This window comes from Hyla sarda, chromosome 4, assembly GCF_029499605.1.
Source record: "Hyla sarda isolate aHylSar1 chromosome 4, aHylSar1.hap1, whole genome shotgun sequence".
Lineage (NCBI taxonomy): Eukaryota > Metazoa > Chordata > Amphibia > Anura > Hylidae > Hyla > Hyla sarda.
In genome coordinates this window covers 105,877,610-106,021,788 of record NC_079192.1, presented here as the reverse complement: position 1 = coordinate 106,021,788, position 144,179 = coordinate 105,877,610, and the positions used below count along the sequence as shown (strand labels likewise).

Sequence of the window (144,179 nt, the reverse complement as noted above, 5' to 3'; positions counted from 1 at the left end):
TCCTGTCATTTATTTGCTGTCTATGTAATTGTTCCAGCTATGTAAGAGTTAACTTGTCTGTGCAGGCGGATGCCTAAGGGATCACATGACTGTTTCAGCCAATAAGGGCTCCTGCCTTGCTCCACCCAGGTCTGACTAGACAGGAAGGAGTTAGTTTTAGTTAGTTAGAAAAGCTCAGTCAGAGCTAGAGGAAGCATCTTTATGTACTCCTGCATCATACCTCTAATGGGGACAAGTCCTCTGTCTGCTCCTTTATCTATCAGTTCCTGAGAGAATGACCGCCCGCATACAGATGTACACTGACCAGACTTTGCACTGTCAACTTCAGGAAAGTCTGGTTCTGAATAGATATCATGAGGGAAAGCCTCAGGCAACTCAGGTCCCATTAGGTCTAGTCTGGCGGTAATCCCTAATTCCTGGAAACGCTGTGTGTAGAAAGTCTAGGCCGGTGGCAGCCATCTCTACTGTCTCTAAGTCTCTATCTTCTCATCTGTCTTCAATCTAGCTTCCCTCATTCAAATCACTGTCCAGTCAAGTTCAGACCAGTTTAAAGCATATTTAAGTCCAGTAAAAAGCTAGTCAGCAAGGACTACAATTCCTATAGTGCCTAGTAGAATCTTGAATTCCCAAAAGCATCCTTCAGTGAATATTTCGTAAAAAATTTAACTGTTTCTAGTTATCCTGTAAGTTCCTGAAAGTAAAGTTAAAGTGATTACCGTAACCTGGCATTTGAGGTGGTTCTTGTCCTGGCAACTGCTTATCCTTAGTAGGGTGGTGCTTAACACTCCTGGCATCACAAACTCTATCTCAGTTACAACACCCCAACAGTACATCATGCACGCCAGCCTTAGTCACCACAATACTATCTAGTGCAGTGTTTTCCAAACAGTGTGCCTCCAACTGCTGTAAAACTACAACTCTCAACCTGCCCATGCTGGGAGTCGTAGTTTTGCCACAGCTTGAGGCTCACTGTTTTACTGATCGAGTGTAATACCTTTATTGAATTTATTATCCAGAGCCATAAAATGATAAATCTTCTGATAAACAATTATTTTAATGCAATAAACACCAGATCCTGCATCTTGATTCTAGAACCATTCACAATCAGTAAGTTCTTCCTCGAAGGAGTCGACATCCAATGGCTAAACCTAGAATCGCTGCCTGTCAATCAAACCTTTACGATTTTTTGAATCCGCAGAGTAAAGTAATGCTTGACCTTTTCACTTATGTTCTACATTTATGCTTATCCTCTTAGAAAAGATTACATTTATTGAGCACAGTAGAAATAAACACAGAACTCGTCCATAATTTTTTTTGTACATTCGCACCCAACAGAGGAAAGAAAATTATTGTTTTTTGACATATTTATAGTGGAGCCGCAGTTTGAAGCCATTCTCTTCTGACGCAATGCTCTGCATAAACTCCCAGCCACAGAAGGGACCACAAGACCTCAGTATTTGACCAAGTCATTAATAATTTACAGAGAATGTGGGATAGCCCATAATGGTTAAATAGTGCATGAATAGCAATGAATGAAAGGGCAAACGGGAGGGAAAATAAAGAAAAACACAATGAGCGAAAGATGGGAAATATTGCAGTTAAGTGCAGTTCTGGCAGATCAAATATTTAGCAAGATAAATTCATTAGTAACTGGCAGTCGCCTGTTTCATTATTAACATAGTACTAACCTTTACTTCCCATTCTCGGCAGATAAGACTGCACCTTCATTAGTGTAATTTTTTTAGGGAGACAGATTGTTCGCCTGACAAGAGGCTTCAGCAATGAGCGGTTTAACCCATCTCGCCCTTCCATGACTTCTGTATAATTATTCGGCAGATTTGCATTGATGCAGGGCATTATCTTGTGTGATACCTAAGCCACCGAGACTCCAAAAAATAAGAAACTCAACTTCATTATCATTTCAAATATCTTCTAGTTTGAATTTAAAGAAAGAAGGAATTGCTTTATTCCCTGGATGATAAACCAAAGAAATCAACACAGAATAAACAAGATTGCCGGACAAGGTGTTCCTCATATTTTGGAATGTTCTTTTTTAGGGCTCGTTGACATATGTCCGGCGTCAGTCATCTTATCCCTACACTACATTGTTTAGGCTGGGTTTAGGCTGGTGTGAACTCAGCATAAAACTAAACGCAACTGATGCTACAACTTTTGACAATGTGCCAATCAGTTGTCATAAGCTGTTAAGCGTCCGGCGTCCATTAATGCAGAATGCCAGATGGTCCGGCATGTCCAACCATCCCGCATCCAAATTGAGATACCAGGTGAATGTGAACTGTACCATTCAAATGAATGGAATAAATTCTACCATCATTCTACCAACACTGCCGAACAATAGATACATGGGAAGGGAACTTTAAAATCATTGGAGGGAAGCTGATGCTAGAACCGATCCCATTAATTTGAATAGGACAGTTCACAATCATCCGGCTTCTCAGTTTGGACATGCCGGACTGTCATCAGCATTTCCCCATCTGGCATTCAGAAATAATGGACGCCGGATGCTACACAACTAATGACAAGTGATGCACATTATCCTCAGTTGTTGAATCAGTTGAGTTTAAGGCTGGGTTCAAGCCAGACATATGAGAACCTAGCCTCAACTCACTAATGGCCAATGCAAATGATGAACCAAACTGAGTTATCTTCATATCTTTCATATAGTAATTGCAGGAACAGGCTGAAATTGTAATATAAACACTGTTCTGTTGTTTTTAACTGTCCTAGTGTAAGGCACTAAGGTTACACGTGCATACAATTGGCTTGGCAATGGCTACCTTGCTAAGAAGTCATGACACGGTAATGGGAAAACAAATAAGGAAATACTTAGGGTTTGTCCACATATGTCCGGCATCAGTCACCTTTCCCTTCATTGCTTGCTAAAAAGTGCCTGAGGAAAACTGATGCTAGAACTGAAGCCATAACTTTAAATGGGACAGTTCACATTTATCTGGCATCTCAAGTGGGACACTCGATGGTTAGACACGAAGCACTTGGGAATGCATCATCTTGCGTTCCCCCATCTGGCATTCGGAAATAATGGACATCAGATGCTCAACAACTGATGACAACTGATGTACATTGTCATCTGTTGTGGCATCAGTTACATTAAGTTTCAGGCTTGGTTCACTGAGCAGAATGCAGGACATATGTCAACCTAGCCTTACTGTAAGTGAGGCAATAAGCTTAGAGGTTCTCATGTCATAAACATGGCAGAAATAGACCACTAGTCCTTCTAATCTGCTCTTATATTATTTTATTTTTATCTGATAGATATATGTTTATTACAGTCATGCTTACATTCACTTACTGTGGATTGACTTACCACATCTTCTGGAAGTTTGTTCAAAGCATCTACTACTATTTCAGTCTCTTACACAACAAATTACAGGCTAACTGGCAGGTAGGGTGCCTACCTCTGAAACTTTAATGCACTCACTTTTTGGTGGTGTGCTTTGGCACAACACCACCTTAAACCATAACCCCTTAAGGGCCCATTTTGGCCTTAACCCCATAAGAACGCAGGGTTTTTCCATTTTTGCATTTTCATTTTTTCCTCATCACCTTCTAAAAATCATAACGCTTTCAATTTTGCACATAAAATTCCATATGATGGCTTATTTTTTGCACCACCAATTCTACTTTGCAGTGACATTAGGCATTTTACCCAAAAATCCATGGCGAAACAGAAAAAAAAATTCATTGTGCGACAAAATTCAAGCAAAAATTTCATTTTGTAACTTTTGGGGGCTTCCGTTTCTACGCAGTGCATTTTTCGGTAAAAATGACACATTATCTTTATTCTGTAGGCCCATACAGTTAAAATAATACCCTACTTATATAGGTTTGATTTTGTCGTACTTCGGAAAAAAATCATAAATACATGCAGGAAAATTTGTATGTTAAAAATCCTCATCTTCTAACCCCTATAACTTTTTTTATTTTGCCTTGTTCTGAAGTTTTTGTGTGCCGTGTTCTGAAGTTTTTATCGGTACCATTTTTGTATTGATCAGACTATTGGATCGCTTTTTATTCATTTTTTCATGATATGAAAAAGCATTTACTTTCACTTTCAGACGCGGCAGTCAACTTTGATTGCCGCGTCTGAAGGGTTAACAGCGCGCGGCACAACGATCGATGCCGTGCGCTGTTAGCCCAGGATCCCGGCTATGGTTAGTAGCCGGGACCGACCCGGTGTGATGCGGGGTCACGGCCTGTTTTAAACACCCTGTTTTAAACAGCGGGACCGGGCTTAGGGCGTACAGGTATGCCCTCCGCCTTAAGATTTTAAAGGGGTACTCCGCTGGGGGGAAAAATGTAATCATCTGGTGACAGAAAGTTAAACAGATTTGTAAATTGCTTCTATTTAAAAATCTTAATCTTCCAGTACGTATCAGCTGCTGTATGCTCCACAGGAAATTATTTTCTTTTTAAATATCCTTTCTGTCTGACCACAGTGCTCTCTGCTGACATCTATGTCCATATCAGGAACTGTCCAGAGCAGGATAGATTTGCTATAGGTATTTGTTCCTGCTCTGGACAGTTCCTGACATGGACAGAGGTGACAGCAGAGAGCACTGTGGTAAGACAGAAATTTTATTTAAAAAGAAAATAACTTTCTGTGGAGCATGCAGCAGCTGATAAGTACTGGAAGGATTTAGATTTTTAAATAAAAGTAATTTACAAATCTGTTTAAGTTTCTGGCACCAGTTGATTTAAAAAAAATGTTTTCCAGTGCAGTACTCCTTTAACCCCTTAAGGACCATGGGTTTTTCCATTTTTGCACTTTAATTTTTTCCTCATCACCTTCTAAAAATCATAACGCTTTCAATTTTGTACCTACAGACTCATATGAGGGCTTATTTTTTTTGCGGCACCAATTGTACTTTGTAATATATCAATCATTGCACCACAAAATTTAAGGCAAACTCAGAAAAAAAATATTTCAGAAAAAAAAATATTTGTGGGGCAAAATTTGAAAAAAAAAAAAAAACAATTTGTCATTTTTGTGAGCTTCCGATTATACGCAGTGCACTTTTTGTAAAAATGACACCATATATTTATTCTGTAGGTCCATACGGTTACAATGATACCAGATTTATACAGGCTTTCTTTATTTTACTACTTATAACTTTTTTTTAATTACATGCACCAAAATTAGTATGTATAAAATTGCCCTCTTCTGACCCCTATTACTTTTTTGTTTTTCCGTATACGGGGTGGTATGGGGACTCATTTTTTGCCCAATGATCTGAAGTTTTTATCTGTACCATGATAGTTTTGATCAGACTTTTTTGATCACTTTTTATAAAAAATGTTATGGTATACAAAGTGAACAAAGTGTACACCATTGACCATGCGGTTTAATTAACCTTATATTTATATTTAATTAACCTTATAGTTCGGACATTTGCACATGCGGCGATACTACATATTTATTTTTATTATGTTTATTTATTTTTTATATGGATTTTGAGAAAAGGGGGGTGATTTTTACTTTTAATAAGGAAGGGGTTAATGGCATAGCATTGATCAGTATATGCAATCAAAAGATTACATGGTATAGCCCCCTATGGGTGCTAAAAAATAAATGAATAAAGTGTTAAAAAAAAAAAGTAAATAATTGACCCTGGGTTCTGGCTGCTGATAGCAGTCGGAACCCACGGGTTTGAAGCGTTCTTCGATGATAAAAACACTTTAAATCCCAGTAAGGAGACCAGGGCATACCTGTACGCCTTGCATCATTAAGTGGTTAAATGCATATATTTGTAGTCGAGAGCTACCTATGTTCCACCATTTCCAGGGCTTGGTAAGAAAAGTTGCAGAGAAGATCAAGGGAAACCTGCTCTAGGAAAAGCCCATTTCTTCATGGCACTCCAATTAATAGGGCCAATATACAGACATAAAATAAACATAAAATTAAATGTTTATTCTAACAGTAAGAGAACACGGTTTTTTGAGGGTCAGACCGCCCTCTGACAGTCCTGGTAAACATGGCGCTCTGAAATTCGAAACATGTTGTCTTGTTACTGTTAATATTTTGTTAAATTTTGTTGAATAAACATTTTGTTATTTTCTTTGTGCATATATTCGTCCTATTAAGTGGTTACAAGCAGGTAAGAAACCTCATCTAGACCAGGTTTTTCCCTGGATCTTCTCTGTAACTGTATTTATTTAGGGCCCATGCATATGGCTCTGCTGTATTCAGAGACTCTGGTGTGGACACATAGATACTCTATTAGCCATGTACTGTGCCTTCCTAAAGCACTCTATGTTCCGCTAGAAGTAGAGGTGTAACTTGTAGTTTCTAGGCCCCAATGCAAAACCTGCAACAGGGCCCCATGTCTACCATGTGCCGTTTATAATTCTTGTCTCTTATGGGGTAGATGTTCCTTTGGGGCCCTCTTAGGCACCAGGGGCATGAGTGGGACTATTATCTCTGCACCCTCTGGAAAAAAGCATAGAAGCATGAAAGACATTTTTTCTTTAGTTGGATGAAATAATAAGCACATAGAAGTATAGTACTGACCAGTAGCAATCTATAAATGCAATCTTACAGACCCATATAACATGTACATCTGCTCCCCACTGTTAAACTTCAGTAAATACAACTATGTTATAGGTCACAATGGTATTTAACATTTCAAAATATTATCCCAAATAAAAGAAAACCAGGAATGAATTTAGCAATGTATTCTAATGATGAGTTGTGCAACTTTTTCTATTGGCACATGATAGTCTATGTGCCTACACTGCATTGTGTAGCCCTCACCAAAGACTGTATTTTCCCCATGGCCTATACACTAAAGTTTTGTATTGCGCATACAATGTCACTTGGCTCCTGATAAATAAGAGACTGTTCCAACACTGACAACAGAATATCTATTTGGACATGCCCAGTTAACTGCCAAAAGAGAGAATGGCACAGGCGTCAGGGCTACAATTTTAAACCCCTGCACCAATGGGTCAATAAGAATTTAGCACAGTATCAAATGCCCTTTGGTGTTTAAAAAAAAGAAGCCTGTGAGCTTAAAAGATGAGGCAAAGTCTCCATGCTAATCAGTTCATCCCTGGGATATCCATTTTTTATTAACCTTTTGTTTCAGTCCTATTTCTTTTTTTTGTCCCAGTTTTCAAAGTCAACATTTATTTTCTGTCCAAACTCCAGTCAGAGATGACACTGTACACTGGGAAAAGTTTATTTCTAGTTATCTTGCCTCTTTATTTTAATCTTTCAGCACTGGCTTGTATACAATACGAAAAGCTTAGAAAGTTGAGCTTGTGAGAATCAGCCACTTGTGCAATGGTGAGGGGAATCCTAATTTGAGCCTTCTAATCCATGTTTATTGGATTGCCGCCCATCTACTGACCTAATGGTCACTTCAGACTTGTTAGAGTCAAAGAGTGACTTCATGCTCGGAGAGTAATTTTTTTTACTTGAACTCCTTAGTAACATTTGCTTTGTTGTGGCCATGAAAAGAACATTTCACACTATTTATTTGCCAAAATCCTGTGAAAAGATAAACTGTAACAAGTCTCCTATAGACAAGCAAAAGCGAAAGAGCACAAGCTCTACGATACTTGACAAATGTTATTCCATAACCATCTATATCAACAATTTATACAGTGATTTAAATACAGAAATCACAAAATTACAGTATAATTATTTTTGGTAAGATCAACAACCAAGGATTCCCATATTTTTGCGCTGCTTGCAGTGTTCCATTATCTCTATTTAGGGCTTTATTCTGCTCTTTCCCCTCAGAACTCCATCACCCCATGACTTTGGCTTTAACCACACCTAATACAGTCTAATAATCTGCAGAGAAACAAATATACATAGATTTTTATCTAGTAGCATACTAAATTAGCTTGTGGCCTTTCTTTTAAAACAATTTTAGATTATTTTTGCAATACGTTGATATCTATAACAGTTTCTATTATAGATAACATTTGATCCCTATGAGAATCGTTGAAAGCATATTTAAAGGGGTATTCCGGGCAAAAACATCTTATCCCCTATCGAAAGGATAGGGGATAAGATGTCTGATCGTTGGGGGCCGCCGTTGGGACTCGTAGCTGCATCTGCAGTTTATGGGAGGGAGCGTTGCGGCCGTTACGCCCCCTCCATTTAGTGCTGTCCAGGCTCCAGGGCATCTAAAATGGCAGATCCACATGTGAGGACATGGGGCAAGGAATCCTGGGAAGGCAGAATGACCCTAAATCAAATGCAGGATGCAGCCTATCAGCAGCCAGTTACCCCTGCAGTTTTTTTTACTGCAGCAATTAACCTCCCAGTCACTGTCTACAGCATTGTATTACAGAAAGGGGCAGAGAGCTGTGTGTTGCCTCATAAGTTTGAACAAGCTGGCTCAGCTGGAGAAATTCTAGGAGAGCTATTATTTTGTACCTATGAAAGGCCAGGGAAAAGTACACACCTGCTGCTGTTCTAGACAAATACTGTTTTAAGCGTAGGGAAGCGTATTGTACTATCCTCATATACGCACTAAGTATGTCAAGCAGAGAAGTTTCAGGATGTGCACAGAGGAGTGGCAGAGGCCTAAATTCATCAGGCGCAGCAGAGTAGGGGCGTGTGGTAGCAGGAGTCGCAGCGAGAGGTCTGAGCTCCCGGTGTCAGCTAGCAGTCGTGTCTCAACCAGCATCCCAGCAGCCGTGATTAATTGGTTCACTAGGTCATCCACCTCATCCCAAGTGACCTCTGACACCCCCTGTCAGACTCCACCCTCAGTTGGCATGGCCCTCATGCTGATGCTGCCACCTCCAAGCTCTCTCATTGTGCTGCACTATGGTCTCCTCATGCTATTGCTACCACCTCCAGGCTCTCTCATTGTGCCGCCATATTGTCTCCTCATGCTGATGCTACCACCTCCAGGCTCTCTCATTGTGCTGCCATGGATACTGAAAAACATAACTAAGGTGCTGGTCCCCAGTTACAGAAACTCCTCTGCATTAGACCACAAACATTTTTTTTGAGATCTAACAAAAGGAAAGGTGTGCAAAAAAACACCATGTGCCACCTACACCATCAAGTATTCATGTAATGCAAAGACCTCTAAAAGGTGGAAGGGAAAAATGTATGGTCCATTTTAACAGGTGGGGGTAAAAATTTCCCCTGTAAGGCCCTATTCTCGCACTATTAATTCCCTTCTTGGCAAGTGTTACTCGTCCTAAAAAGGGCAGCCCCACACAGGAACCTCAACCTATTTACAACTTAAAACCCTGGAAAATGGCAGTGTTTTTTAGGTGGAAATAGGGAGAGGTTCCTGTGTGGGGCCGCCCTTTTTAGGACGAGTAACATTTGCCAATTAGGGAATTAATAGTGCGAGAGTAGGGCCTTACAGGGGAAGTTTTTACCCCCACCTGTTAAAATGGACCATACGTTGTTCCCTTTCGGTCCATATATTTTATCCTAAGAATAATGTTAAAAGTTACGTTTTACGTAATACATATCCTCAATACTTACTTGTGCAAACCAACACTTTGACAAAAAAGACTGTTTTCTTCTTCCTACCTGCCTCAGCTACTATTCTGATCCTGCCACCCACCTGATGCTACACATCTGATACCAAGTTCTCCTTCTTTCACCCACCTTCGTCACCGGGTACTGGTATTAACACCCACCACCCCACTCTATCAAAGTGTACCAAAGTGCACGGCAGCGCCGACGTGTGGACTTGCAACTATGGTCAGGGACAATAAACGTCCTTTACGGCTGACTTGGTGAATGTGGTTCCTGCACAGCCACAACAGCCACTTGGACAGGTCACGCCAAATCCGCCTCCACTCTATCATGCCATTGGTCATGCCACAGTGTGTGACTCCACCTCCTCATCCTCTTTCGTGAACCATAGTCACCCCAAGGAGAACTTGTCTGTCCATGAAAAATGTGGAGAGACTGACCTTTGTGAAGATGAATCGGGCATGGATCAGCCAGGATTTCCACCCACCAATGCCTGATGCATCAGAGTAGATTGAACATGGTGCCACACCAACACTTTTCAAATATGGATAGTGCCAAACAGATTTAAGGCGCTGCTCCCCAGTTACAAACATTCCTCTGCATCAGACCTTTTTTCATCCACCTTCGTCACTGGGTACTGGTATTGCCACCCACCGCACCACTCTGTCACCGGGTCACTTTCAGGACTCCTCATGCTGCCGCCACCTCCACGCTGTGTCTTTCAGCCACTATATGTTCTCCTCATGCTGCCACCAACTCCAGGCTGTGCCATTCAGCCACTATATGGTCTCCTCATGCTGCCGCCACCTCCACGCTGGGTCATTCAGCCACTATATATTCTACTCTTGCTGCCGCCAACTCCAGGCTGTGCCCTTCAGCCACTATATGGTCTCCTCATGCCTCCGCCACCTCCAGAATGTGCCATTCAGCCACTATATGTTCTACTCATGCTGCCGCCAACTCCAGGATGTGCCGTTCAGCCACTATATGGTCTCTTCATGCTTCCGCCACCCCTAGTCTGTGTCATTCAGCCACTATATGGTCTCTTCATGCTTTTGCCACCTCCAGGCTGTGTCATTCAGTCACTATATGGTTCCTCATTACCTAAAAATGTTTATGGTACCACTAGCTACCATAAATCTTCAATTTAAATTTGAAAATTAATCTTTTAATCTTAGGGATTGTGACGCCCTATTGTCTCCTCATGCTGCCGCCAGCTCCAGGCTGTGTCATTCAGCCACTATATGGTGTCACCGAGTCACTTTCAGGACTCCTCATGCTGCCACCACCTCCAGGCTGTGCCCTATAGCCACTATATGGTCTCCTCATCTGCCAACAACTCCAGGCTGTGCCATTCAGCCACTATATGGTCTCCTCATGCTTCCACCACCTCCAGTCTGTGTCATTCAGTCACTATATGGTCTCTTCATGCTTTTGCCACCTCCAGGCTATGTCATTCAGCCACTATATGGTTTCCTCATTACCTAAAAAATTTCATGGTAGCCCTAGCTACCATGAATCTTCAATTTAAATTTGAAAATTCATCTTTTAATCTTAGGAATTGTGAAGCTCTATTGTCTCCTCATGCTGCCGCCAGCTCCAGGCTGTGTCATTAAGCTACTATACGGTTTACTGATGCTGCTAGGCCTGGGACATTACCTAAAAAAATGTATGGTACCACTAGCTACCATGAATCTTCAATTTAAATTTGATAATTCATATCTTAATCATAGGGATTGTGAAGTCCTATTGTTTCCTCATGCTGCCGCCAGCTTCAGGCTGTGTCATTCAGCCACTATATGGTTTACTGATGCTGCTGGGCCTGGGACATTACCTAAAAAAAATTATGGTAGCACTAGCTATCATAAATCTTCAATTTACATTTTTTTATTCATCTTTTAATCTTAGGGATTGTGAAGCCTTATTGTCTCCTCTTGCTGCCGCCAATTTCAGTCTGTGTCATTCTGCCAGATTATGGTCTCCTCATGCTGCTGCCAACTCTTGGCTCTGTCATTGTGCCGCCATGTGACTCCTTGTTAGATTGGGTTTTGTGGTCATACAGTATTAGTTTGAAGTAAAGACCGGAGCATTAAACTTGGGAATCTAATATAAATCTTAAATTAAAATTGAAAAAAATCAATGTAGTTTTTCAAGACTGAGGCCCTATGGTCGTCGACGTCATATTACATGTGGAATTATCACAAGAATCCAATTAAACGGCTTGGGGCGATAACAATGAACCATAACTGATTAAAAGAAACATTCATACTTTAACAGTCAGGGGGGCACTGAGAGGCAGGGGCTGGCACAGGTGATAGCGCGCCTGGCGCCTGTAATCTGCATGTAATACTGAATAACAGTATTATTTCACTAACACAGCAGTGGACTTTGCCTTGTCCTAACACGCATAGGGAGTCTATGCGTGTTAGGACAAGGCAAAGTGTTCTACACCCCTTTTGAGCCTTTCTGTAGGCCAGAAATAGCCGTTTTTAATAGTGATTCGGGGCAAATAAATTCGGTCCGAACCCAATTTTTTCGGAAAATTCCGCGAATCAGCCGAATCAATTTTTCAGAAATGTTCTCATCTCTAATCAAGGACTTAGAGTGGTAGTGTCATAAAAATGATGGCTTTTGTTTTATGCAAGTTGAGTTGTGCCTCTTAGACTCCTAAATTCCCGTGTCAAGTGGTCAATAAATATATTTAAATATGAGACTGTAGAAACCCATACACCATAAGGTGTTTTGTTTTTATTTTTCTATGCAGGACAGAAGAGCTAACTGTTTGTTTCTACCCCGATATACATTCCGTGAGCTTTGTGTCAATTTTCTATACATTTATTTGCTAATAATCCCTTAAGGACTGACCAATTTTGCCTTATAGACCAGACTTTTTTCTATTTGTTTATTCATTGGTGCTTTCCAAGAAGCATAAAGTTTTCAGCTTGTTTTTTGTGGGAGCAATGGATTGGGTCGGGGCTCAAAAAAATCTGCCAGTTTCATCCTAGGTAAGCCCTAGCTTCTATGTAGACTGCCAGAGATAGCCAAGTTCAGTGTTCAGCTGTCTCCGTGGCTCCCAAAGACAATGAATGGAGCAGCAATTCACATGTGTGACCAGCTGCTCCTTTCTAATGAGAGACTTTGGTCCCATTTCTCAAGATCAAAGGGGGTGGGGGGCATCAGTTGGACAGTTGGACTCCTACCAATCTAATATTTATCTCATATCATATAACTTTGTAAGTTGGGCAAGTGTCTTTAATATTTAACAATAAAATTATTGCTGTAGAGGAAGCGGGAGACAGAGACACGGTTCCGTAGCTATCACGATGCTCTGCTTCGCTAATGCATCCTGTTTATATTGGATATGGTCAAATAAAATAAAATCATATAAAATCACTGAATTTTTATGGGTGAGTGCCAATGCCTTGTTAATATACATATATGTGTGTGTGTGAATAATTGAATGGTTTAATAAAAAATAAAAAATAAAGAATTAACAAAAAAATATTGAAATATTACTCAAAGTACTCCAGATAAAACATGTGAAATATTTCTGCAGATAAAACAATGATCTATTCCTCTTTCTGTGGTGTTTATTATCATGGTCATCTTTTGTGCAATACAGAGTAAGAAGGAAACGATAAATAACTATTATTATAATTATTAGTCCCCATATGTAATTTTGCCTATATTGGGGGGGGGGGGGGGGGAATGAATGCAAAAGAAATTACCTAAGGGAAAAGTATAGTGTTTTAGTGCAAGCATATGAACTTGAATTGAGGTTGCATTGCCTCCATATTAGTCTACATATGTTTGGGATCTGTTTACACTGTTATTATCTGAATCTAATCCAAATTGCATATGAAATTGAATAAAATTCCAAACTGCTAAAATAGCTGACAGGGCCCTTCACATTAGCAGATTGAGGTGGAATGCATGACTACAGCAGGAGAATAGGAGGTCATGGTATTATAGTAAAAGGAAGGAGGGGGCCTATGTTGAAGAATTAATTTTGCATTAATAATCTTGTCTGCACTTATCTTATCTGATGTGACCACCACAACTGTATTCCTATGTTAAGTGAATGTAGAATGTAACTTGTGCACAACTTACACATATATGATTGTTACTTGAAATTGACACATTTTCTATATTTTCATAGTGGAAATTTCTTCAAAAAATCAATTATCAGAATGTGGCATGCAAAGGAAATGTTTGCACAAATTTGTAGCACATGCATGTACTCATAGTGGGGGAGATTTATCAAAACCTGACCAGATGCCCATGACAACCAATTAGATTGCTTCTTTTATTTTTGACAGGCCTCTTTAAAAATGAAAGAAGCAATCTGCTTGGTTGCTATGGGCAACTGGTCAACTATTCCTTTACACAGGTTTTGATAAATCTCCCCTAGTATGTATATGTATGATATTAGATATTTTTGTATTAAGGGAAAAAAAAGATTTTGATGTTACCTATGTTTTCCTTTCCAGCATCTGGACCAGTCCAATTTCCCTACTGACTCACCTCATGTTCTAAATGATCCTATTAATAACAGTGGGATCAGTTCTAGCATCATTTTCTTTACCAAAATAAGGGTAAGCTGAGCCAGATTGCCGGACAATTGGAAAAAGTGCCATACACTTAACCTAAACATTTGACAAAAATATTCCTAGAAGACACAGATGAATTGAAAATTGTTCAGCAGGCCCATACAAAAAATTATGGAAATGTATGACACATTTGTTCATGTTGGAATGCCTCTGGCATTCTGATTCTATGATACATTTATGTTGTTATATTGTTAACTTATGTTCAGAGTTGATACATATGTTCTCCCCATGTTTGTGTGGGTTTCCTTTGAGTACTCCAAATTCTTCCCACACTGCAAAAGTACAGCCCAAGTGTGTTTGTACATACATGAGATAGGGAAATTCCATTGTGAACCATAGTATACATAGGAAATTATGGCAATCTCATTACAGTGCTCAAAAATATAGTGCTACATCAAGGGCTTGGAGTAGTAGTGTCATGAAAATGATGGCTTTTTGTTTTATGCAAGGAGTTGTGCCTCTTAGAACTCCTGTGTCAAGGGGTCAATACATTTTCTGTGTCAAGGGGTCAATAAATATGTTGGGATATAGGAATTGTCCATATAGGAATTGTATCTTATATTCTAATTTAGAGGTAAAAATGTAGCAAGATGTTGATATGAGATGGTGAAAATGTTTCAATGGCACACCTAGCATGATAAATGTGGTACTCCATGTATTCTATACCACCTTATGCTTAGCATACCTACACATAATACTTTGTTCCACGCTAATACATCTTCAGATTTGACTTGGCATTTGCGATCCACATGCAGTGATATCTGATGTATATATAGGGCCTTATTTAATAAGAGTGTCAGGTTTTTACTAGTGCGAAATGTTGGTTCAGACTTGCAGGATTCCTCTCTATTTACTATTGGGAAAAGTCGGGAATATTTTCTGACCAGCTATTTCTAGGTGGAAATGTCCAGCCATTTATCCACAGGATTTTCTGTGAATTCAATAGTAAATCGGTTGGGTTGTGAAACCACGCCCCTTTGTGGACCGACCATGCCCCCTTTGAGACAGACCATGCCCTTTTTCGGCTCTTCACAGTGCAATGTCGGGTTTGTCGGATTTTCCAGGCGTACACTGTCGCAGACTGGTGCAGAGAGACGTTGCAGACACTCTGCGCCAAAATAACCAGACAAAAACTGGTCGGTTTTGGCTTAATGAGGCCAAATATGTGTACAGTACATAATTCCCAACGTAATCCAGAAAGTCTTCTCAAATGCTTTTCACATAAGAAGAAGTGCTTTAAAGGGGTACTCCGCTGCTCAGCGTTTGGAACAAATTGTTCCGTATGCTGGAGCCGGCGCTCGTGACATCATAGCCCCACCCCCTCATGACATCACGCCCCACCCCCTCAATGCAAGTCTATGGGAGGGGGCGTGACAGCTGTCACGCCCCCTCCCATAGACTTGCATTGAGGGGGCATGATATCATGAGGGGGTGGGGCTATGATGTCACAAGCTCCCAGCGCCGGCTCCAGCGTTTGGAACAGTTTGTTCCAAACGCTGAGCAGTGGAGTGCCCCTTTAACTCAAAATGTGGAAAAGGTCTATCAAATGCCTGGTGTGGTGGAAATTATAAGTTACAGACATGGAAAGACTTGGCTCTTAGGACAATATTGTCCCATGCTCAAATGCACAAAAGGCCTTGAAAAGAAAGCCAAACATACCATGGTGAGACATCAAGAAAAGCACAACAACACAAAACTGGTCCTTAAAACATTAAGCTTTTATGTTTTATTATCTCTCATTGGCTTTATAATGAGAAAATCACAGTAGAATATTACCTGAATGCAGGATTAGATTATACATACAAGACTTTTATCTGTAGTCATTATGTAGACATGGAGCTGTATAAGTCCTGGATGCACAAAACGGAAGGGTAATTTTTATAAAAATAAACAAAATATTTGCAAAATTGTTTTCTTTTTTCTTTTTTTACACTGTATAAGAACATGTATTAGAATAATGATTTAATAGCAGTAAAATATGGTATGTGCTTATTCCTAAATTGGCTTCAGAGGAGTGGCTTCAGAGGGGAAGACAGCTATTTAGAGAAACAATATCCAGATACAAATCCTCATCTCTGAACCTGTTGTACATGAAGAGCATTTACTCAATACCTGCCTTAGGTCATAATGAAACCGCGATCACTTTCCATAGTACGCTCAATAACATTGTGGATTTGTAAAGCATTTACCTAATTATAGCATGCGGCATCTAAGGCAGTTGACAGAGAGGGCAGGGAATATAATGTACCATCTGCATTTCATTTGTTTTCTAAAACGATGAAAGAACTGGAACTTAATTCAAGCATAATTTCCAGATTTCAGTAAGTCGGATTTATTTTCTAGGTTCCTGGAAAAAAACATTCAACAACATTCAAAAAACAATCAGACTACATCACCAAGTAACATTTCACAAGTTGTAACCCACAACATTAAAACCTTGTATCTAATGTTTTAAATGTAGGAAAAATAGCTTTAAAAAATTATAAAGTCCCCATTACAACTGCAAAGATTTTTGTTGAAAAATGTATTCAACGTTTGTATATGTTATTAGAGTTATAAAAAATAAAAAAAAGGTTCAACTGTAGTTTTATGTCTTATATAATTGCTATGTTATATTAAAGTGCGATATTATAGTACCAAGCATTTGTATCCATAATATCTGTTAGTGCTGTATGTGGAAGGAAAGAAAAAAGTAGTATTGCACTCACCCAAGGTTGCCAGCTGAAAAAATTTTTATTCCTTAGTGGACATCAGGAAAAGAGGGTCGGATAGGAAAGAAAGGACAAAAGCTCCGCTGAGCTCGTGGTGCGACGGTCCTGTTTCGTGGGTTACCCTCTTGGTCACACCCCATGGGGCGATATTGCTTTTTTCTCTCATTCCATGCATTGCATTTTTTGTTCCATGTAAGCGCATCCCCGACATTGCTGCACCACCCATCTATGTTTGTCATATAGCAACCTCTGACATCAAGCAGACCACCCACATACAATGCCGTTCCGGTGCTCTGTCTCTCACTACCCTGTAAGTGCTATATAACCTGTATAAATAACTATTATTATTATTACATTTTCTTTAAAATGAACTGGTGCCAGAAAGTTAAACAGATTTGTAAATTACTTTTATTTAAAAATCTTAATCCTTCCAGTACTTATCAGCTTTCAGTACTCAGCTGTATGCTACAGAGGAAATTCTTTTCTTTTTGAATTTCTTTTTTGTCTTGTCCACAGTGCTCTCTGCTGACATCTCTGTCTGTGTCAGGAACTGTCCAGAGCAGCATAGGTTTGCTATGGGGATTTTCTCCTGCTCTGGACAGTTCCTGATACGGGCATGAGGTGTCAGCAGAGAGCACTGTGGACAAAAAAGAAATTCAAAAAGAAAATAATTTCCTCTATAGCATACAGCTGCTAATAAGTACTTGAAGGGTAAAGATTTTTTAATAGAAGTGATTTACAAATCTGTTTAACTCTCTGGCACCAGTTGATTAAAAAAATTAATCTTCTCCACCGGAGTACCGCTTAATAATAATATTATTATAATATACCCTGTTAGTGCTTTATAACCTGTATAAATATCTTATTATTATCATAATATACCCTGTTAGTGCTTTATAACCTGTATAAATACCTATTATTATCATTATTATTATTATTATTAATGATAATAATATTATTATTATTATTATAAGATACCCTGTTCCTCTACCATCAGTTGCCATGTACTAATGGAATAGAAATGTAATAAAAAATGGGCCAGTGTGTCAATCTCCCACTTTTGACAAAGAAAAAAAAGAATGTTTTTGTTTAACCACTTCACTAACTACACCCAATCCCTGTTCACTCACACCCAATCCAAACCCGCTTACTTGTGACAACAGGCGAGCCCACTAAGGTATGTAATGGTACACCTATAAGTGATATAGTTACTAATGTTGCCCCTCAAAAGAATAGTTTCCGCACAAAGTAATTAGGTACCATGAAAGTTAGTGGGGCATACACAGATCTATTTAAATTTAGGGATGAATGAATGTGGAATGGTTGAGATGCATAAGATTTTTAATTTCTATTATGGTTTAGAGTGCAGATGTTTAAGCATATGTTCCTTTTTCTGTTATTGTTCATGAAGGATGAAAATTATACATCAACTAGTGAAATCTGTTCTTTTACATGGGTCCCATGATGATATCATATGCTGGTGCATAGAAATATAGATAGATAAATAGATAGATAACATAATATTTCTGTAACTGATTGTTCACTTTCTGCCTATTAAATCCCACTCCCTAACAGGTGCAATTGTACTAAAATAGTCAATGTTATACCCTATATGGGCACTCTGTACTTGGCCCCGGTAGTACAGTACAAATTTGAATTTGTGTCGGTCCAAAATGAAGTGCTCTTCTTTTATCGTAATGTTTTTGGTGAGTTAGAGAAAATAAAACAAACGTGAGTGGTGGCTGGAACTGAGGACCCCAGGACCGTACAGTAGTACAATTAACCACTGATACACTATGCTGCAGATAATACTAAACTAAATGTTTTTCAAGCATATTATGAAGTGTCTAACTGCCGCAATGTGCCAAAATGTTGAAAAAAAATACATATATACACCAACATCTTTTCCCAAAAGACTCTTATTTAGCTGGGTTTTTATTGCCTAATAACACAATTATATTAAATGGTTCCTATGCACTGGAAACACAGTCATTGAACATAGGAGATGGCTGATGATATTGTTAAATGTGAATTACAGTTGTGTATTAGTGAAACCATCACTAGTAATGACTTAAGCAACAATTGCCTAAGCCATGTGAATTCACGACATCCCTGTTAGATTGCCGATATCTACTAGAATTTTCATTGAGCCACTGAGCACATTGTCAGCGCAGAATAGAAGAAATGAGATATGAGGCTGTTTTAATGGAATGCGTTTTGCCTGTACAGTTTACATACTAAGAAAGCAATTTACTCCATGGCGCCAAGTAAAGGATGTTTAATTCTTCAGAACATATCTCATGTTTGTTGACAATGGCCTATAAATAAAACATGATTGCCGCTGTAATTTATATGGCTGCATGTGTAAACCTAGCGATCCCATTCAATTAAGCAGCAAAATAAAAGTGAGAGAGGAAGTCTTTCAATCAAGACGGGCATTAGGAATGTGGGGGAGGTTGAGTGAGGGGAATCCTGACAACCTGAGAATTTTCACACGTAGGTATTCAGCATGTCTGTTATGATATTAGGTGTATTCTTCAATAATGGAATCTAGGAAAGATTAGCGAGTGATGACAGTACAGAAGACCTGTCACTCACAATTTCAGTTTAGTCATATGCAGATGTTGCTGGATCAAAAAGCTTGCAATCTAATTAAACTTAAATAGCTAAAGGTATTTATGGAGCATCTTTAGTGTTCTGAGGCTTGATAAGTGTTGATAAATGCAGATCTGGCTGCCAATAATTGCAAATAACATTTATATAATTATTCAATGAAACTTGGTACGCGTTACTTAAACGTTAACTATGAGACTTTCAGTACCTTACTCCACAAGCTCCGCTCTGCATCTCCTGGTGAGTGTGTCAGGCTTGCAGACCACACTCAAATATGGAGTATTGTGTCCAGTTTTGGGCACCTGTATATAAGAGGGACATGGCTGAACTGGAGAGGGTGCAGAGGAGGGTGACAAAGATTATTAATGATATGGGAGGATTACAGGACCAAGATGCCATGACCGGGGGTGGACAGGGAGAGTGAGCCCTAAGCTGTGTCTATATACACTCTCTCTGCCTACTTGCCTATCCACCATAAACGCTGGATCGACAACTCAAAGTCGGTACCTCCGTGTGCTAAAGTGCAATGGCGTGAAAACAAATAATAAACATAGTCGGTCACAGGCAAGAAACATAACAAGAATACAAATACCAGAACAGACATACCAGGCAGGATACAAATATACAAACAGGGCAAAATATTGTGTATTAACGAACAGTTCATAAACCGGAATCCAGAAAAACTGCAGACATGATAAAATGAACAAGACTAGGTATAAAACAAGTATACAGGAGAACCCAGGAGATGCAGGGGATGAACAGATGAACATAGAACAGTGTTCACACTGAGACACAGAACAGAAACAAACTGGACTTCACAAAAGGAGTAGACAGCATAATAAAGCCAAATAGACTACTAGCAAGTGGGCACACACCACCGTGTGATCAGGATGCTGACGTAGTAGGAAATAGAAATATAAAACACAAAACTCTAGACCAGAACCGGATAAGTCTGAATAGACCTCAGGAAATACTAGACAGAATCGGATGAGTCTGAATAGACTCCAGGATACTAAATAGGAATTATAACATACAGAGCACAGGTAAAGCAAGACTAACACAGTGTGACCACAGACTAAACAGAAGGAACATACATAAACCTAAAAACTGACAAATGTCCTATAAAACCAAGCAGACTAAAAGCTATATAAACAAGACTATTTAACCATGGCTAAAATTTACATAATATTACAATATAAATACAAGGTGCATGCTCAAGCAGACATGGAAGTGTATTACACAAATAACCTGCATAGAATGCAGGAGAACTCTGATTAAAATAACCCCACCTGAGCTCTCATTGGTTCAGAGCATTAACTATTCCCTATCCAGGGAGAATAGTAAACTGCTCATAACAACCTAGTGTGTGAATACACACCTAAACAGAAAAATATATAAACAAATAAATGGACATTACACAAAACAGGTTATCAAGCTTAGGGTTATTTAGTTTGGAGAAAAGATGTCTTAGTGGCGATTTGATCACAATGTACAAATATATGAATGGACAGTATTGAGAGCTTTACAGTGATATTTTTATACCTAGGCCAATAACCATGACAAAGGGGCATCCTCTATGTCTAGAGGAAAGAAGGCTTCACCATCATCACAGACAGAGATTCTTTACTGTAAGAACAGTGAGACTATGGAACTCTCTGCCACATGATGTCGTGATGTGTGACTCAATAAACAATTTCAAGGGGGACCTGGATGTTTTTCTGGAAAAATATAATATTACTGTTACGCCTAGCGCTCCGGGTCCCCGCTCCTCCCCGGAGCGCTCACGGCGTCCTTCTCCCTGCAGCTCCCCGGTCAGCGCTGACCGGGAGCGCTGCTCTGCCATGGCCGTTGGGGATGCGATTCGCACAGCGGGACGCGCCCGCTTGCGAGTCGCATCCCAGGTCACTTACCCGTTCCCGTCTCCTGCGGTCATGTGCTGGCGCGCGCGGCTCCGCTCTCTAGGGCGCGCGCGCGCCAGCTCCCTGAGACTTAAAGGGCCAGTGCACCAATGATTGGTGCCTGGCCCAATTAGCTTAATTGGTTCCCATCTGTTTCCTGGCTATATCTAGTCTCCTCCCTTGCACTTCCTTGCCGGATCTTGTTGCCTTAGTGCCAGTGAAAGCGTTCTTTGTGTGTTTATACCCTGTGTACCAGAACTATTGCTATCTCCCCTGACTACGAACCTTGCCGCCTGCCCCCGACCTTCTGCTACGTCCGACTTTGCTTCTGCCTACTCCCTTGTACCTCGCCTATCTTCAGCAGCCAGAGAGGTGCCGTTGCTAGTGGATACGACCTGGTCACTACCGCCGCAGCAAGACCATCCCGCTTTGCGGCGGGCTCTGGTGAAAACCAGTAGTGTCTTAGAACCGGTCCACTAGCACGGTCCTCGCCATCCCTCTCTGGCACAGAGGATCCACCTCCTGCCAGCCGGCATCGTGACAGTAGATCCGGCCATGGATCCCGCTGAAGTTCCTCTGCCTGTTGTCGCCGACCTCCCCACACTGGTCGCCCAGCAAGCCCGACAAATTGCCCAACAAGATCACCAGCTGTCGTACTTGACCACCATGACTCAGCAACTCCAGTCGCAGCTACAGCAGATTCAGTCTCAGCTACAGCAGCAGCAACCATCTCCTCCGCCAGCTCCTGCACCTCTTCCGCAGCGAGTGGCCACTCCTAGCCTCCGCCTGTCTTTGCCGGACAAATTTAATGGGGACTCTAAGTTTTGCCGTGGCTTCCTTTCCCAATGTTCCCTGCATCTGGAGATGATGTCGGATCAGTTTCCTACTGAAAGGTCTAAGGTGGCTTTCGTAGTCAGCCTTCTGTCTGGAAAAGCCCTGTCATGGGCCACACCGCTCTGGGACCGCGATGACCCTGTCACTGCCTCTGTACACTCCTTCTTCTCGGAAATTCGAAGTGTCTTTGAGGAACCTGCCCGAGCCTCTTCTGCTGAGACTGCCCTGCTGAACCTGGTCCAGGGTAATTCCTCCGTTGGCGAGTACGCCATACAATTCCGTACTCTTGCTTCTGAACTATCCTGGAATAATGAGGCTCTCTGCGCGACCTTTAAAAAAGGCCTATCCAGCAACATTAAGGATGTTCTGGCCGCACGAGAGACTCCTGCTAACCTGCATGAACTCATTCATCTAGCCACTCCACATTTCCGCGGTCAACGGAGCCAGGGTGGACTGTACCATACGTTTCCGCACGGAGCCCCTTCTTATGAGCATCGGATCTCACCACGAGAGGATTGAACTTTTGGTCCTCCCCAATTGCACCTCGGAAATTCTCCTTGGACTTCCCTGGCTTCAACTTCATTCCCCAACCCTGGATTGGTCCACTGGGGAGATCAAGAGTTGGGGGTCCTCTTGTTCCAAGAACTGTCTAAAACCGGTTCCCAGTAACCCTTGCCGTAACTCTGTGGTTCCTCCTGTATCTGGTCCCCCTAAGGTCATTAAGGACTCTGCCTGCCACAGGAAATGCCCCTCCCCCCCTCCCAGTTCCATCAGGCAAGCTTCTGTGTCCCCTCATGGCCCTCGTCCTGGTGTCACACTGCCCCGTGCCAGGTCCCGCCCTCTGCCCTCTCTCCCCATTCCTACTCCTGCGGTTCTGCCTGCCGTTGAGGAATCCCTCCATCCTTTCCCGGTGTCCTCATCCCAGGGGAGGCAGTTACCCGATAAAGAGAAGGGGAGACCTAAGGGGGGGGGTACTGTTACGCCTAGCGCTCCGGGTCCCCGCTCCTCCCCGGAGCGCTCACGGCGTCCTTCTCCCTGCAGCTCCCCGGTCAGCGCTGACCGGGAGCGCTGCTCTGCCATGGCCGTTGGGGATGCGATTCGCACAGCGGGACGCGCCCGCTTGCGAGTCGCATCCCAGGTCACTTACCCGTTCCCGTCTCCTGCGGTCATGTGCTGGCGCGCGCGGCTCCGCTCTCTAGGGCGCGCGCGCGCCAGCTCCCTGAGACTTAAAGGGCCAGTGCACCAATGATTGGTGCCTGGCCCAATTAGCTTAATTGGTTCCCATCTGTTTCCTGGCTATATCTAGTCTCCTCCCTTGCACTTCCTTGCCGGATCTTGTTGCCTTAGTGCCAGTGAAAGCGTTCTTTGTGTGTTTATACCCTGTGTACCAGAACTATTGCTATCTCCCCTGACTACGAACCTTGCCGCCTGCCCCCGACCTTCTGCTACGTCCGACTTTGCTTCTGCCTACTCCCTTGTACCTCGCCTATCTTCAGCAGCCAGAGAGGTGCCGTTGCTAGTGGATACGACCTGGTCACTACCGCCGCAGCAAGACCATCCCGCTTTGCGGCGGGCTCTGGTGAAAACCAGTAGTGTCTTAGAACCGGTCCACTAGCACGGTCCTCGCCATCCCTCTCTGGCACAGAGGATCCACCTCCTGCCAGCCGGCATCGTGACAATTACAAGTTATGGATACTAGATTTATGGGGATAGAATATTGATCCATGGATTTATTCTGATCACCATATTGGAGGAGGGGTTTTTGCCTTCTTCTGGATCAACATAGTAGAGTTTTTGGTTGAACTGGATGGACTCTTGTCTTTTTTTAACCTTATGAACCATGTTACTATGTTACTATGTAACATGGTTTATCCATGTAATAAGTATGATAGCAGTTATTAAAGGAGTAGTCTACTGCAGACTATTCCCTCTCCGTTGGTCCCCGGGCTGAAAAAAAAATTGAAAACAAACTTTCATTTACCTTACTGCGCTCTCCCAGAGCACTGCTACAGCTGATCTGTCCTCAGGTCCAGTCTTCTTCCTGTGCACAGATCGTTACGCGGTGCTCAACCTATAACCGGCCGAGGCGGGACATCGTTGCAGCCAGTGATAGGCTGAGCATAGTGTGACAATACGTGCCCAGGAAGAAGGAGTGGGAATAGTCTGCAGTAGACTACTCCTTTAACAAGATCTAATGCAAATTACATTACAGTAGTTGCTCAGGAACCACACGTGGCTCATGATGGCTAAGTTCTCACCATATGTACTGGTAACGTTAAGATTTCCACCTTGGCAACATTGCTAACCCAACAATGACTTGGGTGGCTGTAAATATTTGGGCATCACTTGGACTTGAATTTTGCTCTCAAGGTATAAAATGTTGGGGACCTCTGAACTAATGGCGAAATCATAGATGATGTCTGTTTTGGGGGGTTTTGAGTGTCTGATCCTATAAATTCCACCAAGTTAATATTCACCACTAATCTTTTGCAGTTTGTCAAACAAGATGATTTGCATGAACCTAAAGGGCCACATCTGTTTGTATCTGTTTACCCATACTTACCATCTTTTTATGTTGGGCACCTGTGGGTAAGAAATATTTTTTATTATTATTATTAATTACAATAATAATAATTACAACAATAATAATTACAATAATAATGTTATTGAATTATTTAAATGCAGTTTTACAAAAATTAACCTTTTCCCAATTTCAGTAACTTTTGTAGACATAAGGAACAAAAATAATCAGACTGCCTATGTAGATACATGTAACATGCAAGGAGTCACAAAATTTGGTAATTTTTTTTTTTAAATAACATTTGTTTAATAAGTCCACATGCTTCTGCTGACCTTCCCTAAGATAGTTTAATTTAAAACATCAAGCTAAGAGCAGATGAAAAACTAAAGCTGCCTTCTAAGAAGACTATAACCTCAGTGTTTATAACACTGTAATGTGTTTCATTATCCCCTATTCAGGGATCTAGTCTTATTTTACCTTGTACCATGTTCTAGGTGTTATATGGGGAAAACACATTGAAAACCTGTTCAATTTTTTTCTCTTCCTTTAAACAAATCCTCATTCAGTGAACTGTTAAAGTAATCTAGGAGGTATAAATCTTGTAAAGACCCGCAATGCTTCCATTTGTTCATTTTTCTTTTATGTGGATGGCTGTTGACCTTGATCTTCCACAAGCAAGTTATAGTCTGCATTCTATGCTCTATTTAAAAGGAAGAATTGAATGCTATAAGTGGATACTGACATCTAAGTCAACAAAACTGAACATTTAAAACTAACATTAATGTAAATATGACGGCAGATATAACGCCTTTGTTAAGCACAGGCAAACAGAAGGCATAATGTGCATTCAGAACTATCGGTACAGTGCCAGGTAGTAAAAAAAAAAAACATTTCTAAATCGATTTTTTTTTTCTCCCATATGGTCACATATAACTCACAAGTTCACACATTGAAAAATGTACTGACATATCAAATTTGCGAGCTTAATAGGTAAAAAGAAAGGGCAGTAAAAATTACAATCGTTTTAGTTTTTTTGTGTTTTTGTGGGTTTTTCTGCAATCACGGACAAAAATGAGCGCATAAAATAAAAAACGTCAGTACATTTTACACTGTGTTACTTCACCTAATACACTGATACGATATGGATAATACACTGATACGATATGTTATCTACTGAATGTAACATTCTGTCATATGACAAATATTTGGATATATATAAGGAATTTCTAAGGTATGTATAAAATCATGGTCAAACATGACATTTAAAGAGTACCTGTCACCAAATAAAACTTTTAATATAGTGTTCCTTGTGTAATTAGCAGACACTTTCCCATTCACTTGCTTTTAAAATTATCAACGTAAATATGTTTAAATGTAATGGAAAAAACAGCCACTAGGTGGCTCTGTTCTGTTCCCTGCCACAATTATTACAGTGAGTTTGGTCTCCTCCCGGCCTGGCAGGAGACCAAACTCAGGAAGTGTTTCTCTGCACTGAGCTTGATTGAAAGATGCACAGAGAGTCTCACTGAAACATGCATAGAGCCTAACTGAAAGATGCATAGAGCCTCACTGAAAGATGCACAGAGCCTCACTGAAACATGCATACAGCCTCACTGAAACATGCATAGATCCTCACTGAAAGATGCACAGAGCCTGATGTCTTCTATTCATCACAGCACTGCAATGATGTGAGGGTGGAAGTGGTCCCCCAGAAGACTTCAGGGATGTCATGCCTGCTGGGAAATGCCCACTTTCTCCTGCTGGGAGATTGCACTATGTGAGCAAGAATAAAGGTATGATACAGAGCTTTTTAAAGCTATGAAATTTTTTTAGGGTACGTGCAAGCATACATGATCCTGTGCAGGTTTGATGCGCAGGATTTGTAACTTGCATGCGTCGTATGTCTTAGGAGGGATTAAACTGGCAGAGTCACTGGTAGAGAAGGATCTGGGTGTACTTGTAGATCACAGACTTCAGAATAGCATGCAATGTCAGGCTGCTGCTTCCAAAGCCAGCAGGATATTGTCATGTATCAAAAGAGGTATGGACTGAAGGGACAGGGACATAATACTACCCCTTTATAAAGCATTGGTACGGCCTCATCTGGAATATGCTGTTCAGTTTTGGTCGCCTTTCCATAAAAGGGACACTGCGGAGCTGGAAAGGGTGCAGAGACGTGCGACTAAACTAATATGGGGCATGGAACATTTTAGCTACGAGGAACGATTAAAGGAGTTACAGTTGTTTAGTCTTGAGAAGAGATGTTTAAGGGGGGATATGATAAACGTATATAAGTATATAAATGGCCCATACAAAAAATATGGAGAAAAACTGTTCCAGGTTAACCCCCCCCCCCCAAAAGGACGAGGGGGCACTCCCTCCGTCTGGAGAAGAAAAGGTTTAGTCTAAAGGGGCGACACGCCTTCTTTACCATAAGAACTGTGAATTTATGGAACAGTCTACCTCAGGAACTGGTCACAGCAGGAACAATTAATAGCTTTAAAACAGGGTTAGATACATTCCTGGAACAAAATAACATTAATGCTTATGCAGAATTATAAAACAACATCCCTTCCCCTTATCCCCTTACACCCTTCACTTCAATTCCCTGGTTGAACTTGATGGACGTATGTCTTTTTTCAACCATACTAAATATGTAACTGCCGATTAGAAGCTGTGCTCAGCCATTTAGTTAACATTGAAATCTGCAGCAGAAAATCCAGTGCATCGAATCCTGCGCATCAAATCTGCGTACGAGTGAACATACCCTTAAGGGTGGGAAGAGTGTAAGGAGTGTTAGGGAACATAGCCTGAGTTAGTTTAGAAAAGTTTATTTGGTGACAGGTACTTTTTAAGGAAATTATTTGTGGGCGATTGTCAATGTTCTTACTGTTTCTGAATACATCTCATTTAAGCAGTTCATAAACTTTCTTGTACAGTTTTGAATCAATTTGGATGCCTATATTATGACGCACCATCATTCAGCCAAATATTTGTCTCTTGTGCGCCAGAAAAGCTTAAAAAACCTACATATTGCCTTTGGATGGCTTAAAAAAGAGTGTTTCCTCAGTTTGATTCAGGAAACCAACAGATTTAAAGGGGTACTCCAGTGGAAAACTTCTTTTTTTTTTTTTAAATCAACTGGTGCCAGAAAGTTAAACAGATTTGTGAATTACTTCTATTAAAACATCTTAATCCTTCCAGTACTTATTAGCTGCTGAATACTACAGAGAAAATTATTTTCTTTTTGGAACACAGTGCTCTCTGCTGACATCACGAGCACAGTGCTCTCTTCTGACATCTCTGTTCATTTAAGGAACTGTCCAGAACAGCATATAATTGCTATGGAGATTTTCTCCTACTCTGGACAATTCTTAAAATGGACAGAGATGTCAGCAGAGAGCACTGTGCTCGTGATGAGAGCTGTGTTCCAAAAAGAAAAGCATTTGTATATGTAGTATTCAGCAGCTAATAAGTCATCAAATGGAAAATATCAAATGGATTTATTTATGAAAACGATGCATTTCAACCCTGGACTAGGGTCTTCATCAGGTCACAACAAACAGTGTAAAGAGACAGGTATAAATACACTAAGAACAAACCACGTCCGGTTACAAGTGCGACCAGGTAAAGCCATGTGCAAAACACATTGTCAGTTTGAATCAGCCAAAGGGCTACAATAAATTATTGTTCCCTTTGGCCGGTTCACGCTGACAATGTGTTTTACACACGGCTTTACCTGGCCACACTTGTAACCCAGAAGTGGTTTGTTCTTAGTGTCTTACCTGTACCTGTCTCTTTACACTGTTTGTTGTAACCTGATGAAGACCCTAGTCCAGCGTTGAAACGCATCGTTTTTATGAATAAATCCATTTGATACATATACTTCGGTCTATGTGATTTGCCAGAACACAGGAAAACTTTTGATCTCTCTGCATATCTACCACACTGGATGTGGTGACTCCCAAACCGGGTTGTTCCTGTGGCCGCTCATCGGACATATTCTCTCCACATGCCACTGTAGGTGTTGGTAAGGGCAACAATTATCACCTTATCTTGCTCTGCATATTTCTGACAGACTTCACTAGGGGCGCACCAGGGTTTTTATTTCTTTTTGTCTCCTTTCTTTACAGTACATCTGGATTTGAGTAACCTGTAGCAAATTCAGCTGATTGGAAAGGATTGGGAAAGACACAAATCTCACAGCTGACAATGCATATCAGAACAAAAGCCAAGCCACGATGGGGAAAACTGCCTGTAGAGCTTAGTGACAGTTTGGAACAACCAGGACTCTTCCAAAGTGCTGGCTGCCCAACCAAAATAAGTAATCGAGGGAGAAGGGCCTAGGTATGAGAGGTGACCAAAAACCCAATGGTCACTCTGGTTGTGCTCCAAAGATCCTGTCTGCAGATGGGAAAAACTTTCAGGAGGTCAACCATCCTGCTTTACATAGTTAGTACGGTCGAAAAAAGACATATGTCCATCAAGTTCAACCAGGGAATTAAGGGGTAGGGGTGTGGCGCGATATTGGGGAAGGGATGAGATTTTATATTTCTTCATAAGCATTAATCTTATTTTGTTCCAGGAATGTATTTAATCCTGTTTTAAAGCTGTTAATTGTTCCTGCTGTGACCAGTTCCTGAGGTAGACTGTTCCATAAGTTCACAGTTCTCATGGTAAAGAAGGCGTGTCGCCCCTTGAGACTAAACTTTTTCTTCTCCAGACGGAGGGAGTGCCCCCTCGTCCTTTGGGGGGGTTTAACCTGGAACAGTTTTTCTCCATATTTTTTGTATGGGCCATTAATATACTTATATACGTTTATCATATCCCCCCTTAAACGTCTCTTCTCAAGACTAAACAATTGTAACTCCTTTAATCGCTCCTCATAGCTAAGATGTTCCATTCCCCATATTAGTTTAGTCGCGCGTCTCTGCACCCTTTCCAACTCCGCAGTGTCCCTTTTATGGACAGGTGCCCAAAACTGAACAGCATATTCCAGGTGAGGCCGTACCAATGATTTATAAAGGGGGAGTATTATGTCCCTGTCCCTTGAGTCCATGCCTCTTTTGATACATGACAATATCCTGCCGGCTTTGGAAGCAGCAGCCTGACATTGCATGTTATTCTGTAGTCTGTGATCTACAAGTACACCCAGATCCTTCTCTACCAGTGACTCTGCCAGTTTAATCCCCCCTAAGACATACGATGCATGCAGGTTATTAGTACCCAGATGCATAACTTTACATTTATCCACATTGAACCTCATTTGCCAAGTGGATGCCCAGACACTTAGTCTATCCAAGTCATCTTGTAACTTATGCACATCCTCTATAGACTGTACTGTGCTACAAAGCTTGGTGTCATCTGCAAAGATAGAAACAGAGCTGTTAATACCATCCTCTATATCATTAATAAATAAATTAAACAACAGCGGGCCCAGTACAGAACCTTGGGGTACACCACTAATAACCGGGGACCAATCAGAGTACGAATCATTGACCACCACTCTCTGGGTACGATCCATGAGCCAGTGTTCAATCCAGTTACAAACTAAAATTTCCAAACCCAAAGACCTTAACTTACCTGTCAGACGTCTATGAGGGACAGTATCAAATGCTTTAGCAAAATCCAGAAACACTATATCCACAGCCATTCCTCTGTCAAGGCTTCTACTCACCTCTTCATAAAAGCAAATTAGATTGGTTTGACAACTTCTATCCTTAGTAAACCCATGCTGGCTATCACTTATAATACAATTATCCCCTATGTATTCCTGTATGTAATCCCTTATAAGTCCTTCAAACAATTTACCCACAATGCACGTTAAACTTACCGGTCTATAGTTTCCTGGGGAAGACCTAGAGCCCTTTTTGAAGATTGGCACCACATTCGCCTTGCGCCAGTCCCTTGGCACAATACCAGACACCAGAGAATCTCTAAATATCATGAACAGGGGTACAGATATTACTGAACTTACCTCTCTAAGAACTCTTGGGTGTAGTCCATCCGGTTTATGGCAGAGGTCAGAAAGAAGCCTATCCGAAGTGTATAAGGGAGTTGTATATATGTATGAGTGGATTGAGAGAAACAGCTATTGGGCAATTGAGCATTTGGCCAACAGCTGTGTGACATAGCTAACGTATTTAATAAAGTAATTTTTATTTAATAAAGCAACACAAATGATTTTTGTAAATATGTTTAGCCAGGTAGATTAGTATTGGATGTTATCAGGAATCAGCAAGAACACGGTGGTATATCTGTCATTAGGACACATCTTCTATAATGCTTGCTAGAAGACAAGTAACTGTATTATTACTTTCCTTTCCTTTGTTGATTGTAAGCTCTGAGGGACAGGCTCCTTTCTCCTTGTATACCAGTCTGTCACTTACTAAGTCATGGTTATTGTAGCTGGATTTTGCTATGGACATAAATCCTAAAATAAATGACAATTTCAAATACATAATAATAAAAACAAGAGAGAGTACATTAAAAAAAAAAATCTCACAAAATCCCCACTCATTGCCTCTACAAGCAGATCATAATCAAAATGACTACTGTGTAATTTACATCTTATATAACTTTCACCTTTGAGGCCCATTCAAAAATTGTAACATGTTTTCAATGGGTCCCCATAGCCCCTTTTGCCCAAATTGCCTGCTACCATCTAATAAAATAATTCGTCATCATATTTGAATTTGTTCCTTAATCTATACACAAATTCTAAGACATTTAAATGTTATTAGCTAAAACTGCCAAGTTTCCGAGGATAAGGCTCTCCTAAAGTAACTACTTCTGTGTTAAAATGGTTATCCCACAAGAAAGTTTTCAGGTATTTCCACAGTATTTATTAAATTAACCCCTCCATCGTTACAATTTATTGAATAGTCTTTTTCTATTATGAGATATTTTACATTGTTGTCAGTGAACCATGCTCTTCTTTGTACTGCTGCTTTTTGGGGGAGATTTATCAAAACCTGTGTAGAGGTGGAGCGGTGCAGTTGCCCATAGCAACCAATCAGCTCGCTTCTTTCATTTTTAAAGAGGGCTGTGAAAAATTTAAAAAGCAATCTGATTGGTTGCTATGGGCAACTACACCACTCTTCCTCTAACTAGATTTTGATAAATCTTCCCCTTTGTGTCCACCTTCTGGACCCTCCAGTGGTGAACACACAAGTTCTGATGCTGGCCTTCTTGCCAGATGCATTGATACCTGTGTAAATATCTACTGTGTACTTCCATAAGCCTGTATATGTAAAGAGAGAGAACTAGGACAACACAGAAGGAGCAAGAAAAAGAGATTGTATGTGTATTACTATTTTCATCTAGTTTTACCTATATAGCCTTATAGAAATGCATATATGAGAAGGATTCAGGACAGTGGAGTAGATAATTTAGGGAAGTTAGTTTCGATAGCCCTATGCATTCCTGACAACTTTGGAGCTATATTTGGGCGTGCTTTCTATATGAATCAATGATAGAAGACAGGAGAACTGAGCTCTGGTAACCAGAGTTATCAAGGCCAGAATGCAATGTACTTCTGAGAAATACGACTTCTTCCTGGTCACCTGGATCACACAAGCCCGCCCAATGTCGAAAGAAAGTGAAGAGACCAGAGCTGCAGAGAAGTGAGGAAAGAGACTACAAAGGGTTAAAATTCCACCAGATATTTTTTTGTATTAGAATAGTGGTGTTTTGTTTATTACTCCTGTGTTTTGGGATTTTTTTTCATTTTGTAGGATAAACCTTTTAGACTGGCCATAGGTGATCGCATAATGATGGACATTTGTTAAACTTTCTCTAAAATATTTTTTAGTTGGTATAGAGAAACATCAATCATAACCCATAACTTTAATCCAACAAACGATTGGGAAAAAATAGGGGAATGCTGTAGAACACGTGTAATAATGGGAACCATTTATAAAAAATGAAAATTGTTACCCTGATTCCATCAATGTCCCTCACTGTATGTTTCCTAACTCAGATCCTATAAACCTATTAGAATGTTCCACATCAGAGTTGCCTAAGTGCCCATGACCACATGGTACCTGTCATGCGTGACCACATAAAGGGCAGCGGTGCTTTCCAGTTTAATGACCAGGCCTTAGTGGTATTAATACTCTGCCTAACTATAAACTAAGGCAAGTAAAGAATTCAGGAGAACCACCTTTTATTTCTCATCCAGAATCTATGCCACCCTAGTATTTTCACTAGATTGTACATCATATGCTGTCATTGTATGGTGTACTGTGGTATCTGGAACCAAGATGTTAGTAGCAAGGGGTTATCCCCCTTAAGGATATTTTAGTATGTACCTGCCAGACAGTAAAGGGCATGCTTAGGAAGGATCTGTGCTTGTCTTGGGGCTTAATGGCTATGTTGTGAGATTACCAAAATGCTGTGGCTATCTTTTTGTGAACTGGCTATTTCCTGTTGGAGTTTGTTACCTCAAACTACAAGTCCCATGATTCCTTGTTTGTAAGTGTGAGGTAATTTTACTCCCTCCAACACATCAGCCACCCCACCCATTTAAACACACCTGTGATCTTTTCCATGCAATGGACCATTGTTTTCTAACCAGGGTGCCTTCAGCTACAATTCTTGCAGAATAATCTTCCTCCCATCCAGCGGTCGCTCTACCTATTGAAGCAAAAAACAGACTCCCTCTGAACACCTGACTAGTGATGTAATGTCTGGGGTCACACTGCAACCTAGGAAAACCTGAGAAGACAGTCATTTTGTATGCTGTTAAAAAAAACATTGGGGCAAAAATCACAGAAGAATGGCCATACCACCATGAAACACAGGAACAGACAATATATTATGAACTACACTAACTTTACAGCCCCTGTAGCATAGTCATATAAAAAAAAAACAGAATAACCCTTTACGTCCTGTATGTTGTGAGGTGCAGCCTTCATGGATCCAACTTGTTTCTTCAACGCATCCCACAGATGTCACTCATTCACCAGCTGCCCTTTTTGGGGATCATTTTTCATAGGTACCAGCCACTGCATATGGGGAACAAGTTGATCCTCAATTTTCCTGCATCCAACACATCAACTTCAAGAAATGACCGTTCACTTGCTGCCTGGTATATCCCACCTCATGTTATCGATCCCAATGTTGGATGAAAACATGACACTGCCTCTTTAAATAGCTGCAATTGATCAAGGGGTATTGTGACAGAAAAGATAGATAATAGTCTGTATGCCCTCTTTGTGTTTGTACAGGTTCCCCTCTGGCATTCCGGTTTCCTCCTACAAACCCAAAAACATACTGATAGGTTAACTGTCTGTCTCTGAAATTGGCCCCTGTGTGTGTGTCAGAGATATGGAAATTAGATTGTGAGCCCTGGAGGGGATCGGGACTGGTGTTTAGGATAATGGCACAATAGGGATATTTGCACTACATCAGTAACTGTAAATAAATAAATCAATGCATACATAAATTAATTAATTAATAAAAAGATAAATAAATAAAAAGATAGATAATAAATAAATAAATAATTAAAAAGATAAATAAATAAATAATAGATACATAAATATAACTCTATATCTAATCCATTATCATGTATATTATTTTCAGTAGGTGCTGATAACAATAGTTACTGTTAGAAGTGGATAAAGCTTTCATTGGTTTCTTTTATCTCGTCTTTGGTATGGTAACAGGCCAGAAAGGGATGGTGATGTGTTCCATCTAGATCAGTGGCCTCAAACGGTGGCCCTCCAGATGTTGCAAAACTTCAACTCCCAGCATGCCCGGACAGCCAACGGCTGTCCGGGCATGCTGGGAGTTGAAGTTTTGCAACATCTGGAGGGCCACAGTTTGAGACCACTGATCTAGACATACTGAGTGACAACCTCCAATTACCTAATTGGCCAACAATTGCCCCAGTTAACGCTATGAGATAAGCGCACAGGTCTTCGAGTGGAAGAAGAACATAGGAAATTAATATTGTGACAAGTGCACTATTAAAGTGTAGTAAAAGTATCTGCGGCGCGCTCAGTGTGTGTGTGTGGGGGGGGGGGGGGGGGTTGATTGGATGCCTCCCAGGCACAAGAGTTGCTAATCCATGTTTTAAGGTTGAGTCAATATAAGGGTTGCTGTCATCTTCAAAGGCAGATTTGGATCCACCCTTTCTTGGTACGTGAGTCTAGTGAATGGAATCACACACCTATACCTCTAGGATTTAATGAGTTGTTTAGACATGTACTTTTTATTTAGCGGTAAGCCTGTGAGCGTATCTCCCCATCTCGTCTCTTTCCCTGTCTTCCCGCTTCTCGTTCTCTCTAATGTATCATGAAAAAAGTTCAGCTTCAACTTTCGCTAACCTGTTATTACTATTCATGCATAATATGCTGCTTAAAAATGTGCGTAAATCTAATGTCAGATTTCAGATTCAAGGCATAGCCATGTATATGCTAATATAGAAGTAATAATAATTGTCATAATAATAATAATAATTAATGGGGTATTCAAGGAAAAAACTTTTTTTATATATCAACTGGCTCCAGAAAGTTAAACAGATTTGTAAATTACTTCTATTAAAAAATCTTAATGCTTTCAATAATTATCAGCTGCTGATGTTGAGCTGTTGTTTTCTGTCTGGCAACAGTGCTCTCTGCTGACATCTTTGTTTGTCTCGGGAACTGCACAGAGTAGAAGAGGTTTGCTATGGGGATTTGCTTCTAAACTGATTGGTTCCTGAGACACGTGTCATCAGAGAGCACTTAGACAGAAATGAACAACTCAACTTCAGCAGCTCATAAGTACTGAAAGGATTAAGATTTTTTGACAAATCTGTTTAACTTTCTGGAGCCAGTTGATATAGAAAAAAAAGTTTTTTCCTGGATAACCCCTTTCAATGCATATCCTGACATTTACATTATTAATCCTTTAGATTGTAAACCCTTAAATAATGTTGTCCTATTTTAGCTACACAATGTTATTTTTTACCCATGGCACTGCACTAGACCATCAGTAATTCCTTACAATAACCTTTGCCCTGGACTACCATTGGGGCAGACACGAACCTGTCCACTTCCATAGATCTCCAGACATGGTGTGATTTACCTTATCTTTGCCCTATGCTGCTAATGATGCAAACATTAACCCCTTAAAAGGGTACTCCACTGAAAAAATAAATTTAAATCAACTGGTTCCAGAAAGTTAAACAGATTTGTAAATGACTTATTAAAAAAAAAAATGTATCCTTCCAGTACTTATCAGCTGCTGTATTCTTCAGAGGAAGTTACAGATTTGTAAATTATTCTATTACTTTTTAAAAATCTTAATCCTTCCAAGACTTATCAGCTGCTACATTCTCAACAGGAAGTTCTTTTTTTTTTAGAATTTCCTTTCTGTCTGACCACAGGGCTCTCTGCTGACACCTCTGTGTCAGGAACTGTCTAGAGCAGGATAGGTTTGCTATGGGGATTTGCTCCTACTGTGGACAATTTCTAAAAGGGACAGAGGTGTCAGCAGAGAGCACTGTGTTCAGACAGAAAGGAAATTCTAAAAAAAAAAAAAAAAAAGAACTTCCTGTTGAGAATGTAGCAGCTGATAAGTCTTGGAAGGATTAAGATTTTTAAAAAGTAATAGAATAATTTACAAATCTGTTTAACTTTCTGGCACCAGTTGATTTAAAAAAAAAAAAAAATATATATATATATATATATATATATATATATATATATATATATATATTTCCAGCGGAGTACCCCTTTAAGTACCCTAATCTACCTGAGATGGTATAATTACAGGGGTTATCAGGAAAAAACTTTTTTTTATATATCAACTGGCTCCAGAAAGTTAAACAGATTTGTAAATTACTTCTATTAAAAAATCTTAATCCTTTCAGTACTTATGAGCTTCTGAAGTTAAGGTTGTTCTTTTCTGTCTAAGTGCTCTCTGATGACACGTGTCTCGGGAAACGCCCAGTTTAGAAGCAAATCCCCATAGCAAACATCTTCTAAACTGTCCGTTTCCCGAGACACGTGTCATCAGAGATCACAGAAAAGAACAACTTAACTTAACACCCCTACCCCTTAATTCCCTGGTTGAACTTGATGGACATATGTCTTTTTTCGACCGTACTAACTATGTAACTATGTAACTTCAGAAGCTCATAAGTACTGAAAGGATTAAGATTTTTTAATAGAAGTAATTTACAAATCTGTTTAACTTTCTGAAGCCTGTTGATATATAAAAAAAATTTTTTTCCTGGAATACCCCTTTAACTCATGAACTTATCCCTCTCACTCCCAAGCTCCTCTTCAGGTCCAGGTCCTAAAACCATCCCAGAATCTAGTGTAATGCAGCTCATAGAACAACCTACCCTTGAATAGCATCAGGATCCAATGGGTGGCCCTTGGAACTGTAGTAGAGCAAAGAGTGAGTAGTTTAAAGGGGTATTCCAGGCCAAAACTTTTTTTTATATATTAACTGGCTGCGGAAAGTTAAACAGATTTGTAAATTACTTCTATTAAAAAAAATCTTCATCCTTCCAATAGTTATTAGCTTCTGAAGTTGAGTTGCTGTTTTCTTTCTAACTGCTTTCTGATGACTCACTTCCCGGGAGCTGTGCAGTTCCTATGGGGATATTCTCCCATCATGCACAGCTCCCGGGACGTGACATCATCATTGAGCAGTTAGAAAGAAAACTTCAGAAGATAATAACTATTGGAAGGATTAAGATTTTTTAATAGAAGTAATTTACAAATCTGTTTAACTTTCCGGAGCCAGTTGATATATATAAAAAAGTTTTTGCCTGGAATGCCCCTTTAAGTAGATGAGTCTGGTCTATGGTTTGAAACTGGGGGTCTGGTCAGGGGTCTAAGTTTGTTCTATGGTCTGCTTTAATGTAAGGGTCTGTAGCCTAAATGAATGTAATGGGTGTGGCCTGTGGACTGAATTTGTGTTGCTATATGGGCCAAAGTTGTCTGGAGAAGCAAGAGTTAAAAGATGTCTCAGCAATAAACTATGGAGTCATCAGAAGAAGTTGTCATTGCGGCCTGCGAAGAATAGAGAAGAAAGGGAAAAAACACTACAAATAGCTAAGACATCACGGGTGAGTGCTTGGATTTATAAGGGAGTTGTCACTCTTCTGATATGGCTGTTTAAGAAAATCCTTGCATTCCACAATAAATATGCAAAATGTCACTGTGTAGCCTAGATCTAGCAACATCTTAGTTACCATTACGCTGGTCCATACCCTTGCATGGTCTCCCTGCTCTGCTGCCCATGTCCTGAACACATTGCAGGGTCTTCAGCAGAACTGGCCCTGGCATGCTTTTTACACACAACAGGCTGTATTTTGTTTTTATTTACATTTGAGAACCCCTTTAATGACTATACCTTTGTCATTGCCTTCATCTATGGATTATCTATGGAACTGAAATGTTCTGAAAGTTTTCTCCCTGACAAACTGCTAAAATCTATTACATCCAATGCTTCCCCAGAAGTCCCTTCCCGGGGACATGAAATCATGCAACAACACAATAGCTAAGCAAATAATGCTGTAATATTTCATCCCACTAACCAAGGACAGGGAGAAAGAAAAAATGGGGACCTCCTATAAGCTGCAATTTCTCCGACCACTAGTCTGAACTATTATAAATTAGTTAGCATATAGTTGATATATTACTAGTAAATCATTGCATTCCCCTACTTGCTACAGGTCAATGAGTCAAGGTGCACTGATTCTTCCTCACTGTATAAGAACAGCTGCTTTAGACTTCATAATGGCTGCCCCTTTTGTAACTTTGTATCAAATTGAAGTTCTGCTTTTGTAAATGTCATATGTTCTGGCCAGGTGTATTGGTGTGCTACATTAATCTCTGCCCCATGTTCTGGACACAAAATCTTTAGCGCTTTAAAGAGTAGAACACTTTACACGTGTTTAAAGGGGTAGTCCACCCCTAGACATCTTATCCCCTATCCAAAGGATAGGAGTTAAGATGTCTGATTGCGGGAGTCCCTCCGCGGGGGACCCCTGCAATATAGCACGCAGCACCCGCCTGTTACTGCTCCGGAAGTGCTGGAGGGTCTGGCTCCCGACCACGGGAACGGAAGATCGTGACATCACGCCCCGCCCCCTCAATGCAAGTCTATGGGAGGGGGCGTGACAGTCGTGACGTCACACGGAGGCGGAGGCGTGACGTCACGATCTTCCGCTCCTGTGGTCGGGAGCCAGACCCTCCAGCACTTTCGGAGCAGTAACAGGTGGGTGCTGCGTGCTATACTGCGGGGGTCCCCAGCGGCGGGACCCCCGCGATCAGACATCTCATCCCCTATCCTTTGAATAGGGGATAAGATGTCTAGGGGTGGAGTACCCCTTTAACAATACAAGAACTTGAACTAAGACTTTACACAATGCAAAGAAAGAATCACCCTTTAAGCTCCGGCTACTGCAAATGCAACCCATTGTAGCTAATAATAACTCCAGTTCCACCTGTCTAATTTACTTCTTTGTCTCAGAGCTCTTCCAGCTTGTTTTATATGTGTCCTGATCTGATGAACTTTAGATGTGCCCAAAACACATTCTTTGCATTTGTCTTCAATAACATTTAAATGCACTGGGATGCCCCATGTCTGCAGAAGTTCAAGGGTTCAATAACAATGGCTGTCTTGGCAGGTACCGTGTTCAAAGTGCGTTTAGGATCAAGACATGTGCATTCCTAGGCCAATAACTTGTCCAGTAATTGGTATATTGATTGCTAATGTCATCATGTTTTAGAATGTATAAACCATTCAGTATATCACATAGCCGGCAACAATCCAAGAAGGCATTGTTTATTCATTGGCGTTCCCATCCAGGCCTGGCTTGGATTGTGCTTGAGGGCCTACTGATAAAGATCAGCAGATGATTGGGTGCACACATTCTTAACATGTCTGACCCATGACATCCCAAGGGCAGCAGGCAGCCTGTCATTACAGGCACAATGCTCCTCTTTCTTTCCACTTATCTAAACCCAGATGACTTTGAAATTTTTATTAACTCATTAATGACTGAAAATGTCATTAGAGGCACCAGGAAAAGAAAGTTAGTGAAGTGCATAAGGTATAACTGCAAGCTGCAGAGCAGAAGGTAGAATTCCAATACTGGTTGTAATTAGAATCATACCCTTTATTTTATATACAGATCCGGCTGGCTCACCACACCTGGTCAAGATTCCTAATGATAGGAAAATGGGGAACGCTTTTGCTGGAATTATTTTTCTAATCTGTAAATCTTATTATTAATGTTTCCTCGCCACATGATTAAATGCAGCCAGAACACCTTAGACACAGAAGAGGCGTATTTAGGGGAAGGTGGAATATTTTTTATTAGCACAATGTTTCTCTATTATATAATTTCTCATAATGACTAAAATGCCTGTTATTATTTTAATACATTCTGGTAGGAAATAAGTACAGGTACAGCATCAACAATGGGTGGATTTTATTTTAGAATGTCATCGTATTCACTTCTTGACCCAGCTGACAAGAAGCGTAATGTTATGGTCTTAGATGGGGGCAGGATAACAATCGCTGATCTGGTTGATCATATACAGAGTCTTCACACAGCTCAATTAATTGTGGTCACATGAACAATGGCTGGATTGTTTGTATGGGCCTTTATATTCATCCATAAAGAGGTACTCCACCCCTAGACATCTTATCCCCTATTCAAAGGATAGATGTCTGATCGCGAGGGTCCTGCCACTGAGGACCCCCGCAATCTTCCTGCTGCATCCAGCATTCGTTTAGAGCATCGGGTGCAGTGCTGGAGGCTCTTGACGTTACAGCCGCGCCCCGCTCTTAGCCATCACGCCCCCTCCCACAGACTTGAGTTGAGGGGGCATGACCATGATGTCACAAGCCTCCACCCCGCATCGCCAGTCTTCTGGCACTGAGCAAAGTTCGCTCCATGCACCGGATGTCTTTGGTGCTGCAGCCGAGATCCCCGCGATCAGACATCTTATCCCCTATCCTTTGTTTTTATTTTTTACCTACACAAAAGATTGCGATCAGCTGACAATTGAGCCTTTTCTCGTTCATCAGCTGATCACCAGCTATTTAACACAGGCCAATTATTGGGAATGAGTGTCGCAGTGTATTCTAATTCACTTGATAGACGGCTCATGTCAAAGGGTCTTTAAAGGGGTACTTTGGTGGAAAACTTTTTTTTTTTTTAAATCAACTGGTACCAGAAAGTTAAACAGATTTGTAAATTACTTCTGTCAAAAAAAAAAATCTTAATCCTTCCAGTACTTATTAGCTGCTTAATACTACAGAGGAAATTATTTTCTTTTTGGAACACAGAGCTGTCTGCTGACATCACGAGTACAGTGCTCTCTGCTGACATCTCTGTGCATTTTAGGAACTGTCCAGAATGGGAGAAAATCCCCATAGCAAACATATGCTGCTCTGGATAGTTCCTAAAATGGACAGAGTTGTCAGCAGAGAGCACTGTGTTCCAAAAAGAAAAGAATTTCCTCTGTAGTATTCAGCAGCTAATAAGTACAGGAAGAATAAAGATTTTTCAACAGAAGTCATTTACAAATCTGTTTAACTTTCTGGCAGCATTTGATTAAAAAAAAAAAAAGTTTTCCACCGGAGTACCCCTTTAAATTCTTGGGTCCCAATGCAAAATCTGCAACAGGGTTTATACCCAAGATTCATGTATTATTGTGACAATATATCATTTGGGCTTTCTCAAGTATCAGGACCTCTACCTGTAGCTACACCCCTCCTCCAATACTATACACATCCCACCAAACATTTCAACCAAATAGGATAAAAGTCTTTCAGATAGCTCTGAACACTGAGTAGGTAAAGCATGTAAGAGCAGCTTCCTAGTAATAATGGCTGATTCCAAGAGTTTCCAGCAACTGGACCCCTGGTAATTCATTGTCAGGGAATCTGTATTGCCCTAATGTAGAAATAACCTTATAGGTCTACTCACACGCACAGTATCCTGCACATATTTGAAGCTGCAGATTTGATGCTGTGTTCAGTCAATTCGTTTACATTGAACTCTGCAGCATAAAATCTGCAGCTTCAAATCCTGAACATTAAATATGTGCAGGAAACTGTGCATCCAGAGGTATTCTGGTCCGTGTAATCAAAATGAATAGACTGTATTTACATACATTCAGTCCAATGCTTGCTGTCATTTAATAGAAAACTCAGGATTATTATTATTTTTTTTTTTATTAAAATTAAATAAGTATGCACAAGGAATTACGGGGTGGAGTTGGGGGAGCAGGAAAGGTTAGTATAGGCTTTTTTTTTTTTTTTCTCATAAGAAGATAAAATAATGGCACTCACCCAAGTATCAAATGCAGTCTTCCTTCATTCAGCCATTGGGGCAAGGGAGGAGCACACAGCAGGAATGTTCGACTAACAGGCTACAGCTGTTTCTCACTATCTGTACTTCATTTGGCCCAGAATTGTCTGTTAGTAGAACATGCCTGCTGTGTGCTCCCACCTTGCCCCAATGGCTAAATAAAAGACAACTACATATAAACCAGGGTGAGTGACGTTATTTCATCATCTTATGAGCATGAGTCTGAAAATTGATTCTATATCTATCTACCACTGAAGTTTGAATCATATATATATATATATATATATATGTCACGATTCGGCTGGCAGGTGGTGGATCCTCTGTGCCAGAGAGGGATTGGCGTGGACCGTGCTGGTGGACCGGTTCTAAGTTGCTACTGGTATTCACCAGAGCCCGCCGCAAAGCGGGATGGTCTTGCAGCGGCGGTAGCAACCAGGTCGTATCCACCAGCAACGGCTCAACCTCTCTGACTGCTGAAGATAGGCGCGGTACAAGGGAGTAGACAAGAGCAAGGTCGGACGTAGCAGAAGGTCGGGGCAGGCAGCAAGGATCGTAGTCAGGGGCAACGGCAGGAGGTCTGGAACACAGGCTAGGAACACACAGGGAAACGCTTTCACTGGCACAATGGCAACAAGATCCGGCAAGGAAGGGAAGGGGAAGTGAGGTTATATAGGGAAGTGCACAGATGAATTCACTAATTAGAACCAGGCGCCAATCAGCGGCACACTGGCCCTTTAAATCGCAGAGACCCGGCGCGCGCGCGCCCTAGGGAGCGGGGCCGTGCGCGCCGGGACAAGACCGACGGAGAGCGAGTCAGGTACGGGAGCCGGGATGCGCATCGCGAGCGGGTGCCTGCCGCATCGCGAATCGCATCCCGGCTGGGAGAGGTATCGCAGCGCACCCGGTCAGCAGGTCTGACCGGGGCGCTGCAATTGCGAGGATGTTGGGAGCGCTCCGGGGAGGAGCGGGGACCCGGAGCGCTCGGCGTAACAGTACCCCCCCCCTTGGGTCTCCCCCTCCTCTTGGAACCTGAGAACCTGAGGATAAGACTTTTGTCTAGGATGTTGTCCTCAGGTTCCCAGGATCTCTCTTCAGGACCACAGCCCTCCCAATCCACCAGGAAAAATTTTTTTCCTCTGACCGTCTTGGAGGCCAGAATCTCCTTCACGGAGAAGACGTCAGAAGAGCCGGAAACAGGAGTGGGAGAAACAAATTTGGGAGAGAAACGATTAATGATGAGTGGTTTAAGGAGAGAGACATGGAAGGCATTGGGAATACGGAGAGAAGGAGGAAGAAGGAGTTTGTAAGAGACAGGATTAATCTGGCACAAGACTTTGAAAGGACCAAGATAGCGTGGTCCCAGTTTGTAACTGGGGACACGAAAGCGGACATATTTAGCGGAGAGCCATACCTTGTCTCCGGGCGCAAAAATGGGGGGAGTTCTTCTTTTCTTATCGGCAAACCTTTTCATGCGGGATGAAGCCTGTAAAAGAGAATTTTGGGTCTCTTTCCATATGGTGGAAAGATCACGAGTCACTTCATCCACAGCGGGCAAACCAGAGGGCAAGGGAGTAGGGAGGGGGGGAAGAGGGTGACGGCCGTACACCACGAAAAATGGGGACTTAGCAGAAGATTCTGAGACTCTGAAGTTGTATGAAAATTCGGCCCATGGTAGAAGATCTGCCCAGTCATCCTGGCGGGAGGAAACAAAATGCCGTAAATAGTCACCCAGGACCTGGGTAATTCTTTCTACTTGCCCATTGGATTGGGGATGATAAGAAGAAGAGAAGTTTAATTTAATCTTGAGCTGTTTACAGAGGGCCCTCCAGAATTTAGACACGAATTGGACGCCTCTATCCGAGACGATCTGTGTGGGCAAACCGTGAAGACGAAAAATGTGTACAAAAAATTGTTTTGCCAACTGAGGCGCTGAAGGGAGACCAGGAAGAGGAATAAAATGTGCCATCTTGGAAAATCGATCAACGACCATCCAAACAACGGTGTTGCCACGGGATGGGGGTAAGTCTGTAATAAAGTCCATACCAATCAGTGACCAAGGCTGTTTGGGGACAGGCAGGGGATGAAGGAGACCAGCAGGTTTCTGGCGAGGAGTCTTATCCCGGGCACAGACAGTACAGGCCCGCACAAAATCACCAACATCCGTCTCCAGAGTCGGCCACCAATAGAAACGAGAGATGAGTTGCAAGGATTTTTTGATGCCCGCATGGCCTGCGAGGTGGGAGGAGTGTCCCCATTTGAGAATCCCGAGACGTTGGCATGGAGAAACGAAGGTCTTCCCTGGAGGAGTTTGCCTGATGGAGGCTGGAGAAGTGGAGATCAGACAGTCAGGAGGAATGATGTGTTGCGGAGAGACCTCTACTTCCGAGGCATCCGAGGAACGAGAGAGGGCATCGGCCCTAATGTTCTTGTCAGCAGGACGAAAGTGAATTTCAAAGTTAAAATGGGCAAAGAACAACGACCACCTGGCCTGGCGAGGGTTCAGCCGTTGGGCAGACTGGAGATAGGAGAGATTCTTGTGATCGGTGTATATGATAACAGGAAATTTTGATCCCTCCAGCAGATGCCTCCATTCCTCAAGCGCCAATTTAATGGCCAGTAACTCTCGATCCCCGATGGAGTAGTTCCTCTCCGCCGGAGAGAAGGTCCTGGAAAAAAAAACACAAGTAACAGCATGCCCGGAAGAATTTTTTTGTAGAAGGACAGCTCCAGCTCCCACTGAGGAGGCATCTACCTCCAATAGGAAGGGTTTAGATGGGTCAGGTCTGGAGAGCACGGGAGCAGAAGAAAAGGCAGACTTGAGACGTTTAAATGCGTCTTCCGCTTGGGGAGACCAGGACTTGGGATTGGCATTTTTCTTGGTTAAAGCCACGATAGGAGCCACAATAGTGGGAAAGTGTGGAATAAATTGTCTGTAATAATTGGCGAACCCCAAAAAACGTTGGATAGCACGGAGTCCGGAGGGGCGTGGCCAATCTAAGACGGCAGAGAGTTTGTCTGGGTCCATTTGTAATCCCTGGCCAGAGATCAAGTATCCTAGGAAAGGAAGAGATTGGCATTCAAACAGACATTTCTCCATTTTGGCATAAAGTTGATTGTCTCGAAGTCTCTGAAGAACCATGCGGACATGTTGGCGGTGTTCTTCTAAGTTGGCAGAAAAAATCAGAATATCGTCCAGATAAACCACAACACAGGAATATAAGAGATCACGAAAAATGTCATTAACAAAGTCTTGGAAGACAGCAGGGGCGTTGCACAGGCCAAAGGGCATGACCAGATACTCAAAGTGTCCATCTCTGGTGTTAAATGCAGTCTTCCATTCGTCCCCCTCCCTGATGCGGATGAGATTATAAGCACCTCTTAAGTCCAGTTTGGTAAAGATGTGGGCACCTTGAAGGCGATCAAAGAGTTCTGAGATAAGAGGTAGGGGGTAGCGGTTCTTTACCGTGATTTTATTAAGTCCGCGGTAATCAATGCAAGGACGTAGGGAGCCATCTTTTTTGGACACAAAGAAAAATCCAGCTCCGGCAGGAGAGGAGGATTTGCGGATAAACCCCTTTTTTAAATTTTCCTGGATGTATTCAGACATAGCAAGAGTCTCTGGAGCAGACAGAGGATAAATTCTGCCCCGGGGTGGAGTAGTACCCGGGAGGAGGTCAATAGGACAGTCATAAGGCCTGTGAGGAGGTAAAGTCTCAGCTTGCTTTTTGCAAAACACGTCAGCATAGTCCATATAAGCCTTAGGAAGACCGGTTACAGGGGGAACCACAGGGTCACGGCAGGGAGTACAGGGAACCGGTTTAAGACAGTCCTTGAAACAAGAGGTACCCCAGCTCTTGATCTCTCCTGTGGACCAATCAAGGGTTGGGGAATGGCGTTGAAGCCACGGCAATCCAAGAAGAATTTCGGAAGTGCAGTTGGAGAGGACCAAAAACTCAATTTTTTCGTGATGAGGTCCGATGCACATTAGGAGAGGTTCCGTGCGGTAACGCACGGTACAGTCCAATCTTTCATTGTTAACAGAATTGATGTAGAGGGGTCTGGCGAGACTGGTCACTGGGATGTTGAACCTGTTGATGAGAGAGGCCAAAATAAAATTTCCTGCAGATCCGGAATCCAAGAAGGCCATAGCAGAGAAGGAGAAGGTAGAGGAAGATATTCGCACAGGCACAGTAAGGCGTGGAGAAGCAGAGTTGACATCAAGAACTGCCTCAGCTTTGTGCGGAGTCAGCGTACGTCTTTCCAGGCGGGGAGGACGGATAGGACAATCCTTCAGGAAGTGTTCGGTACCAGCACAGTACAGGCACAGATTCTCCATGCGGCGTCGTGTCCTCTCTTGAGGTGTCAAGCGAGACCGGTCAACTTGCATAGCCTCCACGGCGGGAGGCACAGGAACGGATTGCAGAGGACCAGAGGAGAGAGGAGCCGGGGAGAAAAAACGCCTTGAGCGAACAAAGTCCATATCCTGGCGGAGCTCCTGACGCTTTTCGGAAAAACGCATGTCAATGCGAGTGGCCAGATGAATAAGTTCATGCAGGTTAGCAGGAATTTCTCGTGCGGCCACAACATCTTTAATGTTGCTGGATAGGCCTTTTTTAAAGGTCGCGCAGAGGGCCTCATTATTCCAGGATAATTCGGAGGCAAGAGTACGGAATTGGATGGCGTACTCGCCAACGGAAGAATTACCCTGGACCAGGTTCAGCAGGGCAGTCTCAGCAGAAGAGGCTCGGGCAGGTTCCTCAAAGACACTTCGAATCTCCGTGAAGAAGGAGTGTACAGAGGCAGTGACGGGGTCATTGCGGTCCCAGAGCGGTGTGGCCCATGACAGAGCTTTCCCAGACAGAAGGCTGACTACGAAAGCCACCTTAGACCTTTCAGTAGGAAACTGGTCCGACATCATCTCCAAGTGCAGGGAACATTGTGAAAGAAAGCCACGGCAAAACTTAGAGTCCCCATCAAATTTATCCGGCAAGGATAGTCGTAGGCCGGAAGCGGCCACTCGCTGCGGAGGAGGTGCAGGAGCTGGCGGAGGAGATGATTGCTGAAGCTGTGGTAGTAGCTGCTGTAGCATCACGGTCAGTTGAGACAGCTGGTGGCCTTGTTGCGCTATCTGTTGCGACTGCTGGGCGACCACCGTGGTGAGGTCGGCGACAACTGGCAGTGGAACTTCAGCGGGATCCATGGCCGGATCTACTGTCATGATTCGGCTGGCAGGTGGTGGATCCTCTGTGTCAGAGAGGGATTGGCGTGGACCGTGCTGGTGGACCGGTTCTAAGTTGCTACTGGTATTCACCAGAGCCCGCTGCAAAGCGGGATGGTCTTGCAGCGGCGGTAGCAACCAGGTCGTATCCACCAGCAACGGCTCAACCTCTCTGACTGCTGAAGATAGGCGCGGTACAAGGGAGTAGACAAGAGCAAGGTCGGACGTAGCAGAAGTTCGGGGCAGGCAGCAAGGATCGTAGTCAGGGGCAACGGCAGGAGGTCTGGAACACAGGCTAGGAACACACAGGGAAACGCTTTCACTGGCACAATGGCAACAAGATCCGGCAAGGAAGGGAAGGGGAAGTGAGGTTATATAGGGAAGTGCACAGATGAATTCACTAATTAGAACCAGGCGCCAATCAGCGGCACACTGGCCCTTTAAATCGCAGAGACCCGGCGCGCACGCGCCCTAGGGAGCGGCGCCGCGCGCGCCGGGACAAGACCGACGGAGAGCGAGTCAGGTACGGGAGCCGGGATGCGCATCGCGACCGGGTGCCTGCCGCATCGCGAATCGCATCCCGGCTGGGAGAGGTATCGCAGCGCACCCGGTCAGCAGGTCTGACCGGGGCGCTGCAATTGCGAGGATGTTGCGAGCGCTCCGGGGAGGAGCGGGGACCCGGAGCGCTCGGCGTAACAATATATATATATATATCAGCCATATAAGAACTCGGAGGCCAGTTAGTACTGCTTATATGGTTGTCTCTGTGGAGCTCCATATCTGGAACGTGTAGTGCCGACCCTTTAACATCTTCAAAGTGAGTGTTTCATTCCTTTTTCACACTCTGTGGAATATCCTTTTATTTTTTTTTTAATTGTATAACATTTTTTATGCAAAGAATAATCTTTATTTGATCAAACCAGAATACCCTTTTCAATTTGAAAGGTATCAAATATCTCTTCATTCTCTCCATTTATTCATATAATTTTTTTCCACTAGGTTTGAAATTTTCCCTCCAGCTACCAGTGCATAAAAAAATATTGTTTACTTTATAAACACAAACCAAAGGCACACAGGTACATAAAAACAAGCTCCATCTTAGGACTTAGGACCGGCTAGCATGGATGATCACATAAAGTACTAGGGGACAAAAAGTTCCAGCTGGCCAGGTCCCATAAAAGTAACTTTTTTTAAAATACGCATTAAAAAATAGTATCCACTGGCTGAAATAGTAGTAAGAAAATACTGACGCATTTCGGTCACGTGAACCTTAGTCATGACTATAGTCTTCATGACCGAAACACATCAGATTTAATTTAATCCTACTCTAACATGTGAATATTAATTTAAGGGTAGGGTCACACATTGAGTATATGCCCCATTTCACTCTACACAAAATCTCATTTGCAGGAAATACGCTGCATATTATCCTATGAGCAAACACACAGGGCTAGGAGTGGTGTGTGTGCAGTGAGGTTTGGAGATGGGGCTGACGTGACTGTGACTCACGGGCCTGCCTCCAAACCTCACTGTGCACACAGGGCTGCTGTAGGAAAGTCCTGTGCATTTGCTCATAGGAGAATACACTCTGTATTTCCCGTTGCACAGAGGCTTTTGCGCAGCATCATTTAAACTACGTATATGCAATGTGTGACACTACAGATTATGTGTATTTATTTAAAAATTACATTTATGGGACCTGGCAAGCTGGAACTTATTTTTCCTTTGTAATAATGTTTACTTATATCATGTTCTTATTCCTATGATTGGGCGAATTATATAGACATATAGGGGGACATTTATCAATGGATGTAAACCGTTTTTCTGGTGTTAACTGAGCGCTACATTTTACACAATAGCCGAAATTGCGGCTTTTGTGCGTTTTTTTTTTTGTTTGTTTGTTTTTTGTTTTTTGTGTGTGCATTTTTCAAAGAGTTGCATTGTCTGGGGCACCGCGGAGCACTTCATGCAGTGGGAATGAGGTTATCATCTGCGCAATGTTTTTACCCACAATTTTTGCACAAACCAGCTTTTTTGAATGCAACTCTACCCCAACAAATAGGACACGTACAATTGTGTCAGATGGCAGAGCTGTGTGATGTTTTCTATATTTGTGCAAAATTTATGACGTCCTGTGCACAAATTTGGTAAAAAAGCTAACATGGGTAAAATCTCTTCTGCCTCACACCAACGTTGATAAATGTCCCACATAGAGTGTGAGCTATTTATGTGATATTTATAATGTTCTATACTGTGTGAGGTTTTACATAGAATTAATGGGGTACTCAGTTGGAAAAAAATGTTTTCAAATCAACTGGTGCCGGAAAGTTAAACAGATTTGTAAATTACTTCTATTTAAAAATCTTAACCCTTCCAGTACTTATCAGCTGCTGTATACTACAGAGAAATTTGTGAAGTTCTTTCCAGTCTGACCACAGTGCTCTCTGCTGACACCTCTGTTTATGTCAGGAACTGTCCAGAGCAGGAGAGGTTTGCTATGGGGATTTACTTCTACTCTGGACAGTTCCTGATATGGAAAGAGGTGTTAGCAGAGAGAACTGTGGTCAGACTGGAAAGACCTACACAACTTCTTCTGTGATATACAGCAGCTGATAAATACTGGAATGCTTCAGATTTTGAAATAGAAATATAGAAATCTGTTTAACTTTCTGGCACCAGTTAATTTGAAAAAATAATTTTCCAATTGTTTCCACCGGAGTTCCCCTTTAAAGGGGTACTCCGGTGCTTACACATCTTATCCCCTATCCAAAGGATAGGGGATAAGATGCCTGATCACGGGAGTCCCGCAGCTGGGGATCCCCGGGATCATGCACGCGGCGTGTTCGCTCTGGGACTGATTACGGTCGACCGCAGGGCCGGCGGCGTGTGACGTCACGCCCCCGTGTGACATCACGCTCTGCCCCTAAATGCAAGCCTACGGGAGGGGGCGTGATAGCTATCACGCCCCCTCCCGTAGGCTTGCACTGAGGGGTGGAGCGTGACGTCACACGGGGCGGAGGCATGACGTCACACGACGCCGGCCCTGCGGTCGACCGTAATCAGTCCCGTAGAGCGAACACGCTCCGGGGACTGATTACAAACGGGGTGCCGCGTGCATGATCCCAGGGGTCCCTAGCTGCGGGACTCCCACGATCAGGCATCTTATCCCCTATCCTTTGGATAGGGGATAAGATGTGTAAGCACCGGAGTACCCCTTTAAATAAGCCACCATTGGTTTGTTGAGGGTACTTGCTGTACTAAACTTAATTTTTTAGGTGTTTAGTTACTGGATTATTGTCTTTTGTGCATACATTTCGTTTATGTTTGTGCAAGTGTTGAAGAACCTGCGATAAATACAAAACATCAGAAAGGACACTTACGAGGACACTTGGATTTCTTTAATGTCAAGGAAGCTCCACTTTGCCACATTTATGTGTTTGCCAACTTTATTTTCACCAGGATTTCACAGTTCTGGTCTTTTGTGAGAAAAGTAATTCTGATCTAACAAATAAAGAGTCATTTGTAAAATCTCGAAATCCCTTCGCAGCCTAATGCATCATATGGATGGTGCAAATTGCTTTTTTTCAAAGATCCAAGCCAAATGTATTGTACTTTAGAAGAAAAAAGGGAAATACAGACATCTGTTTCATTATTTTATACCTTGATGTGGTCGAAGTGTTTCCATAATGAGGGCCGCGCCATCCTACCACTATATCTGTTTGTTGGCTGATAACTACAGTTCAAGGAAGTTGGAAGTCATAGCTTTGGAGGGATTTGTGACCATCCGTGATATATGTTTCTGTGCTTTCTCCATCTCTTTTGTTTTTTTCTCCATCTCTGCCTTTCCTCTTCCTTCTTTTCCCTTCCTGTTGTGCTTCCTGAAAGGAAATTTTCACTGCAATTAATGTCTTTAAAAAAAATAAAAAATAAATAATGAATACAGTAAACTACAAAACACTGCAATGGCTGTCCCTGTCCTCTAAATTGTGGTCTCTAAATTGTGGCCCTCCAGATGCTGCAAAACTTCAATTCCCAGCACGTCCGGACCGCCAACAGCTGTTCGGCACACTGGGAGTTGTAGTTTTGCAACAACTAGAGCAGTGGTCTTCAACCTGCGGACCTCCAGATGTTGCAAAACTACAACTCCCAGCATGCCCGGACAGCCATTGGCTGTCCGGGCATGCTGGGAGTTGTAGTTTTGAAACATCTGGAGGTCCACAGGTTGAAGACCACTGAACTAGATGTTCACGGCTTTAAAGGGGTACCCAAGTGGATTTTTTTCTCTTTTTAACTCAACTGGTGCCAGAAAGTTATACAGATTTGTAAATTACTTCTATTATAAAATCTTAACCCTCCCAGTACTAATTAGCTGCTGTATGCTCCAGAAATAGTTCTTTTATTTTTTTTATTTTTTTCTGTTTGACCACAGTGCTCTCTGCTGACACCTCTGTCCATGTCTTGAACTGTCCACAGCAAGGACAAATCCCCATAGTAAACCTATCCTGCTCTGGACAGTTCGTGACATGGACAGAGGTGTCAGAAGAGAGCACTGTGGTCAGACAGAAAAGAACTTCCTGTGGAGTATACAGCAGCTGGTAAGTACTGGCTGGAAGGATTAAGATTTTTATATAAAAGTAATTTACAAATCTGTTTAACTTTCTAGGACCAGTTGATTTAGAAAAAAAAAGTTTTCCACTGGAGTACCCCTTTAAAGCCAAGTATATTTTCCCTAAAGCCCATTTCCCCTCTGTCACATCTTTATTCTATACATGTTAGGCTATGCTCAGGCCTCAGAATGTTGGCCAAGGAATTCGGAAACGTCTGGCAACGACAATTCCGCAGGGACTAGTTTAGTAGCTCTTCTCTGAACTTCTCTGATATTTTTAAAGGGGTACTCCACTGAAAAACATTTTTTTTAATCAACTGGTGCAAGAAAGTTAAACAGATTTGTAAATTACTTCTATTTAAAAATCTTAATCCTTCCGGTACTTATCAGCTGCTGTATTTTCCGGAAGAAGTTCTTTTCCTTTTGAATTTCCTTTCTGTCTGACCACAGTGCTCTCTGCTGGCACCACTGTCCATGTCAGGAACTGTCCAAAGCAGGAGAGGTGCTATGGGGATTTGCTCCTACTCTGGATAGTTCCTAAAATGGACAGAGGTGTCAGCAGAGAGCACTGTGGTCAGACAGAAAGGAAATTTAAAAAGAAAAGAACTTCCTGTGGATCATACAGCAGCTGATAAGTACTGGAAGGGTTAAGATTTGGACTCCTAACAGAGACACACAGGCAATAGCTGCAGGGACAAAAATTTACACATTTTTAACCAATATATTTTACAAATAGAATGTGTCGACAGATAAGAACCATTTGGCCCATCTAGTCTGCCCAATAATCTGAATACTATGAATAGTCCCTGGGCCTATCTTATATGAAGGATAGCCTTATGCTTATCCCATGCATGTTTAAACTCCTTCACTGTATTTGCAGCGACCACTTCTGCAGGAAGGCTATTCCATGCATCCACTACTCTCTCAGTAAAATAATACTTCCTGATATTACTGCATAAACCTTTGCCCCTCTAATTTAAAACTGTGTCCTCTTGTGGTAGTTTTTCTTCTTTTAAATATGCTCTCCTCCTTTACCGTGTTGATTCCCTTTATGTATTTAAAAGTCTCTATCATATCCCCTCTGTCTCTTCTTTCTTCCAAGCTATACATGTTAAGGTCCTTTAACCTTTCCTGGTAAGTTTTATCCTGCAATCCATGTACTAGTTTAGTAGCTCTTCTTTGAACTCTCTCTAGAGTATCTATATCCTTCTGGAGATATGGCCTCCAGTACTGCGCACAATACTCCAAGTGAGGTCTCACCAGTGTTCTGTACAGCGGCATGATCACTTCTCTCTTTCTACTGCTTATACCTCTCCCTATACATCCAAGCATTCTGCTAGCGTTTCCTGCTGCTCTATTACATTGTCTTGCTACCTTTAAGTCTTCTGAAATAATTACTCCTAAATCCCTCTCCTCAGATACTGAGGTCATGGCTATGTCAAATAATCTATATTCTGCCTGAGGGTTTTTATGCCCCAGGTGCATTATCTTGCACTTATCTACATTAAATTTCAGTTGCCAGAGTTCTGACCATTCTTCTAGTTTGCCTAAATCCTTTTCCATTTGGCGGATTCCTCCAGGAACATCAACCCTGTTACATATCTTTGTGTCATCAGCAAAAAGACATACCTTGCCATCGAGACCTTCTGTAATATCGCTAATGAAGATATTAAACAATATTGGTCCCAGTACAGATCCATGAGGTCCCCACTGGTGACAAGAATGTGCTCTGAATATTCTCTCCATTGACTACAACCCTCGGTTGTCTGTTACTCAGCCACTGCCTAATCCACTCAACAATATTGGAGTCCAAGCTCAATGACTGTAGTTTATTGATAAGTCTTCTATGTGAGACAGTGTCAAAAGCCTTACTAAAATCTAGATATGCGATGTCTACTGCCCCTCCGCATATACATAGAATGTTATTTTCTATATTATATAAAAAGTTTTTGCTAATGACACATACACTTTACCCATCTATTGACCAAATGAACTATTGACCAAAGTGCTCTCTGCTGCCACCTCTGTCTCTGTCAGGAACTGTCCAGAGCAAGAGAGGCCTCTAGCCCGACCTCTTTTGGAACAAGGCCACATAGCTATAGTTCAGTCCCTGATTCTATTATATCGGTTGCCAATATTTGACTAAACACAGTCTTAGGGCTACAGGCAGTATGTATCATTGTGTTGTTGTCATTTTGTCACCATACTCTCCTACCACTGGAATAAGGCATGTACTTGCCTTATTGTATGTTTCGGTCACAATTTCCCTCTTACTTGATCTTCTAATCATAGGAGAATATAACAGGAAATTATGCACCGGGTAGTTTAATAAATAATACTTGCACAGCCGATACAGCAACGTTTTATCTTTCCTCAGCACAATCTAGGAAAGACATACGAAGAGATGTCTTTGTCCACAAAAGAAGAGTAATATAAGTGTCTGAGTATGAGGAAATCAATGTGCTACTTAAAGAGTGTGCACCATCACAAGCACCAGTGACAACCCATGAAAAATGGGTCATTATAGAATTCATGTTTAGAATGTACCAGTCTGCAGATAATGTCATTCATCACAGTTACAACAGTGGGCCGCTAATAAGCTCTCATTGCATATTCATAGATACAGTGTCTCTGTTACATTCCAGCACTCTAACAGAGGTTGGTGCACGTCTCCTACTCCAGTCCAAGTCTGGCAATGAGTGTTCCTGTGTCATGTTGCTGCAATTACACTGTAAAAGTGTTACTCAAGATGGATTGCCCTGATCTGTGGTTCAATTGTAAATTAGAATACAACTCTCCCTGGGGAGCCACAGTCCTTATTTGTGATTTGTGAAGTAAAAAAAAAAAGCTCCTAATAGAATAACATATGAAGTTCTTTCCTGCACTTTTAGGCAATTAGCCTGATGAAATTGCTTTCCTTTTGGTGTACTTCTGATATAAAGTGATAGAATAATGAGCAGGGTGATGATCGTTCTGTATTTCCCACATTTAAATACACCAAAGTTGTCCTTTTCTGAACTTCAGATATCTAAGGTCAGGTTCACACAAGCAGTCAGTGCATCCCATTGTTTAAAAAAAAATGGCTGTAATTTTGATGCTGGAATTATGGCCCTTTTTTTGTGCAGTGTCTGCACTGACAGAAGTCTTTCTTTAGACTTTCATAGAGTACATTATTAGATATTTTATAAATATATGTCTTTTTTTTAAATCAACTTTAATGAGATCTTTTCCTTTGGATCTTACAATGTTTGACCCCAGCTTAAGATGGAATGTATAAGGGCTCATTCAAACTCCGCTGGGCTTTGTCCGTTCACCACCAAACATCGAAGCCTTTGGACCCATTACACAACAGGCACCGCCAGATCCTGATGGATCCATTGACTTGAATGGGCTCTGTTGGGTGTCCAGTATTATAGAGTAGTTGAGCCGATAAAAAAATAGGACATGCAGTATTTTTTTTTCCACTCAACTCCTATCCTTCAAATAGGATAAGTGATGCCGCTTCGTTTCAGCGGGGCTCAGCGGCAGTGTGAACCCAGCCTAATACTTCTATAAGCCTAAAGCCTCCTACAATGATTAATTTTTGATGCTTTTCAAAATTTCAAGCAAAAACACCTTAAGGCTACGGACCTATGTAGTGCTGTAACACTGTGCAAAAACTGCTGTGCAGTGGGAAATACGCTGCATATTTTCCATTGAGCATATACACAGGCGGCAGCCCTGTGTGTTCAGTGAGGTTTGGAGGCGGGCCGTGCACCGACGTGACTGTGATGCACGGTTTTGCCTGCAAACCTCACTGAACACACAGGTATCAAGTATTTTTGATGTAATTTAACAATGTGTGAACCTAGCCCTAGACAGTTCTATTAAATTTGCCAAAGACAAAAATTCAAAATGCCACAAAGACCCCTAAGCATGGAACTTCACATTCTGTTATTCATTAAAGTTATGTGTCCATTTGTAACAAGATAAATCAATCATACTCATATCAGAAGTGTACTTTTTAAATCACAAACATGCCAAGATATTAAACTATAATCCAATCAAGGACCAATATATGACCAATATATTAAACTACAATCAAACATTACAAACGTTACAGTATCCTTATACTATATTTGCAGGCCTGGTTTTAGAGGTGGCAAACTAGATAATTGTCCTGGGTCTGTATTTGCTTAGGGCCCCTAAGGATGGAAACCTCTGGATCAAGCACAAAACCTCTAGATCAAGTTACAAAGTGCAAACGTACACAATATACCTAACAGTATAAACAGCTATATGGCTACTAAAGAACAGCCACACAGTAATCTCTACCTCCTGCTCTGCACTGCTCTGCATACAACCAAATCACTACTCTTAGATCATATCCATCAAGCTTTTTTTACTTAAAAAAAAAACACTAAATCATAGATACAACACTAAACAATGTGTAATAGCCAAACATTCTGGTTTCATGAACACACCTTAAACAAATATAACAAGTATATTATTTTAAGTAACAGTATAAGTTTCTGCAGGTCAAGTAGAGGAAAACATTATGAAATCACTCTAATCTAAAAATGCTAATTTGTGTGCAGTTAAAGGTGAAAGTGCTTACAGCCTGTACCCAGTGGTGGGACATGGGGAACTGAAAGAAAACAATAGTTCCAACTAGAGAGTTGTACTGGAAAAGATTATAAACCTTTAAGATAGAAAATCTGAACAGAGTTTGGTAAAAGATGTTGGTTGTTCCCAGTATGCATGGAAAACTTGGTGCAAGTCTAAATATATAGGTAGGCTAAGGAGGATGTTAAAGGGGTGTGCGCTGCCCTGCCTTTCGGAGCTCCGCTCGCAGCGTCCGGAAGTTCATTACTTCGAACGCTGTGTGCGGGCTTCCGTGTTCGCGGCCGCCCCCTCGTGACGTCACGCCCGGCCCCTCGTGACGTCACGCCCGCCCCCTCAACAAAAGTCTATGGAAGTCTTCCCATAGACTTTGGTTGAGGGGGCGGGCGTGACGTCACGAGGGGGCGGCCGTGAACACGGAAGCCCGCACACAGCGTTCGAAGTAATGAACTTCCGGACGCTGCGAGCGGAGCTCCGAAAGGCAGGGCAGCGCACACCCCTTTAAAGTATCAGGACAGAACACTGAAAGCAATATGCCTTGACAACAATTAATGCTAAAAAAAAAAAAATTAAAAACACATGACTCAATTTTGGTGACAGAACTGTATAAAATCTGCTGAAAGATTTTTATAAAACATTGAGGGATTCCATTTTTTTTTTTTTTTCATTTAGTCCTGGAAAAACATTTGTAATTAAAGCGGAACTCCAGTACATAGGTACTTCTCCGGTATCCACATGATACTGTGGATAGGGGATACCTTATAGATTGCGGGGGTCCGACCGTTAGGATCCGCTGCGATCTCCTGTACGGGGCCCGGCAGTCAGCATGAAGGGAGCACGAGACCCTTCTTTGCTAGCTGTCCAGGGTTGCGTGTTCAATAAAATATGGTAATTAGAATATTTTGCTCAATGTTTCCACTGTAACAACTGAGACAACTGAGCAACAGTGACTTGCACATTTATCCAACTATATCCTGCAATGGTTTAATGCATTGGTTTCCAAACTCTGGACTTCTAGCCGTTGCAAAACTCCAGCTCCCAGCATGCCTGGAAATTGTAGTTTTGCAACAGTTGGAGGTTCACAGTTTGCTAGTAAAATTATTTATGGAACAACAGTTATGGATTCTGTATGATGAGTACATGCTACATCCAGTCAGGACACCAAACTGTATTGACTGGTGAATAAAATAGGGGTTATCAAACCTCTTTAGTATACGGTACATACCTTCTGTTGCTGAGCTCAACTTTCTCATTGATGTTTCTTTTCATGTTGCACAATGGATTCTTCCATCCACTACTTCATCCATTACTTATTTATTCATTGAGTTTAGAATACTTCTATGAATAATATTCTCCAATGATGACAACATGATCCTGAATATAATGAAATCACAATGAGAAATACAAATAAGGATTAAGTCTGAGGGTATGGGCTCCGTGAACGTAAAAGAGTTCAGAAAGTTTAGGCCTGCTATCCTATTATAGGGGTATCGATATTGTAAATATTACTTATTCTGCAAATCACCTAGAGTTTGAATTAAAGGGGAACTCTGGTACATAAATATTTATACCCTATTCTCAGGATAGGGGATAAGTGTCTGAATGAGGGGGGGTCCAAACTCTGGGACCCCCCCACAATCTCCTGCCCAGCACCCCGGCTCTCCTCATGCATGGAGACGCCTCTGTTCCATGCACAGATTTGTGTCAACCAGCACACAAAGCGGTAACAACACATCTCCTCCATGTATCTCTATGGGAGATAAGGAGATACATGAGCGCTGTATCTCCGGCTCTCCCATCCTGTGAATAGGGGATAAGTACCAATGTACTGGAGTTCCCCTTTAAACCTTAGGTTAATATTATAGAATATTTTCCCTTAGTGTCAGACTGAGGAGTCCAACACAGGACATTTTTCTGAGGGCCAGATCTCTATCTATACGGAATGTGTACTACTCCAAGTTTGCTGTTATTTAGAAAATACATTGTAACCATTGAACACTCAGGATATCAACAAGATCTGATAGGTTGTTTGTAAATGATTCAATAGGAACTGGACTATGAAAGTCATAATTTAGCTCCAAAATTATATTCAAATGGGGTTGGACCCTTGAGGACAGACCCTAGCCACCATAACCCTCTGACGCTCTAGTGGGCCTGTCCAATTCTATGCTTACCTTAGTAAAACTAATGGAGAAATAATAATACTGGAGAAATAATAATATATAACAAAATAATACTCACAGCCGTGCCCATGATCTTCTGTTACATAGGCATCTGCCAAGGACCTAGAACATTGAGGAACAGTTACTGATATTGTACTTTTTGGGTTAAATAACATGATACAAGTATTGCTAGAGTATATTCCTATCTAACAGAACTTTTCAATATATTCACTGTCTTTCTAATCCATATATAAGTATAATTTGACTCAGCAACATTTAAGTATATGCACCACGGTTGCATTCTGAACAACCCAAAGCATTACCGTCATTACCATAAACATGTCATCCAGGCAAGTCAAAATTTTTGATCGCATCGGGTCCATGTGAATGAGTTGGGGTGGGCGGCCAGCCAGGAAGTGAAGACCCGATGCAATCTCAACTTTTGATATGTCTGGATGACATGTTTATGATAATGACAGTAACACCGATCGATACAGAGTGTAAGTGATGCATGTCTATAACTCAGTATATTGTTAAAAACTCATTGCTTGCATTCACTGTAATCGGTTTAATCTTGTTATCATACTACATTATGTCATATGCTGCCCCATGGACTGTATAATATCATAATTGGTAATACTTCAAATTCTGACTGTAAACTGGGCTGACAAGGGAGATGTTTTGGAGGAGTTATGGACATTTCAGATGCATTCCTGGCGGTAGGAATTAAAGGTCCAGATTTAGCTGTTAGGAGGTTGGTTACTGTTTATTTAATACTAGCCAAGTACCCAGCATTGCCCAGTCTTTCTACCTAAATGTTGTGAGAGAGAAAAAAACAACACTCTTTAGGAGACTGGAAAAGCTGGGTGACATGCAAACTGTGTGCCACCAAGCTTTCTTAGTTTCCTGAAGCCCTAGCTGGGATAGGCTGCTAATCCTTCCTGCCTCCTTTCTGCAGCAATGCTGCCATGCTCTTTATTACTGTCCCCACGACTGTCCTTACACTAATGTTTTCTCTCTCCCCCCCCACTTTTTCTATCAACCAGCAATAAATCTTCTCTCTTCCACCTGCCCCATCCCTTTTTCCTGTCCCAACACTAACTATTCTCTGCACCTGCTTGCCAGACTGTTAAATTATACTTTACCATGGCATTGGTTTAGCGGCAGAAAGTTCAAACTCCCGGGCAATCTCCGCAGCCCAAGAGTAAAGTAATTAAAGTGTACCTGTCATCAACAAAAACGTTTTAAATAATGTAGATAATACCATTATATGTATATTTGTAATATAGATTGATTAACAAAATGTGTATATGTTTCTCCCTATAGCTATTTTTTGTGTGTCTCTGAGGGGTCCAAATGCAGGAAGTGTGGGTGGACAAGCAGGGCTCTGTGTACTAAGGCTCTATGGCACACGCCTGGCTCACACAGCAGGATGATTGACAAGCCAGGAGTCTGCACAGAGCCCTGCTTCTCCTGCCCTCACTTCCTGAATTTGGACTCCTCATAGAGACACACAGGCATTTTTTCACCCAAAAATATACACATTTTTTGTATATGTACCTTGCATGGGACGTCTTTTACATCTCCTGGTCACATTACTCTCAGGCTGTGAAGATTGCCCTGGAATTTTAAACATGCTGCCTCCGGACCAATGTCATGGTAAAGTATGATTTATCTTTTTGGGCTTTGCTATTTTACTCTCGAGCTGCAGAGATTCTCGGTTTTTGGACAATCACAAACTCTACTATATTTTTAGTTGACATGTAAATAACATGTGTACCAAATTTATTCTAAATAACTCCAGCCATTCGGAAATTACGCTGGAACAATCATGTGCACATATGTACTCACATACATTGTGTACATATATATATATATATATATATATATATATATATAGAATATACATGTGGAGTATTAATAAAACATATAGGTAAAGGATAGATAGGATAGATGATGCATAGGACCTATATTTTCCCTATAGGTGAGGGTGCCAGGGGCAGGATCTCAACGTATCAGACTTTTTAGGAAACTTTTGTGTATACATTATGCCATGAATGCCAAATAGTCTTTTAAGCCATCATTATTTATGTAATTACCTTATTAAACTAGGTATTTGTTTCTTATACTAGCACCAAATCTATGATATATTACGGTAAAAGGTATAATCCTTTCCTGTGAAGTTCGGATACCTTAGAAGAGCTCTATGATTTCCTACACACTAATATAAGAAAATAAACAAAAATAAAACCACAAAAACAATCAAGATGTCCTGTGTGAATTGCATTGCTTCAGATGGAAATCATTAGAACTGTTCACCCCATTAGGATAAAAGCTATAAATATTTAAATGGACAGAAGTAAGAATATTTTAAGCTTTCTAAAAATAAACAAATAAATCACCTTTCAATTCATTCTAAAAGTTAAATATTTCATACCTTTAACTTTTTGGGTCCTTTGGACAATAACATAGTGCTCTTTCTTGCTCAGGACTTTTTCATCTAATTTATCCCTCTAGAAGAAAATAAGCACAAAAAGTGGTAAGTATTATGATTTTTTTTTCCGGGGTTAGAGGCTTTAAATGGGGCATTAAAGACACATTTACAGGAACCCTCGCATAAAACAACATTCAACCAACATTGAGCTATTACATGGGAGAAATTAGATGTTTCACAGAGGAAGCGACATGATCTTAAATCTGGAAACAATTAGGATAAATTCATGAATTGTTAGCAAGCATTCCATATTGTGCGAATCATTCGTGAGTGAACAGATGTAGAAAGCCTTTCTCATCTAGGAGCACCACCAATGCCTTCATATATGCAGTCTAGTGAATGCTTTGGCTGCATATATGTCAGCCATGAAAAGATTTCGTTATTTATAGCAAATGTATTATATGCAGGAAGTGCGCAACCATTTTTAAGTTACTTTTCAAATTAGAAGGGAACAGGGATGGAGGTTACAAAACTACCCTTCGAAGAATAAAACCAGGTCCCCAGCTTAGCTAAAACTTTTGTTTTTCAGTTAGATCTGCTATGTGCTTTATACTGGTGCTATATGCTTTAGTTTTTACATGCACCAAGGTGTTAGTTTCTCCTTTCTTGCCGAAATACAATTTTCTTATAGAAGACACATTCATCAAGGCACCATTCACACCACATTTAGAAGATCCTAGAGTCTCATAATGTAAGACTATGGGACCATCCTGGTCACATAGACACAGAGCAGGGAAAGAAGCGTGCGGCCACTCTCCACCATGATTGTTTTGATCTGTTGGGGTCTGAGTGTTCACATCCTGACCAATCAGTAGAACCAGTGGGGAGAAATCAATACTTTTGACAGGTCCCTAGTACATAACAAAAGTTTTTATAATAACAGGTAAACTTTTCTGGGTTTTTTTCACAGCATTTTGTACAGTATGATATTCATATGTAAGGATGGGTGCCACTTTTAATGGCTATGTAATATACTCTTTACAACATTTATGAAAGAAACATCATGGCTGATCATTTTTAATGTGACCTTGCAAACCGCAAAACCTCCATTCAGATATGTGGAACCGATTTTGAGTCACAGTCAATACACTTAAACAGATTTTTCTAGATCACAATACCAATGGCCTATCTTTAGAATAGGCCATCAATGTTAGCAGGGGACAAGCTCCAACAGGAGGGCCAATGTCATTGAGCTGTTTGAAGCGGCCTATTTAGTAATTGCTGTGTGACTGCTCCAATATTTACCTGGCTCTGCACAACTACACATTTTGCAGAGGTATTGCAACCTTATCCCATTAACTTGAATTGGACAAAACTGCAATGCCCTGCACAGCCTCTACTACATGAACAGTATGTAGATATACAGAGCTATGTAACCAGGGATCAAGTCTTGGGTAAAAAAAAATTTGCAGGTATACAGAGCTATGTAACCAGGGGTCAAGTCTTGGGGAAAAAAAGTGTGGGAACTCACCCAAGATTTCCACTCAAGGACTGGTCCTGCTAATGGGAATGGTGTTCATGCTGTGGTTAAAGTACCCACGCGTTCCTGCAGGACCAATTGGTATATAACCAATAAAAAGGCCACAGTGATCCCTTCTACACATGCATTTCTTCAAAGAGTTGTTTAGCAGGAAATTCTGAGAGTTGCGCCTCACCAATCTGTATTGTTGGTCTATCCTTAGAATAGGTTATCAATACTGTGATCTCAAAAAACCCTTTTAGGGCATATTAACATGTGACAGATGTGCTGCTGATTTTCTTAATTTATTTCGATAGGATAGACAAAATCTACAAAAAATTCTTAAGAAATCTGAAGCATGTGAACCTGTTTCCTTGTCATTTGTAAAAAAAAAAAAATAATAATAAAGTTTAACGCGTCACAAACCCATTTGAAGACTTTTACTCAGTCGGGTTCTAAGTATTCAGACCCTCACCTATCTCAAAATACAGTGCAGTGATACACGTCACTGCTCGGCTCACTGCGATCTTTATTTCACTGCATTAGAGGAGCTCCATTAAGTCTATGGGGCTCATCCCGAGGGGGACATTACAAGAAACTGGTCAGTGAAAAGCATAACTGCGCTCTTCCCTTGGCTATATCTAACAATCGGTGGGGGTCTGAATACTGAGAACAATTAAAAATTTTCACATGTCCCTGCAATATGTCAAAAGTTTTATTAAATTTTTTTATAATGACAGGAAGACTTTAAAGAATAGCCTTTATGTTAGCCCTGGTGTTAATCCCTGTTAAGGCATACCCGGGTTACTGCATATGCACAGACAGTATTCCAATGCCTTATAATGGAAAAAAAAAATCACTGGAAAATTAATAGTCCCCTTGTGGAAATAAAAACATGTCCGTGAAATACGGTAATCTAATCATATAAAAAATAAAGTCCCGCAAGAAACAAACTTGAAATGTGCAATGCATAACAAACTACTGTGTCCTTAAGGGGTTAAAAAAAACACTAGTTGATTGGGATTCATAAAAATTACTTAAAAATATGTTTTTATAGTTATCTTGGCTATAAGGTCCCATTAAAGACGGGAAAGAATAATTAATGATTTATTTTTTGTTTATATTTATATAAAAAAGATTTGCTTCTTCCTGTTAGAGACATACAGTATATGCGCTGTTTGTGCTAGCCTATGTCTATTAAGAACACAAGAAGGCCCCAGCTGCTTCCTCGAACAGTTTTATTGGACATTATTTAGGGCATAATTTATGGTGCATCTATGCCTGCATTGGCTTAGATGGTTAATTGTAAAAGGACTAAATAGAATTTTATAATATGGGTAAAGACTAGACCTCTGCACAATCTCAGTAATTGTTATTCGTTGCTACGAGGTGACACATATTACTGGTATTTCTTACTCTTTACAGGTCCATTTTTGTTAGAAACTGTAAAACATGTGTTTGCACTTGTAAATTAAATGGTATAATCGGAGACAGGCACAAAAAAGGCAGGTTTTTTTTCTTGTTACTATTTCATATTCAGACGTTTTTAGCATTTGCTATTTTGAGGGGTTTTCTTGAATAAAAATTTCAGAAGAATAAGGGTCAAGTCACTCTTTTCACCATTTAATTTTGAACCATTTTTTTTTAACATAACTACTATCATGAAATTCTTAGTAGAAATGTATCAAAATCCATGGAGCATTTTGCAGTAGTTTAGGCAATGAGCTGCGACATACCGTATTTTTCGCCGTATAAGGCGCACTTTTTCTTCTCCAAAACAAGGGGGGAAAAGTCGGTGCGTCTTATACAGCGAATACACCCCTATCGCGGCGGTCCCTGCGGCCATCAACGGCCGGGACCCGCGGCTAATACAGGACATCACCGATCGCGGTGATGCCCTGTATTAACCCTTCAGACGCGGCGATCAAAGCTGACCGCCGCGTTTGAAGGGAAATTGACACTAACCCGGCTGTTCAGTCGGGCTGTTCGGGACCGCCGTGGTGAAATCCCGAACAACCCGACTGAATAGCCGGGTTAGTGCTTACAGGACACCGGGAGGGACCTTACCTGCCTCCTCGTGTCTTCTCCATTCAGGGATCCCTTGTATGGCCGGCGCTCTCCTTCCTCGTCATCACGTCGTCGCGTACGTGCGTCGGCGTGCGTAACGATGTGATGGCGGCGAAGGAGGGCGAGGATACCCAGCTGGCAGCAGAGACGTTCCGGAGTGACGGGGACACGGCGACAGCGATGGAGCAACATGCAGGGCAGCGGTGATGGGTCCGGAGCGGCGGGGACACGTGAGTATTACCTCCTATGCAGTGGTCTTCAATCTGCGGACCTCCAGATGTTGCAAAACTACAATTCCCAGCATGCCCGGACAGCCGTTGGCTGTCCGGGCATGCTGGGAGTTGTAGTTTTGCAACATCTGGAGGTCCGCAGGTTGAAGACCACTATTGGGTTCAAAATCTTTATTTTTTTAGATTTTGCACCTATAAATTGGGTGCGTCTTATACGCCGATGCGTCCTATAGGGCGAAAAATACGGTAACTCCTATGTCTAAAAACCAGTCGGTTTTAAGTTGTGGCATACTGGATACAAAGCAGTGGAACAGATTTTCATACTCGAATATATATCTTTTTCATTTGCCAAAAGAAAGTTTACAAGTAGGGGTCATAAGGCCGATATCTGCTCTAATGTTTTTGTCTGAACCAGTATGTGCGCTGCGAATGTGCCCTAATAAATATTCACATTTATACCAAATAGGTGTAGGGTTCACTTAATTACAGATTAAGGATAAAATGGTCAACAGACAGAATTGCTGATTTTACCTGTGGATCTGTGTGAATAAATAGTATGTTACAGTACACGGCAATAATTCTGCACCATGTCACTTTCTGTTGTGGATTTTTCTAGTGGATTTCACCCTGTCCAGTGAATTATGTAGTCAGTTCGCAGACAAACATGCATCACATATGCAGATTTTTATGCAGATTTGCTGTGGCTTTTTCCAGTATTTGCGGTCTTCTTACCTTTATGGAGAAGCTGTCATGGACTGTTCAGTGTAGTTTTTAAAGAAATTTTATTTATTCAATTTTTTTATCTAATTAGGGCCAGATACTAAAACCTGTCCTTTTTTTCTAAACTGTTTCTCTGTTCTGATCATCAGGATCATTTTGAAATATAGATAGTAGATAGTAAGGCTTCCTTTACATATATCACTTGTCCAGCTGTGTTTCCCTACAGTGTGCAGAAAGTTATACAGATGTGTAAATTGCTTCTATTTAAAATTCTTAATCCTTCCAGTACTTATCAGCTGCTGTATACTACAGAGGAAGTTGTACTGTTCTTTTCAGTCTGACCACAGTGCTATCTGCTGACACCTCTGTCCATGTCAGGAGAGGTCTGCTATGGGGATTTTTTCCTGCTCTGGACAGTTCCTGACATGGACACAGGTGTCAGCAGAGAGCACTGTGGTCAGACAGAAAATTTATTTAAAAAGAAAAGAACTTCCTGTGGAGCATACAGAAGATGATAAGTACTGGAAAGATTTATGTTTTTAAATAGAAGTCATTAAAAAATCTGTTTAACTTTCTGGTACCAGTTGATTTAAAAAAAAATTCCACCAAAGTACCCTTTTAAGTGAAAAATTAGGGGGGGGGGACACATCGAAAATTCTTAAAAAATATGGTTAACATAAAAATGATTTCAAGTAGTAAAAAAATGTAAAAAAATTTGCCAGGCTGCCCAAAAAATAATGATAATTTACTCAGTCTTCCAGTATTACTATTCTAATATCCACTGTGTTCCATTTCCTGTTGCTGAGGCTCAATACTTCACTGAGCTGAATAGCCAAAATCACTGGCTAAGGTGGGACAATACTGCAACCAGTGATGTGTCACACGGATGACACCACCTATTCTCCGATAAACTTCTCTTCCTAGTGCTATGTCTCTTTGCCTCCCAGCCAATCACTGGCTACAACAGTGTCCCGTCTCAGTCAGTTATTGGCTGAGCGGCACTGATACATATTGTGCCCCAGCACCAAGAAATGAAGCATGATGGACAACAGAACAGGGATACAGGAGGCTATGGGAACGAGTGAGAGGTAAGTATAGTTTTTTGTTGTTGTTGTATTTTGGCAACTTTTCGCTGGATAACCCTTTTAAACAATAGGTCCTTTTATCATGACATGTTCACTTTAATGGTCATTGCTATCAATGTGTATATTGTATTATGGCAAATATAAGACCATCACTACATTACTCTACACCCCATCATATTATTGATCACCCAAAGCCATCAATACCCAGTTGTCCATTGTCTGAATTTAATAAAATATAGTTTTATAGATTCAGATTGTTACCTTTCAGGATAGCCATTACTGACATGACGGGCCCATGACTACTTGCCATGCGCTGTTGCCTATTGGTTAATCACCAGGAAATCCATGTTTACCCCTGTAAAAAAAAAAGATTTTAAAAAATTGTAATAGAATCAACCAAGTATAACAGTGGACAATGGTTCTACCATATCTGAGCAGATAAGATTTTTATAAGACTGTTGCACAAATAAAGAACCTAACAGATATTCTAGCTATTATCTTTGCATCTAGATTAGTGTTTTCCAACTAGGGTGCCTTTAGCTGTTGCAAAACTACAACTTCCAGCATGCTGGAGGCTACCAGGTTGGGAAATGCTGATCTAGATAATAAATCTAAAACACTGTATAAAAAACATAGATGGTTTATAATCAGTGACTATTTCAATAGACAGAGAAGACCGGGAAGACCAGTTACCAATATAGTTCCTTGTATGACGAAAACTGAACAACGTCTCATATCAGACATACACAGACAGCCAATATATTCTATTCATGTGATGTTACCGCACTGTTAAATTGTGCTTTTTCTCCAAGTAGAATATTATAGGGCATGCTGTGTTGGAATATTTTTTCAACCTGATATGGAATATGACTTGCTGTTTACCATACAGTTAACTTTTATGGTCGCCGATAGGAAATCACTTGGAGCCGAGGCATCACTTACACCACCATAAAAATAGACACGTCAAGATAGCTTTAAAAATGTATCGAGAAAAAAAGAATGTAATAACAAAGTAAGTATTACTGTACCTTTACAATTCTGCAGTAAAACAATGAGATAAGTCATTCTTTTTCCCAAGCTTCTTCACGACATACTAAAAGAGATGCAATCAGAAGAAAAAACTCTTAGTAAAGTCTACTTGATTTCTTTCCACAAAAGTTTACAAAGTTTATTCAATGAAACTTATTTGAAGAATATTCCCAATTTGTGCCTCTTGTGTAACTGGACAGAGATCACGGTGAGCCGGGGAGTGAAGCACACAGCCGCACCTTTCTCTCCGTTCATTCTAATGATCAGTGAGGATGTGAACAATCAGACCCTGACTGGTCAAAAGTTTTAATTGGTCAAGGTCTGGGTGTTCAAACTAGGTGCACAAGACGCACTGCATTATAAGTCAATGGAGCACCTCTTGTGCAACCGTACAGAGATCTAAACGAGTCGGGGAGTGAAGAGTACAGCAATGCCTTTATTCCTGCTCATTCTAATGATCAGGAAGTGTGTAAACACTTAGACCCTGACTGGTGAAAAGTTTTGATTGGTCAAGGGCCTAAGTGTTCAAACTCCTACCGGCCATTAGAATGAGGGGGAGAGAAGTTCAATGTTAACTGGAGAAGTCCAGTTGCACTAGACAGTCTCCATTACAAGTCTATGGGGCCCCTTTTGTGCTACTGGACATAGATCGAAATGAGTCGGGGAGTGAAGAGCACAGCCACACCATTTTTCCTGCTCATTCTAATGATAGGTGGGGTAAAAAAACACCCAGAGCCCAACCAATCAAAATTTTTGATGTATCTGTTTCTTTAAAACAGAAAACGCTCCCATTCAAGATCATCGGATACTGGCTGCAAAGAGCTCTTCCAGCTCTGAAAAACCCAGCAATATGTACATCATATGGACAGCCCTAGATTGCAAAAGGAACAATACCATGATTAAAAAAGTTTTTCTTGCTATTATTTGTAAATATGCTCACAAAAAGCTTAAAAAATAAGCAAAGGTTTACTTACTTGCCCTGCTACCCCACTATCACTTTTCCACTTCTTGGTCTTGCACCTTGCCTGACGTAGGGTCCAGTCTGGACCAGAAACGTGTTGGCACAGTGCAAATACAGTGTTTTAGGATATGTAAGCAGTGTTCTAATCCTTTTATTTAAGATAGGACCAGCGCTGAAAAAAAAAGCTAAATTTTTCTACTGCTACCAAAAAATTTTGAGACTAGGAAGTATTGTGCAGCAAGACTGGGCAACGGTAGTGGTGAACCAGGTGAGTACACCTTTATTTTTTTAGCCCAACCTGACCACATTTTCATATAAAAGTAAGTCTCTGGACTGTATTGCTGTAGGGGATAAAATACTTCCTGAGGGATTTTCCTAACAGATTACAGTTAACTGCTAAGGACCCCAAAAGCAGGACAACATGTGAGCAGCTTCTCATCATCAGGACCTTTCAAAGATAAGGGAACTGTCTGAAAGGGGCTGTATGGATTAGAAAGAGATGACTACTTTCTTCCAAACCAGTGCAACATCTATCCCCAGGTTGCGTGTGGCACTGCAGTCACCAAAACACTTTAGTTCTGTGATATGATACTTAGAATGTTAAAGAATAATCCCATTAAGAAATATGAAGGAATCGTGTAGCATTAGGTGCATAACTCCTATCTGTAGCCATTCTCTTCAGTATGAAGCTTCTAGGTTTATTATCCAGCCTTCTTTCTTCCTGTGTGTCCTCTCTCCTGTTGATTTATATGATGTGTAAAATTAACCCCTTCCCCGCCCCTTCTGTCTGTGTGAGCTGCCACGCTGAACAGTTGTTTCCTGACCTCTGCAGCAGTGTACATTCTTAGCAGTGCTACCATCTCCGAGCTTTGATACTTTAATTATACCTTGTTCAAATTATGCATTCCTCCAATACACAGTTGTCACAATGCGGCATCTTACACTTCCGAAAGCAGAACTAAGTCCTATAATTTCAAGCTGTCTTATATACATCATATGTGCATTATTTGGCAATTTCTTAGACAGCTGTTAGCCATTAAATGCTGTGTCCTCTAGTTAAATGCTCATTGTAAATAATAAATTCCTGTTTTGCAGGGCCTGCATGATGTTACATGGCATATGTTTTCCAGTTTAGCATTTGTCTACTTTTCTCATATAAAATATACTCTGTACTGTAATTCACAAGGATAAGGAAGAAAATGAAGTTTCTGTTGCATGCAGGCACACTTCATAGGACAGAAAGTAATTCATTGTCTGCTACGTAAATCAGTATGTATTGGAATATATTTCATGACATAGGGGATTGGCTATAGGAGCTACAGAGGTAGCAGTTGTACCCTTGACCTGCATCTGGAGAAGGCAAAAAGGCCCAAGGCCCACATAAGAAGATATTATAGATGATATAGACTATGCATTGGAGCTTCACAATACACCTCCAACTACAAATCATCATTGACACAATGATAAATGCCATTTATTTGACACATTTTGATGTCAATTTTTTTGGCTTAAATAAATGTCATCGTTTTCACTTCTATCCTACCAATTTCTTCTTGCAACAATATTTCTATATGTAAAGAGTCAAGTCATCTGAACCTTCAGAGATATTTAATATAGGTCTTAGAAAAGCCATAAGATGGGAAACCCCTTGATAAGAAAAACATTATTTTTCTTTTTTTTCTTTTATCATCTAGCTAATTATTGCTGCAGAAGGCCATCTTCGAACATTAGTTCTAGGCACTGATCAGATCGGGCCCAAATTACTCACGATATGACCCCGTCAAACTGCCATTACCCTTCATGTCCTTACTGCAAATTCTCAAGTGGTGAAAACTGCTAAATGGAGGTACAGAGTGGAGAACAGGACAGTATACCCCTCTAGATCATTAGATGGTGAGTTTAGTTTTAGGAGGCACAATGATGACACAAGTTGCAACAATTTTTGGGACTTGACAGTAGGACTGTAACATTAATAATAACAGTCTTCCCAACCAGGAGGCATAGACTAGTGTACCTGTTATTTGCAAAAACGTTTTATATAATTTAGAAAATAGCATTATATGTATATTTATAATGCACACTGGTTAAAACATTTGTATATTTTTGGGTGACAAAATGCTGTGGCTGCAGCTATTGCATGTGTGTCCCTGTGAGGAGACCAAAAATAGGAAGTGTGTGCAGGAAATTCAGGGCTCGGTGCCAGCTCCTGGTTTGTCAGTCAGCCTGAAATGTGAGCAGAGAGCATATCACAGAGCCTCAGTGCACAGAGCCCTGCTTGTCCTCACTGCACAGAGCCCTGCTTGTCCTCTGTGTACGGAGCCCTGCTTGTCCTTACTGCACAGAACCTTGCTTATCCTCAGTGTATGGAGCCCTACTTATCCTCAGTGTACAGAGCCCTGCTTGTCCTCAGTGTACAGAGCCCTGCTTGTCCTCAGTGCACAGAGCCCTGCTTGTCCTCAGTGTACAGAGCCCTGCTTGTCCTTACTGTACAGAACCTTGCTTGTCCTCAGTGTATGGAGCCCTGCTTGTCCTCAGTGCACAGAGCCCTGCTTGTCCTCAGTGTACAGAGCCCTGCTTGTCCTCAGTATATAGAGCCCTGCTTGTCCTAAGTGCACAGAGCCCTGCTTGTCCTCAGTGCACAGAGCCCTGATTGTCTTCAGTGCACAGAGCCCTGCTTGTCCTCAGTGCACAGAGCCCTACATGTCTTCAGTGTAGAGAGCCCTGCTTGTCCTCATTGAACAGAGCCAAGCTTGTCCTCAGTGCACAGAGCCTGCCTGTGCACACTGCACAGAGCCCTTCTTGTCCTCAATGCACAGTGCCCTGCATGTCCTCACTGCACAGAGCCCTGCTTGTCCTCACTGCACAGAGCCCTGCTTGTCCTCAGTGCAAAGAGCCCTGCTTGTCCTCATTGCACAGAGCAATGCTTGTCCTCACTGAACAGAGCCATGCTTGTCCTCAATGCACAGAGCCTTGCTTGTCCTCACTGCACAAAGCCCTGCTTGTCCTCAGTGTACAGAGCAATGCTTGTCCTCACTAAACAGAGCCATGCTTGTCCTCACTGCACAGAGCCTTGCTTCTCCTCGGTGCACAGAGTCTTGCTTGCCCTCTGTGCACAGAGCCCTGCTTGTCCTCAGTGCAAAGAGCCCTGCTTGTCCTCACTGCACAAAGCCCTGCTTGTCCTCAGTGTATAGAGCCCTGCTTGTCCTCAGTGTACAGAGCCTTGCTTGTCCTCAATGTACAGAGCCCTGCTTGTCCTCAGTGTACAGAACCCTGCTTTTTCTCAGTGTACAGAGCCCTGCTTGTCCTCAGTATACAGAGCCCTGCTTCTCCTCAGTGCACAAAGCCCTGCTTGTCCTCAGTGCACAGAGCCCTGCTTGTCTTCAGTGCACAGAGCCCTGCTTGTCCTCAGTGCACAGAGCCCGACATGTCTTCAGTGTACAGAGCCCTGCTTGTCCTCATTGAACAGAGCCATGCTTGTCCTCAGTGCACAGAGCCTGCCTGTCCTCACTGCACAGAGCCCTGCTTGTCCTCACTGCACAGAACCCTGCTTGTCCTCAGTGCAAAGAGCCCTGCTTGTCCTCATTGCAAAAGAGCCATGCTTGTCCTCACTGCACAGAAACCTGCTTGTCCTCAGTGCAAAGAGCCCTGCTTGTCCTCATTGAACAGAGCCATGCTTATCCTCAGTGCACAGAGCCTGCCTGTCCTCACTGCACATAGCCCTGCTTGTCCTCACTGCACAGAGCCCTGCTTGTCCTCAGTGCACAGAGCCCTGCTAGTCCTCAGTGCACAGAGCCCTGCTTGTCCTCATTGCACAGAGCAATGCTTGTCCTCATTGAACAGAGCCATGATTGTCCTCAGTGCACAGAGCCTTGCTTGTCCTCAGTGCACAGAGCCTGCTTGTCCTCACTGCACAGAGCCCTGCTTGTCCTCAGTGCACAGAGCCCTGCTTGTCCTCGGTGCACAGAGCTCTGCTTGTCCTCAGTGTACAGAGCCCTACATGTCTTCAGTGTACAGAGCCCTGCTTGTCCTCATTGAACAGAGCCATGCTTGTCCTCAGTGCACAGAGCCCTGCTTGTCCTCAGTGAAAAGAGCCCTGCTTGTCCTCACTGCACAAAGCCCTGCTTGTTCTCAGTGTACAGAGCCCTGCTTGTCCTCAGAGTACAGAGCCTTGCTTGTCCTCAGTGTACAGAGCCCTGCTTGTCCTCATTGTACAGAACCCTGCTTGTTCTCAGTGTACAGAGCCCTGCTTGTCCTCAGTGCACAGAGTCCTGCTTGTCTTCAGTGCACAGAGCTCTGCTTGTCCTCAGTGCACAGAGCCATGCTTGTCCTCAGTGCACAGAGCCCTGCTTGTCTTCAGTATACAGAGCCCTGCTTGTCCTCAGTGCACAGAGCCCTGCTTGTCCTCAGTATACAGAGCCCTGCTTGTCCTCAGTGCACAGAGCCCTGCTTGTCTTCAGTGCACAGAGCTCTGCTTGTCCTCAGTGCACAGAGCCCTACATGTCTTCAGTGTACAGAGCCCTGCTTGTCCTCATTGAACAGAGCCATGCTTGTCCTCAGTGCACAGAGCCCTGCTTGTCCTCAGTGAAAAGAGCCCTGCTTGTCCTCACTGCACAAAGCCCTGCTTGTCCTCAGTGTACAGAGCCCTGCTTGTCCTCAGCGTACAGAGCCTTGCTTGTCCTCAGTGTACACAGCCCTGCTTGCCCTCTTTGTACAGAACCCTGCTTGTTCTCAGTGTACAGAGCCCTGCTTGTCCTCAGTATACAGAGCCCTGCTTGTCCTCAGTGCACAGAGCCCTGCTTGTCCTCAGTGCACAGAGCCCTGCTTGTCTTCAGTGCAAAGAGCTCTGCTTGTCCTCACTGCACAGAGCCCTACATGTCTTTAGTGTACAGAGCCCTGCTTGTCCTCATTGAACAGAGCCATGCTTGTCCTCAGTGCACAGAGCCCTGCTTGTCTTCAGTGCACAGAGCCCTGCATGTCCTCAGTGCACAGAGCCCTACATGTCTTCAGTGTACAGAGCCCTGCTTATCCTCATTGAACAGAGCCATGCTTGTCCTCAGTGTACAGAGCCTTGCCTGTCCTCACTGCACAGAGCCCTGCTTGTCCTCACTGCACAGAACCCTGCTTGTCCTCAGTGCAAAGAGCCCTGCTTGTCCTCATTGAACAGAGCCATGCTTATCCTCAGTGCACAGAGCCTGCCTGTCCTCACTGCACAGAGCCCTGCTTGTCCTCACTGCACAGAGCCCTGCTTGTCCTCAGTGCACAGAGCCCTGCTTGTCCTCAGTGCAAAGAGCCCTGCTTGTCCTCATTGCACAGAGCAATGCTTGTCCTCATTGAACAGAGCCATGCTTGTCCTCACTGCACAGAGCCTTGCTTGTCCTCACTACACAGAGCCCTGCTTGTCCTCAGTGCACAGAGCCCTGCTTGTCCTCAGTGTACAGAGCCTTGCTTGTCCTCAGTGCACAGAGCCTGCTTGTCCTCAGTATACAGAGCCCTGATTGTCCTCAGTGCAAAGAGCCCTGCTTGTCCTCAGTGCAAAGTGCCCTGCTTGGCCTCACTGCACAAAGCCCTGCTTGTCCTCAGTGTACAGAGCCCTGCTTGTCCTCAGCGTACAGAGCCTTGCTTGTCCTCAGTGTACAGAGCCCTGCTTGTCCTCATTGTACAGAACCCTGCTTTTTCTCAGTGCACAGAGCCCTGCTTGTCCTCAGTATACAGAGCCCTGCTTGTCCTCAGTGCACAGAGCCCTGATTGTCCTCAGTGCACAGAGCCCTGCTTGTCCTCACTACACAGAGCCCTACATGTCTTCAGTGTACAGAGCCCTGCTTGTCCTCATTGAACAGAGCCATGCTTGTCCTCACTGCACAGAGCCTGCCTGTCCTCACTGCACAGAGCCCTGCTTGTTCTCACTGCAAAGAACCCTGCTTGTCCTCAGTGCAAAGAGCCCTGCTTGTCCTCATTGCACAGAGCAATGCTTGTCCTCATTGAACAGAGCCATGCTTGTCCTCTCTGCACAGAGCCTTGCTTGTCCTCAGTGTACAGAGCTCTGCTTGTCCTCAGTGTACAAGGGCACAAGGGAACCCCTGTACTTTTACAATCTCATTTTTTAGATTAGCAACAATGCAAGTTGTGGACCGAAATGAGACAGCTTGTTGTAGCCGGTAACACCTGATATTACTACATTTTCTTACCTTCAGGTGTGTAGTACTGGATTAAGTGCATAAAAGGATTAAAGAACAAAGATTATTAGAAGGCATAGCTCAGTTGCAACAGATGTTTTGTAATACTTGGAGATGTACTTGAGACAAAATAGTGGAAGTTTGTGATAACTTTTCACATACATCTCTCTTCCAAAAGATGTCCTATAATCCAAGGCCCTCACGCTAGCTGTGACAGGTTCCAGTCCACAAAGAGACAAGTTGGTAATTTTACAGGCACCTGGTTTCCCACAGGATAGGGGATAAGTGTCCGATCACTTGGACCACCGTGATTTCCTGTGCTGGGTCCGGCTACTCACAAGACCCCAACCAGCCCCCTTCTTTGGAGATGAGCAGAAGTGACAGCCCGATCAGCCAATCACCGACTGAGACATGACCCTGTGTGAGCGGGCCATCACTGCTGCTCATCTCTGAAGGTGGAGACCAGTCTGGGGTCTGGTGAGTGGCTGGGTCCAGGCCAGTATAGGAGATCACTGGAAGCCCCAATGATCGGACACCCCGCAATCAGACACTTATCCTCTGACATAAATTGTGTTTCCCAGAGTACCCCTTTAATCTGTCCCACGTGCAGGGACCCATTGCATAAATTCACACATGGTATTTATTGCTGAAATGTCTGCAACAGTTGCAGTGATCTGAATGGGGCTTGCAGAAATACATGTGCTTTATGCCAAAACAACCTCATTTAGAGGAATGAAACAAATTTCTGCAACAAAAATATGAATATACTGTAAGTGCCCTAAATGTTTGCAAATCAATCGGCACGCCAAATCATGGAAAAGTACATAAGTGTCTAATGCCATGATATCTATGTGGAGTAAAATAGTGAAATGCATAGCCTAGCATTGCTGATTCATTTCCCTCCTAATTTGTTTAAGAAGCTTTAGGACTAGAAATGGCGGAACAATTTTTTTAATCCCGACTTATGCTTTTATCCAATTATAAAAAGTCAAAAATACATTTTATGAAACGAAAGTCTGAGGTAGCAGCTTGAGCTTCAGCTGTAACACAAGAGTTCGAGCCAAGAGGGGTGTTGGGTTACTTTTGTGTGGTACATTAAAATTCATCTATTACGTTCATGCTGTAATTGTACATTATGTTTGGCAAACTAAAGTATGTTGGCCAGACAAGCGGTTTTTCGGCTTGTAAGTGAAAACCCAGTAGGTGGGTAAGTGTAGTGCTGGCTAATCCAGCGATTCAGAGAAAGTGTCAGCGGTGAGTTTGATAAATCATTCTTTGTGCCAAGTGAAGAGAGGTTTCAACCAAGTATACGTCTATTTACTAAAGGCAGAATTCTCCTACAATGTAACTCTTTCAATGCGGGCCACTGGTAGCTTCAAGGGAGACACCGCACCAGCATATATGATCATGGTGTTCACCGAACGTTAGAAGAAAAGTCATAAGGTTCATGTTTTCCAGTTCAAGTTAACTCATTTAATGCATGTCAGCTGAAGTGTATCTGAAAGGTTAAATAAAATAGGGCTTGTGGTTTTGAAGGACATGGCTTATTTCAATTTCTCATTGTAATGGTAAAATATAATTTAGCATTAAGATTCAGCAAACTTATAGGGGTACTCCACCCCTAGAAATCTCTTCCCCTATCCAAAGGCTGGGGACCCCCGCGATCCCGGCTGCAGCACCCCAGACATCCGATGCACAGAGCAAACTTTGCTCTGTGCCAGATGACTGGCGATGCGGGGAGGAGGCTTGCAACATCACGGTCACACCTTGCTTGTGACATCAGGGGCAAGCCCTCTCAATGCAAGTCTATGGGAGAGGGCTTGATGTCCATCACGCCACCTCCCATAGACTAGCATTGAGAGGGCGTGGCTGTGACATCACGAGCCTCTGGTACTGAGCCTGACACTCTAAAAGAACGTCGGGTGCAGCCCAGAGAACACGGGGATCCTAGTAGCGGGACCTCTCCGATCAGACATCATATCCCCTATTCTTTTTGACAGGGGATAAGATGTCTAGTGGCAGAGCACCTCTTTAATAGTAATAGTACACATGAATATGAGAATATGAGAAACTGTGTCATATAGCCTTTCCTTTCTTTGTTTGTAAAAGTTATTTTCTTCTCATCTTAAGATCATCATTCAATTGGCAAAACTGGCAACAATCTGTACCTAAATGGATCAGCTCCCAATAAAAGTCCATGGAGAGGGGAAGGGGAGGACCAGTTAGCTGCAGAATGATACAGAGCCAGAACAAGACACAGAAGCTGCTAAAAGCTCTAGTAAGGGTTATATCTTATCTCTTTGTTTGATTCACAGCTTAGGCTGCCCAGTACTGCTTTATAATGTCTTATGTGTTGATTCTGAGTGTGCTATGGAGATATGTGTATGGAGATATCATAGCAACTAGTCTACACCCTTCTTAAAGAAAATGACTACTATGCAAAATGTGTGATAGGGTGGTCAACTCAAAAAGGTGATCTTTTGCAGAGTTTTCACTGTAATGGCCAGGAATAGTGCTACTCCTTATATACACATATATATAGCAACTTATCCTAAAAAGTTTGTTGAAAGGTTAAAGGTATATTTAGAGATTTTATAAGCCAGAAAATCCCATCTGGAACTTTCATATGAAACAAAAGGATCTTTCCCATTACATACATTAATGCCATATGCCACATATGCCACAATTAATCCATATACGTGAACCCTTATACTTCAATAATGGTGCCTCCCATCAAAAGTCACTTAACTCCATGTGACTACAGTAATAAGACATATGGATGCATAAGGATGCAGCAGAGCTGGGATTAATAAGATGACACTGGAGGAATAGAGGTGGTGAGTAGGCATTATGTGGGCAAATAAAAATAAAATCCACAAGTGCTTCTTTATCTAATATTCTAGGGAATTGGATTATAAACAATTTCAAAATACATTCCTTGATCAATTTAGATTTATATTAGAGTTTGCTCACAAAGCACTTTCATTTAATCAAATTGTCAGGTTACTTACCACCGTCATAGTCATGGTACGAATGCTTTAGCTGGACTAACACAGCATTTGAGAAGTATTTATTTCCGGCATTCTTTTTTGAAGGCCAGACAGGTGCTGCATATTTATGATGGTATTTGGTCCTCAATTTAAAACTCATTGCAGTCAGTATTTCACATCAAAACCAAGATGGGATTTACAAAGAGAATTACTAAATGGGAACACTTGTAGTTTTTCTGTGTTTTGGATCCACTGCTGGTTTTGACTAAAAATACTGATCAAATAAAATTCAAAATGAGAACCAGATACTGACAAGAAAATTATGTATGAACCCAGTCTCACGGGTAACTCTCTCCTTAGTCACAGTCTCATAGTCTGTTCTGATTATATGACATTACTTGATTATTTCTTCCTAAATTGTCTTGAATCAGTGATGAGCCACTAAGGGTACTATTAGATGGCCCAGTCATTGCTCTTTTACAGAGCATATTGCAAGGCTTAACAAGTGAGCAGACAGGGCTGCACGAACGATCACCTGATGATCCGTGCTGCCCGCTGCTTCCGTCATTTGTTGGACGCACATCCCCTATTGCATGGGAAAATGTGTGGCTTTCTAATCTGTCAAAAAAAAGGATCAGCCAACAAACAAGCATTTGCATGTTCACTGGCTGATCACTGACCCTATTATACAGGGTGATAACGGCCTACTCAGCAGATAGCTGCCCCTTGTAATAGAGCCCTAAGTACGGTTTTATATGCATCCACACTATGCCTGCAAGCCCTAGCCCGAACATGGGGTGATGACCCATACGGCAGCTGCAAGTTTGGGTCATCAGACCTGTTGTCAGGCTGGGGCTTGCAGTTGTAATATAGATGCAAAGATAGATCAATATTATGCTCGGCCTTTGGCTAAGTTCACTTCTGATTTTTTTTTATATTCCATTAGGAGCCTCCATTGCTGACAAAATGCCAAACAAAATAGAGCTGGACATTATGGCAGAAACCCAGATGAACCTCACTCTTGGTCAGGGAGGTGCCGAGGGGCAATGACTAGAAATGGGGCTTGAACCCCTGTCCTTTTGATGTTCCTCCTAAAAGTGCCCTGGGCTGTGCTGGGAAGTCTGGCATCATTATGTGGCCATTTCTATAGATAATTATGAGAAGTGCCTTTTTTTCCAGTTCAGCCCCTGTCCCCCAAAATGTCTGTGCACGTCCCTGCTCCTGGTGGAGATATACATCAGGGGGACTTAAAAACATATAATTTTGACAGAAGGCCTGACATGACTCTGAAATGGTATACTGGGAAATATGTTGGACATTGATATAAATGTTAAGAAAAACATAAGATTGTAGTTTTTTTGCATGACATCTCTACCAAAGTGCTGTCTTGCTACTTTTATATAGTCAAAATAGAGCTGTACAAACATACAACAACATTTTGGGCCTTTGCCAGGTTGAAAGGGGCTCATGGATATGTTTGGCCAATGTGTAGGCAGCTTTTTCGTTACATATGCAGAATATGAACAGCAAACAAAGTGTGAACATAGCCAAGCAATGTGACTGTCCATGAAGTTGCTTCTCCTGAGATAAGCAGAAACACTGGCGTCTGCCTGACTTATCTCCCCTTAAATAAAAGGCCCACTCAGGGATCACACAATATCAATGTACATTTTAGAGTGTTTTTATCTATATTAGTTTATGTATATTTTTTTGGGGGGGGGTAGCTTGTATAATTATTACATGTGTTTTTGTCTTTTTATTGATGGAGTAGTTCTTTGATTACTTTTGAACTTTTTTGAGAAAAATAATTATGGAAAAAGTATGTGGCTAAGTTCACACAGTTCCGATTTTCGATTAATTTTATTTTTACTAAAACGAAGGAATAAATACTGACAAAGAAGATGTATAAGTCTTTTCATAACCCTCTACTGTTTCATTGAATGCAATCCTGTCCGTAGAAACAAAAAGAAAAACAAATGTCCTGTTCTAACTTATATTCTGTTATAGTTATGAGTCCTTTGTATTATTTCAGCAGTTACTGCACTTTTTTCAGGACTATGGACCTGAGATTGTAATATATTATTCTTATATAGGACAACATATTTAGCCAACAGATTTACTCGAAAATCACTGACAGGTGAAGTCTATAACATAGATTATCCAGTGACAATGGCACATGTCAAGAAGCAGGATATATTATGTGAAAGAGACAGGTCATTTATTGACATTGGTGTGTTGAAAGCAGGAAAAATTGACAAGTTTAGAGCCTAAACAACTAACAAGGGATAAACTGTGATGGCTAGCCAACTGGCTCAGAGCTTCTTCTAAATGGCACGCTGTGTCAGTGTTTAGTGGGTTCTATCTACCCGTGCTCCAAGAAAGGAAAGATAGTGAATTGGCAACAAGGTTACAGGCACAATTATATGCTGTATCACAGATTGCTGATATAGTTAAAAGAAATCTGTCAGCTGTAGATCATGTTCAGAGCTCAAGTGTTCAACAGACTGTGCTGGGCTGCAGGATGCATGCCTCCTCCCTCCCCCACCCCTCCATGCCTTGATTGATTGACATAGAGGGCTTGTGCTCCATCACTAAGCCTAAGCATATCAATCAAGGCAGGGCGGAGTGGGAGAGGGAGGAGGAGTGCTTTCTGCAGCCAGTCTGTTTGACACTTAAAGGGGTACCCCAGTGAAAAACTTTTTTTTTTTTAAATCAACCGATGCCAGAAAGTTAAACAGATTTTTAAATTACTTCTATTAAAAAATCTTAATCCTTCCTGTACTTATTAGCTGCTGAATACTACAGTGGAAATTCTTTTCCATTTGAAACACAGAGCTGTCTGCTGAAATCATGAGCAAAGTGCTCTATGCTGACATCTCTGTCCATTTTAGGAACTGTCCAGGGTAAAAGGAAATCCCCATAGCAAACATATGCTGTTCTGGACAGTTCATAAAATGGACAGAGATGTCAGCAGAGAACACTGTGCTCGTGATGTCAGCAGACAGTTCTGTGTTTCAAAAAGAAAAGAATTTCCGCTGTAGTATTCAGCAGCTAATAAGTACAGGAAGGATTAAGATTTTTTAATAGAAGTAATTTACAAATCTCTTTAACTTTCTGGCACCAGTTGATTTAAAAAAAAAAAAAAAAGTTTTTCACCGGAGTACCCCTTTAAGCTCTGACTGAAATAAAAAGGTGTCAAAACATACAGAACATTGTAGCCTTCATATTACTTTGACATGTACCACAGATATAAATATTGTTGCAAACAAGGTATAAACTCCATGTGACTGTCAGAGATAGACAAGCTGTACTCAGCTGTCTTCAGCAATCCCATAGACATCAAATGGAAAAACATTGGGGGAGAATTACTATTGCAAATGCTCCAGACCTTTGGTGTCATTTGCACCAAAAAAAACTGGATTGTTTGACTTGTGCCACATATATTTTTGGTTGTAGACACTATTTAGGTATTACCCATACCCCAAAGTCCAACAAAAGAGACATGACTTGGTTTAAAGGGAACGTGGCATAAGATGCACCACTATCTGCCAGAATCCTCATGCAAGATTCTGGTGCAGTTTACACCTGCTCATAATTGGTCTTGGACATTCTACGAATGTGAACAATTTGAAACAGCAATAAATGTAGCGAGTAAAGCCTTTCCATATTATAGCTTATCAGTGTATGTCATGTCCATGTGCAAATTGCTGAATAATGTGTAATATGTATAAATATATATAAGTATATATATATATATAGATGCAAGAAGGTTGACTGCAGCACACCAACGTATCCAATAAAAGTAGTAGCCTTATTCCATAAATACAACGACTACGTTTCTGTGGTCTCACACCACCATTGTTAAGTTGACTTGACAATGGTGGTGTGAGACCACAGAAACGTAGTCGTATTTATGGAATAAAGCTACAACTTTTATTGGATACGCTGGTGTGCTGCAATCAACCGTCTTGCATCTCCCTTGTTGGACCCAGGACCGCTCTTCTCCTTTATTTGGTGTATATATATATATATATATATATATATATATATATATATATATCATTATTATGTATAAGCCAAAGTTGAGTTACTTCTTCCTCTTAAACGTACAGTTGTCATTCATATGGTCGCCATTAGTGTGTAATTTACAGCAGTTACTGGGAACATTTAATAGGGCACTATAAAAGTGTTCTCTGCCTTATAAACATTCCCCCATTCATCCCAAGCATCCCATATTGTTTCATCATGCTCTCTAATGTGCTTCTGGATTGCAAGCTCTATTGACAAGTATGTCTCTATAGTTCTGTAAAAGTCATCACTAACTTCAAATTCAGCCAGGAAAGTAAAAGTACTTTACAATGTTTCACAACTTTTTACCTTATAGTTACAACTCCTAAAATCTCTTCTTTGAATAATGGTGCCTCTTTGGTCCTTGCTTAGTCAGTTGAAGAAATCTACAATACAAAAGATGACAATTATTTCAGTGCTGATTTTTATAAGATATACAGAATGATCACACTCATTACAAGATGTCATTGACATCAATAGAAAGTAACAAAGACTTACAAATTCTTAAAGAGCACCTGTCATCAAACCATATTTTCTAAACTAACTGAGATTATATTCCCTAACTACACCTTACATCCCTCCTGCCCTAAAAAAAATTCCAAGCTTTAAAAAGCTGTGTATCATACCTTCCCCTTGCTCACATTGTGTGAGCTCCCTGCAGAAGAAAGTGGGTGTTCCCCAGCAGGCACAATATCAATGAAGCCTGCGAGAGCTGTGCCTCACCATGTCCTACACGCACCTCCTGAGCTTGGTCTCCTGCCAGGCTGAGAGGAGACCAAACTGACTGACTTGTGGCAGTGAACAGAACAGAGCCACCTAGTGGCGGTTTTTTCAATCACATTAAAAACATATAAAAGTTGAGAATTTTAACAGCAAGTAAATAGCAAAGTGTCTTATAATTACATAAGGAACTATGTATTAAAAGTTTAGTTTGGTGACAGGTACTCTTTAAAGCAGGGGTCTCAAACTCCCGGCCTGCGGGCCATTTGCGGCCCGCGGAACGAAAGTTTGTGGCCCGCGCCAGGTATGTAGTGAAGAAAACTGTGTCTTGAAGCACTTCTGTGTCCTGAACAGAGCAGAGACTGCACACACCCCTCCCCCCCCCCCCCCCCCTCCAACTAATCACAGTGTCCGAGCACTCAGCACAGTGACTCAGCACTTTCCTCAGCTATTCGGGACACTGAACGCTGCAAGACACAGTTTTCTTCACTACTCCGGAGAGAAGAAGGGCAGTGCAGGAGAGGTAAGGTTGTCTGTGTTTGTGTCTGTCTATGTGTGTGTGCATGTGTGTGTGTGTCTGTCTATGTGTGTGTGCATGTGTGTGTGTGTGTGTGTGTGTGTCTGTCTATGTGTGTGTGCATGTGTAGGTGTCTGTCTGTCTGCATGTGTGTGTGCATGTGTGTCTGTGTGTATGTCTATGTGTGTGTGTGTGTGTGTGTGTGTGTGCATGTGTGGGTGTCTGTCTGCGTGTGCATGTGTGGGTGTCTGTCTGCTTGTGTCTATGTGTTTGTGCATGTGTGTGTGTCTGTCTGTCTATGTGTGTGTATGTGTGGGCGTCTGTCTGTGTGTGTGCAAGTGTGTGTGTCTGTCTATGTGTGTGTGTGTGTGTCTGTCTGTCTATGTGAGTGTGCATGTGTGTCTGTCTGTCTATGTGTGTGTGTGTGTGTGTGTGTGTGTGTGCATGTGTGGGTGTCTGTCTGTGTGTGTGCATGTGTGGGTGTCTGTCTGTCTTTGTGTGTGCATGTGTGTGTGTCTGTCTATGTGTGTGTGCATGTGTGTGTGTCTGTCTGTCTATGTGTGTGTGCATGTGTGTGTGCATGTGTGTGTGTCTGTCTGTCTGTGTGTGTCTGTCTGTCTATGTGTGTGTGCATGTGTGTGTGTGTGTGTGTGTATGTGTGTCTGTCTGTCTATGTGTGTGTGCATGTGTGTGTGTGTGTGTGTCTGTCTGTCTATGTGTGTGTGCATGTGTGGGTGTCTGTGTGGGTATCTGTGTGTGAGTCGGGGGGAGGGGGTAATCGACAATGCTACCTAATGTGGGGAACCTGCTACTACCTAATTTGGGGAACCTGCTTCTACCTAATGTGGGGAACCTGATACTACCTAAGGCCTAAGGTGGGGAAACTGCTTCTACCTAATGTGGGGAACCTGCTTCTACCTATTGTGTTGAACCTGCTACTACCTAATGTGGGGAACCTGCTTCTACCTAATGTGTGGAAACTGCTACTACCTATTGTGGGGAAACTGCTACTACCTAATGTGGGGAACCTGCTGCCTATCTAATGTGGGGAACCTGCTACTACCTAATGTGGGGAACCTGCTGCCCACCTAATATGGGGAACCTGCTGCCTACCTAATGTGGGGGACCTTCTGCCTACCTAATGTGGGGAACCTGCTGCCTACCTAATGTGGGGAACCTGCTGCTACCTAATGTGGGGAACATGCTTCTACCTAATGTGGGGAACCTGCTACTACCTAATGTGGGGAACCTGCTGCCTACCTAATGTGGGGAACCTGCTACTACCTAATGTGGGGAACCTGCTGCCTACCCAATGTGGGGAACCTGCTACTACCTAATGTGGGGAACCTGCTGCCTACCTAATGTGGGGATCCTGCTGCCTACCTAATGTGGGGAACCTGCTGCCTACCTAATGTGGGGAACCTGCTACCTACCTAATGTGGGAAACCGGCTGCCTACCTAATGTGGGGAACCTGCTGCCTACCTAATGTGGGAAACCCCCAGAAGTAGCACCCCTATCATCCGTCAGCTCATGCTATTACCACACGGGGTAGTGGGAATGGGGGGGTTGCTGGTGGATGATGGGGGTGCTACTGCTGGTGGAGGGTGTTGCTGGTAGATGATGTGTGGCGTATAATGAGGGCATTATATGTAATAGGCGCATGTGGCCTAGCCTCACCCAGCTGCTACCTCCAGTGGCCCCCGGATAATTTGAGTTTGAGACCCCTGCTTTAAAGTATGCAGGAACCTTTTTGAGGTTTGTTCTGAAAGTACATGACTTCTCTGATGACAATATAATCATATCATTTTTCTGAATATAAATAGAAAAGCAAAATACACAGAAAGAAAAAAAATAAAAATTGGACAGGATGCCTTAACAAATTGCAATAAATAAAATATATGCATACTCGTTTGACCTTTCTCTAGATGCTTTAAATCTGATAGTACCTGAGCCCCTATTCCTCACCACTTTCTTATGGTGAGCCAAGTCACAGGAAATGCCCACTCCTCCACTCTCTGCAGACTGTATTCTGTATTGATTCATCTGTTAAAGTGGTAGATAAAGCAGAAGTGGTAGATCAGCCAGACGTTTTTATTGCATGTCCTCTAAATTGGTCAAAAATGGTATTCCTGGGGCCCACACCATTCTCCAAAGCCATGTTTAGGAGGAAGATGGAATGGAGCAGTGGTGAAGCTTGCACCCAGTGGCTCTATTCATAGTTTATGGAAGCAACCATCTCTGGTTTGATAACCACAATCTCTTTATTTTCAGGATTTGGTAGGGGTCTCAGTTGTCATACCCAACCAATCCAACTTTCCAATCCAACCGATATATTATAAAAATAATTGAATAGAAAAATATTCCTTCAAATTATATAAACATGATCAGAAAGTTTATTTCCAGAGAATCAGCTCTTACCTCACTACAACATCTTCTGCACATAGAGCCATTGTAGACATTTGTCTTCATTTATCTCATGCTTGTTTTATGGCACATATTAGAGTGATATTACTCGATGGAGGAATGGTTGACATTGTTGATGATATCTGTCTTTTCATTCAGTTTTTCTGTGTTGTCAAAAAAAATCCTAAACAAAGACATCAATACAAAGTATAAAATTGTATCAATACACATACATAGAAATAACATTATCACAGAATGGCCATAAAGAATGTTTAAACTGCCAAAGACCTAAATAATATTAAATTAACACAACTGAACCCATATGGAGTGTACCCATGTAAGCTACACATATATTTAGTGACACATAGGTACACTTTTCTTTCTAAAAACTTTAATAGCATGTCTCAGATGAGACAAGTCAAAAGATCTAAGAAAAACCTGCACTAGTCGTGTTTTCTCCCAGTGCAACATGACCTAGATGGTCTCATAATGCAAGTCTATGGGACTGTCTAGCTCACATAGACACAGAGCAGGGAACGAATAGTCTGAACACCCAGACCCTGCCAGAACAAAACTTTTAACATGCCCCTAGGACATGTCAAAAGTTTTTAGAATATTCAGGTTTAAAGGGGTACTCCCTTGGAAAACTTTATTTTTTTATTTTTTATTTTTTTAATCAACTGGTGCCAGAAAGTTAAACAGATTTGTAAATTACTTCTATTAAAAAATCTTAACCCTTCAAGTACTTATTAGCTGCTGAATACTACAGAGGAAATAGTTTTCTTTTTGGAACACAGAGCTCTCTGCTGACATCATGACCACAGTGCTCTCTGCTGACATCTCTGTCCATTTTAAGAACTATCCGGAGTAGGAGAAAATCCCCATAGCAAACATATGCTGCTCTGGACAGTTCCTAAAATGGACAGAGATGTCAGCAGAGAGCACTGTGCTTGTGATGTCAGCAGAGAGCTCTGTGTTCCAAAAAGTAAACCATTTTCTCTGTACTATTCAGCAGCTAATAAGTAACTGAAGGATTAAGATTTTTTTAATAGAAGTAATATACAAATCTGTTTAACTTTCTGGCACCAGTTGATTTAAAAAAAAAAGTTTTCCACGGGAGTACCCCTTTAAACCCTTTCACGAAGGCATCTTGAGGCAGGGATTGGTGACCATAGATGTTGGGTTAACACTCATTCAGCCAACAGCTATTCCTATAAACTCCCAAACATATGCACATTCAGCTTATCTGAGCATTCATGTATTTGTAATAAGGGGAAGGGAATAAACCACTGCCAAACACCTCTGGCACTGGATAAAATCCAACATGGCCGATTTCTCTTTCTCCCAACATCTGCCACCAGGGAAGTATTGGGAAATCCATATACAGATTAGGCCCCTTTCACACTGCCGTTGCGTCCCGTCATGAAGGGGTGTTAAAGTCTCTTTTTTTTGTGCCTTTAACGGACGTACTCATGACGGGGCACAACATGCAACAATGGGTGCCAACAGCTTCCATTTACTACTATGGGGTCCATCGGGCACCGTTGCTTTTTGATGGGAATAGCGGAAGAAAAAGACGGCGCAAGCAGTATTGTTGCAAATGTGCTTCCACCATATGACTATAAATACACCCTTAAAGATAGACTTTAAATTTCTTTCACATAAAAAAAATAAACCAAGTATTTTGAGGCCAATGGTTCTTCTGCTGCATAAAGACCATTGCACGAGATTTCAGAACTGCCCTCTAATGAATTATAGGTAGGAAATCCTAAGCTAAAATGTCATTCCTTCTCTGCGTGTTGTTGTAGAAGTTTTACAGGTGATACCCAAGTGTAGGCATCATATTCCAAGATGTTATCGAAGGAATGACAGACGATACCTTCTTATTTTAACCTTGTATCCTCAAGTATGCATGGAAGAACTGAGAACAACCACATATAGGAAAAAGGTCAATATTAGCAGCTTCTGGAAATGCACTTCGTGATAGTCTTAAAGGTTTGGAAGAAAGCCACAGTACTTGCACAAAAAAAAAAAAATATATATATATATATATATATATATATATGCACAAGGCACAAAAAAAATTACTTGATTTTTTAGGGGTGTTTTTTTTTTTTGCCACAGAAAAAGAGTGTGTGAATAAGGAACAAATAAGCAATATTTTCATTTATTACAATTTCCTGGTATGTGATTTCTACCTCTTGAAAATTGCTGTAAAATAAAAAAAAATAAAAAGGGATAAACATGCAAAAACAAATCAACTGGTGCCAGAAAGTTAAACAGTTTGTAAATTACTTCTATTAAAAAATCTTTATCCTTCAAGTATTTATTAGCAGCTGTATGCTACAGAGGAAATTCTTTATTTTTTTAATTCCTTTTTTGTCTTGTCCACACTGCTCTCTGCTGACACCTGATGCACGTATCAGGAACTGTCCAGAGCAGAAGAAAATCTCCATAGCAAACCTATGCTGCTCTAAACAGTTCCTGACATGGACAGGTGGAGGTGTCAGCAGAGAGTACTGTGGACAAGACAAAAAATAAATTCAAAAAGAAAAGAATTTCCTCTGTAGCATACAGCTGCTAATACTGAAAGGATTAAGATTTTTAATTAAAAGTAATTTAGAAATCTATTTAACTTCGGCTGTCCGGGCATGCTGGGATTTGTAGTTTTGCAACAGCTGGAGGCACCCTGGTTGGAAAACACTGACCTAAGGCCTCGTGCACCCATCAGAACCCTGTGCAGGGGCTGTATGAAGGCACAAGGTGTCTGTACCCTGTTTGCTGCCATAAGATGTCTGTACAGCGCTGTGTTTTGAAGTTATTTCCCTCCTTGAAGCAATGCTCTAGGGAACAATTCCTCTGTAAAACACCATTTAACGGCATGATTTTTTTTTCTCTGTCAGATTTGCACGGAATCCAACATAAAGATCCTCCATAAGCCTCCATATAAAATTGGAGGGATACGGAGGTAAAATAAGCCCTTATTCACTGCTATTGGTCTATATTAAGGTTTTGTACAATTTGGAACTTGTATAAAGCTGGATTTCTAAACACGACAATGCTTACAAAAAAATAAATAAAGTGGCGCAGATCTTTTCCATTGTTTTTCAATGTCTTTACACCAGAAAACAGTTGTAACAACATTGGGGAAGCTGCCCTAGTGTTAACTGCACAAAAATTCAGGTAGCTATATTTATTTATGTATTTATTCATTTATTTATTTACATATTCATTCATTTATGTATTTATTTTTTTATTGTATTTATCTTAATATTTATTTATTTAGTTGCTTAAAGGGGTATTCCAGCAAAAAACTTTTTTATATATATATCAACTGGCTCCAGAAAGTTAAACAGATTTGTAAATTACTTCTATTAAAAAATCTTAATCCTTTCAATAATTATCAGCTGCTGAAGTTGAGTTGTTGTTTTCTGTCTGGCAACAGTGCTCTCTGCCGACATCTCTGCTTGTCTCGGGAACTGCACAGAGTAGAAGAGGTTTGCTATGGGGATTTGCTTCTAAACTGGGCGGTTCCCATGTGTCATCAGAGAGCACTTAGACAGAAAAGAACAGCTAAACTTCAGCAGCTCATAAGTACTGAAAGGATTAAGATTTTTTTATAGAAGTAATTTACAAATCTGTTTATCTTTCTGGAGCCAGTTGATATGTAAAAAAAAAAGTTTTTTCCTGGATAATCCCTTTAATTATTGAACAGGTCAAACCTACCCTTAAAAAGAAACACACAAGGTGGTGTACATGTGTCTTATCTAGGAAATAAGATTTTATTTGAAATGTGTTGACTTGTCAAAACTTTTATTCCTACAGGATGGTCCGCATTTTAATTTCAGTTTAACATTTAATGGGGTAAATCAGGAAATGAAAAACAGAGCTAATTTCTTCTAAAAACAGCACCACATCTGTCCTTGGGTTGTGTGTGGTATTACAACTTGGCTCTATGCACTTCAATGGATCTGAGCTGCAGAACTACACACAACCTGATGACAGGTGTGGTGCTGTTTTTTGGAGACATTGGGGAAGATTTATCAAAACCTTACCATAGCAACCAATCAGATCACTTCTTTCATTTCTCAGAAACCTTTTCTAAAATGAAAGAAGCAATCTGATTGGTTGCTATGGGCAACTCAACAACTTTTCCTGTGGACAGGTTTTAATAAATCTTCCCCATTGGCTCTTTTCTTTTTCTTTTTTTTTTTAAACAGGATAACCTCTTTAACATAAAAAAGTAATACTTACCTTACTGATCCCCGCTGCTCCAATTCTGATGGTTGTTTGGTTCCCCATTAGTCTGTACTTCCAGGTTCCTCTCAAAATAGGGCATGTGACCACTGCAGGTAATTACCGGAGGATTGGCAAGGTGATTAGGACTTTTCATTACTCGGAGCCACCTAAATAAAGAAAAGTAAATTGACAACCATTTTAAATAAAGTTTTGTGCAATGATTTTTTCCCCAAATAAAGAAGACCTAGCTTCCTCAAATTTGTTTTGATTATTCCCATGGACTACAAGAAATGCTGCAGGTACACAATACATGATATGTTTATAATATATCATGTATTATATAAAAAAAATGACATTGTAAAAAAAGGATTATTTATAATCTCGCCCTCTACATAATAACAAATCTCAACCAATCGTGCGGCCGGGCCTCATAAACAATGCTGGATCATTTGTTCATTATTGGCCGCACATAATCGGTTTACACAGGGCGATGTGCTTCCCATAACAACGATTATATCAGCCACATTAAATATTAAATCAGCTGACGAAGGAGAGGTTGCTTATTTGTTGGCTGATTGTTGGTTGATTTACATGGGACAATCTTCAGATGTGCCTGAAAATCGTCCTAAGTAGAAGGACCTTAAGTGGCATAGGTCATACCTATCCGGCCTCTGAAGCCAGATGAAGCGTATTTAGTGCCAAATAACCGGTTATCGCCTCACTCCTGAGAACCCGTTACAGCATGGTCCCCGTTCCGTTGGTCTAACCATCATATATTCCTAGGAGCCAGCTGTCGCTAATCTAATGGTGAGTGCCGGTATTTTGCTTCTGAGCTTATCTTCTATGCACATTGATTTTTTCCTATGTTTTGGACCTTCCCAGCACCACCATAGCTGACGGCTTTACCAGACCCGCCTCCATTTGAGCTGTTCGACTGGATCTTAACCCTGTCATTACTGAATTAATCGCGAGTAGTGCCAACCCTTCCTTTCCTATTCACATATATATATATTGTCACGATGCCGGCTGGCAGGTAGTGGACCCTCTGTGCCAGAGAGGGATTGGCGTGGACCGTGCTAGTGGACCGGTTCTAAGCCACTACTGGTTTTCACCAGAGCCCGCCGCAAAGCGGGATGGTCTTGCTGCGGCGGTAGTGACCAGGTCGTATCCACTAGCAACGGCTCACCTCTCTGGCTGCTGAAGATAGGCGCGGTACAAGGGAGTAGGCAGAAGCAAGGTCGGACGTAGCAGAAGGTCGGGGCAGGCAGCAAGGATCGTAGTCAAGGGCAACGGCAGAAGGTCTGGAAACACTGGCAAGGGACACACAAGGAACGCTTTCACTGGCACTAAGGCAACAAGATCCGGCAAGGGAGTGCAAGGGAAGTGAGGTAATATAGGGAGTGCACAGGTGATAACTCTAATTGGAACCACTGCGCCAATCAGCGGCGCAGTGGCCCTTTAAATCGCAGAGACCCGGCGCGCGCGCGCCCTAGGGAGCGGGGCCGCGCGCGCCGGGACAGAACAGACGGGGAGCGAGTCAGGTAGGAGAGCCGGGGTGCGCATCGCGAGCGGGCGCTACCCGCATCGCGAATCGCATCCCGGCTAGCAGCAGGATCGCAGCGCCCCGGGTCAGAGGACGTGACCGGAGCGCTGCAGCGGAGGAGGTGAAGCGAGCGCTCCGGGGAGGAGCGGGAACCCGGAGCGCTCGGCGTAACAGTACCCCCCCCCTTGGGTCTCCCCCTCTTCTTGGAGCCTGAGAACCTGAGGAGCAGACTTTTGTCAAGGATGTTGTCCTCAGGTTCCCAGGATCTCTCTTCAGGACCACAACCCTCCCAGTCTACTAAAAAAAAATTTTTTCCTCTGACCTTTTTGGCAGCCAAAATCTCCTTGACCGAGAAGACGTCCGAGGAGCCGGAAACAGGAGTGGGAGGAACAGATTTGGGAGAAAAACGGTTGAGAATGAGTGGTTTGAGAAGAGAGACGTGAAAGGCATTAGGGATACGAAGAGAAGGAGGAAGAAGAAGTTTATAAGAGACAGGATTAATTTGACACAGAATTTTGAAAGGACCAAGATAGCGTGGTCCCAACTTGTAGCTAGGGACACGGAAGCGGACATATTTAGCGGAGAGCCATACCTTGTCTCCAGGGGAAAAAACGGGGGGAGCTCTTCTTTTCTTATCCGCGAACCTCTTCATGCGTGAAGAAGCCTGTAAGAGAGAATTTTGGGTCTCTCTCCATATAATGGAAAGGTCACGAGAAATTTCATCCACAGCGGGCAGACCAGAGGGCAAGGGGGTAGGGAGGGGGGGAAGAGGGTGACGGCCGTACACCACGAAAAATGGGGATTTGGAGGAAGATTCAGAGACCCTGAAGTTATACGAGAATTCGGCCCATGGAAGGAGATCTGCCCAGTCATCCTGGCGGGAGGAAACAAAATGTCGCAAATAATCACCCAGGATCTGGTTAATTCTTTCTACTTGTCCATTGGACTGGGGATGATATGCAGAGGAAAAATTTAATTTAATCTTGAGTTGTTTACAGAGAGCTCTCCAGAATTTAGACACGAATTGGACCCCTCTATCCGAGACAATCTGCGTAGGCAACCCGTGAAGACGAAAAATGTGTACAAAAAATTGTTTAGCCAACTGAGGCGCAGAAGGAAGACCAGGAAGAGGAATGAAATGTGCCATTTTGGAGAATCGATCAACGACCACCCAAATAACGGTGTTGCCACGGGAAGGGGGTAAATCAGTAATAAAATCCATACCAATCAGAGACCAAGGCTGTTCGGGGACAGGCAGAGGATGAAGAAAACCAGCGGGCTTCTGGCGAGGAGTCTTATCCCGGGCACAGATAGTGCAGGCTCGCACAAAGTCCCCAACATCCGTCTCCAGAGTCGGCCACCAATAGAAGCGGGAGATGAGTTGCACAGATTTCTTGATGCCCGCATGACCTGCGAGATGGGAGGAGTGACCCCATTTGAGGATTCCGAGGCGTTGGCGTGGAGAAACAAAGGTCTTTCCTGGAGGGGTCTGTCTGATGGAGGCAGGAGAAGTGGAGATCAGGCAGTCAGGTGGAATGATGTGTTGCGGAGGGAGATCAACTTCTGAGGCATCCGAGGAACGAGAGAGAGCATCGGCTCTAATGTTCTTATCGGCAGGACGAAAGTGAATCTCAAAATTAAATCGGGCAAAGAACAGAGACCACCGGGCCTGGCGAGGATTCAGCCGTTGGGCAGACTGGAGGTAGGAGAGGTTCTTGTGGTCGGTGTAGATAATAACAGGAAATCTTGATCCCTCCAGCAGATGCCTCCATTCCTCAAGTGCTAATTTAATGGCTAGAAGCTCTCGATCCCCGATGGAGTAGTTCCTCTCCGCTGGAGAGAAGGTCCTAGAGAAAAAACCACAAGTGACAGCATGCCCGGAAGGATTTTTTTGTAGAAGAACAGCTCCAGCTCCTACTGAGGAGGCATCAACCTCCAATAGGAAGGGTTTGGAAGGGTCAGGTCTGGAGAGCACGGGAGCCGAAGAAAAGGCAGACTTGAGTTGTTTAAAGGAGTCTTCTGCTTGAGGAGGCCAGGACTTGGGATCAGCATTTTTCTTGGTTAAAGCCACGATAGGAGCCACAATGGTAGAAAAATGTGGAATAAATTGCCTGTAATAATTGGCGAACCCCAAAAAGCGTTGGATAGCACGGAGTCCGGAGGGGCGTGGCCAATTTAAGACGGCAGAGAGTTTGTCTGGATCCATCTGTAGTCCCTGGCCAGAGACCAAATATCCTAGAAAAGGAAGAGATTGGCATTCAAACAGACATTTCTCAATTTTGGCATAGAGTTGGTTGTCACGAAGTCTCTGAAGAACCATACGGACATGCCGGCGGTGTTCCTCTAGATTGGCAGAAAAAATTAGGATATCGTCCAGATATACCACAACACAGGAGTATAATAAATCACGAAAAATTTCATTGACAAAGTCTTGGAAGACGGCAGGGGCATTGCACAGTCCAAAGGGCATGACCAGATACTCAAAGTGTCCATCTCTGGTGTTAAATGCCGTTTTCCACTCGTCCCCCTCTCTGATGCGGATGAGGTTATAGGCGCCTCTTAAGTCCAATTTAGTGAAGATGTGGGCACCTTGGAGGCGATCAAAGAGTTCAGAGATGAGGGGTAAGGGGTAGCGGTTCTTAACCGTGATTTTATTAAGACCGCGGTAGTCAATGCAAGGACGTAGGGAGCCATCTTTTTTGGAGACAAAGAAAAATCCGGCTCCGGCAGGAGAGGAGGATTTACGGATAAAGCCCCTTTTTAGATTCTCCTGGACGTATTCGGACATGGCAAGAGTCTCTGGGGCAGAGAGAGGATAAATTCTGCCCCGGGGTGGAGTAGTACCCGGGAGGAGGTCGATAGGGCAATCATAAGGCCTGTGAGGAGGTAGAGTCTCAGCTTGTTTTTTGCAGAAAACATCCGCGAAGTCCATATAGGCCTTAGGGAGACCGGTTACTGGAGGAACCACAGAGTTACGGCAAGGGTTACTGGGAACCGGTTTTAGACAGTTCTTGGAACAAGAGGACCCCCAACTCTTGATCTCCCCAGTGGACCAATCCAGGGTTGGGGAATGAAGTTGAAGCCAGGGAAGTCCAAGGAGAATCTCCGAGGTGCAATTGGGGAGGACCAAAAGTTCAATCCTCTCATGATGAGATCCGATGCTCATAAGAAGGGGCTCCGTGCGGAAACGTATGGTACAGTCCAATCTTTCATTATTTACACAATTGATGTAGAGGGGTCTGGCGAGACTGGTCACTGGGATGTTGAACCTGTTGACGAGAGAGGCCAAAATAAAATTTCCTGCAGAACCAGAGTCCAAGAAGGCCACTGTAGAGAAGGAGAAGGCAGAAGCAGACATCCGCACAGGCACAGTAAGACGTGGAGAAGCAGAGTAGACATCAAGGACTGTCTCACCTTTGTGCGGAGTCAGCGTACGTCTTTCCAGGCGGGGAGGACGGATAGGACAATCCCTCAGGAAGTGTTCGGTACTAGCACAGTACAGGCAGAGGTTCTCCATACGGCGTCGTGTCCTCTCTTGAGGTGTCAGGCGAGACCGGTCGACCTGCATAGCCTCCACGGCGGGAGGCACAGGAACAGATTGCAGGGGACCAGAGGAGAGAGGAGCCGAGGAGACGAAACGCCTCGTGCGAACAGAGTCCATATCTTGGCGGAGTTCCTGACGCCTTTCAGAAAAACGCATGTCAATGCGAGTGGCTAGGTGAATAAGTTCATGTAGATTAGCAGGAATTTCTCGTGCGGCCAGAACATCTTTAATGTTGCTGGATAGGCCTTTTTTGAAGGTCGCGCAGAGGGCCTCATTATTCCAGGACAATTCTGAAGCAAGTGTACGGAATTGTACGGCATACTCGCCAACGGAAGAATTACCCTGGACCAGGTTCAACAGGGCAGTCTCAGCAGAAGAGGCTCGGGCAGGTTCCTCAAAGACACTTCGGATTTCCGAGAAGAAGGAGTGTACAGAGGCAGTGACGGGGTCATTGCGGTCCCAGAGCGGTGTGGCCCATGACAGGGCTTTTCCGGACAGAAGACTGACTACGAAAGCCACCTTAGACCTTTCAGTGGGAAACAGGTCCGACATCATCTCCAGATGCAGGGAACATTGGGAAAGGAAGCCACGGCAAAACTTAGAGTCCCCATCAAACTTATCCGGCAAGGATAAGCGAATCCCAGGAGCGGCCACTCGCTGCGGAGGAGGTGCAGGAGCTGGCGGAGGAGATGACTGCTGAAGCTGTGGTAGCAACTGTTGTAGCAAAACGGTCAGTTGAGACAGCTGTTGGCCTTGTTGCGCAATCTGTTGTGACTGCTGGGCGACCACCGTGGTGAGGTCAGCGACAACTGGCAGAGGAACTTCAGCGGGATCCATGGCCGGATCTACTGTCACGATGCCGGCTGGCAGGTAGTGGACCCTCTGTGCCAGAGAGGGATTGGCGTGGACCGTGCTAGTGGACCGGTTCTAAGCCACTACTGGTTTTCACCAGAGCCCGCCGCAAAGCGGGATGGTCTTGCTGCGGCGGTAGTGACCAGGTCGTATCCACTAGCAACGGCTCACCTCTCTGGCTGCTGAAGATAGGCGCGGTACAAGGGAGTAGGCAGAAGCAAGGTCGGACGTAGCAGAAGGTCGGGGCAGGCAGCAAGGATCGTAGTCAAGGGCAACGGCAGAAGGTCTGGAAACACTGGCAAGGGACACACAAGGAACGCTTTCACTGGCACTAAGGCAACAAGATCCGGCAAGGGAGTGCAAGGGAAGTGAGGTAATATAGGGAGTGCACAGGTGATAACTCTAATTGGAACCACTGCGCCAATCAGCGGCGCAGTGGCCCTTTAAATCGCAGAGACCCGGCGCGCGCGCGCCCTAGGGAGCGGGGCCGCGCGCGCCGGGACAGAACAGACGGGGAGCGAGTCAGGTAGGAGAGCCGGGGTGCGCATCGCGAGCGGGCGCTACCCGCATCGCGAATCGCATCCCGGCTAGCAGCAGGATCGCAGCGCCCCGGGTCAGAGGACGTGACCGGAGCGCTGCAGCGGAGGAGGTGAAGCGAGCGCTCCGGGGAGGAGCGGGAACCCGGAGCGCTCGGCGTAACATATATATATATATATATATATATATATAGTAAATTTGAGTATCCGTATTAGTCCAGTGATTCAGATGCAAATCAAAAAAATGACTCCAGAGAGTTAAACAGATTTGTAAATTACTTATATTAAAAAATCTTAATCCTTTCAGTACTTATGAGCTGCTGAAGTTGAGTTTTATTTTTTTGTCTAAGTGCTCTCTGATGACACGTGTCTCGGGAGCTGTCCAGAGTAGAAGCAAATCCCCATAGCAAACCTCTTCTACTCTGTGCAGTTCCCGAGACAAGCAGAGATGTCAGCAGAGAGCACTGTTGCCAGACAGAAAAGAACAACGCAACTTCAGCAGCTGATAATTATTGGAAGGAGTAAGATTTTTTTAATAGAAGTCATTTACAAATCTGTTTAACTTTCTGGAGCCAGTTGATATATAAAAAAAATTTTTTTCCTGGAATACTCCTTTAACTATTAACCCCTTAAGGACGCAGGGTTTTTCCATTTTTGCATTTTCATTTTTTCCTCATCACCTTCTAAAAATCATAACGCTTTCAATTTTGCACATAAAATTCCATATGATGGCTTATTTTTTGCGCAATCAATTCTACTTTGCAGTGACATTAGTCATTTTACCCAAAAATCCACGGTGAAACAGAAACAAAATTCATTGTACGACAAAAATGTAATTTTGTAACTTTTGGGGGCTTCCGTTTCTATGCAGTGCATTTTTCGGTCAAAATAGCACATTATCTTTATTCTATAGGTCCATACGGTTAAAGTGATACCCTTTTTATATAGGATGGATATTGTCGTACTTCTGAAAAAAATCATAACTACATGCAGGCGAAATTTATATACTCATCTTCTAACCCCTATAACTTTTTTATTTTTCCGCATACGGGCCGGTATGAGGAATATTTTTTTGCGCCGTGTTCTGAATCGGTACCATTTTTGTATTGATCGGACTTTTTGATCGCTTTTTATTCATTTTTTCATGATATAAAAAGTGACAAAAAATACCCTATTTTGGACTTTGGAATTGTATTGCGCGTACGCCAATGACCGTGCGGTTTAACTAATTATATATTTTTATAGTTCGGACATTTCCGCACGTGGCAATACCACATATGTTTATTTTTATTTACACAGTTTTTTTTTTTCATGGGAAAAGGGGGTGATTCAAACTTTTATTAGGGAAGGGGTTAAATGACCTTTGTTAACTTTTTTTTTTTCACTTATTTATTTTGCAGTGTTATAGCTCCCACAGGGACCTATAACACTGCACACACTGATATCCTATGCTGATCCCTGCAAAGCCATAACTCTGCACGGATCAGTGAGATAGGGGCTCGATTGCTCAAACCTGTAGCTCAGACTTGGAGCAATCAATCCCCGATCAGACGCCGCGGAGACAGGTAAGGAGACCTCCGCTTGCATCCTAGCTGATCGGGACATCGCAATTTTATTGTGATGTACCGATCAGCCCGACTGAGCTGCCGGGAAGAGTTTACTTTCGCTTTCAGACGCGGCGGTTAACTTTGATCGCCGTGTCTGAAGGGTTAACAGCGTGCGGCACAACGATCGGGTATGATTAGCAGCCGGGACCGACCCGGTGTGATGCGGGGTCACGGCGTGACCCCGTTTTAAACACCGGGACCGGGCGTAGGGCGTACAGGTACGCCCTACGTCCTTAAGAGGTTAAATATGTAGAGATATTAACCCCTGCATATTTGTGGGATGTAACCTGTGTCTTCTGTTTGTGAGCTTAGATTTGCTTTGGACTTGATAAAGGAAGGAATCCTGAAAGCTTGTCTCTACAAAATGCTGTTAGTCCAATAAAAAAGGTATTACAAGATACTGCGACATTTTTTTATTTGCATATATGTATGTGTGTATATATATATATATATATATATGTATATATATATATATATATATATATACATATATATATATATATATATATATATCGGTCCATTTACCTTCTCTAATACCATAGATTTGCTGTAGACAACTCCTATATAATTGTGTGAGGCATACAGTACCAAAAATCTTCCTGTATGCAGCAGAGCCATGTGCATGGATCCATAGGGCCTCTGGGTGTTACAGAGTGTTACTTGGATGAATCTGACCATAAAACTCTGTGTGGAGCTGAAAGCTTATAGGGGTACACTGAGGCCCCATAGATTTCTCCCTGCACCTTTAAATTAAGATTTTTTTTCTTGGGGCCCTCTGCGTTGTAGGGCCCCGCAGCAGCTGCACTGGCGACTATGTCTTTCCTTGCTCTCTCGCGCCCCACCTTCATATTTCCTTTATTCCATAATAATACCAAATACAGCCCTGCACTAATTACATCTTTATCAATCTGACACAGCTGTCTGAACTCTGTGTACAGGACATTCCTTTTTAGCTTAGTAGCTGCCGAATCCAATTGCTGCCTGTATAAATCAAATGGAGTCAGTAAAAGGAGGCCCTCAGAGGCCCAAGTTTACTTCTTTGTCCAAGGAATCTTATGCCACTGAGCCTCATAGTAGGCACTCAGGCAGCAACAGATATTCCGTAGTTATATAGTCATATACTGGCATCTCTGACTACGTCTATTATGACTTAGAAAGGAGTGTAGTTTATGGTGGCAATGCAGGAGTTACTGTGAAAACCCTGGAGACACTTACCTTCACTAAGTATGTTGTCATCGTGATGGTTGTGGTCCTGTGTTCTGTCTGATCCTCTCATTGTTCATGAAGATAGAAGAAGGGGACATCTGCACTGTGGTGACCTGTATGGAACAAACAGAGATACTCTATGAGTAAAATAATGCTAGGGTTGCCACCTGGCCGGTATTTTGGCCACCCTGCCGGTATTTTTATATAAAAAATACCGACCATGCAATGGCAGGTATTTATCCAACCAATGTTCCAACTCCCGGAATGTTGCACCATATACTATACCAGTGTTTCGCAACCAGAGCACCTCCAGCAGTTGCAAAACTACAATTCCCAGCATGCCCGGACAGCCGTTGGCTGTCCGGGCATGCTGGGAGTTGTAGTTTTGCAACAGCTGGAGGCACCCCCTGGTTGGGTAACACTGACCTATACTATATACTACTAACATGCTGAGAGTTGTAGTTTTCGTTTGGGGTAGCTGCTGAGCCACAGGCTGTATCAGGGCATGCTGGGAGTTGTAGGTAGTAACTAACTGCAACTCCCAAATTTACTAATAAAAAAAAAAGCGATCATAAAGTCACATCAAAACAAAAATGGTACTGTTAACAACTACAGATTGGGGTGCAAAAAATGAGCCTTCATACAGGCCCATTTAAGAATAAATTTAAAAAAAAGTTATAGGGGTCAGAATAGGACAAAATTTCCAACACATATGTGTATCCTGTGATGATAGAGAGCAATGGATGGATATTCCAGCTCACCCCCAGCAGCCTGATAGCGCATGGACTGTGCAAGGCAATACAACTTGAACAGCAGAGAGGCAGGGATTGTCCAGCTCAGACTTTCGTGCAAAAGATAAGTATTTATGTGAGATAAATATAAGATAAATATAAGTATTTATGTGAGGTTAAAAGCCTTAACAGGAGTAAGAAGTGACGCGTTTCAGGTGCCTTAGCAGCACTCTTAGTCATACATGAGTATAAACCAAATGCAGACATTCTCTTATAGGGGAAACAACGTGACTCACAGGTGAGAAACACGAATGGTTATCTCACCAGAGTACATGTTAACCCTTTACATACAAAATAGATGAAAGGATATAAAAACCTGTTCACGCAAAAATTGTGTATAAATGAAAACTCTGCTCAAAAAATTCAGCGGATAATAATAACATGTAGATAACAATTTGATACCACAGAAAAATAAAAGACCAATGTGCATAAAAAGAAGAACCCATGTGAAAAACCCATGTGTCCAAAAAGATAAAAAAAACAGTCTGAATAGGTGCATGGGAAACCTAAGTTCAATTATAAATGAATATTGAAATGTTTATCAGCCCATGCATGTAATATGTAAGTTGTGATATTATGTTACAAAGTAAGAGAACAACAATATAAAGAAAAGAAAAGGGAAAAGGGAAAAGAGAATGAGATGGACCGAAAAGAAAACAGGAAAATACAACGGAAAACACTGAGCACTAGTAGTGCAGAATGACGTCTTGGCGTCTGTTCAAACCTTGCGGAGTTCTTGTGGCTAATTTCCTAATTCAGAACACCTCGAGGTTGAGCAACTTCTGCTTCTGACTGCCACCACGAACAGGAAAAATAACCTTCTCAATCGCAGACAAGCTTATTGATGAGAAGTTCCCATTGTGGTATTCGGCACAGTGTAATGACACTGCAGAGACGTTCCTAGAGTTAAACTGGGGAATGTCAGATAAATGTTTTTTGATACGTGTTTTTAGACTGTTTTTAGTACATCCCACATACTGCAGTCTACATCCCAGACATCCGGTGCACGGAGCGAACTTTGCTCCATGCCGGGTGACTGGTGATGTGGGGCAGAAGCTCGCCCCGCTCTTGACGTCACGGTCATGACCCCTCAATGCAAGTCTATGGGAGGGGGTGTGATGGCCATCACACACCCTCCCATAGGCTTTCATTGAGGGGGTGTGGCCATGAAGTCCCAAGCGGGGCACGGCTGTGACGTCACGAGCCCCCGGCGATGAACTCAATACTCTAAACGGACGCCGGGTGCAGCAGGGAGATCGTGGGGGTTCCCAGTGGTGACCAGACATCTTATCCCTATCCTTTGGATAGGGGATAAGATGTCTAGGGGCAGAGTACCCCTTTAAGAATGTATGTTTAGCCTTACAAGAAAAAGACATAATAATAATAATAACAATATTTTGTGTAAACATCTTTAATTTACAATATCTAATCATGCAGCATGTATCAGGTTTCAATGGTGCAGGGTTAAAGAAGTTTCTCCATGTTTTATCTAACTTTTCTGCCTCTATTAAAAACTCAGGTGGTTGCATTAGTCTTGTGAACAATAGTAGAAGATTATATAGCACTTGAAGTCCTGTATTATGGCTCTTTATGACTATTTAGAGCTAAGAATGGGATTGGATCAAGTACTGTGAGATCAGAAAAGCCTTTGCCAAAGACCTCTATTCTGCATAGACCTCACAGGGAAAACACTTTTTTTCCCCCTATGTTTTAATTGTTCTTTTTTTTTTTTTTGCATGTTTTTTGTAGATAGATAGATAGATAGATAGATAGATAGATAGATAGATAGATAAAGTATATTAAAGTCAATGGGGCCTGGATTGGGCAAATAATTTGTTTGTTGTCCGGTGCGTTGTGCACATAAATACATGCTGGTTCACAAGTTAGCAATGACAGCAATGTGAACACAGGTCAATATCTAAGGCAGTGTTTCTCAACCAGGGTGCCTCCATCTGTTGTAAAACTACAACTCCCAGCATGCCCGGACAGCCAAAGGCTGGGAGTTGTATTTTTATAACAGACCTGTTTTTAAATTTGCTGAATTCCTCTGTGGAATCCCTCTGAAGTCAATGGGGCTTGAAATTTCAGTGAAATTCAGTGTTTTCCACCAGAATTTCGTTCCAATTCGAATGAAATTTTGCAAAAATCCGCAGTTTGCAATTCGGTGCAGAATTTGAGTGGAATAGCAGAATTTCCACCTCGTGAACATAGCCTTAGGCGAATTATATGAAATGGTGCTCTCTTGGCGCTGTAATACTGTTCTATACGGTTTGGCCATGCACATGACACCTAAGGAAGAAAAAATAAAGGGGCAAAAACTTTACAAAGAAACTAGATATGAATAATAAATTACAAAGTCTTGTAAATACAAAACTACAGTACTTATTGTTCCTGGATACTACACCCCTCCTGATACTCATATTACTCTACTGTAATTTCCCAAGGCATATACCATTGCAAAGTGAGAATTTGTTTGCAAAATCACTATAAACAAATTAAAGGTAACATTAATCTTGCCCAGGCCTGAGCTGTTGGTTTGACTTAAAGCATCTGTCCACACTCAGATCTTAACCCTTCATGTTTGCTCTGCCTGGAAAGAAATCACTTCTCACTTCAAACCAGAGCTCTGGTTTAATCCATCACACTGAGATAACCCCCAGACAAATGAAGTTGGGCTGCAATACCTGCGCTTCGCTCTTGTAACCCAGCTACAGACCATTTTTCATCTGCCTACCAAACAAGAGTCGGTTAAAGGGTTAAAGAAGCCCAGGCGTCCAATTTACGAAGCCCCTCCTTTATTATCAGCTGGGTCACAATATTATCTGTTGTGATAAGAAATGATACATTGATGTATAGTCGGTGTCACCCGGCCTAAAGACACACAATCCATCATTACGTACAATCTTATGCAGCCACAGAAATGTGTTGTCCTTCGATGACTAGGAAGTAAAGTTTACATTGTTGTATGTTTTGTTTTGTTTTAAACTATGATTCATTTTAAATATTTAATGTTTGCGCCTTGAAGCATGAAAAAACATAAACAAGAAAGATTAGGTAATGTCACATTTTGTGGTTATATGGATCATGAATACGCTGTTAATGCATTCTCATAGGGGCATGTATAATATGGCGTTTGTTATGCAGAGTCCACATAAAAAAATCGTAGCATGCCGTACATAACACCATATCATCCCCTACAAGCACAACGCCAGCGGTTGTAGTGTCAAAGGTGATGCAATATTATGCACAGAATTTAAACAAGGACCAGTTATACATCTACGAGCATCTTGGGGTGATGTGTATAAGGATTTACTTTTACCAAGGCACATTATTGGCAGGGCCTCTTTAAAAAATGTATGTGCCCAGTGAAACAGTGACCACCTATCCCACCATCAAAATCCTACATCATATGAAAATAAAACTTTCCAGGTAAACCAATACAGTGTGGTCCAAAGTTTAACAGATTAGCTGAAATGTTAAAATAAATTAAATAAAAACACTTATAGTATCTCCCATAAGTGAGTCCACCCCTCACCCATTTGTAAATATTTTATTATATAAATATTTATATAAATAAAATTAGACTCTGAGCGCCCGCATCTAAAAAACCTCCCTGCCGCACGGAATGTTCGTGTTGTGATAAGCTAAGAGGACGATGAGTGCAAGCTATTGTTTCTATATATATTATTTTATTATATCTTTTCATGTGACAAGACTGAAGAAATGACACTCTGCTATAATGTAAAGTAGTGAGTGCACAGCCTGTATAACAGTGTTTTATGTTGTGCCCTCTCAGAATAACTCAACACACAGCCATTAATGTCTAAATCTTTGCAAGAAAAGTGAGTACACAAGATAAAATGTCCAAATTGGGCCCATTTATCCATTTCCCCTCCCCGGTGTCATGTGATTCATTAGTGTTACAAGGTCTCAGGTGTGAATGGGAAACTGATGTCTTAAATTTGGTGTTATTACTCTCACACTCCCTAATACTGGTTACTGGAAGTTCAAAATGGCACCTCATGACAGAGAACTCTCTTAGGATCTAAACAAAAAGAATTGTTTCTCTATATAAAGATGTTCTAGGCTATAAGAAGATTGCCAAGACACTGAGCCAGATCATACAGCAGTTTCACAGGATAGGTTCCACTCAGAACAGGCCTCACTGTGGTCGACCAAAGGAGTTAAGTGTACGTGCTTAGCGTCATATACAGAGGATGTCTTTGGGAAGTGAGTGAAGCCAGCATTGCTGCAGAGGATGAAGGGTGGGGGGGTCAACCGGTCAGTGCAGGGTATTATTCCGACAACTCCAAACGCACCTCAAAAGACGAACACTGCTTGCTAAAGATGCTGAGGGGAAAGGTGATGAACTGGCAGAGCATTTTTCCAGATCTAAATCCTATTGAGCATCTGTGGGACATCCTCAAACTGAAGGTGGGGGGGAGGCCTCTACCATCCACCAGCTCTGTGATGTCATCATGGAGTAATGGAAGAGCACTCCAGTGGCAATTTTTGAAGTTCTGGTAAACTCCATGCCCAAGAGGTTTAAGGCTGTTGAGTTATTTTGATGGGACACAACATTACACACTGTTATACAGGCTGTGCACTCACTACTTTACATTGTAGCAGAGTGTCATCTCTTCTCTGTTGTCACATGAAAAGATATAATAAAATATTTACAAAAATTTGAGGGGTGTACTTACTTATGTCAGAAACTGTAGCTGATTTCTCCATAAAACTGTGCCACACCTGTCCCCAGGTTGCATATGGTATTACAACTCGAAGGAAAATAGTTGTAAATAGTTCTTTAATCCTTGATAACCCCCCTTGAGGGCACAATTTCTCTATGCAAAATCATATACAAATATACACCAGCAATGTCAGAACCTATAGGGTTAAAAGGTTCTGACAGGTTCTTTGTTGTTTTTTGTTGCTGGGTTACGCCCGGCTGTCTGGACTGGTCAGTTGACCTTGATTGGAGCACCTGTTCAGTCACCATATAAGCTGGCAGTCTACTCCCAGTCTTTGCCTGCTAAAGAGCTCAGTTTGTACTCCTAGCTAGCTTTCAACTGTATCTGTAATAACTAGCATTTTGACCCTTTGGCTCCACTCTCTGACTCTGTTCTGGTATTAGCGATTTTGTACTTTGACAACTCCTGGGTTTTGACAGGAATAGTGGACTTTGACTTATTGTGTGAGTGTTTCTCCTGTTAGTCTGTCTGTTCCCTACTGTTCCTTGACCTGTGTCTGTATTATTGTATTTTATTATTTTGATAGTTGACTTCTATCACTTGTCTAGGGAGGGACTGTCACCGTGGTTACGGACCCATTGCCTAGGGCGGGTACGTAAGTAGGCAGGGATAAGGGAGTGGGCGAATATAGTGTGCACTCCTTCCCTGTCCCGACGTGACAGGCAAACTAAAGATATTTACCTCCTCGTTCCCAGGAGGATGCTGGAGAAGAGAAGTACTGACAATTGTGCTGGTGGTGGGTATATACTAGACAATGCTCCAAACTATAAACTGTAGAGCACCTACATTTTGTATTGGACCTGGACTGCTGAGTGGTATAACCAAAAAATAAATAGAAGCCACTATATCTGTGCTAGCCAATTCCACTCAAGTTTAAATGGGCACTGTCAGATATAAAAACTTTTGATATGTTGTAAAGCATGTATAACCAATAGGTTTTGCAATTGCTTTCATTAGAACATTTTCAGTATTTCATAGTGAAAAAGCCAGTCAAACAACTGCCCCCCCCCCCCCCCCCCTGCCTCCTGGAATGCATTCACTGCTTCTGTGAACACTGCTTCGTCCTGGACTCCGGGACGTTTTGGAGGGGGGAGGGGCTGTACACACTGCAGAGACTCAGGTGAAGAGAAGGGGAGGGGGAGAGGCAGGAAGACTGCTGCCGGCTCTCACACAGCAGACATCAATGAGAGAGGCAGAAACATGCATTGCAGACGAAAAAGTAAGTGTCCAAGCATGTGTGTGTGTGTGTGTGTGTGTGGATATATATATATGTGTATGTGTGTATATCAGTGTGTCTATCTAATGTGTATGTGTAAGAATATATGAACCCAGTGTGTGTGTGTGTGTGAGAGAGAGAGAGATAAAGGGGGACTACCTCCTGCTGTTGCAAAACTACAGCTCCCAGCATGCCCACGCATCATTTGGCTGTGCAGGCATGCTGGGAGTTTTAGTTTTGCAACAGCAACAGGGGTTCCCAACACCCTGGTTAGGAAGCACTGGACTGAGGAGAGGGAGGGGGAGTGGCTATCACAGTGAGTACCCGCCCCCCTGCTTCTGGGGGATAAAATTAAGGTATTTCAGAAATAAAGCAAATTCTGAGAGAAATGTAGGTCACAGACACATACAAAGTACATGTACATGATCAGGATGAGATGCTGAGCAACATATAGCAGGAAGTTCAGTGCTGACAGCACCCTATTCCACTCTCGATGTTGGGGGTCACCAAAGTATACGTGGCTCAGCAGGATCCGACTATGCTATATACATTTAGTAGACTTAAAGGGGTACTCCAGAGGGAAAAAAAATTCAAATCAACCAGTGACAGAAAGTTAGATAGATTTGTAAATTACTTCTATTTAAAAAAACTTAACCCTCCCAGTACTTATCACCTGCTATATACTACAGAGGAAGTTGTGTAGTTCTTTCCAGTCTGACTACAGTGCTCTCTGCTGACACCTCTGTCCATGTCAGGACCTGTCCGGAGCAGGAGAGGTTTGCTATGGGAATTTGCTCCAGCTCTGGACACTTCCTGACATAGACAGGGATGGCAGCAGAGAGCACTGTGGTCAGACTGGAAAGAACTACACAACTTCCTGTGCAGTATACAGCAGCTGATAAGTACTGGAAGGATTAAGATTTTCAAATGAAAGTCATTTACAAATCTGTTTAACTTTCTGTGGCCAGTTGATTTTTTTTTTTTTTTTTTTTATTCTTGAGGATTATCCCTTTCATTTATTTTTTATGTAAACCTTTGCTTTTTCTGGGTTTAGGAATACAGTGGGTAGTCCTCCTGGAAGACTGACAGTTTCTGAGTTTCTATACATTTATAGGGGCAGACGGCCAATCACTGAGTAGAACCACCCACTGGACTCCTAAGCAAAGAATGAGAAGGGTTTTGATGAATAAATAACTCATTTTGTTGATTTTTTTCCAGAAACATATATATAACTATATCCTTAACTTGATTTTTTATTAAGACATTTTAGACACTTTGTTGTCTTTACCCGATCAATACTGATACAGGACAAGTCTGCCAGAAGAGGGCGTACCTTCATAATAAGGCATATGGAGTCTGGTAGTCCTCAGAAGACCTTCATTCTGATGGTGTCATCAAACCACACAGATAACCTCACTGGATAACTAACCCTTGGGTTCTGCATCATTTCGCAGGGGGGCATCCTATCCAGGCGACTTTGTATCACCCTCCTCTATCAAATGACTGAAAGTGGAAAAAGTGGGTAAAGAAATCTGAAAAAAGGAAAGAAAGGACAGGAAATATTCTGGAGTTATAATGTTTATAGCAGAGCATGGATCAGGGAGGAAGAGATAGAAAACAGCATAAATACCAGTAATGAGATAAGCAGAACAGGATAGGAAACAGCAGTAAGGACATTTCTAATCGTGCTGTAATTCTATGGTTAATAGCAATTGAATTAAAAATTATGGTAAATATGAAGACATGCTAAGCCTCTAGATGCTGAAAATATCTATGTCTATGCCAGTGTTTCTCAACCAGGGTGCCTTTAGCTGTTGCAAAACTACAACTCCCAGCATGCCCGGACAGCCTTAGGCCAGTGTTTCCCAACCAGGGTGCCTTCTGCTGTGGCAAAACTACAACTCCCAGCATGCCCAAATGGCCTTAGGCCAGTGTTTCCCAACAAGAGTGTCTCCAGCTGTTGCAAAACTACAACTTCCAGCATGCCCGGACAGCCTTAGGCCAGTGTTTCCCAACCAGGGTGCCTTCAGCTGTGGCAAAACTACAACTCCCAGCATGCCCAGACGGCCTTAGGCCAGTGTTTCCACACAAGAGTGTCTCCAGCTGTTGCAAAACTGCAACTCTCAGCATGTCCGGACAGCCGTTGGCTGTCCGGGCATGCTGGGAGTTGTAGTTTTGCAACAGTTGGAGTCACCCTGGTTGGGAAACACTGGTCTGTGCAGTAGCTATTAAATAACACTTTCCAAGCTGCCAACATCCACCAAAATGTATTCAATTAATCCACCAATTATTCTGTGGAGAACTGGAATAGGAAGGTTTCTATGCATTATTCCCAACCTCCCCATACACACGGACATTTGGCACGGTTAAATGTTCATGTGTTCTTTATGGGTAGGGGTAAGCCACAGCCAGACAGCTCGTGTCTGTGCATCCCTCGCAAAAACAATAGGTGCTAGAAAGTTAAACAGATTTGTAAATTACTTTTATTTAATAATCTTAACCCTTCCAGTACTTATCAGCTGCTGTATACTACAGAGGAAGTTCTTTTCTTTTTGAATTTCTTTTCTGTCTGACCACAGTGCTCTCTGCTGACACCTCTGTCCATGTCAGGAACTGACCAGAGAAGAATCAAATCCCCATAGCAAACCTCTCCTGCTCTGGAAAGTTCCTGTCAGGGACAGAGGTGTCAGCAGAGAGCAATGTGGTCAGACAAAAACTTCCTGTGGAGCATACAGTAGCTGATAAGTACTGGTAGGATTAAATGGGCACTGTGACCAACTTTTTTTTGATATGTTGTAGTACTTATGTACTACAACATATCTCCAATATAGTTTCATCATTTTTATTTTTTTTTCATTAAAACAGTTTATTTTACATTTGAAAACCGCCTGAATTCGGACCGATGCCGGCCGGGCAATCGGTCCTAATTCATTCAGGCTGCGCTCGCTCCCTGCCTGTCAATCAGAAAGGCGGGAGTGAGCGCTGAGAACAAAGGATGTGCGCATTGGCTTGCACGCCGGTCCCGCCGCCATGCATACACGCTTCGGTGCGGACTAAGTCCTGCACTCCACTCCTGAAATTGGGTATGTCTTTTTTGGGGTGGGGAGCGGGTTGCGGGGTTCGGTGAGCGGGTTTGGGGGTTGCGGGGTTCGGGGGAGCATGTTGCGTGGCCATAACAAAGATATTGTCTTCAACACAGGGTGCCTTCAGTTGTTTCACCACTACAACTCCCAGCATGCTCTGACAGCCAATAGATGTCAGGGCAAGCTGGGAGTTGTTGTGGTGAAACAGCTGGAGGCACCCTGTATAGATGAACTAAGGGCCGAAGTCGGCCCCCCCAGCAGGCATCAGTGACGTGGTGCCTGCTGGGGAAGTCTGCCTGGTAGTGAGCACACTACCAGGCAGACAAAAAGCCATTTCTAAGATTATTTAGGCAGGGACAGAAAATAAAAATAAAAAGGATGGTGGGAGCTTTCTGACATCAGTTGATTTAAAAAAAAAAGTGGAGTACCCCTTTAAGTGGCTCTATATGAAACTGGCACTAGACCTTATGTGAATCCTTGCAATAGAGAATTTAGATTATATGCCCCTAGGGGATAGAGATCAATGTTAGTACATCTGCTGGACAGCACTATGCTACACGTCAGTGCTATAAAAAAAATATAGCTAATAATACATTAGGTTATCGCAGCAATATGCACTAAAGTATTATGAAAGTATTAAACTATATATGTGTACAGTTGCGCAAAGCATCAGCACGTGAATATAATTCTAGAATAATAGATTGCCAATCCAAAATCGCCCTGATAGGATTATATTCATTCTAGAAGTATATATAGCATAAGTTTTTATTTCTTAAATGTCTCCTGAAAATACATGGAAGTCCAACATTTCACTTTATGCAGTGGACTGATATATATCATCTGCGCAAAAAATGTATCGATGTTTTTTGTTTTTGTTTTTTGCGCAATTGCGCTTTTTTTGTATAGAATCTAAGACTGCTATCAAGGACATGTAGAAAAGTGTCAGACGCTACACTGTTTTCATCCAAACAAGCATGGCTCTTCAAATTGCTTTTTTTGTGGGGGGTTTCTTGTTGGAAGTGGCTTGTTAATATGTGATGTCATTGCACAGTGTTTTCCCTTAGGTTACTTCACAATTAAAAGTAGATTTAGCTTTTTAATGGTCTATTCACGCGTACAGTATTCTGCGCAGATTCGACGCACAGGATTTTCTGCTGTAGATTTCAATGTAAACAGAATGACTGAACACAGCTTGAAATCCTGCGCATCAAATCTGCGCAGAATACTGTACGTGTGAATAGACCCTAAATGTGTTTATTTTTCAAACATAAATTATCACCAACATGAACCAGAAAAACAAGACATCATATTGCAAACACATTAAAACAAACACAATAAAATATAGGGATACAATAAAAAATAAAAATAAATAAAAATAAAAACGTGTTTTAAAATCAGATTTGGCCATTTTGTGGTAGCACAAACCAAAATGAATGATTCTCGCTCGGAAAAATTTTCCTTCTTAGTATATCCTAACCTGCTCCTACGAGACGTGCCAATTTCTCGAGAGGGACCAGGTGTAGGAGAAGAATCTCCCTCTTAGGCAAACTCACCCGCAGAGGTGCGGGATCACGGAACAGCATGGCAGGTAGTCCGGCGGCATCCGGAGTTGCATAGGCTACCGGAGGTGCGGGATGATGGAACAGCATGGCAGGTCTCGCCGAAGCGCTCAGAGGCAACGCCGGTCGTTTCACGCGACAGTGCGCGCTTCTTCCGGCCTTCCGGCCGGAAGAAGCGCGCACTGTCGCGTGAAACGACCGACGTAGCCTCTGAGCCCTTCGGCGAGACCTGCCATGCTATTCCGTGATCCCGCACCTCCGGACGCCTTAACACCAGCCCAGCGGTGAGTGCATGCTATCGCTTCTTTATGTTTTTTTTTTATAATTAATATGTTCAAATAATATCCTTTCTATAATTGAAATAGCAAAACAGAGAAAGATCAAACAACAATTATTTAAGCTGACTTTGGGAAAAACAGACATTTACCACTGAATAGAGCAAAATACCTTGATGCAGCGTAGACCTTTTTGACAATCTTGTGCACTTTGGAAGAGTGGTTGAAGTTTGAAGTTTGCACCTAATTTATCATGAGGCTTGCACTAAAATGGTAAATTTGTCACAATTGCGCAAAATTTGCACATCTTGAAAGCGTCCACAATATAGTCTAAAATACACCAAGATTGATCCATGTCCCTCCATGTAATTTCAATGTCTAAAAAAAAATTCAGAAGTGTGATCACATGCTATGTGGACCAAAGAGAGCTGTGTGTGATGGTTACTTGTCATATGGCAATTGAGTTAGTGGCTGCAGTTGTAACACAGTAATTCACTTCTCCAATTACATCTCTACTAAATACTTCTCCAATCTAATATTGTTTTCTTAAGCAATGTGGAATTCTAGATTGCAGATAAGTGCTGGGGTTGATGTAGTGTCTAATGATAGGGATGGGGAGGATCATCAGTAATTCATCTGGAGCTGTTAGGAATGTAGAGCAAATCTGAGCTTTCCCATCCCTGACACCTATTAATCTTTCTCAGACACTTTTCAATAGGTATCTCCATCTGAGTCCAGAGTGTGAATACCCTGACATTGGCACAGTCTATCCTCTGACACCTTCATTCCAGGGCTTCCCTCATATGTGTACAGGTACAAGAAAAGCTACAAACAGGATGAGCACAATAATACAACTACACTATAAAAGCACCAATTGCATGAAGGTATAAAGTAAGGAAAGTTCTGCAATCAACGCCTGCAAGACTTCAATCTGCAATCTGACAACAGACAGCAATAGCCCTTCACTAGTGGTGTGTGTATATGTGTGTGTGTGTGTGTGTGTGTGTGTGTGTATGTGTGTGTGTGTATATGTGTGTGTTTGTGTGTGTGTGTGTGTGAGTGTGTGTGTGTGTGTGTATCTCTTATCTGTGAGTTTATGTTTGTGCATATGTATTAGTGTATATGTGTGATTATAGTCTGTGTATATGTATACTTATATTTTTGTATATGTGTTCTGTGTATATGTATACTTATATTTTTGTATATGTGTTCTGTGTATGTGTATACTTATATTTTTGTATATGTGTTCTGTGTATATGTATACTTATATTTTTGTAGATGTGTTCTGTGTATATGTATACTTATATTTTTGTATATGTGTTCTGTGTATATGTATACTTATATTTTTGTATATGTGTTCTGTGTATTTGTATACTTATATTTTTGTATATGTGTTCTGTGTATATGTATACTTATATTTTTGTATATGTGTTCTGTGTATATGTATACTTATATTTTTGTATATGTGTTCTGTGTATATGTATACTTATATTTTTGTATATGTGTTTTCTGTGTATAAGAATGCTTACATCTGTGCGTGTGTGTGTTTATAAATACAAAGATGTGTGTGTGTCTCTTATCTGGGAGTTTATATGTTTGTGCATTTGTATTAGTGTTAGTGTATGTGTCAGTGTAGTCTGTGTATATGTATACTTATATATTTGTATAAATGTGTATGTGTTCTGTGTATATGTATACTTATATTTTTGTATATGTGTTCTGTGTATATGTATACTTATATTTTTGTATATGTGTTCTGTGTATATGTATACTTATATTTTTGTAGATGTGTGTTTTCTGTGTATAAGAATGGTTACATCTGTGCGTGTGTGTGTTTATAAATACAAAGATGTGTGTGTGTCTCTTATCTGGGAGTTTATATGTTTGTGCATTTGTATTAGTGTTAGTGTATGTGTGAGTGTAGTCTGTGTATATGTATACTTATATCTTTGTATAAATGTGTATGTGTTCTGTGTATATGTATACTTATGTTTTTGTATATGTGTGTATATGTGTTCTGTTTTTATGTATATTTATGTGTGTGTGTGTGTGTGTGTGTAAATAGAAAGATTTATATGTGAGTGTGTGTTCCTATCTATGAATTTGGGAATGAATGTGTCTATATGTGTATGCCTGTCAGTGTATGAGTAGTCAGTGTATATTTATTTTAATGTATATATTTAAATGTTAGTTGTGTGTGTGTGTGTGTGTGTGTGTGTAAATAGAAAGATGTGTATGTGAGTATATGTGTGTGTCTCCTATCTGTCAATGTGTGCCTTTGTGTTAGTGTATGTGTGTAGTGTATATGTATGCTTATATCTTTGTATATGTGTGTTCTGTGTATATGTATACCAATATATGTGTGTGTGTGTGTGTGTGTGTGTGTGTGTGTGTGTGTGTGTGTGTAAATAGAAACATTTACTCTGTATGTGAATGTGTGTTCCTATCTATGAATTTGTGAATGTGTCTAAATGTGTATGCTTGTCAGTGTATGTGTATGAGTATATAGTCAATGTATATTTATATTAATATGTAAATGATATTTAAATGTCAGTTCTGTGTGTATAAATAGAAGGATGTGTATGTGAGTATATGTGTGTGTCTCCTATCTGTGAGTTTATTAGTGTCAATGTGTGCATTTGTATTAGTGTTAGTGTATGTGTGTAGTGTATATGTATGCTTATATCTTCGTATATGTGTGTTCTGTGTATATGTATACCAATATGTGTCAGTGTTTATATGTCTTCTGCAGTTTGTATCTTTATAAATTAGTAGATCTACATACTGAATAAGTTATACAAAGTTGTTAAAATCCCAAGTAATGTGAAATGGTTAAATGAACAACTTAATATCCAACATATCTAAAGTTATTTTCTGTCCCGGTCCCAGATTAACTCCATGTGTCCCGAACCCATCACTATCTTTGCAGGTCATGCCTATAGTTTTAATTTCCAGAACCATCAGCCAGCTTTATTGTCCCTTCCTTGTCCCCTATTTCTATCACGTGACTGGTGCATCTGTGGAAAGGTTTTCTATGTAAATGAGAGAAAGTAGAGGGAGTTAGAAATAAGTGGCATTCCTGCTAAGGAGAAATCATTGAAACAAATGAATCCTGCGCCGTTTCCATTGACATGGTGATCCATCATCCCCAGCAGCGCTGCAGACACTGGGAGCCATCCTGGTGCTGGCCGTCAGGTGTCCTTACAGTGCACCTGGGGGCCCCAGACAGAGGGACACGTGATTACTTGGAGGTATAGATACATATCCCTGGTATTTCTGTCCCCGACATGTGCCTGTGTTTACAAACATATTTACATACCTGGGACAGCTGCAACTAGAGCAGAGACTATAAAGTCTGTATACACATGTACTAGTGATCTCATATGTACACAGGGGGAAAAGATGATTGTCCCAGGCAGGAACCAGTTAAACACAATGGCACCTATACTTTACACTGTTATCATTTCTATAGCATCAAAGCAGAGGGGTGGAGGGGGGGTATAAAGGTCAGGGACATCAAAAACATCCTATAGCCTGGGTGTTGCATTGCACTCAGTAATATTTGTCTAGACCAGTGTTTCCCAAGCAGGGTGCCTCCAGCTGTTGCAAAACTAAAACTCCCAGCATGCCCGGACAGCCACTCAGTAATGTTCGTATAGACCAGTGTTTCCCAAGCAGGGTGCCTCCAGCTGTTGCAAAACTAAAACTCCCAGCATGCCCGGACAGCCACTCAGTAATGTTCGTATAGACCAGTGTTTCCCATGCAGGGTGCCTCCAGCTGTTGCAAAACTACAACTCCCAGCATGCCCGGACAGCCACTCAGTAATGTTTGTATAGACCAGTGTTTCCCAAGCAGGGTGCCTCCAGCTGTTGCAAAACTAAAACTCCCAGCATGCCCGGACAGCCACTCAGTAATGTTCGTATAGACCAGTGTTTCCCAAGCAGGGTGCCTCCAGCTGTTGCAAAACTACAACTCCCAGCATGCCCGGACAGCCACTCAGTAATGTTTGTATAGACCAGTGTTTCACAAGCAGGGTGCCTCCAGCTGTTGCAAAACTACAACTCCCAGCATGCCCGGACAGCCACTCAGTAATGTTTGTATAGACCAGTGTTTCACAAGCAGGGTGCCTCCAGCTGTTGCAAAACTACAACTCCCAGCATGCCTGGACAGCCACTCAGTAATGTTCGTATAGACCAGTGTTTCCCAAGCAGGGTGCCTCCAGCTGTTGCAAAACTACAACTCCCAGCATGCCTGGACAGCCTTTGGCTGTCCGGGCATGCTGGGAGTTGTAGTTTTGCAACAGCTGGAGGCACCCTGCTTGGGAAACACTGGTATATAAACGCAGACGGAACGAAAGCCATTGAAATATTTGCAAGAAATGACTATCTATAGTGACGCAGTCCCTTCTATAGTGACGCAGTCCCTTCTATAGTGACGCAGTCCCTTCTATAGTGGCGCAGTCCCTTCTATAGTGCCGCAGTCCCTTGTATAGTGGCGCAGTCCCTTCTATAGTGCCGCAGTCCCTTCTATAGTGGCGCAGTCCCTTCTATAGTGGCGCAGTCCTTCTGTCTTTACATCCTCTATACAGTTCTATAGGGATGGGCACAGCCCAGCAAACGACTTGACCCCCTCGGTGCCAGGATCGCCGAGACAATGCAGACAGCTGACAGGAGTCAAATGTTTCTGTTATTTTACAGAGGACGAACCCTTTGGAATATTTTGGGCGACACATAAGCTTTCTTCATTTTAATAATCCGTCGTTATAGATTTTGCGTCCAATCCTGATATTAATCGCACAGACAGTGTTTCAGATCTCAGCATTTTGGAAATGAGAATTAGAATTCCACGTGACACATGGAACGTTAATGTATCATTTATTTTTAGAATTAATTTTAGAATGAATTATTACTGACGTGTATGACAAGTTCACTAAATAAATGTATATATATATTTTTTCATCTAGCTTTCTTAAATTTCTACATCATCTACTTTTATCAATCTGTGTTTTTATCTTTCTTTTATCTGTCCTTTTTTGTCCTCTTCTTTCTTTCTTGTATCAATCTTTAGTTTCCCTTCTATTATTGATCTGTTCATATTTCTCTAGTCCATCTAGTTATTATTTGTGCAACACTTTATAATTTATCTTGTCGACTATCATCTATATTTTATTATTCTATTATCTATTTTGGTTTCTATTATCCCATCTCTACCAATGTATGTTTTGTCTACATAAATTCTCCATGTATACATGCTACCACTCGCCTATCCTTAATATATCTATTATATATGATTTTTATACATCCTGTGTTCTGTGGGCTTTGTATGTTGCCATATAACATTTGAAACTAAACAACTTATCGATTCATAAACATCGATTCCAGGGGTGCTCAGTGGAATTAGATATATTACCCAGAACAGTGTATACACAATCTAGTGTAGAATTAAGACAAACTCTTCTCCACACACCTGAAATGACTGTATTAAGATGATAAAGTGAACCTACAGTAGCTTTTACATGGATTAAATCTTATTAATCCCATTGACCTGACTCCTGTGTCCTGGTGCACAAATAGTATTAATAGTATCTTTGTGTCTCAGACACTGCCAGTGACTTCAATATACGTGTATGTGTAGAGATGTGTACATGAAGTGTTCTATGGGGGGGGGGGGGGGTTCTTTCCTGCAATCCCCTCAGTGACACCAGTGACCAGAGGGATGATTTGCAGGTGTCTCAAAATATTTTTATTGTTTTTCCAAATTTCTTCTATCAGACACATTTATGCAGCACATACTTGACAAAATATGTCAGGGTTAAACCTAATGTTCTCTGGCGACTCTATTTAACCCTAACATGCATGGAATTGTGGTCTTTCTGTACATCATTTGAATATTTATTTTCACTTCATGATAATGTCCAGTGCTGAAATGAAGTATCTTACTGTTAGTATTATATGTGTATCTCTGGCCTCGTGGTCATCAATGCATAATGACTGTGTCAGGCTTGTATACCCATAACACTGTCTCAGGTAGAAAGAATAACTGACGATATCGCGATATCATGATGGATTATCTCAAAGTTAAGGATTTTCACAGGGACTAGATGCTGAATCAGTTCATTTCAAATTTGGGACATATTTCTGTTTCTTAATTGAGAAATATTTAAAGATTGGTCCTTGTTGTATTGACTATATTGAATTAGGATGTGTCCAGGTTTTAAAAGCATCTATTAGCAGTGTGAACGTTAACAACTTCTTCCAAAACTAGATAGATAGATAGATAGATAGATAAATAGATAGAAGAGAGATGATTGATTGATAGATAGATAGATAGATAGATAGATAGATAGATAGATAGAACATAGATAAAAGAGAGATGATTGATAGATAGAGTATAGATAGATAGAACATAGATAAAAGAGAGATGATTGATAGATAGATTATAGATAGATAGAACATAGATAAAAGAGAGATGATTGATAGATTATAGATAGATAGAACATAGATAGAAGAGAGATGATTGATTGAAAGATAGACAAACAGACAGATAGATAGATAGATAAATATAAAGATAGATGATAGATAGAACATAGAAGATAGATGAATGATTTGAAGATAGATAGACAGAGAGATATATGATAGATAGATAGATAGATAGATAGATAGATAGATGGATAGATAGACAGACAGATAGATAGATAGATTGATAGATAGATAGATAGACAGATAGACAGATGATATATAGACAGACAAATAGATAGATAGACAGACAGACAGATGATAGATAGATAGATAGATAGATAGATGATTGATAGATAGATATATAGATAGATAATAGATAGATAGATAGATAAATAAATAATAGATAGATAGACAGATGATAGATAGATAGATGATAGATAGATAGATAGATAGATGATAGATAGAAAGATGATAGATAGATAGATAGGTAGATGATAGATAATAGATAGATAGATAGATAGATAGATGATAGATAGATATATAGATAGATGACAGATAGACAGATAGATAGATGATAGATAATAGATAGATAGATAGATGATAGATAGATAGATGATAGATAGATAGATAGATAGATAGATGGTAAATAGATAGATAGATAGATAGATAGATAGATGATGATGATGATAGATAGATAGATAGATGATAGACATATAGATAGATAGATAGATAGATGGTAAATAGATAGATAGATAGATAGATAGATAGATAGATGATAGATAGATGATGATGATAGATAGATAGATAGATGATAGACATATAGATAGATAGATAGATAGATAGATAGATAGATAGATAGATAGATAGATAGATGCTTGCAGTTACCTTTATGGATGTATTGATCCAGACAGAGACCTCTCCCTCTACTTGTTTTGTTTGGGGTCTTTCCCTTGACTCTGCTGTGTGGTAACAGTACTGGCACTGCTGGGGCTCCTAATCACTGACTATCGATTTCCCTAACTCTCTTCATCCAGCTAAAGACACATCTTAAAACACTGCGGCCCAGAGTGTGCTCTCTGCTTTCTACACACTAATAAAATGATTTACCTCTCTCCTCTCACTTCCACACATGGGAAGATCGTTGGAGCCCCAGCTATTTGTGTGTGATCAGTAAATATTTAGTGTGATGACATCTCAGCTTCTCCCCTGATCAATACTCATCCCTACAGGAGCCTTGTATTGTCCGGGACAGGGCTCAGGGCTTCATCAGCTGCTTCTCCTCTAACTGCATTTCTCACCCACCTCACCCCCTTCTCCCTCTTTCTGTATCTCTGTGTATGGATTTTCTTTTCTTCTTTCTCTATGTATCTTTCTTTCTTTCTAGCTCTTTAACTTGCGGTCTTCAAACTGTGGCCCTCCAGCTGTTGCAAAACTACAACTCCCAGCATGCCCGGACAGCCAACGGCTGTCCGGGCATGCTGGGAATTGTAGTTTTGCAACATCTGGAGGGCCACAGTTTGAAGACCACTATCTTTAACTCTTTTTCTCTGTATCTTTCTCTCTGTCTGTTACATTTTCTCTCTCCCTCTTTTTCTCTATCACTATGTTTTTCTTCTTTTGTCCGTCTTTCTCCATACCTGTCTCTCTCATTCCTTCTCTATATCTATCTATCTCTCTCTCTCATTCCTTCTCTATATATCTATCTATCCATCTCTCTCTTTCTCATATACATCCCATGCTTGCCTCTCTTTTCTTATCCCTTGTGTCTCTTTCTCACATGCTTTCTTTTCTACCTTTTATTCTTTCTTTTTTTGTCTGTCTTTCTCCATACCTGTCTCTCTCATTCCTTCTCTCTCTCTCTCTCTCTCTCTCTCTCTCTCTCTCTCTCTATATATATATATATATATATATATCATTCCTTCTCTATATATCTATCTATCTCTCTCTCTCTCTCTCATTCCTTCTCTCTCTCTCTCTCTCTCTCTCTCTCTCTCTCTCTCTATATATATATATATATATATATATAGATAGATAGATAGATAGATATATCATTCCTTCTCTATATATCTATCTATCTCTCTCTCTCATTCCTTCTCTATATATCTATTTATTTATCTATCCATCTCTCTCTTTCTCATATACATCCTATGCTTGCCTCTCTTTTCTTATCCATTGTGTCTCTTTCTCACATCCTTTCTTTTCTACCTTTTATTCTTTCTTTTTTTGTCTGTCTTTCTCCATACCTGTCTCTCTCATTCCTTCTCTATCTATCTATCTATCTATCCATCTCTTTCACATCTACATCCCATGCTTGCCTTTCTTTTCTTATCCAATGTGTCTCTTTCGCTCATCCTTTCTGCTCTACTTTTTATTCTTTCTTTAAATCTCTCTTCTTTTCCTCTTTCTCTCCCTTTATTCTCCCTCTCTAACACCTTTCTCTTACATTTCCTATTGCTTTTCTTTTCTTTATACATCATACATCCTTTTCCCTTACATATCAATTATTTTCAGTGTACACACCATTGTTCTGTCCAAATACTATTAAGTACTCAGATCTCCAGTTATACAAAGTAACTGGCATATTAGCAGAGTACTTTTCTCTTCCACAAAGCCATTGTAACAAGTCAACTTTGGGATCTGTTCACACTGCATTTTCTTATTTTGCATTGTGAATATAAGTTTGAATTAATAACAATAATTACTGATGTTGCCCTTAATAACAGTGCCTTGGACTACACAGTAGAGCCCTATGGGTTGCATTCTCGAACATTAATGCTGCCAGTATTGTATTGGCATGAGCTTTATGCCCCATAGCTATTGATTGGCACCTGTATATCTGTGGCTTTATTCTTGGGTCCAGGGTGACATATAAGAGAACTGGCTAATTGTCAATTCCTGGCTGCATTAATGTGGAGGATGGTTTTAGGTGTCTCTGCTTAATTGCCTTCCCTGACTGCCTTTAAGATGAGTGCTCAGTGATTGATAAAACACAGAATTTATTGTATTTAGCAAGAATACAGACAGAAAATGTTGCACAAGTTTTTTGGTTGAAAGAGCACATATAAGACTATTGAGAGTCATTGATCCGAAAAGACACAGAGAACAAGTAAAATCGATTTGAAGCGACCCTCTCTCTCCTTTTTCACACCATTCAGAGAGCCCTATTCCTTATAAGACAAAGGCAGTGCCTTGGGAATGCCAAGGAGGGGATCCAGGCTCAAGCAAACACCTCTCTGCCTTAATCTAGATCTAAAAAAAAACTGGTTTTATCACTCAACAAAAAAAGGGACCACGCTTAGCACGAGTTGTACTAGAAAGAGAACTGGTAATTATGACTCTTATGTGACAGCCTGGCTTCATTCTAATAATCTGCTGGGACTTAGGGGTAAGGATGCTCACCCTTGACCTTTCAGATCACCATGACAGCTATCTATATAATGTGGGCCAAAGTTTAAAAAACCTCTGCCAGTGAACTCCCTATGGTAGAAATAAAAGTTCTTGTGGTCATGGGTGGAATCCTATGGCACAGTTTAAAAAGGATATTAAAAAAAAAAAAAAAACAATTTTAAGTGATCTTCAATCATCACATTATCCAACATAACTACCCAACATGCACCACAGCCTTGTCATAGGCTGAATGGCTGCAACTAATCACTTACATCACACATGGAAACTTTCTATATTCCCATGGCTTGGTCTGCTAAACTTTGCTCCACCAATAACCTATAGATTTCACAGGACAATGCCTGCCTGTCATCAGTGCCACCCTTGTTGTCACTAGACATGCCAGGCTCTAGGTGGCAAATAATAAAAAAAAACTCTCACCTCTAAAGGGCTGTCTCATACATTCCCCATGAGCTGATTATCCTGGCAGCAATTGATTCCTAGCAATAACCTGCTTCTTCATAGTATCAATGCCAAGTTAAAGGGATCTGATAGTCACTTATTATTTTCCCCAACTCAATGTCTATAATTACAGCGTCTTCATAGTATTTTTTTTTTTTTTTTAGGATTATTGGAGGTGGCAAAATCAGTGGAAATTTCCATTAGGCTGTAAATATGTCATTAGCATTCAGAGCTGTGCTTAAGTTAATTTCTATTAAAGCCAAGGACAAATGACAATGAAAGAGCATTTGTTTCATTCTTCAGATATGACATACGTCTTAGGAGAACCTTGTTCTTAAAATAAATGCTCTTCCTTTTAGCATCAGTCTTTGGAACAGTGGCAAAAAAAAAAAAAAACTAAAAAAAAAAATCCATTAGATTAAATTGTGCAAGGCTGCCAGTGTCTATTTATTACATCTGTAATATATTAATGATCCATTCATTAGTTTGGTGAGTATATAATGAATATTACATGTGCCAGGCTTGAATATACTGTCCTTTAAACTCAATACATCAGATGACAGTGCAGTTATTAAAGTGAAATGGGGGATTGTTTTGGGAATGATGTATGCTGATGGGGAAAGAGTAGTCAAATATTTAAAGAGTGGAACTAATCACACATAAAGTTGTAATATATATATATATATATATATATATATATATATATATGTACATGTAATATATCATAAGTTTTGGGAATATTGGCAATAAGGCTCCTAAACAGAGGGAAAATCATGAAGTTAAAGATGTTTTTCCAATTGGGTGCTTGTTTTAAGTCTCATCTATCCCTGCCCCAAACTGGAAGGTGTAGCAGTGCTCTCTATTCCTTCTAAGGAATGAGATGAGAGGAGAGATCACTGTGGGCTGCTATACCTTGGGTATGGGGATTTTCTTAAAGGCGAGGCTCACATTCCTGACAAGCTGTGTGCTAGCTCTCCCAAACTCACTACATTTAAAGTTATAGTGTCAAGTTTTTTTTTTTCTTCTCCCAAAGCCTGCAAGCCAAATAGCACTTCCCTCCAAGCAGAGGATATCCCATTCACCTTTCTCCCTGCACCCTCTAGGCTTTTGCCTACTTTCCAATCAGTTTGTTCAATCGCCTAAAATAAACACAGTAAAGGGAGACCTTGTATTTTCTCTTTTGCAAGGAATTCTCATAACGTGCAAAAAGGGACTCATTTCACCTGCCACGGTATAAAGGGGATTTGCAGTTATAGGAAGAAGATGCAAGCCATTTGGGACGCAGAGCAAGGAAAATACGTGTTTGGTAGGTCTCTTTTATTTCATTTGCTTTATCTTGTGTTCTGGGGCTTGAGCTGCTCTATCTCTTTAACTCTCCTGGTTCCTGTGCTGACTGTGCTTCTTTGGGTCTGTGCTGACTGGGAAATATGCTGTGTGTTTGGGTTTCATGTAGAATCCTAACATGCCTATCTACAGCTCCAGTACTGAGTGGTCACTGGCATTGCCATCGTGTCCAAGCTGGAGCTGAGGAGCAGGGAATGCTGGAGCTTTCTCCCCTGCTGGAGGTTACTTTGTTCGGCTATAGCTAGGGGGGAAGCCTCGGTGTATGATCAGCAAGCAACGTAGAGCAAAGCAGCTGCAGATTGCAAGGAAAAGGCAGTGTACTTACCGACGTGTCGTCCTGGAGAGACTGCAGGGATAGTGTGCAGGCTGAATAGAATGGTCTGATCAGGCACACACGGTCCATCAATGAGACAGCACACTGCATCAGCCCCCTATATCCATCCACTCACCACTGCTTTACATGATGCACAAACTTTACCCAGCTCTCCAGCTATGTCCAAGCCAATTAATATTAAATCCTTAGATGCTAATCAGATTAATATGTACAGAAGTTTTTTTTTTTCTTCTTCTTCTTCCCTTTGCAACGAGCCAAAAGTCGTTTCCCTTTAAGATCCCATCTTTTTTTGCAGTGTACTCTGAGTTTCAAGCACATGAAAGCCTTACACTAGGGGGCAGACAGATACTGTACTTGCTCCAATCTTAAGCATTTTTTTTCTCTTCACCTCACAGCATATGCTCTAATTTAGCACTGTAAATTTTTCAGAGGACCCAACTCTGACAGCCCCTGGTGATTCTCAAAGTACCACAAGCCAGTGGTTAAAAATTGCATTGACTTCTAAGTTCAGAGTAACACAATGAGACTCACTCACCCCCATTCACGAGACTTCAGTGTGATGCTTGTGAAACACAACACACTACACTTCAGCACAAGCCAGGGGGACTGGAAGAATGCTGCTTTCTCCCAGTCGTTACGGGTTACTGGTCTTGTGTTTCATCATTTACTAAGGTCAGATGAGTCTGCTAAATTAAAAGCCAGCATACCTAGACTTAACCCTTAGGTGACGTCTCAGAGGATGATGATGAGGGTGATGAGGCACTGTATGGGTTAAATATTGAATTATTATCTAACACACCTTAATGTCAACACTGAAGGGGGGACATATGACAAATGGAATGGCTTCATGCTCCTTTCTATAGGGGACTATCCAGGATATATGGCACCCAATGCTGGGATCCATTGCATGGCCCAGTGTTTTCCAACCAGTGTGCCTCCAGCTGTTGCAAAACTACAACTCCAAGGAATTACAACTACCAGAATGCACGGATGTGTGTGTGTGTATATATATATATATATATATATATATATATATATATATATATATATACCTACATGGAGATTTCACATTCCAGGCTATAGGACACTGCTTCCAAGCCAGGGTGTCTCCAGCTGTTGCAAAACTACAACTCCCAGGAATTACAACTCCCAGAATGCACGGATGTGTGTGTCTATATATATATATATATATATATATATATATATATATAAGCCTACATGGAGAGGTCACATTCCAGGCTATGGGACACTGTTTCCCAACCAGGGTGTCTCCAGCTGTTGCAAAACTACAACTCCCAGAATGCCCGGATGTGTGTGTATATATATATATATATATATATATATATATATATATATATACATATATATATATATATATATATATATATATATATATAAATAAAAGCCTATATGAAGAGGTCACATTCCAGTCTATAGGAAACTGTTTCTCAACCAGGGTGCTTCCAGCTGTTGCAAAGCTACAACTCCCAGCATGCCCGGACAGCCGAAGGCTGTACGGGCATGCTGGGAGTTGTAGTTTCGCAACAGCTGGAGGCACCCTGGTTAGGAAGCAGTGGTATGGCCTATGCCTAGCCTTAACCTATTAATGACTTAGGACTGGACACTGCATTGGCCACGTTGACCCTTTCCTGTCACCAATAAGACTTTGACTGAACATCTATTCCATAACTATATTATTATTATTATTATTATTATGTCGATTCTCTGGAAGTACAGTATGCTCAGTGGCCCCCTCCGTGCCTTACCATCGCCTGGATTCTCTTTATTGTATTTCATCTCCCACCAGCAATACGATCTGATGTTTTAAACTCATATTTTCATTAACTTATGTTACTTAAAGATCCACTCATAGAATATTCTAATGGGGAGTGGGGTGAAAGGGTTATTTCAATGGAAGTTCCAGATTGTATTATTCTAAAAGAAATGTAGAAAGGGAAACATTCCAGCATTAGGTCCTCACATCATCTGTCACCCTTATAGCAACTGAATGCAGTCTCCACACAGGCACAATACAGCAAATGGAGACATAAATGTATTTATTATGTGCGATTTAGAAGATGCCCACTTACAGTACTGTGGCTATAGTAGTATATATGGTGTCATGTAGCACATTTTGTATTATATTGTATCATTACTATGCATGCCATGGTGCATCTCTAAAATATTACATTTAGTAGGAATATTTAAAAAAAATAATTATTGAAAACCAAATTTGCATATAGGAATATGTAATCTGCTAAACAAACGCTGACGGATAGATAGATAGATAGATTGATAGATAAATAGATAGATAGGAGAAAGATACTGTAGATAGAAGATGGATAGAGAGAGAAAGATAATAGAAGATTTGTAGATAGATAGATAGATAGATAGATATAAGATAGATAGATATATAGATAGATGAGATAGATAGATTTGAGATAGATATATAGATAGATAGATAGATATGAGCTAGATAGATAGATACAATAGATAGATATGAGATATATAGATACAATAGATAGATATGAGATAGATAGATAGATAGATAGATAGATATAAGATAGATAGATAGATATGAGATAGATAGATAGATAGATAGGATTAAAAATCTCCAATAAATAGACAGGGCACATGAACTGGGTTGTGTGTTGTGTGCTTGGACTATGATGCATTGGTTTTGCATTCAATATTTACGTAATGTACAGTAGTCTATACATATACTATGTTATATTTTCATGAAGTTAGCAACAAAGAACATTGCACCCTCACTTTTAGGAAGAGGCTGAAAATCGAATAAGGGCTTACTGTATTTGCACAGTTTCATGATACCTGGTACCCATGAGCAGGGTATATAACAGTAATATAATAGATGGAACCACATGATAATGACACTTTGTATGTGCAATTAGGCTTAAACCAACAAGCATCTGCATCCCAGGCTGACACGGAATGTAGGAAATAATAGTCCCAGCTATTGAGATTCTGATGGTCAAGTGATCAAACAGCACCGAGCCCCATTCTTTAGCACTAGAGTATTGTCCATCTGAACCTCTATCACCTCCCATGTGAAAGCCCTGTCTGCTCCTCCATTCTGCTCCTCTGCATACTGGAGCCTAGCAAGATGCTGCTGGTGCCCCCTTCCAGTCTGGTCAGTGAGGCAAGGGTGCATGTGGATGGGAATGTGGGGTTTATGTGTATGGACATTTAGTGTGTCACATAGTGTGTAGGTGTTTAGATGTACATTTGTATGTGGTATCAGTGCAGTGTGTTTTTGTGTGTGTTTAGGTGTTGTGTTTGTTATGTGTTCAGATGCATTTATATGTATGTGGTATCAGTGTTTATGTGTGTGTGTTTAGATGTGTTTAGATGCATTTATATGTATGTGGTATCAATGTGTATGTGTGTGTTTAGTTGTGTGTGTATATATATATATATATATATGTGATGTTGGTGTGTGTGTGTGTGTGTGATGTTTGTGTGTGTGACACACATATACACTATAGTAATCACTCGCAGCTCGTCTTGTATATACTATAGTGGTCACTTGCAGTTTTTTTACTATTATAACTCAGACAGTTATAGAAGGGAAAGGACTAAATACTAGATCTACTTTCTTTTAGCATCAGAAATGTGGTCACGTGAGCCCCCTCTGTCAATATCTACATGAATTCCCCTATAATGTTATATAAGTATAATATATATGTACTAATGTGTACATTTAAAATGTACTCCCAATGGAGACTCCAATAAATACCTTGGAGATCTACTATTCCCCTATTTGATTTATTTGTTGAGCATCCTCTTCTTGTCACCCTGCTCTCCAATCTCATTGTGTCTGTGGTGAGTGCAGAGCAGTGCGTGAGTGACAAGAGAGCGGACGGAGTTTAGGACCGGGCGGTCGCCGGATGGCAGGCACCCTGTACCACTAGGCTGGCCCTGACCAATGGGGTGCAGGGGGAGGGTTTGGGAGCCCTGACCAGTTAAACACAATCTCTCGCCTTATAAGGAGCGGCGTCTCCATGGTAACGTGTGCTAAGTTGCAGCAGTGGTGTCAAAGTTCACTATATAGAGAGCTCAGTGAGCTGATCGGAGAGACAGCAGCACTCTGCCAGCCCTTTCCTACAAATCGCAGTCACTTCCTACCCCCCCTCTCGCGCTCTCTTTAGCATATTTGATCACTTTGATTGCAGGCTCCTATTAGAGGGTTTATTCTGGTGCATGAAGGATGAGGTCCTGCCGGCTGTGATCTGCTCCTCTCTCCACTACTATTATTATTATTATTATTATTATTATTATTATTATTTGCTGCTGCTGCTGCTGGATAGAGTGGACTCTTGCCGTTCATGCTCAGAGAAGGAGGAAGAAGCAGAAGAAGAAGAAGCAGAGGGGATCTGAGTCCTGTGCTGGAGAGGCTCCCTACTGGCTGCTGCTGCCAGAGCTGGAGGAGAAGAAGAGCAGGTCTCCCCCCTCTCTAATAATCCTTAACCCTTTATGGCTTTCCTGAATGGCTGACTGTGATCTTCCCAGGACCTGGCCCCCAGCACTAAGTCTGCAGCTCACAGAGACACCTCCAAGTCTTCTCCAGACCAATAGTGCACCCACCCTTCTGCTGCTGCTACTCATCTGATTGTTTGCTGCTCCTTCTCCTTCTTCCTCTTCTTCTCCTTCTTTATTTCCCTCAGAACCCCCCCACCCCCCACCCCTTTTATTCATATATTAAAGCTGCCTTGGTCTGATCCCCACAAGCACCATAAGAAGAATAGGGGAAGAAGCAGTTTGGAAGAGGTTCCCCATAGATATGGCAATGGTAGTGGGTGCTTGGAGAGACCCTCAGGACGATGTGCCAGGAACTCAACCTTCACAGCCACCTCCAGGGCAAGGGCCAGCAGGGGCACCACACACCCCACAGACACCAGGGCAAGGAGTGCCCTCTACTACCCCTGCTCAATCCAACCCCTCCAGCCAGCCCAGCCAGAACCAGGGGGACAAGCAGCAACAACAACAGCAACACATTGAGTGTGTGGTGTGTGGGGACAAGTCTAGTGGCAAACACTACGGCCAATTCACCTGTGAAGGCTGCAAGAGCTTCTTCAAAAGAAGTGTAAGGAGGAATCTGACTTACACATGTCGTGCCAACAGGAACTGCCCTATAGACCAGCACCACCGCAATCAGTGTCAGTACTGTCGCCTCAAAAAATGTCTCAAAGTTGGCATGAGACGGGAAGGTATTGGGATTTCATTTGTTTTCCAGTCTATTGTTCTGTATTATTGCCCAACACCATCACCATCGCCACTATTATTCACTCTTGTAACTTTCTCATGCATGGTCAGCTCTGTGAGTTTTGCTTCTTTTTATCTTTTATTTCAGTACCCTTCATTGCTATTCTTGTGCCATTCTTGTTTATAATTATGATTTATTATTTTTATTACTACTATTATTGCTATTATTATTATTATTATTTATTATAATTATGGTAATTATCTTTTTGTTAACATACAAATAGTTATTTAGAACCCCATTGTATTTAGGGTTAATATTGAATGCAGACTCTTTTTTGTTATGTATTTTCTTCCCAACACAAAACCCCATCTCCATGGAATAATCTCCCTGGCCCCTGTGACCTAGAATGTCATTCTGCACAGGAGTTAAAACTGATTAAGATCAGGAGGACAGTTTGGAGCTGGGTCGTGTAACACACACTCACACACACATAGGCACTGACACATGCTCCCCCTCTCTACCCTCCATTAAAAATGACTAGTGAAGTTCCTGCTTCCATAAAGAAATAGAAACAGCCTGAGGTCTTGCAGTAGGGTTGTTGTTGTGTTGTTGTTGTTGTTGTTGTTGTTGTTGTAGCTGGTGCTGTGTGTCCGTGTGCATGCTTGTGTATTTGTGTGTGTGTGTCCTCTTGTGAAAGTCAAAACCTTTTGTGATCTAAAATGAGGCAAGGACAGGGAGCTGATAGTGTGCAGGCTGCCTCAGCAGGCTGTCTTCTATGTAGGCTAGGGGTTACAGCCTGCCTCTTCCTTTGTGTTCCAGCTGCTTTAGCTAACCCTGTCCTGCTCACAATCTCACGCACATCTCGCTTCATGTTGCAAACTCGACACAAATACTTTCCAAATCCCCCCCAACACTTTAGAAACATCACCCCCTCATTGTTCCATGTCTTTCTGCAAATGTAATGCAATAAAAACCACAGAGGCCTGCAAGCTGCAAGCACATCCATCAGCCACATTATATCTTTCTTCTTTCTTATAGGATTATAATTATGACATGTTGTTGTTGTTGTTTTTTTTTACTCTTTTACAATCCTATTGTCAAATCCTTTTTGTGAAACTGAGCTTCATTTAGTGTGTCTGTGTGTGTATATTTAAAAATACATAGACATATAGAGATATATATATAATTAAAATGAAACGGCAATATTATATGTGTAGATGGCAGAAGGAAACAGAAGGACATTATGAGCCCATATGGAAGAATAAATTGAATGTCTTCGCGTTTGGGAAGTCAGCAGATTTTTTTTTATTATTAAGCAAGCAAAGGAGAGATGTTTAAGCCATTGTGGGATGTGTGGTGTAGATTATGGGTTGTTGTAATTTAATCATAAAACACGATAACAGCACGGCACAGATCTGGGGAGATAATAATGCAATGGGACAGAATGTTATATTACAGCTTAGGGGAGAACAAGACTTGTTGGAGGAAAAAGTCACCCACTGATATTAATTGCTGTAGTTTCTTCTTTATTCACTGCAGCCGTACAGAGGGGCAGAATGCCACCCACACAGCCTACCCATGGCCAGTTCGCCTTGACAAATGGAGACCCTCTCAACTGCCATTCCTACCTATCCGGATATATCTCCCTTCTTCTGAGAGCAGAACCCTACCCGACCTCTAGATTTGGCAGTCAATGCATGCAACCCAACAACATTATGGGCATCGAAAACATTTGTGAACTGGCAGCCAGGATGCTCTTCAGTGCAGTGGAGTGGGCACGGAATATTCCCTTCTTCCCAGATCTGCAGATCACAGACCAAGTGGCACTTCTAAGGCTGACCTGGAGTGAGTTATTTGTGCTGAACGCTGCCCAGTGCTCAATGCCACTCCATGTTGCCCCTCTCCTGGCAGCTGCTGGTCTACACGCTTCCCCCATGTCTGCGGACAGAGTGGTGGCCTTTATGGACCACATACGAATCTTCCAAGAGCAAGTAGAAAAACTGAAGGCATTACATGTGGACTCGGCAGAATATAGTTGTTTAAAAGCTATAGTTCTCTTTACTTCAGGTAAGGACTAAGTCATTTTTGCTTATACATTTTGCATTATACATTTTGCTTTATATATATATTTATATACAGTACCTATTATCTATCTATCTGTCTGATTAAAGCACTAATAATTAAGGCTACCTTGGCAACTTGTGTTAAAAGTGTTATTTATTATTATTATTATTATTATTATTATTATTATTATTATTATTATTATTACTACTACCACTATTATGGCCCCAAACTTTGTCAGACTATAACTAATATTATTAATTATAAAAAAAAAAATGTATCCTGAATCTGGGATCATTTCTGGAAGTGATAAAAAAAATCCAAGTGAGATTATGAAATAATACAGTGATAAAATAGATGTAACACAGCACTCCCTTGCTGGGTAACATTACAGGGCTCAGTCCCCCTGCATGGAGTGTAGCTTCCAGCATGATCTGTTGTTTGTTTAAACTGCATGGGCCCAAATGATTGGGATTCCTAATGTATTTGTGAATCGGACGAGTTAAGACAAGCAGTCTGCTGTAACTTTAGACAGAATACAACTTTTAGTGCAGAAATGAGAGGCAAGCAAGACACATTATTTACCCAAAGCAAGCAGTGGGGGCAGGGAAGGGCAACACACACAGAAAGAAAGAAAAGTTTCCTTTACTCGACAAAAAGTATAATAAGTGTAATAATAATAATAACAGTCCAAAAATAATATTTAAAGTCAAATCTGCCCCTGATATTGTGATCACAATGCCGCTTGGGTTTTAGTGTGACAGGTATATAGCAGTAATGGATACATTCTGCAATCTAATTAGGTTGTATTGTAGGTTAATCTGTGGGAGTAATATATCTGGCAATAATTAACTCTTTGGAGCAACTTTGTGGGACAAATGACAAGTTTAAATGTCGCGAATCCAGGCGTCTGAGTGACTTTAGTAACATATTATTTGTGTGTGAATGTAGACATACATGTATATACTGTGTGCTATAGTCTTAACACAGGAAAAACATTCACACATCTTGCACATCGTTCCTGTTGATTAAATAAGAATTCGCAGACATTCATCGCCTGAGGCTTTCACTGCAGAATTATTAGATCACAAGTTATGTGTATCTCTTTTAGTAAAAAAAAAAAAAGTAATTCCGATCTATAATTAATATAGTAAAAGAACACTCCATACACATAATATAGTAAAAGAACACTCCATACACATAGAATAATAAAATAACACTCCATACACATAATATAGCAAAAGAACACTCCATACACATAATATAGTAAAAGAACACTCCATACACATAGTATAGCAAAAGAACACATCATACACATAATATAGTAAAAGAACACATCATACACATAATATAGTAAAAGAACACATCATACACATAATATAGTAAAAGAACACTCCATACACATAATATAGTAAAAGAACACTCCATACACATAATATAGTAAAAGAACACTCCATACACATTATAAAGTTAAAGAACACACCATACACATAGTATAGTAAAATAACACTCCATACACATAGTATAGTAAAAGAACACTCTACACACATAATATAGCAAAAGAACACTCCATACACATAGTATAATAAAAGAACACTCCATACACATAGTATAATAAAAGAACACTCCATACATAGTATAGTAAAATAACACATCATACACATAATATAGCAAACGAACACTCCATACACATAATATAGCAAAAGAACACTCCATACACATAGTATAGTAAAATAACACTCCATACACATAATATAGCAAAAGAACACTCCATACACATAGTATAGTAAAATAACACTCCATACACATAATATAGTTAAAGAACACTCCATACACATAGTATAGTAAAAGAACACTCCATACACATTATATAGTAAAAGAACACTCCATACACATTATATAGTAAAAGAGCACTCCATACACATAGTATAGTAAAATAACACATCATACACATAGTATAGTTAAGGAACACTCCATACAGATAGTAGAGTAAAAGAACACTCCATACACATAGTATAGTAAAAGAACACTCCATACACATAATATAGTAAAAGAGCACTCCATACACATAGTATAGTAAAAGAACACTCCATACACATAATATAGTAAAAGAACACTCCATACACATAGTATAGTAAAATAACACTCCATACACATAATATAGTAAAAGAACAATCCATACATTTAGTATAGAAAAAGAACACTCCATACACATAGAATAGTAAAAGAACACTCCATAAACATAGTATAGTAAAATAACACTCCATACACATAGTATAGTAAAAGAACACTCCATACACATAATATAGCAAAAGAACACTCCATACACATAATATAGTAAAAGAACACTCCATACACATAATATAGTAAAATAACAATCCATACATTTAGTATAGAAAAATAACAATCCATACACATAGTATAGTAAAAGAACACTCCATAAACATAGTATAGTAAAATAACACTCCATACACATAGTATAGTAAAAGAACACTCCATACACATAATATAGCAAAAGAACACTCCATACACATAGTATAGAAAAATAACAATCCATACACATAGTATAGTAAAAGAACACATCATATACATAATATAGCAAAAGAACACTCCATACACATAGTATAGTAAAATAACACTCCATACACATAATATAGTAAAAGAACACTCCATACACAGTAAAAGGTCTAGTAAATTTTATTATGATGATTGCTATTATTTATTACCTGTGGATTTAATAAATAATAAAGAAGAAAATAATTTGTAAGTGTGCACTGCAGCCACCCAACTTGTCCCCCAGCTAACCCCCTCCCCCCCCCCCCAAATCTATGTAGAAGAGTATATAGCTTGTAAGAATAGGGATGTATATGACCCAGGTCATGCTGGATCCATCTTGGTTATCCAATAAACACACGTGTATAATGGAAGGACCAAAAGACTTTCCTATCATGTGAGGATTATAGGACATATATGCACTGGAATAAAAGTTGTCAGAGGGTGCTGTGAGGGTTGTCAGTAGGTGGTCACCTAGTTTAGGGTTCACTAACATATAACATAGATAAGTTACACACTGAAGCCTTTTTTTTCCCCCACCACATGATTCAAATAATTTGCATGCCTTTTTAATGGCGTGAATAACAATATGCATGTGCTACTCTCTGCTTCCAAGAAGCCAATGACAGGTTAGGTCGCCACCCAATCTCTAGAGCAGTGTCTCCCAACCAGTGTGCCTCCAGCTGTTGCAAAACTACAACTCCCAGCATGCCCGGACAGCCGAAGGCTGTCCGGGCATGCTGGGAGTTGTAGTTTTGCAACAGCTGGAGGCGCAGACACTGCTCTAGACAGAGGCATTTGTGATTTAAAGCCCTTCTGCATTGTATTTAATGGTCAGAGTCCCTCTGTAGTCTCCCTGGGCCTTCTCTTAAGCCCAGCTCTAGTAGACTAGAAGAGAGAGAGGAGGATAAGAGTTTGCTTGGCTGATTCTGAACAACCAACACTGACAAGATGATCTTTAAAAGAGCCACTTAAGACATTTGCTGAGACTAAAGAAAAAAAACATATAGTCCTCCAAGGGAGAATAGATTAAGAGTCCAGGACTTCTATTCAGATGTGGCTCCTTATTCTTAGAAGCAGCTATGGAGTCATTAGTAGTCATCTGCTGATTTATCCTCACACTTGCCCAAGCCATGAATGTATATTGTAGCCCCAATGTGTTCTTACAGGATTGTATATATATATATATATATATATATATATATATATATATATATATATATATACATATATTTTATTCTATTTATTATGAGTTAATTGCTATGAACAAGGTGGGGGGAGGGTGGGGGGACCTCCCTAATTTGTGACAGGCCTTCAAGCCAACCCAAGCCAACCACCACCAGTCTTCTTAATGATATAATGACATTGTTTATCACACTTTCTTGCAGATGCCTGTGGTCTATCTGATGTAGCTCATGTGGAAAGTTTGCAGGAGAAGTCCCAATGTGCATTGGAAGAATATGTTAGAAGCCAGTACCCCAACCAGCCTACAAGATTTGGCAAACTCTTACTCCGTCTACCCTCCCTCCGCACTGTGTCCTCTTCTGTCATAGAGCAATTGTTTTTCGTCCGTTTGGTAGGTAAAACCCCTATAGAAACGCTCATTAGGGATATGTTACTCTCTGGAAGCAGTTTCAATTGGCCCTATATGTCCATTCAATAAAATACAAAGTATTGATGGGGGGGGGGGGGGGGGGGGGAATGAAGGGCAAACTTTAAAAAAAAACAAAAAAAAAAGACTCTGGGGTATGTTGGCTTAAAATTCCTTCTGCTAAGGCTGTTACAAGTTTACTTAAAGAAGAGGGAAGAATTTATTGGACTGTGAATTAAAAAAAAACACTAAACATAAAAAAAAGACTATTGATGAACTTTTATCAGAATGCATTTAAACCTGTCTGTTCAGAACAACTTGCTACGTATCTTTTTTTTGTTTTGTTTTTTGTAGAAAAAGGAGAAAAAAAATCTGAAAAAAAAATTCAACAGGGAATTTTAGTCTTTTTTGTAACCTTTTAAAAAAAATACTATCGCTAAAAAAAAAAAAAGTGCATTTATGGAAATGTGGAAAAAAATTAGCGGAAAGAAAGTTCTTTTTTTTTTGCCCACCCCCAAATTCTAAATTGTCCTCTGTGTCTATTTGTATCTATTAGCTGTTTTATTTCTTTTTTTCTTTTTTTTCTTTCCATTTTGTATTTTCCTGGTTCCAAACCAGTTTATTCTGTGGTTCTATAATATAATTTTTTTTTATATATATATATATATATATAAATATATTCTTGACTTAAGAGGTTAAAAAAAAAACTGTATCCTTAAAAGTATATGTTCTGTAAGAATTAAAACAGAGTCCACAAAATATCATAGGAAAAAAATGGAAACCTAAAGAATTGACACTAGAACCTTAGTTGGAAGCGCACTTATAAGTGATGAGCCTAATTTAATTATTATTCAGACCTGTAATTATTGACGCAGTTGAACCACGGTTTTATTTTTTTTTATTACACAAGACAGATTTTTTTTTTATATTATTATAATAATTATTATTATTTTATTGTCATAAATAAGGCAAACTGTGGGGGTTGAATTGTAAGGTATTCTGTGTCTAAGACACAGCAGCGCTTTAGACAATAAATGTTCCATACAGTATTCTTCATTCTGTTCTGAAGCTCCTATAACTGTTTGTATATTTGCAAATCCCTTTGTATTATAATTGTTGATATTTCCATATTTTTCTTTTTTTTTTTTTAAAGAGACAAACTACAATTGAAATCAGCATGACAAATAACACTGTTGGCACTTATACATAATGTGATTGATTCGGTGACTAGATTTTACAGTTTTGTGTTGCAAAAAAAAAACTGACGTTTTTTTTATTTTATTTTTGTTTTAATTATTATTATTATTATTTTTATTTTTTTTATCTTTTTTTTTTTTTTTAAGTGCAACTTTTTTTTTTCTGTAACCTGTAAAAGTTATCATAACTGAACTGTTTGGTCGAGTCTTTGTGTGTTATATTTCAAGACAAAAAAATTCAAAGTATTCAGAAATTAAAATATTATTTGATATCTGAAATCTCTTTGGCTGTGAAAAGTGTCTTTCAAAAACAAAAACAAACAAACACAAAGAATGATCTGATCCATACTTCCATGTGTATCTATTAATGAAGCCCCCTTGTTTTCAGTGTGGGGGGGGGTCTGGCTGAAGAAGGGGTTAATTTAATTTACTTTTCCTCCCTATTTCCCCCCCTATTATGTTTGCAGTGTATTTGCATGCCTAATTCGGCAGGAAACACTTAAACCTATGGTTTATCTATGGTTTAAGAGGTACTGGACATTATTGTTGCAACCCCCTTCCTAGTAACCTAATCCACAATTTCATTAAAAATGGATTTCCTAGGCCCATACTTCTAAGTGCCTGTATTTTAGCGAACTTATATTGTTAAACTTATCCAAAAAAAATTTACAAAAAAAAAAAAAATTTCTTTTGCATCTATTTTGTGAACATGAGAAAAAAGAGGACTATTTTGTAAATATCTGGTTATACACACACAGGATATTGGGGGGGGGGGGGGCAAGCCAGTGGCACATTTGTATATTCAGGTCAGTTGCTTTTTTTTATTGGGATTTCTGATTTGTTTTTGTTTTTTTCTTGGTTGCTCAATAATATTTTGTGATATGCGTTGTCGAGAGAGAGAGAGAGAGAAAGAGAAGCTCTGGGGTGACTTTTAGCTTAGGGGGGGGGGGTCCCTGTACAGAATTAATGTACAATTTTAGTATTATTATTATTATTCTAAATCCCTTGTCTTCTGAAAAGTTAAGTGAAAGGGACTTTAGACCTTTATAATAGAACCAGAAAGGGTTAAACATATATATGTAGGCATCCATTTGTTAATAGGGGGGGGGGGGTATATTTTGTACAAAAAAAAAAACAAAAAATGGCCATATTTTAAGATTATTCCAATGTCATTTTTTTAATTTTATTTATTGTCAATGCACGCCTGGACCATGATATGCTGTCTGATTGGGATTGATTCTAATAACATGTATAGGAGGACACACTAGGCTGGATGGATGCATAGAGCAGTGTTTCCCAAACAGGGTGCCTCCAGCTGTTGCAAAACTACAACTCCCAGCATGCCCAGACAGCCTTCGGCTGTCTGGGCATGCTGGGAGTTGTAGTTTTGCAACAGCTGGAGGCACCCTGGTTGGGAAACCCTGGCATAGAGCTCTATATACAAAAAAAATGAAGTTGCAACAGCACTCTAGATCAAAAAATGAAGGCTCTTAGCGCACTGTTTGATCAAAATGTATAGAGCTCTATATATACATCACACAGGGAGAGGAGCCAGCGCAGAGCACATTTGCAGAGTATTACTGACCTCTACTTTTAGGTTCCTCTATTGCAAGTCATTGCATTTGTGAGTGTATGAAGTTTTTGTATTACAAAAAACAAAAAAAAAAAAAAAGTCAAGAAAAATAAAATCCACAGGAAGTCGTTTTTGTGTTTAGCTTGTTGTAAACCATGTGTTGTAAATTGTCTCATTGGTATTAAATTATAATTTATGAATTTCAAACTGAAAACAAGTTTAGTCCCTCTCCTTATTGTATGCGCAGAATGCTGCAAGCTTTGGTGATGATGATGAGGATGATGAGGATGATGATGATGTGGGGTGCTGCTGCTGCTGCTGGTGACATAGAAAGAACATGTATGTGTGGATGCAGTTTTAGCTTTTATTATTATTATTATTATTATTTATACTTTAAGTTTTCTTTTTCGTGTTGGGTTGGAACAAAAGATCTTTCTTGGACAAAAGAGAAAAGGTGGTGGTGGTGGGGGGGGGGTGGTGGTGGAGGGGGGTGATTTAAAAGCAAGGTCTGGGAAAATGTTAACCTTTTCTTTGCTGAAATGCTGCATTGCCCTGTAGGAAGCAATGTAAATGGGACTCGGGAGTGTAAGGGTTAAGTTAGCATTTTTTTTATTTATTTATTTTTTTTAAAGATGGCAACACAAGTGTCTTTCTTTTCTCCTGGCTGTTCTGCTTTATTTCTTCCCAATGCTGGTGTGTGTTAGCCAAACACGATCTCAGACAATAAAACCCACAGTGAAGATCTTTGATCAACACCATCTTATGGCACATCTGAAACATGCAATAGAGGGAGGGGGGGGGGGGTAAGAGAAGGGGGTGCACAGGCTATTAGGACAGATCCACAGTGTTCTAACAAAAACAAAAAAAAATACTCAGTGTGCGATCTACTGTAGTAAAAAAATAAAATAAAATAAATAAAAACATAAAAAAAAAAAAAAGAGTGCAATGAGGATCTGTAAGGTTACAGAGGATCCCAGATCACACACAGAGGAGCCTCCTCTGTTTACTTAAAGTGGAATTTTAGGGGGTGTCGTAACGTGTGAAAGTATGTCTTCAGCTTGTTGGGGACTTGTGTGTCCTATTAGCTGTGGCAACATGGCGTCTTTCAATGCAATGCTGTACAAAGCATAGGCTAATACAAAACACATTGAGACAAGGGGGACCTTCTCCCCATCCATCCATCCATCCATGAGCAGCAGTCAGTCCTATGTAACTCCTCTTCCTCTATCACTCAACTAAAGACAACAGATAGACCCCCCCAGGACAACAAGGCAAGAGTTTATTTTTTAAACTCAAGAGAAGCGAATGAACATTAACCCCTTGGGTGATCTCCCTGGTGTAGATGTGAGGTCTATTTTACCTCCCTAAACCAGCAGTGCAGCCACAATGCTAAAAGTTGTCGGAGACTTCAGTGACAGAGTCACTGAACAAATCTTATCGTAGGTTGCAGCAAGCCTTTAACCCATGAGATGCCTGAATTTATGGAATTCCACACATTATGGTTTCAGTGTCTAGACACTAAAAGGCTGTTGAAAACTGTTCAGCAGGGCTGTTGAATCTTTAGGCCATGATATTTTTGGGTGTTGTTATTAGGCTTTGTCCCTTACTGGCCCAATAAGATCTAGAATATTGCTTCTCAACCAAGGTGCCTCCAGCTGTTGCAGAACTACAACTCCCAGCAGGGTTTCAGTGTCTAGACACTAGAAGGCTCATAGCCGTGCTGTTGAATCCTTAGGCCATGATAATTTTAGGTGTTGTTATTAGGCTTTGTCCCTTACTGGCCGAATAAGATCTAGAATATTGTTTCTCAACCAAAGTGCCTCCAGCTGTTGCAAAACTACAACTCCCGGCATGGTTTCAATGTCTAGACACTAGAAGGCTCATAGCAGGGCTGTTGAATCCTTAGGCCATGATATTTTTGGGTGTTGTTATTGAGCTTTGTCCCATACTGGCCCAATAACATCTAGAACATTGTTTCTCAACCAGGGTGCCTCCAGCTGTTGCAAAACTACAACTCCCAGCAGGGTTTCAGTGTCTAGACAATAGAAGGATCATAGCAGTGCTGTTGAATCCTTAGGCCATGATATTTTTGGGTGTTGTTATTGAGCTTTGTCCCATACTGGCCCAATAAGATCTAGAATATTGTTTCTCAACCAAAGTGCCTCCAGCTGTTGCAAAACTACAACTCCCAGCATGCCCGGACAGCCTTCGGCTGTCCGGGCATGCTGGGAGTTGTAGTTTTGCAACAGCTGGAGTCACCCTGGTTGGAAATGACTGATCTAGAATATAACCCGATGCTTGCATTAATAGTTTTATTCTGTGCTAGTGTGTGAGAAGCTTCATGGGGTTCTGCCATGGAGTGGTTGTCAGCAGACTGCAGTGGACTGCTACCTGTCAGACACTTCTGCAGAATATTATGCAAACCATACACCTGTTGGAAGAGTTATAAATCCTATCGTGTCTAAGATAACACCATGATAACAGCCCGAGTAGTCCCTTATTTTTACAGTTCAATTAAAACAGATGGATGTGACATTATTACATTGTAAAATGCCGAGTTATCTGGAAAATGATATTGTGATGATAAAATGTAATGCAGCTATTTAGTAACAAGAAACCCAGAGGATACACTGTTGGGGTTTCCTCTGTGAATTTTAATTTAAAAGGATATACACATGCTATAAGGAAGGAGATGTCAGGGGGATACATGGGTATTCATTAAACATGGTGTTGGGCTTTAACTGGTTAATTCCAATAGCAGGTCCCAGTCTGGTGCCCCTTCCCTTTGCTTGTAAGGTACATATTATAGGAATGATAGCACTGGGGATTTACAGGGGTTGTGATGGGAAGATGTCTGGTCCTTCAGCCTCTGTAGTAGACTCTTTCCCCAGCCAGCAGAGTAGAGAGGATGGAGAGGGGATCCGGATCAGTAGAGAGGAGGGAGAGGGGATCAGTAGAGAGGAGGGAGAGGGGATCAGTAGAGAGGAGGGAGAGGGGATCCGGATCAGTAGAGAGGAGGGAGAGGGGATCAGTAGAGAGGAGGGAGAGGGGATCCGGATCAGTAGAGAGGAGGGAGAGGGGATCAGTAGAGAGGAGGGAGAGGGGATCAGTAGAGAGGAGGGAGAGGGGATCCGGATCAGTAGAGAGGAGGGAGAGGGGATCCGGATCAGTAGAAAGGAGGGAGAGGGGATCAGTAGAGAGGAGGGAGAGGGGATCCGGATCAGTAGAGAGGAGGGAGAGGGGATCAGTAGAGAGGAGGGAGAGGGGATCCGGATCAGTAGAGAGGAGGGCGAGGGGATCCGGATCAGTAGAGAGGAGGGAGAGGGGATCAGTAGAGAGGAGGGAGAGGGGATCCGGATCAGTAGAGAGGAGAGAGAGGGGATCAGTAGAGAGGAGGGAGAGGGGATCCGGATCAGTAGAGAGGAGGGAGAGGGGATCCGGATCAGTAGAGAGGAGGGAGAGGGGATCCGGATCAGTAGAGAGGAGGGAGCGGGGATCCGGATCAGTAGAGAGGAGGGAGCGGGGATCTGTAGAGAGGAGGGAGAGGTGATCCGGATCAGTAGAGAGGAGGGAGCGGGGATCAGTAGAGAGGAGGGAGCGGGGATCAGTAGAGAGGAGGGAGCGGGGATCCGGATCAGTAGTGAGGAGGGAGCGGGGATCCGGATCAGTAGAGAGGAGGGATAGGAGATCAGTAGAGAGGAGGGAGCGGGGATCAGTAGAGAGGAGGGAGAGGGGATCAGTAGTGAGGAGGGAGAGGGGATCAGTGGAGAGGAGGGAGAGGGGATCAGTAGAGAAGAGGGAGCGGGGATCAGTAGAGAGGAGGGAGTGGGGAACAGTAGAGAAGAGGGAGCGGGGATCAGTAGAGAGGAGGGAGCGGGGATCAGTAGAGAGGAGGGAGCGGGGATCAGTAGAGAGGAGGGAGCGGGGATCAGTAGAGAGGAGGGAGCGGGGATCAGTAGAGAGGAGGGAGCAGGGATCAGTAGAGAGGAGGGAGTGGGGATCAGTAGAGAGGAGGGAGCAGGGATCAGTAGTGAGGAGGGAGCGGGGATCAGGCTTGCGCTCCGCTGATCTCACTTGACAGAGCGTGTGTTCAGGCAGGACTGGATAATTTGTAACCCTGCTCCTTTATTAGAGATGGACAACGAACTAATGAGCTCTCCCCCAGCACCGGGTCAGCAGGGCCTCTGTCCTTCTCCTAAACTTTTCTTTATTCCACAGACGAAGACTGTAGATCTGACCATTCCCTGTGCGATTGATTATTAGATCACTGATCACCGAGGAATCGATTAGATCGTGTGTATCAGACAGTGACAAGTCCTAGGTGTTACATTCACTCCGAATGCATGTTAGTTCTTGTGGTGGTCTCCATGACGAGGGGATTATTTCCGGAGATTATATTCTGAGAATAGACTGTAAGGTCACATCATACAATCTCATATGTGTGGATGTGCAATATGTATTTGATTTACTATTTATGGGAAGTATCCAATGATTGATCGAGCGATCTATCTATGAGCCGCTTCTATCGCTGTGTCTATTGTCTATCTATCTATTATCTATCTATCTTTATTATCTATCTTTTATATATCTATCTATATCTTTTCATCTTTCTATCAATCAATCAATCAATCTATCTATCTATCTATTGCATATATATCTATTATTTATCTATATTTTTATTATCTATCTATTATCTATCTATCTTTTTATTATCCATCTATTATCTATCTATATTATCTATCTTTTATCTATCTATCATCCATCTATATATTTTCATCATTTATCTATCAATCTCAATCTATCGCATATATATCTATCTATTTACTATCTATCTTTTTATTGTCTATCTTTTCATTATCTATTTATCTATCTTTTAATTATCTATCTTTATATCTATCTATTATCTATTTATTATCTCTATCTATTTATTATCTATTATCTATCTATTAATCTATCTTTTCATTATCTATCTATTTATCTATCTATTTATCTATCTATCTATCTATCTATCTATCTTGTATCTGTCTGTCTATCTATCTATCTTGTATCTGTCTATCTATCGCTGTGCCATCGTCCAGGTACCGTATCTATCTGTCTTTCTTTCTATCTATCCATCTCTACAGGTCGATCTATTGATGATAAATAATTATCAGATCGGATTATTTGACATCCTTTGCCTTTCATTTGCATATATTTAAGCTTGGCCATAAACAATGGTGTATTTTACGATACTTTTTTAACCCATTAATAACTTACTACATATCTGTATGTTCAATAATGACTGTCTCCAGCTTATATCCAGAAAGCAGTGTATTCTACAGGGTGCCTGCTTTTACTTTAACATTTTAGGCCATTTTCTGTGTTCTTTCTATTTGATGTTATGGAGAACATGGGGAGCAGGGGTATGAGATGGGGTTTGGTGCGGGCAGTGGGGGGTGAAGGGGACAGGACCCTTGTGTGTCCAGTACATTGTCTCTCCTCTGTATGCTTTTCACCTTCCTCTCTTCTCTCTCTTTCCTTTCCCTTCCAGTAAATTGGTCGGTAACATGCGCCTTTATGTTCTGCCTATAACTAGGATGTAATCAGGCGCCACATGTCTCTCTCTAAAAGCATTTAATAAATGTCTATTAAAGCGCTACCAATGTAAGATAAATTTAGTAGCCTTGCTTCCTCCCTGTATCCGAACAGTAATGATGGATTTACCTACAGGGATTCTCTTCCAGCACAGCCAGGGGTTTACTCTACACTCTATCCACCCAAATACAATTATTTACACTGCAGCATGGACCGTAGTATCCTCCAAATTCTCATCTACCCCTCTCTGTACATTGCTCCATCATCTTGTACGGATGGATCCTAATAAAAGTGCAGGTTACTGCTCTACTGGGGGACAATGTTATTTTCCACAAGCTGCTCCAAGATAGGTTTAATCCCATCCCCATAAAGTCTCTTTATAGAGTTACAATCCCCTCCTATGCTTTGTATTATGGAGGCTAGGCGTCACGTGTCTTGGATTTCATTACTATTTTATTTTAATAGCCTTTTTTTTTTTTTCACTGTTTATTAGGCAAGTACTAATATACTGCTGTCAGACTCCTCTGTTGGATCTCCTTAAAACAGTTATATAGCAAACCTTAACCGTGGAGGTGTCGATGAGTGAAATGTCTTCTATATATGTGTACAGAAGGGGACAGATATTTTATTATTTTTGTCATAGATTTAAATGTAACGACAATAATAATAGTGATAAAGAGGGATTTGCTTTTTATTGCATCTGTGATTGTCTTTATTGGCTAGATACATTTATGTAATGTATATAATATAAATTTAGATATTACATAAATGCATATATATATATATATATATATATATAAATAAATATATATATTTTTATATATATATATATATATATATATATATAATAAATGCTCTCTCTCTGTATAATATATATATATATATATATATATATATATATATGTATAATATACATCTATAAATACACATAAATATATATGTATGTATATACATTATTTATATATATATATATATATATATATATATATATATATATATATTATACAGAGAGAGAGAGCAGCAATCCCACGTGTTAATATATTAACGATGACATTTCCAAATGTTCTAAATGTTTTTGTTACTAATTTTTAATATGACTTATTTTTTACTTTTTTATATTAGCAAATATTTGTAACTTCATGGTGAACTTTTGCAAACATTTTTTGAACAAGCATTAATGCATTTATACATGAATACATTTATATATGGCTAGATAGATAGATAGATAGATAGGCAGATAGTCCCCCACTGTCCTTTTATGTGGGGCTTTAATTACATTTCCAGATTTCATTGAGATGTCTCCTTACTTTGGCTGTCAGTTATCTTTGTCCCCTGTAAATGAAGGCCTATAAAATGGACCTATTGCTCTCAGCATGCAGCCCTCTCTTTAAATGTTAGAAAATTGTGCCATCTACCAGTTATACCAAGTACTGACACATTGTGAGACCTCCAAAGACCTCAGCCTTCCTTCAATGCATCCATGTCACAGGCGAGGCTCGAAGAGGGGCTTATTACAGCCAGTCATCAAGGCTGCCCCCCTAGTAGTCATACAAAGGTGGCACTGAAGCCAATGGCTGCCAACTGGATACACAAGTCATATTTCTGCTGCTACTATTGCATCTTTATGATTAATACTCTTAGTAATACTACTAACAATATTGACTATAAAAAAAATAAAAAAATAAACCTCTGTATA

At 41.3% G+C, this 144,179-nt stretch overlaps 1 protein-coding gene and 1 long non-coding RNA gene across 12 annotated transcripts; one reads left to right on the top strand and one right to left on the bottom strand.

Moving 5' to 3' along the window:
* Positions 1-50,449: 50,449 nt before the first annotated feature.
* Positions 50,450-123,156, bottom strand: LOC130368337 (uncharacterized). Of its 8 annotated transcripts, none has more exons than XR_008892421.1 (14): positions 122,703-123,156; positions 110,901-111,106; positions 107,145-107,343; positions 99,063-99,166; positions 89,781-89,932; positions 85,542-85,710; positions 85,070-85,166; positions 82,195-82,271; positions 67,693-67,757; positions 66,926-67,019; positions 61,047-61,122; positions 58,689-58,732; positions 57,673-57,821; positions 50,450-51,117 (listed from the first exon to the last, which is right to left on the bottom strand). It is a non-coding gene; the product is annotated as an uncharacterized LOC130368337 (long non-coding RNA). The 8 variants fall into 8 exon arrangements; XR_008892423.1 differs by having other exon boundaries at positions 85,089-85,166; XR_008892424.1 differs by lacking the exon at positions 85,070-85,166 and having other exon boundaries at positions 50,450-50,740; positions 50,900-51,117; positions 122,703-123,151.
* NR2F2 (nuclear receptor subfamily 2 group F member 2) lies at positions 121,975-135,300 on the top strand. 4 transcript variants are annotated; one of them, XM_056571861.1, is made up of 3 exons: positions 121,975-122,339; positions 129,475-130,002; positions 133,938-135,300. In XM_056571861.1, the coding sequence occupies exons 1-3, from the start codon at positions 122,297-122,299 to the stop codon at positions 134,210-134,212; spliced, it is 846 nt and encodes a 281-aa protein (XP_056427836.1). In that variant the 5' UTR covers positions 121,975-122,296; the 3' UTR covers positions 134,213-135,300. The 4 variants fall into 4 exon arrangements, with proteins under 4 accessions (XP_056427836.1, XP_056427833.1, XP_056427834.1 ...); XM_056571858.1 differs by lacking the exon at positions 121,975-122,339 and adding an exon at positions 126,738-127,939 and having other exon boundaries at positions 129,454-130,002; XM_056571859.1 differs by lacking the exon at positions 121,975-122,339 and adding an exon at positions 126,742-127,939.
* The last annotated feature ends 8,879 nt before the right edge of the window (positions 135,301-144,179 follow it).

What these genes read in the sequence shown, in the direction of transcription:
- NR2F2 (XM_056571858.1), top strand. Translation starts at nt 127,513, where the DNA reads ATGGCAATGGTAGTGGGTGCTTGGAGAGACCCTCAGGACGATGTGCCA. An exon ending in AGTTGGCATGAGACGGGAAG is followed by an intron (nt 127,940 to 129,453) that starts GTATTGGGATTT and finishes TAATTGCTGTAG; the next exon opens with TTTCTTCTTTATTCACTGCA. An exon ending in TATAGTTCTCTTTACTTCAG is followed by an intron (nt 130,003 to 133,937) that starts GTAAGGACTAAG and finishes ACTTTCTTGCAG; the next exon opens with ATGCCTGTGGTCTATCTGAT.